General features: G+C 31.3%; 5 protein-coding genes and 1 long non-coding RNA gene across 6 annotated transcripts; 2 read left to right on the forward strand and 4 right to left on the reverse strand.

Moving 5' to 3' along the window:
• The first annotated feature begins 14,297 nt into the window (after positions 1-14,297).
• Positions 14,298-88,091, forward strand: LOC140054276 (1-aminocyclopropane-1-carboxylate synthase-like protein 1). The gene is made up of 12 exons (XM_072099209.1): positions 14,298-14,464; positions 18,324-18,383; positions 18,619-18,759; positions 19,291-19,357; positions 83,671-83,768; positions 83,880-83,957; positions 85,118-85,218; positions 85,753-85,894; positions 86,477-86,618; positions 87,007-87,149; positions 87,362-87,515; positions 87,999-88,091. The coding sequence occupies exons 1-12, from the start codon at positions 14,348-14,350 to the stop codon at positions 88,043-88,045; spliced, it is 1,290 nt and encodes a 429-aa protein (XP_071955310.1). The 5' UTR covers positions 14,298-14,347; the 3' UTR covers positions 88,046-88,091.
• LOC140054801 (uncharacterized) lies at positions 52,579-63,460 on the reverse strand. Its single transcript, XM_072099892.1, has 8 exons — positions 63,426-63,460; positions 60,424-60,495; positions 58,731-58,802; positions 57,569-57,640; positions 55,954-56,028; positions 55,409-55,480; positions 54,584-54,668; positions 52,579-53,679 (listed from the first exon to the last, which is right to left on the reverse strand). The coding sequence occupies exons 1-8, from the start codon at positions 63,458-63,460 to the stop codon at positions 53,521-53,523; spliced, it is 642 nt and encodes a 213-aa protein (XP_071955993.1). The 3' UTR covers positions 52,579-53,520.
• On the reverse strand, positions 64,305-65,925 carry LOC140054278 (uncharacterized). Its single transcript, XR_011846506.1, has 3 exons — positions 65,805-65,925; positions 65,225-65,351; positions 64,305-64,339 (listed from the first exon to the last, which is right to left on the reverse strand). It is a non-coding gene; the product is annotated as an uncharacterized lncRNA (long non-coding RNA).
• A 2,810-nt stretch (positions 88,092-90,901) lies between the features above and the next one.
• On the forward strand, positions 90,902-103,866 carry LOC140054571 (trophoblast glycoprotein-like). Its single transcript, XM_072099611.1, has 3 exons — positions 90,902-91,033; positions 92,655-93,842; positions 102,360-103,866. Exon 2 carries the CDS (start codon positions 92,684-92,686, stop codon positions 93,833-93,835), a length of 1,152 nt encoding a protein of 383 aa, XP_071955712.1. The 5' UTR covers positions 90,902-91,033; positions 92,655-92,683; the 3' UTR covers positions 93,836-93,842; positions 102,360-103,866.
• Positions 103,867-109,398: 5,532 nt separating this feature from the next.
• On the reverse strand, positions 109,399-135,313 carry LOC140054749 (uncharacterized). Its single transcript, XM_072099830.1, has 20 exons — positions 135,270-135,313; positions 125,837-125,890; positions 125,532-125,654; positions 125,074-125,172; positions 124,040-124,253; positions 122,809-122,911; positions 122,524-122,689; positions 121,861-121,963; positions 120,960-121,062; positions 119,754-119,895; positions 119,019-119,216; positions 118,667-118,837; positions 117,794-117,869; positions 117,327-117,425; positions 116,769-116,929; positions 115,847-115,924; positions 115,286-115,386; positions 112,920-113,064; positions 112,068-112,129; positions 109,399-111,685 (listed from the first exon to the last, which is right to left on the reverse strand). The coding sequence occupies exons 2-20, from the start codon at positions 125,888-125,890 to the stop codon at positions 111,526-111,528; spliced, it is 2,358 nt and encodes a 785-aa protein (XP_071955931.1). The 5' UTR covers positions 135,270-135,313; the 3' UTR covers positions 109,399-111,525.
• Positions 127,141-134,357, reverse strand: LOC140055387 (uncharacterized). The gene is made up of 8 exons (XM_072100724.1): positions 134,343-134,357; positions 133,830-134,147; positions 133,419-133,599; positions 133,234-133,322; positions 132,886-133,139; positions 132,356-132,782; positions 127,832-128,075; positions 127,141-127,519 (listed from the first exon to the last, which is right to left on the reverse strand). The coding sequence occupies exons 1-8, from the start codon at positions 134,355-134,357 to the stop codon at positions 127,305-127,307; spliced, it is 1,743 nt and encodes a 580-aa protein (XP_071956825.1). The 3' UTR covers positions 127,141-127,304.
• Positions 135,314-144,179: the final 8,866 nt, after the last annotated feature.

Raw genomic sequence — 144,179 nt, forward strand, 5'->3', positions numbered from 1 at the left:
TGTCACCAGTTGACATAACAGGAGGTGACGAAGGCGATGGTTGAACTGTTTCAATAGAGGAAACAATCTCTGTGACAAATTCAGTTTCAAATACTTCAGATGTCATTGGATTAATGTCACCAGTCGACATAACAGGATCAGATGAAGGTGATGGTTGAACTGTGTCAATAGAGGAAACGATCTCTGTGACAAATTCAGTTTCATATACTTCAGATGTCATTAGATTAATGTCACCAGTTAACATAACAGGAGCAGATGAAGGTGATGGTTGAACTGTTTCAATAGAGGTAACAATCTCTGTGACAAATTTAGTTTCAAATACTTCAGATGTCATTAGATTAATATCACCAGATGTTATAATGGGAGCAGATGAAGGTGATGGTTGAACTGTCTCAAACTCTATAGAGGAAACAATCTCTGTGACAAATTCAGTTTCAAATACTTCAGATGTCATTAGATTACTGTCACCAGTTGACATAACAGGAGGTGACGAAGGCGATGGTTGAACTGTTTCAATAGAGGAAACAATCTCTGTGACAAATTCAGTTTCAAATACTTCAGATGTCATTGAATTAATTTCACCAGTTAACATAACGGGAGCAGATGAAGGTGATGGTTGAACTGTCTCAAACGCAATAGAGGATACAATCTCTGTGACAAATTCAGTTTCAAATACTTCAGATGTCATTATATTAATGTCACCAGTTGAAATAACAGGAGCATATGAAGGTGATGGTTGAACTGTCTCAAACTCTATAGAGGAAACAAACTCTGTGACAAATTCAGTTTCAAATACTTCAGATGTCATTATATTAATGTCATCAGATGACATACTGGGAGCAGATGAAGGTGATGGTTGAACTGTCTCAAACTCTATAGAGGAAACAATCTCTGTGACAAATTCAGTTTCAAATACTTCAGATGTCATTATATTAATGTCACCAGTTGACATAACAGGATCAGATGAAGGTGATGGTTGAACTGTGTCAATAGAGGAAACGATCTCTGTGACAAATTCAGTTTCATATACTTCAGATGTCATTAGATTAATGTCACCAGTTAACATAACAGGAGCAGATGAAGGTGATGGTTGAACTGTTTCAATAGAGGTAACAATCTGTGTGACAAATGCAGTTTCAAATAATTCAGATGTCATTAGATTAATGTCACCAGTTGACATAACGGGAGCAGATGAAGGTGATGGTTGAACTGTCTCTATAGAAGAAACAATCTCTGTGACAAATTCAGTTTCATATACCTCAGATGTCATTAGACTTAAGTCACCAGTTGACATAACAGGAGCAGATGAAGGTGATGGTTGAACTGTTTCAATAGCGGAAACAATCTCTGTGACAAATTCAGTTTCAAATAATTCAGATGTCATTAGATTAATGTCACCAGTTGACATAACAGGAGCAGATGAAGGTGATTGTTGAACTGTGTCAATAGAGGAAACGATCTCTGTGACAAATTCAGTTTCAAATATTTCAGATGTCATTAGATTAATGTCACCAGTTGACATAACAGGAACAGATGAAGGTGATGGTTGAACTGTGTCAATAGAGGAAACGTTTTCTGTGACAAATTCAGTTTCAAATAATTCAGATGTCATTGGATTAATGTCACCAGTTGACATAACAGGAGCAGATGAAGGTGATGGTTGAACTGTCTCGATAGAGGAAACGATCTCTGTGACAAATTCAGTTTCAAATACTTCAGATGTCATTAGATTAATTTCACCAGTTGACAGAACAGGAGCAGATGAAGATGATGGTTGAACTGTTTCAAACTCAATAGAGAAAACAGTCTCTGTGATGAATTTAGTTTCAAATATTTCAGATGTCATTAAATTAGTTGACGTAACAAAAGGTGATTGTAAAAGCGTTTTTAATTTTGAAAGTGAAATTTCGTTGCTATTTGGTGTTGGTGCAGTATAAAACATAGTATCAAAAACTTCAGAAGTGATGTATTCAGTCTTTACAATAACTTCTTCCTTTTTTAAGTGTAACGGTGACATTTTTTCATCGTCAAGTGAGTGTGCGTGATTGAGGTTAGCATGACTAGCAATTGAAGAGTGAATGTTAAAAGCAATGTTACCATTTGTGACAGAAAGTGAGTGTGAAGCTGACAACACCTGTGAACATTAATGTGAATACATTTACTACACCACAACAAGCATTTCACAACACAGATGCACTGTAAATTGACAATACAAATACAGATCTCTCTAAAACAGTTATAGCTGGTTTATTAAATTTATGCTAATTTTCAGGTGTCAATATGAATTTCAAATGTACAAACACAGAGATCTATAAACGGATTGTGCAAACATATTAAATCTATATATAAAACAATTAGATACTAAAGAATTATTTGGTTGGTTATAACACAAATAGGTTTGTTATTAATAGCGGTAGGAATATTTTTTAATTTAAGCTTAAGTATATTAATATTATAATGGCTCAAATAATATTGAAATATGTTATATTAAACTGAACACACATTTTGACTAACAAACATTATTAAAATAATAGCATGTACATCAATACAATGTTAACAACAACCATGCATTAACACAACATATAAGTAATTGTAAAGTTACATAAAACATGCACATTTAACAAAGTTAAGGGTACAAAATGTTCTAAAAAACTGTCATGCATCAATAATACAGTAATATCTCCCTATTACAAATGCTAATTTACGTATGGCTATATTGTGGCTACAGTAGTTAAATTTGTATGGACAAGATAAAGATGTCCTTTTATGATATGTCACCATTATTCCTGATCTAACGCTTTTGAACTTTTTTCAATTAGAGAAGAAAAACACTATTCAGAAAGAGTGTGTAAAATACTGGTATGTAAATAGAAGATGCTACTGTATGCAAATTAAAATACAGTATTATGATACAGAACCAAATAGGTAAACAAAATGTACCTCAGCTGATAGGCTTGGGGTTGCTATGGTGGAAAGATAATGTTCTGTTGTTTCCATTGATGACAATACTTCTATCTCGGTGACATATACTGTTGACAACAATTCAGTAGTGTTCATGGATAGACTGTCACTTAATTGGGAACCTACAGAGAAAAATAAATGTTTACTCATGCCATTCTAAATAATTGTTTATCTATCATAACATACTGAAGTTCTCCTTGGCTATTGTTAGTCGCGTGGAAGCGACTCTATAGTTCACTATGTCGGTCGGTCGGTCTGTCTGTCTGTCTGTCTGTCGGTCTGTCTGTCGGTCTGTCTGTCGGTCTGTCTGTCTGTCTGTCTGTCGGTCCGGTATCACTATGCGTTTTATCGCTTTATGACCTTATCTTGATATCAGTTTAATCTAGCTAAGTCAATTTTTCACAGAATATTCCTTATGGCCAGGAATCGATGTGGTTATGTTTTCACGGTGCGCAATAAAAAATTACGCGGTCTACGCACGATTTAACGAAATCACGTTTGTAATCATATCTTAAAAACCATGAATCACAATTAAATAAAATTTGGTACTCATAAATTTCAGGGCATAAATCATCATATGGCAATACAATTACGTGCGTAGCGCATGTAACGCATGCGTACGCGCGCTTAAAATTTTCAAAATTTATTTTCGATGAAATAAGAGTACGTTTCAGGCAATTTTAAGCGTTTACAAAATTGCCATGAGTGCGCAGATTTTTGCGCGCGCACTGCGCGTTAAATGTTATTGCGCACTCTTTTTACCCGATTTCTGTTTTCTTGACTTACTTTTCAACTCGAAATTACGTTATACGAGCACGTCAAAAGTGACAGGCTACGCACGTGTAAATTAAAAAAATATATATGTTTTTAAACATTTCAACATTTTTAAACATGTTCAGTAATTTCGGTCAGTATAGTTCACTATGTCGGTCGGTCCGTCTGTCTGTCGGTCTGTCTGTCTGTCGGTCCGGTATCACTATGCATTGTAGCACGCGACTTAATGGCTGTTGGCCTTGTTGGTTTATCCAGGTAAGCCTGACAGAGACAACTTGGCACATGGACCAAGAGTGGCAGTGCTGTAGCCATGAAAAATAAAGTGGTACAGTGATCGCAAGGAAAGGGAACAATCTCTGTGCAGGCCACATGGTTATCAAACGACTCTGTGAAAAAGTCAGATGGTACCTTTACCAATCGTACTGTGATTGGCCCATTTAGGCTTAGTTTTTACCCGTTAAGTTGGTTCCTACCTACTAAGTTAGCAATAACTGTGTCTTATACAGCTTTACCTGGATAGGCCTAAACAAGTCAATCGCCTATTCTCCTCAAAGCGCAACTTAAAACTCAAAAAAAAAAACAAGAATAAAAAATTAAAACGCCTCAAATGGAGCACCCCACAGCCCACTTTTCAAGACATGGAAAAGTATATATGTCTGACGTACAACTCGCTCTTTGATGAGAACATGATATTGTAGGTAATCTGCACGAAAAAGACATTCACTACTGATGTCTACTGACGTCATAATTGGCTTATAAAAACAAATATTTATCATGCGTATTGTCAAGCTAGAAATATTCAATGTATTGATTTTTCACTCCTTCCGTTTAATTCAGCCACTTCAACAGTAATATCAATTACCGTCTTCATTAAGCAAAGCCGAGTTACGAATTAGCGAATCATAAAGCAATACCAATAGGAAGGTGTATTCAGGCTGTTAATTAACAGTATGACATGATGATTAAATCTTTCTGAAGAATCAATCAATTTTTCTTTAGATCTATTATATAAGATTGTATCATATCAAAATATCAGTAATATCAATATCAAATTTAATAGTATATTATGGTTTTGATTGAGATTAAAAAAAATGTTATTTGTATCTTTATTGAAATCCAGCCATTGTTGCAAAACGATGTGTTTAAAAGTCACTCTCGAAAATTATGGTATACAAATGCCAACGTTATGTCAATGGCTACCAAATGGCTCTCTAAAGACAGTTACTTGAACCAGTACCATTGATACCCACAGCACTGTCATTTTTTTTCCTGTAATTTTCTTTCAGATTCAATACAAAAAATTATCTTATAAGAAATTTATTATTGAACTTTTACATTGCCGACTTAAATTAATTTCTGTATGTGGATGCAGAAACAAATTTTTTTCGGAATTTCGGCACAAGCTGTGAACTTTCGTAATGCCAACAACCAGAGAATACAGGTAGAATTTTCTCTAAATGTATGTGATGCTTAGTTTTGCTTGTAATTGTCACACTGTTTTGGTGAATAGCTTTGTTTTCTATTTCAACAAGCAATAGCTCTCACAATAGCAAACATGATGTTATTATCACAACAGCTGCTGTAGTAAGCAATGTTGTGTCGAAAAAAAAATAAGGTGCAGGCTAAGTACACCGGGGTAACCCCTAGTTGTGCACACAAGCAATGTGTGTACACTAGACCTACGATTTATAGTTACAAGAAAAACAAAATTTAAAAAAAAAAATTTATCTGAGAAGAATTGTTCTACCACCATGAAACGAATGAGCCTTCAACCCTTGCTGATGTTGTAGCTGGATAACAGTTCCACTGTCTAAACCGCTCGGCCACTGACTCTAGTCATGAAACAGACACAGAAACTTCAATGCGCGTCATTCACGACATCAACAATAGGGTGCGCATTGGTACTACACACAATTTTGCAGGCCCAACCTATGCCCTTATCAATCAGAAACCGTGCGAGAAATATCACTTCATGTATAATAACTTCCCGCCGGGCAATACAAAATATGAATTGAATGCAAAGCCAAAATACTGTACATCCAAATATCAACAGAAATGTTCGGGTTTGCTGGATAAAGCCAATATTAATGAAATGGTACCCATCCCAATTGTCACTCATATTATTTCATGCTAAAAGAACAAATTAGACTAAATAACAGTGTACATTTTTAATTCATGACAAGTTAAATCTCGCTCATCTTGAGCTAACACCTGGTGTGTTCTATATGTCAACAATACACTATACACTTTACTGTACAGTAGTTGGATAGAATGCCAAAGACTTCTTAATATCTTTATGTGCTCTAAAATATTGATTACTATACAAACTATATATTATTATTTATGATGTATCAAGTTTGTTTGATGTCATAGTAACAAAATCACAATAATCCTCAAGGTTTAATTACTACACTTTTCAATTTATTAAATTCTATTTAAATATATGAAAAAAAATGTTACTATATTATTAGTATTTGATGATTAATTGACTGACACGTAGTACAGTAGTAGTAATGTAGTTATTCAGCATATTCTTAATTTTTCAATAATTGATATTCTGAAATATTTCTGCTGGTAATGGTATTGTGATTCTACTGTTTTGTATATCTATTCCTTTGTATTTGCCTTACGTAAATTGTCAACTATTATTTATAAATTAATATTTTTAAGTTTTAATTAATACAGACAAAAAAATCTGGAAAACGTGTATTTGTTTTGGTATGTACTATTTATATTTATATAACACCTATATAAATTCCTGTCATTTGATTGGACGAATGTGGGTCACATGGCGTGCAATAGTACGCACTATTCAACGATCGTTAAATAGTACTTTTTGAAACATTTTTGTGTACGAAAAAAAAACGTCTAGATGTTATATAAAACAAATAATGAATGTTTTGTATTCGTGTAATGGTACAAATAATGGCACTTGGTGAATGATGAAAGGTTATATCAACTCGGCTTTGCCTCGTTGATATAACCTTTCATCATTCACCTCGTGCCATTATTTGTACCATTGCACTCATAAACATTCATTATTTGTATAATATACTATATTACATTTTAATATATAACAGATTTTTTAATACTATCTGACTGTGGCCATCATTTTTTTCATAATTTATAGAACAAAATGAAACTTGTGTGTGTGATCACCTCTTGAAACACAAAGTAACTTTTAATATTTTCTTTGTTATAATAGATTCCTTTAAAGAAATTGTACTTGATACATTTTACTTATTAAAACTAATCACATGTGTGATGTTCATAGCCGTAGAAATGAAACATTGAATATACAGTACATAACATTTAATGTTGATAAAAACCTTTTAACACTACTTTATCTGCTATGTTCTATAGTCTAGTGGAAAAAATGTATTTGGTTTTTTTAATATACGGCTAAATTTTGAAAAAAACCAACTAATATCATTTTTTTTTAACTGAGTGAAGAAAAATATGTTCTATGATTCTGTTGTAAAATGCAATTCATTTTTTTAAATACTATACTTTAAAAAGACAGTATGTAATTCTAAAAATAACTTGTATCCTTAAAAAAAGGAACCACACTCTATGCAACATATTATTGAATAAAATTGGCAAATTTAATTTATGGTGTTAAAGATATATTGTCCGCCCAAAACATGAAAAATGAAGATTAATAAAATCTGACGTTGAATAGGTTATTTTATAGTTTTAACAAAGTTAAATGTTTTCACATGTAAAAAGACAAAATAAACAGTTAAATTCAACAACAAAAACCTATTGGCAGCCAATTTGACTATTTTTTTCCTTTTGATTATTGTTTTTTTTTCAGGTAAATTATGTGTTTTTAGAATAAATATTATGTGACATTAAAATGGCATATTCAACGAAAAAATGTTTAAAAATTATTTTTTGTGGGTAACAATACTTTAATTATTATAATTTACAGTAAATTCTGAAACATAAATTACACAAACCAACAGTGGTGTTGGTAGTCTATGAGTGCCGCTTACCTGGATAAACCAACATAAGCCTCTCTCTCCGACGAGAGGTAAACATTACGAAAAGAAGAACATTAATAACATTAATTTTTCCCCACCCCCGTCGGATAATGGATCAGTCCGCCACCAGTACGCCCTCAAGTGAGACACACCCACTTATCATCGTCATCATTTCTCAAGACCACCTGCCTGAGGGGACGGTAGGGAGGGCGTTTATCCAGGTAAGCGGCACTCATAGACTACCAACACCACTGTTGGTTTGTGTAGTCTATATCGTGCCTAGCTTACCTGGATAAACCAACATAAGCCAGTGTAGCACCGGACTAGAGTCTAGTCGGAGGCGGGAGGCAAGGTAAACATTGTCATACGTACCTAGTGCCTGGGCTTCAAGATTGAAGCTGCCACCGTAGACTGGTTTGCGGAGGTATCCGACAGGTAGTGGGATGTGAAGGTGGACTGTGATCGCCACCATGCCGCTTGCAAGATGTCTGGAAGGGGCACCCCAGCAAACAGCGCCCATGAAGCGGCTATGCCACGCACTTGGTGCATATGTGCCGGAGGAGGCGTATTTGTGGAGTCGTAACCAGCCCGGATGGCTGCCACGACCCAGTTTGCCAGCGTCGACCGAGCAGCCGGTCGGAAGGGTGCAACAGTCGATACGAACAGATGTGACGCTGAGACCCGAATGGACTCTGTGCGTTTGATGTAAAACTTTAGTGCCCGCACTGGGCACCAAAATCTGTCTTCCTCAACCCCTGAACATGCAGCAATGGTGGGAATGAACGCATTCGTTGGAACCACTTTGTGTAGAGAGTCTGATCTTGGGCGGTATGCTGCCAGAAGGTGCAGATGTAGAGGCCGCATCCTTAACCGGCAGAACGGAACGAGGGCGACGAAGCTGGCCAGTGACCCCAAGGTGCGTAGCCAGTCGTACGCCGTCGGAGCCTGAGCATTGATAAGATGTAGCACTGCAGTTCTTGCCTTGGCCACACGCTCGATGGATGGGCACGCACGGCCCGTAACCAAATTTATTTGGGCTCCGAGATACAGAGGGTTCTGAGAAGGGAGAAGAATAGAGCAAGAAAACGAAGCTAAGTGTAGTAGATCGTAATGTTTACCTCTCGTCGGAGAGAGAGGCTTATGTTGGTTTATCCAGGTAAGCTAGGCACGATATAGACTTTAGTATTGTGAAGGTATTTATGTGTGTGTAGTTCCATGCCAGTTCAGATATATCATTTTGTTATTGAACCTCCATGGTTGCTTAGTGAGTTGCTATGGAAATTAACAGTTGCTTGAACTTTGGTCAAAATCAATTACTCATGTGGGTATATTATACAACCAACAGTTATCTCAGTTACGTTGAGTGTATATTTAATAAACTCTACATGAATATCACACTTTGAATACAGTTAATTGTTTACAAAATACTATTATTCTATTTACAGTACTTTTGTTTTGGCAACAATCACTTAGTTTTTCTATGGGTTGAACCAAAAGATAGCTTAACGGCATTTAAATTTAAATCATTTGTTTTACTGAATATTTTATAGTTTTGCTGGTCTAAATGAATTCCTATCTTTCAGTGCTTTACATCCATTTATGTTTTCAAACCAAATTTGAACAAATGCCAAATATTCCAGTTCTGAATTTTTAATTTAAAATTAATATCACAATTATAATTTTGGACTTAAGACAACAAAATAGACAATTAATGATAATGAAATATTCACCATTCAGTATTCACCAAAAAGTACAAAACAAGTTAACTGGTTGAAGGTTGAAAATCTTCATTAAAAATATTCTGCCTAAAATCCTTTGCCATTTTACTTGATCTCTGTTCTACAGTAATTCTCATGAATTCTTCTACTCTCATTGATGTCATCCACCATCATCAAAGCTTTGCGTAGCCTGTACGCCTTGCGCAGCCTACGCCTTGCGTGTGAACTAGACAGTGGCGTTATTAACGCAACTCACTACGTCACGTCCTTGGCGTTATTAATGACAGCTATATACCCATCTTAACTAACGCCACGGACCTAACTCCAGTGATGCTTGAATAATTTTTACCTTAAGATAGTTACCTAAACTTGTTTGTGTTATATGTATTTTACTATATGTATTTTTAAACGATACTTGGACAGTTTCGTTTTTTAAAGCCATTTATTAATATACGAAAACACCGTACGTGTGAACAACTTGGCATTTTAATCCATGGCTTAGCATTGGCATAAGTCATGCCAGTCTTATTATGCCGTACATGTGAACGTACCCTTAATCTTTTTTTCTCTTGGAACCTTCCCTTCCATTCATCATTCCAATACTTTAAGTAAAACACACATGTCTCAGAATATATCTATGCCATTAGTTTCTTTTCTTGGTTACAATTAATGGCTTTTTTGTTCAATTGATGACGTTCAAAGAGCTCCACATTGGTCAACTTATCTGTTTATTTTAAGTTCTGTCTACACTTTCAAACTTGATGTGCTCATAATAATATGGAACTGATGTCATATCATTACCTAATTTGGGCATACATATTTTTTGTCAAATTTGATAGTGCAGATAGAGCTTTACAATAGACAGCGTTAGTTATACTGTTGCTACAATATACAGTACTACACTATAACTACTACAAATAAGTGTGATATTTATAATTATATTAGTTTAGTATTAAACAATTACCTGACAAACTGTAATCAAGTTAACAGAAACATTATTTTTTTAATTTACTGGTTAAATTTAACAGTTTTAAAATTTTCTTTTTTTTTTACAACACAATCCCCTTTTTCAGGAAAACTGAATAACTTTGATAATAAATCTACAAAATGACCTACAGTATTCAAAGTTTGATTTTATTATTAAAGCTCATGTACAAGCATGAATTTTAAATATAATATCTGGTTAATTGTATATAAATCAAATATTTGTAACTGAAATCAAGACGAAAAAACATGAATTTCTCTTAATTTGGTCAAATACAAAATTTGGCAAAATTCTGCCATAAAAACCAGGAAGACTTTTTTTCAGTAGTTAGGTAGTTTAACCTAATGTAATAACATGTCTGGTGACTCCCTAGAAGGTGAAAAAAGATGGTGGATATACGGTGGATAATTTTTGCTATAGCATGTAAATAAAAATCTGAATTTGAAAAAAAAGGCCGCACCTAGCCTTTAAATCTTTATTTTTCATGTTTTAGGGAACAAAAATAATCATTCTTTCTTATTAATAAGAACATAAATAAGAAAGAAATATAAGATTTATTACATTAACATAGAATTAATTACATTGCTTAACAAATCCTGTTACACTTTCAACAGATACTAAATTGATATTAATTATCCTATTAAAATAATGCAATATACATGTAACATAAGGACGCTATTGAAGTTGAAACAGACGATGATACGACCTAATGAAGCAGATGATTCCTAAAACACAAAAGGTGCTTTATAATGAAGAGAGTTGTGTAATGCAGTAAAATCAATACATATTGTACAGCATAACTAAGAAAATATTGAACTTCTCCATAGACAGAATTAAATGAGCAAATAGTTGTATTCTTAAATAATTACCTGCATGATTTACTACCTTAATGACAGCTTACTGTATGTAAGTCAATTTGGTATTTTAGGGAAAACATGAAATTATAGTAACTAAGGTTTCTATGTTGTCTATAGTATAGTATAGTATATATAGTACAGCCATCAAAAAATCTGTCGTATAGTATACGAGAGCTTTTTAGATGGCTGGTGCTAAATATAATTAAAATTAAAAATAACTTTCTAAGCATGGAGTAAGATATATTTTTAGATACAGAGTATATATATATATGATTAGTAAAACTAAATATTTAAGGAGAAAATGTTGTAATGTATATTACAGTAAAGATGTATTGTCCCCACAAAAACATGAAAAATGAAGTATTAATACCCATCAGATTTTTTAACAAAGAAAGAAAAAACAGTGTCTTCACTTATAAAATTCAACAGAAATTCATTCTATTTTTTTGCATTAAATTTCATTTCCTCAGGTAAATAATTTTTTTGTTATGTTGAATTTTTTTTATCAAAGTGAATAATTTAATATTATGGAACATCAAAATGGCCTATTAAAAATAAAATGTGAAAAACTTTTATATATGGAACCATGGTTTCTGCAGCCAAACAACAATAACTGTTGATTAAGTTTTTGATAAACTTACATTAGATGTATTGTCCCCTAAACAAATTCTTAACAAAATATTGTTGTTGAATATGCCATTTTAATTACATAAAATAATAGTTATCCACTTTGACCAAAAATTGGATCAAACAAAATGTATTTACCCAAAAAACTGCAATTTAAAGCAAAAAATAGTCAAATTGGCTGCCAGCCATGGGTTTTTGGTTGAATTTAACTGTTTATTTTGTCGTTTTATTTCCTTTTCATCATTCATAGAAACAAATTTAAAAACCTTCATATTATACAATTGTCTTAAATGAATGTTATCCCGACCCTGGACTGTACCATACAGTAATTGCATTCTACAATTTTGATGCGAAAAGTAAATGCTATAATAAATCCAAAATCAAAAGATTTATTTATAATATAAAAAGCAGCATACAATTTTTTAAATATCATCGATTTCTTTTCTATTTATAACAATTTTTTTTAAAAAAATGTTGAAAAATCAAATTGGTAAACTGAATTCGTTTTCAATCAATACTTATTCAGTTGCCATGTAAACCACAAATGTTCCCTGTGTAACATCTGTTGAGCACAGTATCTCATACAATATTGGATTTAGTTATTAGTTTTGTGTTCTCTCTCCTGTATGTGAATAGTGATATTTACAAAAGAGTCCAGCACAGCTTTTGCATAATCAAAAATCACTATCTGGCCTTTTATGTTATTTATTATACCCTAAAGCCATGTATTAATAGTCAAATGGCCTTCCTCTTTTTTCAATGCTTTGCAGTAACTATATTGCGTGCTGTACTATAACCATTGAACATTATGTATGATAAAGCAATTCCACATTGTATACAGTTGATTTCTGTACTATTAAATATTCCTAATATATTTTTTATATAGAATAACTTTAAAACAAATCAAGGCTATCTCCAAATACATACTGTATATATATAGAGATGTTATTTATCAATTCAATATATTATTTGAGTACACTAACAAGTTTATCCTATAAAATATTCAGATTTTAACAACTTACAATTTAATAACTTAATAATAATACTAATAATAAAATTACAAGACACGTCCCGACATGAAAGCAAAATTAAAAATAAGTACACTGTAATGTTTTTCTATTAACCATTTCATCTGTTATAACATGTATTGGCTAGAATGGCAATTTATAACCGACCATTGTTATGAAAAGTTGGGAAATATTTCTATATAGTTTTATCTCATATTCAAAAATGAAATGATTACAAAATCTCTAAAGAACCATATGAAAATTTAATCTACAGAATACAAATATGCATACATTTTTTAATATGTAAAAGGGATTCTTAAGCTCTGTCTTACACACTATCAAACATTACTGTATGTGACAAAAAATGTGATGTGCCCATATATGGACATGATGATGTCACCACTATCCTATTTAAGCATTTAATTTACTACTTGGGCACATCACATTGTTTTTGTCATATACACTTTGATAGTGTATAGACAGAGCTTTAATATACATATACATTTTCTTTGTAGTTTACACACACACAATGATAAAATAATATGAAACTAAAACAACAAGCTATTATAGAAAATAAACAGCAACTTACCACAACATGGTATCAACCTTCCAATTGTCACCAAGACGAAAAAATAGGAAAGGAGCGATTTGGATTGGGACATTGTTCGGTGAACAGTCATTATGAGTGATTCAATGAAGTTCCTTTTTCACTAATAAGAAAATATCTAGGCCCAGCATAGTACATAGTTTTTGACAAGCAGTGATAGGCTTGTGAATTCTAGGCCTAAGCTTGCTCGTGTTATGAAATTCCACATCTGTTTTCACCCAGTGTCAAGTGACAAAAGGACACAGGTAAGTCCCGTTCTTATCTGTTTTTCGGACTGTGCTTCCGCTCCGGCATCATCTTCTGTCAGGAATGACCAAAAACGTTTTATTACGTAACATTAAAACGGCCTTTCAACGTGACTTCTGAGAATAGTAACTTCATAAAATAAACAACCAAATGGTGATTTTATGTAACTTTATCTTTTAAAATATTTTTAAACGTTTCACCGCATCAGTCGTGTCTAAACTGTCAAAGCGTGACACCGTGTGAATTTTTACTCTCTGGTGGTGGTTGGTTGTTGCTTGTTGTTGCTACATAAAGAGGGCGGAATTTATAATACGCCGACAAAAATAAAATAATATCATTATTTGTTTATTTTAATGAACATAAATAGTTAGAGGTATATTTTTTTTCTTTTTCAAAGAACGGAATTTCTCTGAAAAAAAAAGTGAGAAGAGGGGACAAATTGTGTTTAGTAGAATGCAAACAGACTTAATCAATGAAGTAAATTCTATTTTACGCTAATGGCGTTCCATACCAACATACACGTGATGAAAATAAAGAAATAAGAACTTCTCCTGGAAAACCCCAAACAACATCATCATCATGTCTGTTTTATCAAAAAGTGGTTTGTACATTCAGGAAATAGCAGACAAGGATTTTTTGGTTAAGGGTTTTCAAGAAGTAGCGAAAAACCCCTACCATAAAGATAATAACCCAAAGGTAAATATTTTTAGTTAGGCCTAGGCTAGAGCCTACTGTCGACCCTCTGCTCTGTATGGCACCGACCGCGGCTCTCTATACTTCTGCCCGGTGACGTTTCAGTCCGGGACGTTTCGACCCATACAACTCAGTTGGTATTTTAGCGTCTATTAGGCCAAAACTAAAAAATATAAAATTTACATTTCTCAATAAAAAATGAGGTTCAAGTTTCTTCAAATAAATGTTTATTAATGATGAGAAAACAAATTGATGCAATGTGACAAACAAAATCCCTATTATTATAAAATAAAAAGGTTCCAGCAGGACGATTCGGCCCTAAAAATTAAGACGATTCAGCCCGGGACTATTCGGCCCACTTTGTGGCCCAAAACGTCTCACTTTAGACCAAATTCATATTCATTTTTTTTGGTATTTATCAAGTTTTTAAAGGTGTTTAACAATCCGTATTTTATTGATATTGACAATGTTGATATAATATATATAATAAATTACTAAAAAAACGTCATTTTATATTGAATTTATTACTTCAAAAACCTTGTTTATTTCGTGCATTCACCAAGCGGCCAACAGAGTGCCGGGCGTAACTTGTTTACATCGTTCGTGTGACTAAAAAATTATCATTTTCGACAATGTTTTCAAAATGTTTGCTTTATTGCATCTTTATCTCTAGTAGTACTGCCTCATAGTCTCTCTGAAAATAAAGTTTGTGGAAAAAAGCTTATTTTATGCTTATAAAATGCATATCAAAGCCGATAAATTTAAGTGTGCTGAATTATCTCAGGGCCAAATTGTCTCGGGGCCGAATCGTCCCGCTACCATTATAAAAGGGCAATTTACACAGACGAGCAGAAAAACATGAAGGTTGTCCCACACCACGTAGAAATGTCACTTTTCTCAGCGGAAACCGCCTCTCCATTTCAAACTTTGTGTAAAAGGGCATAAGGAATATAAACATAGATTCTATTTTTGTATGAGTGTTGGCAAGCGAGGCATGTGCGGCACGCCAAATATTTGTGCGAGGCATCATTTTATCATTTTCAAAAGTGCGAGGCATGCGAGGCATGCGGGACATATATTTAACAATTTCAAAAAGGTGCGAGGCATATCTTAACGTACTATTATGCTATATTATAGGCATAATAATCAATTATTTATATTTGTATAAAAATAATAGGCCTAGCGTATCTAAATAGATTCAATACACTCAACATGTTTATTTTTATGTAACTATTGTTTTTTTCATTCAAGTCATATCGTGTCAAATTTTACTTTTACAAAAGTGCCAAAACTGTTCAAAAGTTGTGCATCTGTAATTCGGTATGCATTGCACAGTCTTCAACTTTCGATAAACAATAATTGTTATAGCGACACTTATCATCAAGTGACTGCCATGTTTGTTGGCATTTCGAGCGTGTTCACTTAACAATTAATTTAACATGTCTCTCGAACATAGCAGAGAGAAAATAATATTTTGTCACACCCCCGTGCCTTGATCCGGTAGACCCGAGAGATGGAAAATCCCTCTTTACTATTTAGCAAGTAGCGGCGGAGTGATTCTGCCCTGAGAGGATTTGGCCTTGTGGCGATTCCCCTCCTATGTAGCACATGGTTTCAGCAGCAACGCACAGACTTCTCTCTGAGCGGCGTGCCAAAGACATTTTTGACATTCAATTCTCTAGGAAATCAACACGTGTACCTCTCTCGCAAATAAAATGAACAGCGATGGCCAGGACAAGTACAATAACTGGCGGTGAATAAAAGGTAACTGATATGCCGATCAAATAACATGCCGCAAAGAAAAAAAATTGTGAGAGAATTCTAGAGCGCGTGTGAGAAAGACTTACGTCCGACAATCGTAATGCTAGGCCTAAAATTAAACTTTAGCTAATAATATGCTTAGCCCTAACCTAGAGGCCTATGCAGAAAATAATTTAATCAATTTTTATATAATAATAATAATTGGTGTAATATTTTAATGATACACTATTCCTGTTTTAGTAGGCTAGGTATATTACGATTTTTATTTATTGTTGTCCATGTACGTACTAATAAACCTGGCGCTAGTTTCCTTCGCTTGTATTTTGTACTCCAAATTTGATAACTAGCTTTATCGTGTGAATACCACACCTTAGAAGTATACCTCATGAGTACTTTAATGAAAGAATCACATAAAAAGTAACAAATAAATCCTTAAATTAATGATTTTACCAGCGTGTTCCTCGCACACTGTTCGCGAATTTCACGTATGTTCAATATTTTTGTTTCTACGATAATAGAGGACTAAAACTCAGTGGAATCCGTCAATTTCTCATGCATTTATTGGTGAAAAACACGTTTTATTTCAATATATTTGTTAATCTGTCAATAAAAATACTGTAATAATTAATGTTACTGCTGATAGGCCTACTGTTCTGTTTTCAAAGAATAATAATCGATCCTAAATCAACATCACTACCTAGCCTAGACCTAGGACATCCTACTAAGGATATTATGATGAATTGTTCTATTTTATTCTTTAAAAGGTTAACGAAACCGTGTACAGTATCAACAGTAACATTTTTCCTTACTGACTGACAAAATCTTCACCAAATAATGCGTTAAATATATAGATTCCACAGAGTTTTTAGCCCTCTAATTAATTTTGCTCTTTTGACGTTCCATAGAAACCAAAATATTGAACATTGAGTGTGTGCAAAATTCGCGAACAGTATGCGAGAAAAACGTCTGTAAAATCACCAATTTAACGGATTTATTCTTCATTAAAGTAGGCTTACTAATTCTAAGGTGTGGTATTCACGATAAAGCATGGTTAACAAATTTCGAGTTGAAATACAAGGCAGGTGCAAAAGGGAACTAGCCTACTAGCGGGCCTAGGCTACTTCAATTTTGGTAATTTCATGCCTCGCAATTTGGAGAAATGATAAAATGATGCCTCACATTTTTTGATGATGGTAAAACGATGCCTCGCATAAATTTGTGACTTGCTGCACATACCTCGCTTCCTCGCACTTTGTTTCTACCCTTTTTTTATTTCTGTTTATTACTGCTTTTCTGTGTAAATTGGTCTTAACTTTAGTAACATCCTTTTGTAAACACCTTTCTTGATACAGTATCTATACTAGCAATTATAACCGCTCAATGGCGGGTTTAAATTTTAATATTAAACCTTCTCGATGCAATTCCGATTAATTTGATGTACTTCATAACCCCTGGACGTCAGTATCTCCCCATACTCACCAACCTCCACCCCACACTCGGACGATTTAAAAAAAATAAATTCTTTCCAGTACAAATTTCAATTCAACAACTACTTTTAGCTTCTTAATGAGAAGGTGTTACATAGCTATGATAGGCCTATGGTTTAAGTACTTTGCAAACTGTGTTAATGGATAGGTGTCATATTGGATGATTAAAATATCTAATTTTGATACTGCTGAATTACCTCTACTGTAGACTTCTTTCTCCTCTCCCCATCACAGCGGCCATTAACATACCTTATATCTCCTCCCCAGACAGACTTTCCTATTACAATTCTGGTCAATTTGATAGTCTACTACCCTTATCCCAAGCAAAAATCCTCACCATCCACTCAACCCAGCTCCCCTCCCAAACCCCCGGACTCAAGGAATTTTTAAAATGTAGTCTAAAACCTTTCCGTTACAATTGCGGTCATTTTGATAACCATTATGTATGGTTACGTGCAGAAACAGAAATTTGTATAACGAACAAACATCGAAAGTGGGGAAAAGTGGGGAATTTTGACCCCATTTTGGCCCCTAACATGGATCCAAAATGGTGGATGATGTTAAAATATAGTTGAACCTTCCCAGTACTATTGCGCTCTTTTGTTATTTTTTAGGGAATCATCAATCTTGGGACAGCGGAAAATAAACTTATGTATGATGTGTTATCGAAAAAGGTAGGGAACTTCAGTTTCATTTTTCATTTTTAAAATAGATCAGTGAGATTTCTGTCACAATACAATCTCTCGTGTGATGTATGAAAAATCCCACCTCTCCCTCATTTGGTCAGTAACCCCGTACCTGATATGTTCACGGATAATGGTATTTACATCTTCCCTGATTATACTACCTACTGTCATTATAACCTAGTATAGTAGTAATATTTAAAATTTTAACTGCTTTGTTTTTTAGTTGGCTGAACCAGATTTACATATATGGAGAAAAGACATGTTGATGTATTCTAATATAGCTGGTTATTATGAGTTTCGAGAAACTATTGCTGAATTTTTAACGAAAAGAACCAATGCAGTCACTCCCCTTGATCCTAATAAGGTTTGTGTTATTAACTACAGATATATTTAGGCGTTTTTTGCAACCAACACTAGTTCAGAAAAAAAATACATGGCACAAAATGTTTGAACCCACCACTCAACTCCAATCCAAATCATTATTTAGCTAACAGGTTTTAGCTCGCGCTACCGCAAATGAAAACAAACACTGTCGACTGTTTGAAGAACAAACAATCAACGGTTCCCACATAGAAAATGCGCATTGCAAAAAAAATGTTATGTCGCTGTGTATATCAGCAGAAAAAGTATGCTCCTTTTGCTGATTTCTGCACAATACATAGGAGTGTCATTCCCGGGCCACCTTAATATAGTGGGAGGTGCCACCTTAATATAGTGGGAGGTGCCATTTATCATGAATTTTATGTGCAAGAGTACCATTCTGACCATCTAAGGGGGCCTGTGTTTCAAATACTTAGTGTCTTGGCCCCCTATTTCAAAATCTTGGATCCGCCCCTGAAAACATGAATGTAATAATTAAAAGATGAATTCATTTTACAAAGTAATTTTATTTTAGATGGCTGTTATGAATGGATGTGGATCCGTCATCGAAACAATTGCATTTGCTGTTTCAGATGCTGGAGGTTAGTTTTATTATTAGCAATTTTTTTTTAGACATACCGTATATTTCGGTGTATAAGTCGCACCTGTGTATAAGACGCACCCCTAACTGAGAGTAAAATATCGGTATTTTTTATATCGTCGGTGTATAAGACGCGCCTTATATTTCATCAAAACAATGTTTTTTTAAATTGTAATCAATATTATTGTAATAATATATTTTGTTATATCTGCAACGGCGTCCTTTATTTAGGTTTTTTCTTACCTAGGCTCGGCCGCGCCAAGCCTCAACAGCCGCAACATCGAGTGCATGACCGTGAGTGTAACACGTACGACGTGTGGGCTAGCCTCGCTCGATCATTTCGAGAGGGCGCACGTTTTCACGGACAATCGTATTCGATTAGTATCTATGTATCCGAGAAGTGTGTACGCTAGGTCCATGCTATAATCACCTGGAGAATATACTAGTCGAATACCGTACACCATGTGGCCGCCAAGAAGGGCTTGCGCTGGGGGTACGGCGATCGTGCGTATAACTACTGTATAAATAAATACTATTCCAATCGTACGTAAACGTTTACAAATGAAATTTTATCGCCATAATGAACAAATCTTTTCATCATATTTAGTATAACATCATGCTAAAATGCCTTGAAAACTAGGCAGAAGCAGGTTGCCGTTACGTTAATTAGTTACTGTAGCTAGGCCTAGCCTGCTCAGGCCTAGCAAACGAGGTGACGATAGCCTAGGCCTAGGCCTATGTACAATCTGTGTGGTGAGGCATTTATGTTCGGTGTATAAGACGCACCCTTAATTTAGAGGTCAAATTTGCGTGTCAAAAGTGCGACTTATACACCGAAATATACGGTAGAGTAAGATGCTTACAGTAGCAAAGTTATTTTATTTTCTTCATTTATTAAAGATGTATTGTCCCCAAAAAACATGAAAAATGAAGAATAATTAAATCAGAATTTATTTTTTTTTGTAGTTTAAAAAAAACTTTTGTAGAAAAAAAAAATGGAAAAAAAATAATTTTTTCACTTATAAAATGACAAAATAAAGGGTTAAATTCAACCCGAAATCCATTGGCTGTCAGCCAATTTGACTATTTTGCTTTAAATTACAGTTTTTTTCAGGTAAATAATTTTACCAATTGCTGTCAAAGTGGATAATTATTATGTGACATTAAAATAGCATATTATTTTTTCAGGGGGACAATACATCTTTAATATAATAATAATATTTGTTCTTATATAGCACTTATTTCACAATGACCATTATTACCCCGGTCATTTTTTGGATCAAGCAATTATGGAAACATACCATAATGCAGCTATTAATCAGCACAAAGTTGTGTCTTGATCTACCCAGGTACCCATTTATACATCTGGGGTGGAGAGAGGCAAACGTACAGTAAGTAATTAAGTAATGCTGCGAGAGTCCAAATGTAGAGTTTGCGCAATGAATAATTAAATCACATTGTTTTAAATGGAATCTGTACAACTGCCGGTTGACGCATCTTGCACTTAAACATATAGACAATTGTGTAAGATAAGAATTGGCTGATGAGTTTATAGGGATGATGAATGTCCAAACATATATTTCATCAGGAATCGTCATCCAACCCATCGTAGAACTAATTGCCATTACTATTATCGAGCTCAGTGAAAACGATCAACCCTAGTTTTTTTGCCATTTTTAATTGTTCTATTCTTCTCTGTGTTCTGTTGACAGAACGGACAAGAAGATTACAAGGTACCTCACTGTAATTGCAATGAACCCAATGTCGTTAAGTACAATAAATATGGCGAATGCATACTCTCAGCCTTGCCAATGACTTTTGCCAGAGGTAGTGCAAGGTACACTCTCTTTGCCATAGTTATTATTCCTAAAATATGAAATATTGATAAAGTTTTAGTTCATTTGCTGCTAATGGTGGACAACTCAGCACAATCCATCATAGTAGCCATGCAAAGCCGATAATGATTCTACATTTTGCACAATTGAAGCGTTTGGTACTAAATGGATTAATAATGTTAATAGCTCGATCAACATTCAGAAAAAATGAACACTGAGCACTGTCCAGAGAGAGTAGAAATAGTCCCTGCAAAACTGCAAAGGAAACTGCTTTTCCAATCTCTTGCCATTTTTGCGTACTGTCCATGATAATGTATAACTGCATTCTGCAAGATTAGTAATGATTGTGGTTTGGACCTTATTGACATTGTTACCTTTTTAAACTTTTGTGATATGATGACAATCAAATTGCCAATGACATGCCAATGATCATCATTAATACACGGAGAACTTTGCTTTTTAGCAAGTCTTCACATGATGCAAAGGCATCAACGGGTTCGCAGTTCGCAATGACACCAACAACGCAACAGAGACAAGAGAAATCGGAGTACCTATGAGAGTAAAGTAAATGAATATGAATAGTTTTTTTTTTTTCGGAGGCCCAAATTGTTAACTATCGATCCCAAAAAGAATGAGTAAAAGTTTAGAATATTCAATGATTTTGAAGTACATTTATTTGATGCTTTCGCATAAATTATGAATACTAAACTACTATCTGTGTAGTATTGTAGCATAATTACACAGAGAGTATAAACATGCCATAGAATGTAACATAGCGGAATTATTATTATACTATTTATTTTAATATAACTATTTAAATTGAACATAATAAAAACATTTACCATATTCAAATTATGACATGTAATTTACTTAAGTAAAACTCCGACATGTGTGACATTCAATAAAATGGCTTACTGTACATACAGCAATAAGAATAAAACAGTAGCTGCATAATTTTGTATGAACATCTATCATACTTATATCATACTTACAATTCTTTTAAATGTGTCAGTTGTTCAAAAGTTTTATCTCTGTATTTCCATAAGTTGTTGTTCTCGTTTAACCATCTAAAGGATAACATATTAGAAGTACCTATTAAGCATAGGCTTATGACAATGACAATTGTTGAGTGCATTTTGAATTTTGCTGGTCCATTTTTAGAGATAAATACCCTGATCGTGTAATTTATTTAGCAACATAATTTTTGACAATTTGCTTTGTTTGCTACTTATGATGCGTACACAAAACTGTAACATTCTTTTATCAATTACAATTAATACTTCCTCTACCGACTTTACCATAAACCATGCAATTTGCAGTGGATTTATTAAGTTTGAGAATAAGCTTTAAAAATTTCCTGTAAAAGACCTCGATCTAAAGGAGTTCTTAAGTCAGATCTTGGTCTTTTTTTTTTGACAGGAGGTCCAACACCCCCTCCTCTCTCAAGGACTTGTGTCCCAGAGTGAGGGACTCAGATTTGTTGCCGAGGACATGCGACAGGTTGGATTACATGTCACCAGTGGCAGGGTAGATCTCTCCTGAGATCCTCGCCCTGACCTGATCCTCGACCAGACAGTAGTATGATTCTGAGTTTACCAATGACAAGTGACAGTTTGAATAATCAAACGGTCAATGTCTTGCGTTGTGCTTACATCTTTCTGATTGCGTCCTAGTGGGAACCACGCTTTAACGACTGGAGTGTTGAATCTAACCCAAGTAATAAACTGTACAGCATTTTTATCGCAAATAATAATACAATATCATCTTGATAACTTGAAAAGGTCATTATAGAGTACGCTTATATGAATGGCTGTCAAATTCTGTGGAAAAGGGCTTGGTTATTTTTTGTATAGTTTGTAGTAGTTTGTATAAACACAAGTGGATAAATGCAAGGTGATTTTCCTGTGTCTAGATTGAATCTGAAAGTATTGGAACAATAAACAAATAATAACAATTCCTATATGACAATTGTACTGAACGTTTTATCTATTTTTATAACTTATTTTATATTTATAATTTTAAAAAACCCGTTTTCTGAGTAAAATAGAGAAGTGATTAAGATTAAAAAATACAAAACTGGTTGATAGGATGAACCTCAAAACTTTAATAAAAAGTATTAAACAGAAGAAAGACGAATTCAATATAGTAATATAAAAGTTGATGCAGGATTAATAAATATACGTTTATTTCTAATACTGTAGTATTAGAAATAAATGTATTATCAATTATGCACATATCATAGTGGCTTTGAAGCAGCAATGGTCGTTGTACAGGAAGTTCAAAATACGCAAGTGGAACGACATTGCCAAGTCAGCCTATCAACAACTCACAACAGTTACCAAAGATTCAGCCAATCAAATCTAAGTCGAATCTTGTTAATTTTTTAAAGCATTCATTATCAAAGCCATTATGTTATATACATAATTGAAAGCAATACACTTTACATTATTATTTTCCTGTGTCACTTCAAACTTCAAATCGATATATTAAATTAAGGCTGTTCGTCTTTTAAAGGGTTTTTCACACCTGCAAATAAACCGGAGCCAGACCAAAGCAAGTGTGAAAGAGGCTTTAGATAATATGAGCTTTTTTAGGGAAATTTTGCAGATTTGTGTACTATTAAATTGTATTAAATATCTTTTCTATTATTTTCTTACTACAAGAACTTTCTTATATATTCCTCTTTAAGAGCAGGCTGGTTGCCTCCTGGACACTCCCTTTATACTTGATGATATTCCGATCCTTTTGGAAATAAGTCCTTACTGTACTTTGATAAGTTCAGTCAATGTCCCACTTTTATTTCATCATCTTTTAAAATATTGAAATACATTGCACATAATAAATAAAATAAATAAATATTAGCGTTCAGCTTGATATGATATAAGTGAGTATACAATCTTTGGTAATTGCAGGGAAGAGTGATATTTCCCTCTTCCCTGGTAATGGTTACAACAAGCTGTATGTTAAAGCAACCGATAGAAAACATCTTGATATACCGTATGGAACAATAGTGTGTGATCCTCTAAAAGCAGATGGTACCATTGACGAAACAGGAACAATCAAGCTCACGATAAAGCTTTATTTTAAAATTACTTTTTGTTTGACGAACTGTGTTGTGATGTTTTGTTTGAATTCTCAAATTATAACACACTGCCCTCTAATTTATTTTCTTAATGCTGCTTTTAATAGTAATAATAAATATTAATGACAATCAAATACGAATATAATATAATAATGGAACTTTGATTAAATACTCCTCAAGTTTTTTGCATTTAAGTTTGGTACTCCTTAAGTTGTTCAAATTCAAAACATCTTATGAAATGAGTACGTCATAACATTACCAAACAACATCAATCAATTCTTTCTTTAAATCTACGAAATCGTCAAATAAAATAATAATATTACTAAAATTGATGATTTTAATCTTCACATGAATCTATGTAAATTAACTTCTCAAGTCTTTACTCAATGTTGTAGACAATTAATACAACATACTTCAGTACCAATTTTTACCAAGTAACTAAATTCAGGTTTCTTTAGATTTGAGTTAAATAATTAGTTATTTGAAGTTAAAACAACTTCATCAAAAAATGTTACGTTTTTAGACACATTTAAAAAAACTAAAATATTCACAAATCTACTTATACTGTATATAATACAATTAAGGAATGAAATTCAAAACCTTGTAATCAGATATTAGTCATTATTAAGAATGTAACATGTTTTATTTTCTAACTTAAATTTCGGCGTTTTATGACATTTGACTTTCCATACCTCTAGCATACAATGTAATCATATCCATATCTGGTTAAACTTAAATGTTTCTAGTATACTAGGTAAAGTGGTAAATAAATGGATTGAGAAACAACCAAATAATATTAATTGATACTTCCATAATATTATTTGATACTTTTATGATATACGTATTTAAACGTTAGGCCTATAAATATCATTTGTACAGATGTCAAACAACTCGTGAGGTCGAGAAATTAAAAGACCTTGAATAATTTATAAAGCGTATTAATATAAACCAGTGAATGATAAAATCGTAAAATATAAACAATTAGTGTTTGCCAACTTTAAACGTGCAGTATAATATTTTAAAAGGATTACAATTAAAGATAATCCATTGTTATCAGATATCTATATAATATTTTTAAATGCTAAAGATTACATGAATACAATAGATGAAAATTTTGTAAGCGAAAACAAGACCAAATTGCGCAATAAATAATTAAATCACATTGTATTAAGTGGAATCTGTTCAACTGCCAGTTGACGCACTTTGCACTTAAACATATCGACAATTGTGTAAAGATAAGTATTGTCTGAGAGGTTCATAGAAATGATCGATGTCGCTGCCCAAACATATCATCAGGAATCCTCATCCAATCCATCTCAGAACCAATTACCATTACAATTATCCGGAACCAGCATCATCATCATCTTCATCATCCACCCTGGTTTTCTTTTTATATTTATTTGATCTTGTCGTTTCATATTCCGTTGAGAGTTGTCCATCATTTCTTATTGGACACGAATGCTTTGAGGTAACACACTGCAATTACAATAAACCCAATGCTGTTAAATACAATAGAAATTACAATAAAATCATCCTTTTCAGGGACTTCAGAGGCAGTGCAATCTTTATATTGCCTAGTCATAATAATTATCTCCAAAATATTATGTGTACAGATTCTCTTAATATTTTTTTTTTTAATTAATTAATTCATTTTTTTGAATATTGTGTTTACTTTTATGTACGGTATGTTTTGGACTTTTGAAAATATTAAATAGGTCAAGTGTTATAATGTTCTTAAAGCTATAGTTAATTATTTGCCGTAGATGCAAACAAATGTTTGTGGAACTAGGGTGGTAAATTAGGTCAATGGTCATCGATCCATACCAAAATATTGAGGAAAAACCTCCTACAAGCCACATTTTAAACCAAATCTCCACCATCAACTAGAGGTTTGGATTTCTGTATACATTTCATTTTAAGATAGTATTCATACATTTTAACGTTAAAATTGGACACCATATCGACTCAATTTATCAACTACTATGAGAAGTACAGTAGTTATTAAAGTAAGCTTCGGCTAATTTTAATCGTCATAACACAACTCCAAGTAACAAAACCCGTTAATTGTGTGTGTTAATAGGCATTTGTGTGTGTTATATAGGCCAAAATTTAAAAGTGGCATAAACATTTTGGTGGGGGGGGGGGGGATTTTTTTTCTAACATTGTATATGGTATACTCTATCAGAAAAACCAAAATAAAATTTTCCTATACTTTCTTTCCGCAAATGTGTATATTAACTGTTCTGAACCCAGGCTACTAGGTTAATTATGTCTTGCCCATTTTCACTCCACCATGGGTGAGCCACTTGATGGGGATTCTTTGCTTTTTACTAAAACCGTTGTGTGGATTTTGTTTTTCCTGGACAAAATAAATAAAATGAAAAGAATAAAAATCTATACTTCTCTTGTTTGTTCATCTTTACATGATGGTTGACAGTAATCAATAACGCCTACGAGGCAACACAGTCTTGAACAATCTGAAGACCTATGAGAGCAAAAGTAAAGACATAGCAAATGAATGTGAATGATTTTTAGTTTCATTTTAACAGTATAAAACTTGAAGAAAATTTACTATTGTTTGCATACTTGTCGATCATAAAGATGGTGTAGAATATTCAAAGATTTTGAAGGTACATTTAATTGATAACTATTCTGAATATCAAAATATTATGTGTAGTGTTATATATAATATAAATACACAAAGAATAAGAACATACTATCATGAACTATAACATTTAATCGGAATTACTTATTAATTTTAATATGTTTATTTTAAATTGAACATAATCTAACATTCAAATTATTAATGTAGATTATTTGACATGATTACTGATAACAGCATGCTAAAAATAAAAACTGACAAATTCAATGACAAAATTGAAACTGGTTAAACAACAGTGCCAACATTGTTTTAAAAAAGGTTTTTAAACCTATTAAAATAGCTGAAAGTTTTTAATGCAAGTTGCCACTGACGTTTTAGACATAAATTGACAAATTATTATATGATAGAACACCAATAAACATACATGAATTAATTTAATTAACGGACCAATCAAAAGTGTCATGAGGTGTACTACAGTTGAAAATTGACCTCCTGAATGCAGTTGTACGAATTAAATGAAATTCAAATTCTTTTAAGAATTTAAAAATATTGATTTTCCTTGAAATAATAGGAAGAGTAACATTGTGTATGCACACCTGTCATATACTTACAAATGTGTTAAGTTGGTTAATTGTTCAAAAGTTTTATCTTCGTAATAAAGTAAGCTGTTCCCATCTAAATCTCTAAATAATGACAATGATTAACTATAGTAAATTTTGAAACTATTAACATATCAAAATGAAGGGTTGTACAGGATGTTAATAACCAAGAGGCTTTTGTACTATAGGATATCATCCTTGTGAAATAATGGGTGAAGCCAGAAGGAAAATTGGAATGAATATAATCAATGACAAAAGTACATTGTTGAATGTGTTTTCATTTATAAACTATTTAAACGTACCATTCTAGCGTTGCAATAAATTAAGTTAAGAATCTTGATGAAAACCTAATACATGTTTACACTTGTTTCTCGTTCAATTCTAGTTGCATTTACATTTCAGAGTAAATAACTAGCTTTGTAATCCTAATGACAACCTGCAGTTTAAATTATTCCTTAAATAGCTACTTCATGGCATGAGTTATTTAAATTATAAATCATATATTAATATTATGAACTTACAAACGTGAAAGTGATGAAGCAAAAGAAGAAAATGCACCTGGTTCTATGGTAGTTATACCGTTTTCCTGTAAAAACCTGTTGGAAGATAAACGGTTTGTTTTTTAATCCTACAAAATTAATATATAATTATTATTCAATTGATTTTAAACAAATCTGTGAAAACAGAGATTTACTATTAGACTGGTTATAATACAACAAACAGTGACGTCATTGGACATGAATTAAACAGTACACATTGGATCATATAAGATAAAAAATAACTAAATTTGTAAAATCAATCAATAAGAATAATTATTATGTAAGCCAAATATTGAATGCTTTCACACCACAACTATTTTAACTGGAAATGTATACTTTTTAACTCACCATCAATTACACTATCTAATTTGTTTAATGTCATAATCAAAGTATTGAATTAAACCTTTGTATGATTCCACTGTAAAACTACGCCAATTAAAACATGGAGTTATTGATAGCGTTAATATTTTACAAAATTATTGGTGCTTGTTCAATATTTTATTAAGTTATTTTCTTTATATTATTTATAATCAATCAAACTATAATAATTTATATTAGATGACTACATTTATTTTTTAATTTAATTGTTATTTGTATATGTTGTAAATTCAATATGCTAACCTATTTGCAAGAAAGAAAGTTTAATGAGTAAAATGTAAACAACAATGTACAATAGAAAGTAGCTATTTGATAATATAATAATAATATGTCAAATTTAGTTTTTTTATAGCAAATTCTATTTATGTTTTGTTATATTATCATCATTATGTTTTTAATATTATTATTAAAGATATATTGTCCCTCTGAAAAATATTCAGAGGGACAATTCAGATATTAATAATAAATAATTGATTGATTTTACTACTGCAAAGTGGTTTTAAAATGTTTACTGTATATATTGATTACAATATGAAATGATAACATTTTAAAAACAAATTAAACAAGGAAATTAATATGATAAAGATACATACAGGGATATCAGTGCTGTCAAACTATCAAATACATTGGCTGGTCAGGGAACATTTTCGCCAGTGTAGCATAGCAAAAAGGTATACAAAACAACCTTATTGCTACACATTTTGAAAATTGTGTAGCAAAAAATACTATACAAAACTATGTTTTCCGACTTAAAAATCAGTTTGATTAGCAATATTGCTAAACAAAATTTTTAAATGAAAATTTTCCCTGCTGGTAATGTACTTATTTGGTTATAGCCCAAATGCCTTAAAAGTAAAAACAATGTACAGTAACAATTACATGCAAGCTGTATACAACTTTTATGTTTTACTTTCAGCCAATGAGACATTCTACATAGTAAATGCTGATGAGTATACTTTAATTAGTATAAATAAACTATGTTAAAATAAGTAAAGTATTATTCTCATTTAAACACAATTTGTATAACAAATTCTAAATATTTGTTATTTTAATATATCTCTTTAAATGAAGACCAATTTTCAATTATTTATATCTTAAAAAAGTGCATAATTTATTGATAATTGTTAAATATTTTACTAAAGGTTAGAGTCCAAATACCTTCAAAGTAAAAACAATATACCTTCAATTCAACAATGTACATTAAAAATTACAGTTTTCAAGCTGTTTAGAATCTCAACTTTTATTTTTCATACACATTTTGAATTATTTGTATAGTCTTTCAGTCAATGATAGGGACATTATCTACATAGTAAATGCTATTGAGTATACTTTAATTAAGGCTAAAATAAACTGTTAAAATAAGAAAGTGTTATTCTCATGAATGAACTCAATTTGTATGACAAATTATTTGTTATCTTAATGTATTTAATATAATAATTAAATCCCTTTAAATGAAGACCCAATATTATCAATAATATATTTGTATATTGTATGTATTGATCACATTATCTACATAGTAAATGCTATTGAGTATACTTTAATTAAGCAAAAATAAACTATGTTAAGATAATTAGAATGTGTTATTGAACATAATTTGTATAACAAATAATAATGATAATTAATGCATATAACCTAATCATAAACATTTATTTTTCATATACACTTTGATTTTTGTTATAGTCTTTCAGGGACACGATCTAAATAGTAAATGCTTATGAGCTTACATTAATTAGGCAAAAATAAACTGTTAAAATATGAAAAATGTTATTCTCATAAACACAATTTCTTAATGTATTTAATAATTTAATAGTTAAATCTTTTTAAATGAATGTTAAAATAATAAAGTGTTATTTTCATGAACACCATTTCTATAGCAAATTCTAAATATTTGTTTTCATTTAAACATATTTATTATTGATATTAATTAAATCTCTTTAATTAATGACCAATTAACGCTTATTACATTATAAAATTATAAAATGCATAATGTTTATTTTTATAAATGATATTTGTATTTATTTTGAAAAAAAAATTAAACATAGAAATAAATAATTGCAAAATACTTAGGCCTACAGCTTTGTCAGTGTTGTCAAACTATCAAATACATAAAATTAAAAAAATTAAAGAAATTGACATGTTCAAAATACTTACAGGTATTTCAGTGCTGTCAATCTATCAAATACATTGGCTGGCAATGTACTTATTTGGTTACCATCCAAACTCCTTAAAAGTAAAAACAATGTACAGTAACAATTACATGCAAGCTGTATATAACTTTTATGTTTTACTTTCAGCCAATGAGACATTATCTACATAGTAAATGCTGATGAGTATACTTTAATTAGTATAAATAAACTATGTTAAAATAAGTAAAGTATTATTCTCATTAACACAATTTGTATAACAAATTCTAAATATTTGTTATTTTAATATATCTCTTTAAATCTCTTTAAATCTCTTTGAAGACCAATTTTCAATTATTTATATCTTAAAAAATTGAATAATTTATTGATAATTGTTAAATATTTTACTAAAGGTTAGAGTCCAAATACCTTCAATTCAACAATGTTCATTAAAAATTACACCATTCAAGCTGTTCAGAATCTCAACTTTTATTTTTCATACACCTTTTGAATTATTTGTATAGTTAAAAGTGAATTTTCATTTTTATGGACAAATAAAATTTCTTGAATCTTATTGGTGCTGGTTCAATATTTTATTAATTTATTTTCTTTATATTATTTATAATTAATCAAACTATAATAATTTATATTAGATGACTACATTTATTTTTTAATTTAATTGTTATTTTTATATGTTGTAAATTCAACAATGCTAACCTATTTGCAAGAAAGAAAGTTTAATGAGTAAAATGTAAACAACAATGTACAATAGAAAGTAGCTATTTGATGTCAAATTTACTTTTTTATAGTAAATTCTATTTATTTGTTATATTATCATCATAATGTTTTTAATTATTATAATTATATAGGTATTATAACTCTGGACAATTCAGATATTAATAATGAATAATTTATTGATAATGTTAAACATTTTACTACTGCCAAGTGGTTTTAAAATGTATACTGTATATATTGATTACATTATGAAATGATAACATTTTAAAAACAAATTAAACAAGGAAATTAATATGAGAAAGATACTTACAGGGATATCAGTGCTGTCAAACTATCAAATACATAGTTTAGTTAAGAGATAGGGACATTATATAAATAGTAAATGCTGATGATACTTTAATTAGGCAAAAATAAACTAATTATTATAATTAAAGGTATTGTAACCCTGGACAATTCAGATATTAATAATGAATAATTTATTGATAATGTTAAACATTTTACTACTGCCAAGTGGTTTTAAAATGTATACTGTATATATTGATTACATTATGAAATGATAACATTTTAAAAACAAATTAAACAAGGAAATTAATATGAGAAAGATACTTACAGGGATATCAGTGCTGTCAAACTATCAAATACGTAGTTTAGTTAAGGGATAGGGACATTATATAAATATTAAATGCTGATGATACTTTAATTAGGCAAAAATAAACTGTTAAATTAAGAAAATGTTATTCTCATTAATACAATTGTTTTAGCAAATTCGAAAAATTTGTTATCTTCTTTATTAATAAAATAATAATTATATATCTTTAAATAATGACCAATTAACAATTAAAATCTTTAAAAAATGAATAATTAATATTGATGGTTAATATTTTATTAAACCTAAGTTTAAAACAAGTATATACTGTATGTATTGATCACATTATGAAATTATACAATTAGGCAGTAATATGAATTATTTTATTATGTATTTTTACAAAAAATTAAACAAAGAAATTGATATGAGCAAAATACTTACAGCCATGCCAGTGCTGTCAAACTATCAAATACATTGGCTGGTAATGTACTTATTTGGTTACCACCCAAACTCCTTAAAAGTAAAAACAATGTACAGTAACAATTACAATATGCAAGCTGTATATAACTTTTATGTTTTACTTTCAGCCAATGAGACATTATCTAAATAGTAAATGCTGATGAGTATACTTTAATTAGTATAAATAAACTATGTTAAAATTAGTAAAGTGTTATTCTCAATATCTTAAAAAATTGCATAATTTATTGATAATTGTTAAATATTTTACTAAAGGTCCAAATACCTTCAATTCAACAATGTACATAAAAAATTACAGTATTCAAGCTGTTCAGAATCTCAACTTTTATTTTTCATACACATTTTGAATTATTTGTATAGTCTTTCAGTCAATGATAGGGACATTATCTACATAGTAAATGCTATTGAGTATACTTTATTAAGGCTAAAATAAACTGTTAAATTAAGAAAATGTTATTCTCATGAATGAACACAATTTGTATGACAAATTATTTGTTATCTTAATGTATTAATATAATAATTAAATCCCTTTAAATGAAGACCCATTATCAATAATATCTTTGTATATTGTATATATTGATCACATTATCTACATAGTAAATGCTATTGAGTATACTTTAATTAAGCAAAAATAAACTATATTAAAATAATTAGAATGTGTTATTGAACATAATATGTATAAAAAATAATAATGACAATTAATGCATATAACCTAATCATAAACATTTATTTTTCATATACATTTTGATTTTTTTTATAGTCTTTCAGGGACACTATCTAAATAGTAAATGCTGATGAGCTTACATTAATTAGGCAAAAATAAACTGTTAAAATATGAAAAATGTTATTCTCATAAACACAATTTCTTAATGTATTTAATAATTTAATAGTTAAATCTTTTTAAATGAATGTTAAAATAATAAAGTGTTATTTTCATGAACACCATTTCTATAGCAAATTCTAAATATTTGTTTTCATTTAAATGTATTTATTATTGATATTAATTAAATCTCTTTAATTAATGACCAATTAACGCTTATTACATTATAAAATTATAAAATGCATAATGTTTATTTTTATAAATGATATTTGTATTTATTTTGAAAAAAAAATTAAACATAGAAATAAATAGTTGCAAAATACTTAGGCCTACAGCTTTGTCAGTGTTGTCAAACTATCAAATACGTAAAATTAAAAAAATTAAAGAAATTGACATGTTCAAAATACTTACAGGTATGTCAGTGCTGTCAATCTATCAAATACATTGGCTGGCAATGTACTTATTTGGTTACCACCCAAATCCCTTAAAAGTAAAAACAATGTACAGTAACAATTACAATATACAAGCTGTATACAACTTTGTTTTACTTTTAGCCAATGAGACATTATCTACATAGTAAATGCTGATGAGTATACTTTAATTAGTATAAATAAACTATGTTTAAGGGCCCATATATTTACCTACCGTATGTGTTAAACCAAGGGCTCATAAATTTACCTACAGTACTTGTGTTAAACCAAACTCTGGCAGACTGAGAGATTGGGATGTTTCATTCATCGCAAATCAATAGATTTGTATAATCGTATATTAAATCTATCAAAATAGTATTTTTTAAAGAAAATCGGCCTGTCTTCAACATTATGATGGTGTACTCTAGCTGTTCAACCGGTTTTCAGCTATTAAAAACAATTATCGTAGGAGGAGATAGGAAAATGCGAAGCCTCCTCGCATTTTTGTGGCGGGTATTTTTCAAGATGGACCATCCATTAGACAGTGTATACCAGGGTCGGAAAACACCCCTATTTGGGGCAAATCGTTGAACCTAAATTCGTTTTAATCGTCAATAACTAATTATCTAACTTAATTTAATTAGTAAATAGGGTTACATCAGGTGGTTAAAATCGGTACCGAAAGTACGAACCAACTTTATATACCATCGAGTAAAAATTATAGAAGTAAGGCGCGATTTACCGAATTTTGCCCTTACGTAAATTTATATATAGATAAACTATGTTAAAATAAGTAAAGTATTATTCTCATTAACACAATTTGTATAACAAATTCTAAATATTTGTTATTTTAATATATCTCTTTAAATCTCTTTGAAGACCAATTTTCAATTATTTATATCTTAAAAAATTGAATAATTTATTGATAATTGTTAAATATTTTACTAAAGGTTAGAGTCCAAATACCTTCAATTCAACAATGTACATTAAAAATTACACCATTCAAGCTGTTCAGAATCTCAACTTTTATTTTTCATACACCTTTTGAATTATTTGTATAGTTAAAAGTGAATTTTCATTTTTATGGACAAATAAAATTTCTTGAATCTTGAATCTTGAATCTTATTGGTGCTGGTTCAATTTTCTTTATATTATTTATAATTAATCAAACTATAATAATTTATATTAGATGACTACATTTTTTTAAAATTTAACTGTTATTTGTATATGTTGCAAGAAAGAAAGTTTAATGAGTAAAATGTAAACAACAATGTACAATAGAAAGTAGCTATTTGATGTCAAATTTACTTTTTTATAGCAAATTCTATTTATTTGTTATATTATCAGGCCTAAAAAAAAAAATTGTTTGTTTGCTGTTAAGTTTTTTTTTTTGGTAGGGGGGGCGGGTGGAAAAAAGTTTTTTTTTTTTTTTTTTTTTTTTTTTTTAATGTTAATTTCTCTGTTATTTGCTCGCGAATTTGAGAGTAACAAAACACACTGAATAAAACTACGAGCTCAAACATCTATTCATAATTTGTTTCACATTTTAATTCTGTTTTGGGCGCGTTAGGCCCCGTGTCTAAACTAGCCTAGGCTAGTCCTACTACTACACAGTAGGTCGTTGTTAGCAGGCCTCTAATTAAAAGAAGTTAGTTAGAAGTTAGTGTACCGTATATTTCGGTGTATAAGTCGCACCTGTGTATAATAAGACGCACCCGACCCCTAACTGAGAGTAAAATATCGGTATTTTGTATATCGTCGATGTATAAGACGGCCGCGCCCAGCCTCAACAAGAAGGGAAGTCCCCCATTCCGTCAGTTCTTTCTAACTTGTTATGAATGAGTTTCGCACCCGCAACATCGAGTGCATGACCGCACGTGTGTGTGGGCTAGCCTCGCTCGATCCTTTTATCGAGAGGCGCACGTTTTCACGGACAATCGTATTCGATTAGTATCTATGTATCCTAGAAGTGTACTGTGTACGCTAGGTCTATGCTATAATCAACTGGAGAATATACTAGTCGAATACTGTGTACACAATGTGGTTGCCAAGAAGGGCTCGCTCGCGCTGGGGGTACGACGGTCGTGCGTATAACTATAATACTATTCCAATATCGTAAACGTCGTTTTCAAATGAAATTTTATCGGAGCGCCTAAAACAGCTCCATAATGAACAAATCTTTTCATCATATTTAGTACAAAATCACGCTAAAATGCCTTGAAAACTAGCAGGTTGCTGTTACGCTAGTACACTGTAGCTAGGCTAGGCCTACTCTTTAGACTTTATTAATACTAATAGGCCTATCTAGGCCTTACCTTAAAAAGCCCAGGCCTAGCCAACGAGGTGGCGATATCTGTGTTGAGGCATTTATGTTCGGTGTATAAGACGCACCCTTAATTTAGAGGTTAAATTTGCGTGTCAAAAGTGCGATTATACACCGAAATATACGCTACGTTATTATTTTTATTGTTTCATCCTCGCACACTCGATTTTTACACCTTTTCGGCCCAAAAAAATCATTAAAAAAACTTTTTTTTTTAAAGCGCCCTCAACGTAAAAAAAAAACTTTTTCTTATTTCCGCCCCAAATTTTTGGCGAAATTAGGGGCGGCGGATGACAGCAAACAAACTATTTTTTTTTTTTGGCCTCATCATAATGTTTTTAATATTATATTATAATTAAAGGTATATTGTACCTCTGGATAATTCAGATATTAATAATGAATAATGTATTGATAATGTTAAACATTTTACTAATGCCAGGTGGTTTTAAAATGTATACTGTATATATTGATTACATTATGAAATGATGGTTACCCCACAAATACCTTTAAAATGAAAACAATGTACAGTAGCAATTACATGCAAGCTGTATATAACTTTTATGTTTTACTTTCACAGCCAATGAGACATTATCTACATAGTAAATGCTGATGAGTATACTTTAATTCGTATAAATAAACTATGTTAAAATAAGTAAAGTATAATTCTCATTAACACAATTTGTATAACAAATTCTAAATATTTGTTATTTTAATATATCTCTTTAAATCTCTTTAAATGAAGACCAATTTTCAATTATTTATATCTTAAAAAATTGAATAATTTATTGATAATTGTTAAATATTTTACTAAAGATTAGAATCCAAATACCTTCAAAATAAAAATGTACATTAAAAATTACACCATTCAAGCTGTTTAGAATCTCAACTTTTATTTTTCATACACATTTTGAATTATTTGTATAGTCTTTCAGTCAATGATAGGAACATTATCTACATAGTAAATGCTATTTAGTATACTTTATTAAGGCTAAAATAAACTGTTAAATTAAGAAAATGTTATTCTCATGAATGAACACAATTTGTATGACAAATTATTTGTTATCTTAATGTATTTGATATAATAATTAAATTCCTTTAAATGAAGACCCAATATTATCAATAATATATTTGTATATAGTATGTATTGATCACATTATCTACATAGTAAATGCTATTGAGTATACTTTAATTAAGGCAAAAATAAACTGTTAAAATAATTAGAATGTGTTATTGAACATAATTTGTATAACAAATAATAATAATGCATATAACCTAATCATAAACATTTATTTTTCATATACATTTTGATTTTTTTTATAGTCTTTCAGGGACACGATCTAAATAGTAAATGCTGATGAGCTTACATTAATTAGGCAAAAATAAACTGTTAAAATATGAAAAATGTTATTCTCATAAACACAATTTCTTAATGTATTTAATAATTTAATAGTTAAATCTTTTTAAATGAATGTTAAAATAATAAAGTGTTATTCTCATGAACACCATTTCTATAGCAAATTCTAAATATTTGTATTCATTTGAACGTATTTAATAATTATATTAATTAAATCTCTTTAATTAATGACCAATTAACACTTATTACATTATGAAATGATAAAATGCATAATGTTCAAAATTATATTTTTATTTATAAAAAAAAAAAAATTAAACATAGAAATAAATAATTGCAAAATACTTAGGCCTACAGCTTTGTCAGTGTTGAAAAACTATCAAATACCATGGGCTGGCAATGCACTTTTTTTATGTTCATACAGGAATAACAGTGATATAGTAGTTGGGGTTAAGGTATAGAAAGTGTTAAAATGAGAAAGGGTCATAAGCAAATTGTAAATATTTGTTACATATTAAGAGCCATTGTCTGTAAAAATCAAAGATTTGGTGGCAGATGTAAAAAAATGGATTTCTCTCAAATTTTTACCATGAATAGACATTTCAATAAAAAGCATATCTACAACATTCATTTTAATTTTTAGCCTCCGTTGCCATGACAACGGTCAATTATCCAAATTTTGATGTTTTTGCCATTTTTCACAGATTTTCTATAGTGAAAAAGTACAAACTTGTATACTTATTTTAACCAAAAATACTTACAGTATACAGTTTTTGTTTATAGCAGTGTAAACAACATGTATTGAGTTCCATTTAATGTAGAAAAAAAATAAATTACAAAATGGAGTTTGGTTGATACCATTATTTCAAAAAGGTGTGTTTTTGAAAAATATTTTTTTTATAAAAGTATACCTCATAAACGTACCTATAACTTCCAAAGTGGTGTTTTTAAATCAATGAGGTTTTTTAATTTGATAGTCAATAGGTTTGTCAACAATAATCACAAAAAAAATACTGGGGTAAATTTTGTACATAGGTTTTGTGTTGCCAGGAAAATACAAAAAATACAAAAAATATAACAAAATATCAACAAACAAAACACATGAAACACAATTTAAATATGGCTAATCCAATAATAAAATGTATATGTGGCTTGTCATAATGCAACTAGAGTCATACGAATAGTTTAGATAAAATAGGAGAATGTGTTGCCAGGTTTATTTCAATTAATTGCCAGAAAAACAGTATTTTGCATTGAAATATTTAGTTGATGGAAAACAATGTTAAACTTGGAAATAATTGCGTCAATGGTTTTTATAAATTTTTAAATCTATTTTGTGTAAAGAGATACAGAAAGACCTCCCAAAAATCTGACCTTGTAAATAGGTCATTTGAGGTCAAAAGGGGTCAGAATGCAAAACAGGACAGGTCCCCACTTTACTACAACTACAGTATTAATGTTTGATCAAAATTTACAAGATAGTTCATAACAATTTTCATAATTTACCTACAGTGTTACCTTAGCAACCATTTCTATGTGTAACTAAGGAAAGTAATTTTTTTTTAAACGTAAAAAATGGCGTTTTTATAAATACAAAGAATTGATTGCATTTGTAATTTTTCTCAATTTTACTTCTACTGCATTCCATTAATGACAAACTTGACCTTGTAAATTCATTCATTTTGAGGTCAACATTTTACCATAGTAACTGTTTCTATGCGAAAATTTCAAAAAAATAAGGCGTTTTTCATAAATACAAAACATTTTTTCTACATAGTTTTACGTTTCTACTTTTTGCCAAATTTACTTTAAATACTGAATCCTAATAATCTCAGAAAGAAAGTCTTGACGAATCTGAATAAAGGTTAAAAAAAATGACCTTTAGTGTTATCTTAAACCTGTTTATGTAACAAATGATATTAAAAAAAAAAAAATTAAATATGGAGTTTCATGAAAAAAAAAAAATTACATATTGAGGTCAAATGACATCAACATTTTACCTATAGTGTATTGTAGCAACTGTTTCTATACGTAACTAAGTACAATATTTTTAATATGGGGTTTCATGACTACAAACAATTGATTACATAGCTTTACTACCTTTTCCCAAATTTACTTATCTACTGTGAATCCCAGAAAATGTCTGACCTTGTGAAAGGGTCATTTGTTGGGTCAAGTTATGTCAAAATGTATTATTTATGTTATCTTAGAACCTGTTTCTATGCATAACTAAGGATAATTGTTTTTTTAAATACAATTGAACCTCCCGTAAGTGACCTGGAAAAGTGGCGGCTTACGGGCGGTGACCCCTTACGGGAGGTTCTGCCGGTAAAGGGCCAAAATCACTTATTATGGCTATATACGATATTCTTAACGAAACGAGCCTCTCAATTTTCCAGCTAATTGTAGGCCTATTATTATTTATAATCAGGTGGTTTAGTATTTTTTAGCATTTTCAGACAAATTAAAAAAAATGTTATCATATGAAAAATGGTCGGTCGAAATCTGTGTAGTTTTCTCATCTCTTCATAGTAATGTTTTTAAAACCTCTTCAAAATAAAGCTAATATATAAAGAAATACAATAAACATGCACCTCTAATTCATAAGTCCATGCAATAAGTATCACTTTTTCGATTGGCCGCTTACAAAAAATCTCATTTTTAGTATAAAAAGGTGCCCGCAGCTGCTTACGGTAAGCACCAAATGCACTAATTAGATAGGAAGAACAAACAGGCTTTTCAAAGTGCGTCCATTAAGGGAGGTGGCCGCTGTAAATAAAATATGGGGTTTTCATGAATAAAAATAATCACAGAAGAAAGTGCTTACGAATATGACCTTGTGAAACGGTAATTTGAAAATGCAAATAAGGCATGCCTGCTAATAATCTACAAATTTAAATTTGTATGAGATAAATATGCAAAATCTAAAGAATATCTCATTTTTAGTTACCATAGTAACTGTTGCTATGCATAACTAAGGGAAATTTAATAATTATCAGATAATTATTAATTAATAATTAATACTGAATCAAACCATCACAGTAAAAAAAATATAGAATTTAAAACCAATATTTAATAATAAAGTGTGATATTTTACATGCTGACCTTAAATGAAATGAAATTTCAAACCAGGGCTTCAATATTTGTTATGTAGCATTAACATACCTGAGTATATCATTGACTTTTGATTGGCTCTATTTTGGGGAGGGGAAAGTGGTGGATCCAGGACTTTTAAATAGTTAGGGGGTTGAAGGCGAGGGTCTAAAAACTTAACTTTATGTCCTATCTTTTGCATTGCAATTTTTAACTTGGGTTGGGTGGGGGCTTGGAGAAAGGGGAGGGGGTGGGATGGAGGTGTTTGAATCCGTTTATTCATTGGGGCGATAGTAGCGGCAGTGTGGGTGGTGCTTGAATGCATGCATTTGACACTCTATAGTGGATGATCGACCAAAGTGTTGCAGTTTATCTTTCTGTGGTTATAGTCGGGATGGGGGGGGGGAGGGAGGGGTGGTAGTTGAAAGTGGTGGTGGATGGGCATGTGGGATCTGCTTAGGTTAGCAAATAAAAGAAGTAAACAAATGAAAGAGGAGCTTCAAAATAAGAGAGGAGTAATCTGTTGCAAAGACTAAAATTCACAACGATCTGATAATTTATTCAAATTTCCAGAGGATATAACCTATAAAATGACATTAAAACTGGAAATTACAGAATCTATAATTAAAAATTAATTTTTTTTCTCACAACACAACTAGAACTATATAAAACATTAAGAATTTTTCTGACCAATGAGTTTCAAATCAAATAATCAAAGAAAATAAAATGTTTTTACTAATATACCATGTTTTTTTTAATAAAAATGCCTATGTTTCTCGCAACACTGCTTGTAGATTTTAAATTTACCCCAGTATTTTATTTTAGAAATCAATTATTAAACATTAGAACTACCTATTTGTAATAAATCAGCTAATAAAATACACCACTTTGGGCGTTATGGTGAAGTAAAGTTTAGTTGCATTGAACAATTAAAAAAAAGTGAAAAACACCCCTTTTTAAATAAATGGTATCTCCCAAAGTATGAAATAAAAAAAAATAAAAAAATTTGAAACAGGTACACAATGCATTGTTATTATGCATACACTAATTATTTTTTATAATTAAATGAACATCACAAAAATATCGTTCATCAAAGTAGTACCAATATCCATTTTTAAAAACCTTAAAAAAGGACAAAATTTGTCAAAAACACAAATTTTGCCGTTGCCATGGAAATATACGTGTGAAATAAAGAATACTTCATATTTGATTTCTCTCAACACATATATAGCCATGTGCAAAATTTGAAAGAAATCCATTTTTTGAGTCTGCCACTCTTTTTGATATTTCTTTGATTCTTACAGACAATGGCTCTTAAGTATTTAATAATAATAATTAAATTTCTTTAAATGAAGACCAATTTTCAATTATTTTTATCTTTCAAAATTGAATAATTTATTGATAATTGTTAAATATTTTACTAATGCTAAGTGATTTTTAAAATATATACTGTATACTGTATGTTGATTAGATTATGAAATGATACAATGCATAATATGCATTGTTATCAATTATTTTATTATCAATTTAAAAAAAAAAATTAAACAAAAAAATTGATGTGATCAAAATACTTACAGTGTTGTCAGTGCTGTCAAACTATCAAATACATTGGCTGGCAATGTACTTATTTGGTTATAGTGCAAACGCCTTAAAAGTGAAAACAATGTACAGTAAAAATTACAATATGCAAGCTTTATACAACTTTGTTTTACTTTTAGCCAATGAGACATTATCTACATAGTAAATGCTGATGAGTATACTTTAATTAGTATAAATAAACTATGTTAAAATAAGTAAAGTATTATTCTCATTAACACAATTTGTATAACAAATTCTAAATATTTGTTATTTTAATATATCTCTTTAAATCTCTTTAAATGAAGACCAATTTTCAATTATTTATATCTTAAAAAATTGCATAATTTATTGATAATTGTTAAATATTTTACTAAAGGTTAGAGTCCAAATACCTTCAATTCAACAATGTACATTAAAAATTACAGTATTCAAGCTGTTCAGAATCTCAACTTTTATTTTTCATACACATTTTGAATTATTTGTATAGTCTTTCAGTCAATGATAGGGACATTATCTACATAGTAAATGCTATTGAGTATACTTTAATTAAGCAAAAATAAACTATGTTAAAATAATTAGAATGTGTTATTGAACATAATTTGTATAACAAATAATAATGATAATGAATATAACCTAATCATAAACATTTATTTTTCATATACATTTTGATTTTTTTTATAGTCTTTCAGGGACATTATCTAAATAGTAAATGCTGATGAGCTTACATTAATTAGGCAAAAATAAACTGTTAAAATATGAAAAATGTTATTCTCATACACACAATTTCTTAATGTATTTAATAATTTAATAGTTAAATCTTTTTAAAGGAATGTTAAAATATTAATAAAGTGTTATTCTCATGAACACCATTACTATAGCAAATTGTAAATATTTGTTACATATTAAAAAAAAGTATTTAATAATAATAATTAAATTTCTTTAAATGAAGACCAATTTTCAATTATTTTTATCTTTCAAAATTGAATAATTTATTGATAATTGTTAAATATTTTACTAATGCTAAGTGATTTTTAAAATATATACTGTATACTGTATGTTGATTACATTATGAAATGATACAATGCATATATTCATTGTTATCAATTATGTTATTATCAATTAAAAAAAAAAAATTAAACAAAGAAATTGATATGATCAAAATACTTACAGGGATATCAGTGCTGTCAAACTATCAAATACATAGTTTAGTTACGAGATAGGGACATTATATAAATAGTAAATGCTGATGATACTTTAATTAGGCAAAAATAAACTGTTAAATTAAGAAAATGTTATTCTCATTAATACAATTGTTTTAGCAAATTCTAAAAATGTGTTATCTTCTTTAATATATTAATAAAATAATAATTATATATCTTTAAATAATGACCAATTAACAATTAAAATCTTTAAAAAATGAATAATTAATATTGATGGTTAATATTTTATTAAACCTAAGTTTTAAAAAAGTATATACTGTATGTATTGATCACATTATGAAATTATACAATTAGGAAGTAATATGAATTATTTTATTATGTATTTTTACAACAAATTAAACAAAGAAATTGATAAGAGCAAAATACTTACAGATGTGTCAGTGCTGTCAATCTATCAAATACATTGGCTGGCAATGTTCTTATTTGGTTATTGTACAAATACCTTAAAAGTGAAAACAATGTACAGTAAAAATTACAATATGCAAGCTGTATACAACTTTGTTTTACTTTTAGCCAATGAGACATTATCTACATAGTAAATGCTGATGAGTATACTTTAATTAGTATAAATAAACTATGTTAAAATAAGTAAAGTATTATTCTCATTAACACAATTTGTATAAAAAATTCTAAATATTTGTTATTTTAATATATCTCTTTAAATCTCTTTAAATGAAGACCAATTTTCAATTATTTATATCTTAAAAAATTGCATAATTTATTGGTAATTGTTAAATATTTTACTAAAGATTAGAATCCAAATACCTTCAAAGTAAAAACAATGTACATTAAAAATTACACCATTCAAGCTGTTTAGAATCTCAACTTTTATTTTCGATATAGATTTTTGAATTATTTGTATAGTCTTTGATAGGGACATTATCTACATAGTAAATGCTGATGAGCATACTTTAATTAAAGATATATTTTCCCTCTGAAAAATATTCAGAGGGACAATTCAGATATTAATAATGAATAATTTATTTATAATGTTAAACACTTTACCAATGCCAGGTGGTTTTAACATTTGTACTTTATATATTGATTAAATTATGAAATAACATTTTTAAAACAAATTAAACAAGGAAATTAATATGATAAAGATACATACAGGGATATCAGTGCTGTCGAACTATCAAATACATAGTTTAGTTAAGGGATAGGGACATTATATAAATAGTAAATGCTGATGATACTTTAATTAGGCAAAAATAAACTGTTAAATTAAGAAAATGTTATTCTCATTAATACAATTGTTTTAGCAAATTCTAAAAATGTGTTATCTTCTTTAATATATTAATAAAATAATAATTATATATCTTTAAATAATGACCAATTAACAATTAAAATCTTTAAAAAATGAATAATTAATATTGATGGTTTATATTTCATTAAACCTAAGTTTTTAAAAAGTATATACTGTATGTATTGATCACATTATGAAATTATACAATTAGGCAGTAATATGAATTATTTTATTATGTATTTTTACAAAAAATTAAACAAAGAAATTGATATGATCAAAATACTTACAGCTTTGTCAGTGCTGTCAAACTATCAAATACATTGGCTGGCAATGTACTTATTTGGTTACCACCCAAACTCCTTAAAAGTAAAAACAATGTACAGTAACAATTACATGCAAGCTGTATATAACTTTTATGTTTTACTTTTAGCCAATGAGACATTATCTACATAGTAAATGCTGATGAGTATACTTTAATTAGTATAAATAAACTATGTTAAAATAAGTAAAGTATTATTCTCATTAACACAATTTGTATAACAAATTCTAAATATTTGTTATTTTAATATATCTCTTTAAATCTCTTTAAATGAAGACCAATTTTCAATTATTTATATCTTAAAAAATTGCATAATTTATTGATAATTGTTAAATATTTTACTAAAGGTGTTAGAGTCCAAATACCTTCAATTCAACAATGTTCATCAAAAATTACAGTATTCAAGCTGTTCAGAATCTCAACTTTTATTTTTCATACACATTTTGAATTATTTGTATAGTCTTTCAGTCAATGATAGGGACATTATCTACATAGTAAATGCTATTGAGTATACTTTATTAAGGCTAAAATAAACTGTTAAATTAAGAAAATGTTATTCTCATGGATGAACACAATTTGTATGACAAATTATTTGTTATCTTAATGTATTAATATAATAATTAAATCCAAATGAAGACCCAATATTATCAATAATATATTTGTATATTGTATGTATTGGTCACATTATCTACATAGTAAATGCTATTGAGTATACTTTAATTAAGGCTAAAATAAACTATGTTAAAATAATTAGAATGTGTTATTGAACATAATTTGTATAACAAATAATAATGATAATGCATATAACCTAATCATAAACATTTATTTTTTATACACATTTTGATTTTTTTTATAGTCTTTCAGGGACACGATCTAACTAGTAAATGCTGATGAGCTTACATTAATTAGGCAAAAATAAACTGTTAAAATATGAAAAATGTTATTCTCATGAACACAATTTCTTACTGTATTTAATAATTTAATATTTAAATCTTTTCAAATGAATGTTAAAATAATAAAGTGTTATTCTCATGAACACCATTTCTATAGCAAATTCTAATATTTGTTTTCATATAATAATTATATTAATTAAATCTCTTTAATTAATGACCAATTAACACTTATTACATTATAAAATGATAAAATGCATAATGTTTATTTTTATAAAAATATATTGTTATTTATTTTGAAAAAAATAATTAAACATAGAAATAAATAATTGCAAAATACTTTAGGCCTACAGCTAATGTCAGTGTTGTCAAACTATCAAATACCATGGGCTGGCAATGCACTTATTTGTTGATGTTCATAAAGGAATAACAGTGATATAGTGGTTGGGGTTAAGGTATAAAAAGTGTTAAAATAAGAAAGGGTCATGAGAAAATTGTAAATATTTGTTACATATTAAGTATTGAATAATAATACTTAAATTTCTTGAAATGGAGACCAATTTTCAATTATTTTCATCTCTCAAAATTGAATAATTTATTGATAATTGTTAAATATTTTACTATATTATGCTAAAGTGATTTTTAAAATATAAACTGTATACTGTATGTTGATTACATTATGAAATGATACAATGATTAATATTCATTGTTTTAAATTATTTTATTTTCAACTTAAAACAAATTAAACAAAGAAATTATTATGAGCAAAATACAGTATTGTCAGTTTTGTCAATCTATCAAATACATTGGCTGGCAATGTTCTTATTTGGTTATTCCACAAAGACCTTAAAAGTAAAAACAATGTACAGTAACAATTACAATAATCAAGCTGTTTGATATGTCAACATTTATTTTTCATATACATTTTAATTTTTGTTATAGCCTTTCAATGACATTATCTACATAGTAAATGCTGATGAGCTTATAATATGAAAAATCTTGTACAATTTCTTTATAAAATCAAAATATTTGTTATCATCTTAATGTATTTAATAATGTAATATTTAAATCTCTTTAAATGAATGTTAAAATAATAAAGTGTTATTCTCATGAACACCATTTCTATAGCAAATTGTAAATATTTTAATAATTATATTAATTAAATCTCTTTAATTAATGACCAATTAACACTTATTACATTATGAAATGATAAAATGCATAATGTTTATTTTTATTTAATAAAAATATATATATAAATATAAATATATTTTATTCATTTTTTGTATAAAAATAATCAAAATATGCACATTTTCCATACAATTAGCTTCATAATTAAAAATGTTCAATACAAGTTGGGTAGCAATGGGTAGCATATTGTGTATGCTTTCATTTGATACCATACAGTTTGTCCATTGGCATTTTAAAGAATAATTTAACACAAAAATGTTTTTTTGGTTGTCATTTTTAGGTCAAAGGTCAGTAAAAGCATTTCCGGTCATTTTTTCGCTAAAAGTTGTGTTAGACGGAATATAAATATGTATATTCTGAACAATTTGACACAAAAAGAACACTTGAATTATTTAATATTATAAATAAACCAAAATAAATTTACACTATTTAAAATACTCATTTTAATAAAAATAATAAAATATGCACATTTTTAACAAAATTAATATAATATTTACAGATTTTTAATACAAGTTGGGTATCAATGGATAGAATATTTTATGGGCTTTCATTTGATACCAAATATTTTTTCCAAACACTTAAATTATTTAATATTATATAAATAAACATAACAATTACACTCCCAAATATTCATTTTTTGTATAAAAATAATCAAAATATGTACATTTTCCATACAATTAGCTTCATAATTAAAAATGTTCAATACAAGTTGGGTAGCAATAGGTAGCATATTGTGTATGCTTTCATTTGATACCATTCAGTTTGTCCATTGGCATTTTAAAGAATAATTTAACCTGAAAATGTGTTTTTTGGGTCAAAGGTCAGTAAAAGCATTTTCAGTCATTTTTTTTGTGTTAGACCGAATATAAATATGTATAAATCTGTACGACAAGTGGTTGTCGAGATATAAGAAGCACATATTTTTAACCTTTGACCCTGATTTTGGGCATGTTCGTCCCGGATAGCGAATTTGGCACACATTCCATGTTGTTCGTTGGGGTCAAATTATCCTATAACAGTTGAGATATTCTCTCCTAAATTAAATGCATACAAATCTGACCCAGGTCCTAGACTATGTGGAACACCTTTGAGGTTGCGGACTTTCGGGCAAAATAGCAAGCATTTGGATTTGGTTTCATTAAAAGTAATATCATGGTCACTAGCAAAACCTTCACAGAGTCCAATTGGGCTTTGTAAGCCAGTCACTGACGGAGCCAAAAGGACCAAGTCATCGGCAAAGCTTAGGCAATTCAGTTTAAGACTGTTAATTTCACAACCTTCTTTTGACTTAGTCAGTTCAACAGTTAACGGATCAGTGTACACATTGTAAAGTAGAGGGGACATAACGCCTCCCTGGCGAACCCCATTACGAACAGTGAAAGAATCGGAAACGGAACTTCCCCACCTGACAACAAATTCCTGATTCCTATACCATGACCTCAGTATCTTAACTACAGTTGAAGGGGTACCCCTGTCAATTAGGGTCTTGAAAAGTGTCCAGTGGTTCACTTTATCAAAGGCTTTGCTAGCGTCCAAGAAACAGCAATAAACTGGGCTACCATGATTGCTGTAATGCTCGATAATCTGTTTAAGAGCAAATATACACAATTCGGTTGAGTGACCAGATTTGAAGGCAAACTGGTTGTCATGGGAGTCCAGTGAATTACCACAATGTTGTATCATTACAGACTCTAGAAGTTTAGAAGCTACACATGCCAAAGCTATTGGCCGATAATTCCCTTTATCAGTGATATTCCCTGATTTAGATTTAATTACCGGCACAAGCGTGACTTTTGTGAGATTACTTGGAACAAACCTGTGAACAAACATAGCCTTAAAACATACACTTAAAATAATACTAAGTCGCTCAGAAGCGAATTTGAAATGCTCATTGCATAGACCATCATATCCCGCTGCTTTAGCATTGGGCAATTTATCAATTAATAGCTTAATATTATGGGGTGAAACATCAATTTCACCGTCTGTTCAGTTTTCAAGAGTTTCATTAACAACAGTCTTATGCTCAGATGAGTCAATACTATTAAATAAATCGGAGAAATGTTGACGCCATAGGTCACAAATGTCATTTTCCCCCTTAGCACTACCAATAATGTTAGACTGGGAATTGGCGTAGCTGGATTTCTTAACCTTACCCCAGAAACTATTATAGTCCTTATCATCAAAAGACTTGGCCATCGAGTCCGCCCTTAGCATTTCTTCGTTAGATTTATACTTTCTGAGGGCATTTTTTAAATTATATCTAGTGATTTTCATGTGTTCATAGATGTGGCCATATCTGGGTTTACCCAACCCACGCCACTTCAAGAATGCTTCCCGGGCATGTTTATGAAATCCAGCTACTCGGTTATTCCACCCAGGGACAACATTGACTTTTTGATTTTTAGTCGACTTAAAACACCACTCAGAACTGACTTTCAGACACTCAATAATATTGTCATATAAATCACTAATATCATTGCAATGGCATTCATCTTTACATGAGGAATCATTACAAAGTATACCATCGCAATTGAGAGTAAGGTTACTAAGTAAGGATTCAGTTATCTCATTAAAATTGTTTATATCCTCCCTCTTAACATTATTCCAGTTAACTTTGATAATTTTTTTAAAAAAATGTTATGTACCTTTTTTAAATGTTATTATATTATTTATTATTGTTTTATTTCAATGAAACTTCGCACCTTCCTTAATTAACTATTGTTCTATTATTATGCAAAATTTTCATTAAAATCAACCCAATGGAACACTTTCAATTTAAGCATAAAACATATGTTTTATGAAAATCATACATAATTTACGCCATCTTTTTAACCAATATACTACACAAAATGTTAAAATGTATCTATTTATTTGTCTCAAAATAGAAAAACACCAAGGTAATGTAAATAAATATTGTTTCAGCTATCATTTTCTGTAAAAATAAAAAAAATGTTATTTTTCAGCCTTTTAACACGTTCACTGCCACGGCGTATTTATACGTCAAAAATTGCGTGTCGCTACTTGCCAAGACGTAATACTACGTCAAAATCGTAGCACTTTTGTATTGTATGTAGAATCGCTGGCAGTGGTGATTGGAACAGGAATTATCGCATGGCAGTTTATGAATGATGTACGTAAACGATAATCTAAAAATAAATGTCATATGTTTGTTTGTGTTTATTCCCTCATGCATTGAATATGGTTGATACGATGGCGCCCTCACACTCAATATAATCATCTCAAACATGTCATAAATTGCACTAATAGTAAATAAAAATAATAAAGGATGAAATGATTCAGTGTGGTTTACTGTTTTTATCTCTCGATGATAGGTTTGACCGATTTTAGCGCGGAAAATCCCCGACGTATATTTACGTTCCTGGCAAAGTCAATAAAATTGTTGGACCATTGCCAGTGACGTATTTATACGTCTCAACGGTTTTTCCCGCCATCGTATTTTGAATGACATCATGATAGTCTGTGACCAGATGTTACACTTTCAAACTGTAATTTAATATGTAAACGGGACTTGGCACTGGGACAGAAATTACGGAAAATGCCTTGGCAGTCAATGTGTTAATGTTTTTTCTTGTTTCTACAAATCTACAAATGCGATCACTTATGTCAGATTTCGCTTGCATGTGCCACATATACCTTTTTTAAATGTTATATACCTTTTAAACTAATTCATTGCATATTACTGTGTTATAAGCTATAGTATGCTTGCATGAATTTATTTATTTATTTCATGCTTTTAATACTTTATTATTTATATCATGCTTATATTGAATAAAAACACTGTCAAACATTGAAAGTAAATAACTGTGTGAAGTATAGCTGATAATAAAGTTTGGTTCTAGCTAGGACGCAACGCAAGGCTGTAAGCCGAGATGAAAAGTTTGGTCTAGCTAGGACGCAACGCAAGGCTGTAAGCCGAGATGACCAATGACAAGCGACAGTTCTTGCGTTGTGCTTACGTCTTTACGATTGCGTCGTAGTGGGAACCATGCTTAAACAATGGTAGTGTTGAATCTAACCCAAGTAATGTACTGTACAGCATTAATACAACATCACAAATAACATTACAATCTATAACTAACTTGAAAATGTATGGTTTCTATGAATGACTGTAAAATTTTGTGGAAAAGGGCTTTGTTATTTTTTGTATTGTTTTATAATTATAAATAGAAGTGAGTATACAAACTTTGAATGCAAGGTGATTTTCCTGTGTCTAGATGGAATCTGAAAGTATTGGAACAATAAACAAATAATAACTAATAATTACTGTATGACTTTGTACTGAACTTTTTATTTATTTTGAACTTTTTTTATATTTATAATTACAAAAAAAAAACCCGTTTTCTTGGTAAAATAGAGAAGTGATTAAGAGTAAAAAATACAAAACTGATTGGCAGGATGAACCTCAAAACTATAATAAAAGTATTAACAGAAAAATGGCAAACAGGTTGAATTCAATGTAGTAATAAAGTTGATGCAGGATTAATAAATATACGTTTATTTCTAATATTGTAGTATTAGAAATAAATGTATTATCAATTATGTACATATCATAATGACTTTGAAGAAGCAATGGTCGTTGTACAGGAAGTTCAAAATATGCAAGTGGAACAGCATTGCCAAGTCAGCCAATCAACGACTCACAACAGTTACGAAGATTCAGCCAATCAAATCTAAGTCAAAGCTTGTTAATTTTTTACAGCATTCATCATCAAAGCCATTATGTTATATACATAATTGAAAGCAATACACTTTACATTATTATTTTCCTGTTTCACTTCAAACTTCAAATCGATATATTAAATTAAGGCTGTTCGTCTTTTACATGGTTAAAGGGTCTTTCACACCTGCAAATAAACCGGAGCCAGACCAAAGCAAGTGTGAAAGAGGCTTTAGATAATATGAGCTTTTTTAAGGAAATTTTGCAGATTTGTGTACTATTAGTTTAAATTGTAAATATCTTTTCTATTATTTTCTATTTTCGTACAATAACTTTCTTAAATATTCCTCTTTAAGAGCAGGCTGGTCGCCTCCTGGACACTCCCTTTATACTTGGTGATATTCCGATCCTTTTGGAAATAAGTCCTTACTGTACTTTGATAAGTTCGGTCAATGTCCCACTTTTATTTCATCATCTTTTAAAGTATTGAAATACATTGCACGTAATAAATAAAATCAATAAATAATAGCGTTCAGCTTGATATGATATGATAATTGAGTATACAATCTTGGGTAATGGCAGGGAAGAGTGATATTTCCCTCTTCCCTGGTAATGGTTACTACAAGCTGTATGTTAAAGCAACCGATAGAAAACATCTTGATATACCGTATGGAACAATAGTGTGTGATCCTCTAAAAGCAGATGGTACCATTGGCGAAACAGGAACAATCAAGCTCACGATAAAGCTTTATTTTAAAATTACTTTTTGTTTGACGAACTGTGTTGTGAATGTTTTGTTTGAATACTCAAATTATAACACACTGCCCTCTAATTTATTTTCTTAATGCTGCTTTTAATAGTAATAATAAATATTAATGACAATCAAATACGAATATAATATAATAATGGAACTTTGATTAAGTACTCCTCAAGTTTTTTGCATTTAGGTTTGGTACTCCTTAAGTTGTTAGAATTCAAAACATTTTACGAAAGTAGTACGTCATAACATTACCAAACAACATCAATCAATTCTTTCTTTAAATCTACGAAATCGTCAAATAATTAATAATATTACTAAAATTGATGATTTAAATCTTCACATATAATTTATGTTAATTAACTTTTCAAGTCTTTACTTAACGTTGTAGACAATTAGTACAACATACAGTACCGATTTTTACCAAGTAACTAAATTCAGGTTTCTTTAGAGTTGAGTTAAATAATTAGTTATTTGAAGTTAAAACAACTTCATCAAAAAATTGTACGTTTTTAGACACATTTAAAAAAACTAAAATATTCACAAATCTACTTATACTGTATATAATACAATTAAGGAATGAAATTCAAAACCTTGTAATCAGATATTAGTCATTATTAAGAATGTAACATGTTTTATTTTCTAATTTGCCGTTTTATAACATTCGACTTTCCATACCTCTAGCATACAATGTAATCATCACCATATCTGGTTAAACTTAAATGTTCTTAATATACTAGGTAAAGTTGTAAATAAATGGATTGAGAAACAACCAAATAATATTAATTGATACTTCCATAATATTATTTGATACTTTTATGATATACGTATTTAAACATTAGGCCTACTGTATAAATATTGTTTGTACAGATGTCAAACAACTCGAGAGGTCGAGAAATTAAAAGACCTTGAATAATTTATAAAGCGTATTAATATAAACCAGTGAATGATAAAATCGTAAAATATAAACAATTAGTGTTTGCCAACTTTAAACGTGCAGTATAATATTTTAAAAGGATTACAATTAAAGATAATCCATTGTTATCAGATATATATAATATTTTTAAATGTAAAGATTACATGAATACAATAGATGACAATTTTGTAAGCGAAAACAAGTTCAAATGTAGAGTTTTGCGCAATAAATAATTAAATCACATTGTATTAAGTGGAATCTGTTCAACTGCCAGTTGACGCACTTTGCACTTAAACATATCGGCAATTGTGTAAAGATAAGTATTGTCTGAGAGGTTTATAGAAATGATCGATGTCGCTGCCCAAACATATCATCAGGAATCCTCATCCAATCCATCTCAGAACCAATTACCATTACAATTATCCGGAACCAGCATCATCATCATCATCATCATCATCATCATCATCATCTTCATCATCCACCCTGGTTTGCTTTCCATATTTATTTGATCTTGTTTCATATTCCGTTGAGAGTTGTCCATCATTTCTTATTGGACACGAATGCTTTGAGGTAACACACTGCAATTAAAATAAACCCAATGCTGTTAAATGAATAGAAATTACAATAAAATCATCCTTTTCAGGGACTTCAGAGGCAGTGCAATCTTTATATTGCCTACTCATAATAATTTTCTCCAAAATATTATGTGTACAGATTCTCTTAATATTTTTTTTTAAAATTAATTAATTCATTTTTTTTAATATTGTCTTTACTTTTATGTATGGTTTGGACTTTCGAAAATATTAAATAGGTCAAGTTCTTAAAGCTATAGTTAATTATTTGCTGTAGAGGGTGTAGATGCAAACAAATGTTTGTGGAACTAGGGTGGTAAATTAGGTCAAGGGTCATCGATCCATACCAAAATATTGGGGAAAAAAATTTACCTCCTACAAGCCACATTTTAAAGCAAATCTCTACCATCAACTAGAGGTTTGGATTTGTGTATACATTTCATTTTAAATAGTATTCATACATTTTAACGTTAAAAGGAGATTGGACGCCATATTGGATTCTGGCATGATGATGTCATTGTTATCGACTCAATTTATCAACTACTATGAGAAGTAGTTATTAAAGTAAGCCTCGGCTAATTTTAATCATCATAACACAACTCCAAGTAACAAAACCCGTTAATTGGTTTCCCTATCCCCTATATATAGGTATTTGTGTGTGTTAATAGGCATTTGTGTGCGTTATATAGGCCAAAATTTAAAAGTGCCATACAAAATTTGGGGGATTTTTTTTCTGACATTGTATATGGTATACTCTATCAGAAAAACCCAAAAAGAATTTTCCTATACTTTTTTCCCGCACCATGGGTGAGCCACTTGATGGTGATTCTTTGCTTTTTACTAAAACCGTTGTGTCGATTTTGTTTTTCCTCGACAAAATAAATAAAATGAAAAGAATAAAAATCTATACTTCTCTTGTTTGTTCATCTTTACATGATGGTTGACAGTAATCAATAACGCCTACGAGGCAACACAGTCTTGAACAATCTGTGTCCCTATGAGAGCAAAAGTAAGCACACAGCAAATGAATGTCAATGATTTTTAGTTTCATTTTAACAGTGTTCAAACTTGAAGAAAATTTACTATTGTTTGTGTACTTGTTTCTCTTAGATCATAAAGATGGTTTAGAATATTCAAAGATTTTGAAGGTACATTTAATTGATAACTATTCTGAATATCAAAATATTATGTGTAGTGTTATATATAATATAAATACACAAAGAATAAGAACATACTATCATGAACTGTAACATTTAATCATAATAATTACTTATTAATTTTAATATGTTTATTTTAAATTGAACATAATCTAACATTCAAATTATTAATGTAGATTATTTGACATGATTACTGATAACAGCATGCTAAAAATAAAAACTGACAAATTCAATGACAAAATTGAAACTGGTTAAACAACAGTGCCAACATTGTTTTAAAAAAGGTTTTTAAACCTATTAAAATAGCTGAAAGTTTTTAATGCAAGTTGCCACTGACGTTTTAGACATAAATTGACAAATTATTATATGATAGAACGCCAATAAACAATACATGAATTGATTTAATTAACGGATCAATCAAAAGTGTCATGAGGTGTACTACAGTTGAAAATTGACCTCCTGAATGCAGTTGTACGAATTAAATGAAATTCAAATTCTTTTAAGAATTTAAAAATATTGATTTTCCTTGAAATAATAATAAGAGTAACATTGTGTATGCACACCTGTCATATACTTACAAACGTGTTAAGTTTGTTAATTGTTCAAAAGTTTTATCTTCGTAATAAAGCAAGCTGTTCCCATATAAAAATCTAAATAATGACAATGATTAGCCATAGTAAATTTTAATTTTAAAAATATTAACATTTCAAAATGAAGGGTACTATTACCATGAGTTTAGGTTGTACAGGATGTTAATAACCAAGAGGCTCTTGTACTATAGGATATCATCCTTGTGAAATAATGGGTGAAGCCAGAAGGAAAATTGGAATGAATATAATCAATGACAAAAGTACATTGTTGAATGTGTTTTCATTTATAAACTATTTAAACGTACCATTCTAGCGTTGCAATAAATTAAGTTAAGAATCTTGATGAAAACCTAATACATGTTTACACTTGTTTGCAAAGTTTCTCGTTCAATTCTAGTTGCATTTACATTTTAGAGTAAATAACTAGCTTTGTAATCCTAATGACAACCTGCAGTTTAAATTATTCCTTAAATAGCTACTTCATGGCATGAGTTATTTAAATTATAAATCATATATTAATATTATGAACTTACAAATATGAAAGAGATGAAGCAAAAGAAGAAAATGCACCTGGTTCTATGGTAGTTATAGCATTGTTATCTAAATGCCTGTTGGGAGATAACCGATATGTATATGGTTTGTTTGTTAATCCTACAAAATTACTATATTATTATTATTCAATTGATTTTAAACAAATCTGTGAAAACAGTGATTTACTAATAGACTGGTTATACTACAACAAACAGTGACGTCATTGGATATAAATTAAACAGTACACATTGGATCATATAAGATAAAAAATAACTAAATTTGTAAAATCAATCAATAAGAATAATTATTATTTAAGCCAAATATTGAATTCTTTCACACCACAACTATTTTAACCAGAAATGTATAATTTTTAACTTACCATCAATATTACTATCTAATTTGTTTAATGTCATAATCAAAGTATTGAATTAAACCTTTGTATGATTCCACTGTAAAACTACGCCAATTAAAACATGAAGTTATTGATGGCGTTATTGTTATAATCTTACAAAAATATTGGTGCTGGTTCAATATTTTATTAAGTTATTTTCTTTATATTTATTTATAATCAATCAATCTATAATAATTTATATTAGATGACTACCAAATTATTGGTGCTTGTTCGATATTGTATTAAGTTATTTTCTTTATATTATTTATAATCAATCAATCTATAATAATTTATATTAGATGACTACATTTATTTTTTAATTTAACTGTTATTTGTATATGTTGTAAATTCAACAATGCTTTCCTTCTTGCAATCAAGAAAGTTTAATGAGTAAAATGTATACAACAATGTACAATAGAAAGTAGCTATTTGATGTCAAATTTACTTTTTATAGCAAATTCTATTTATGTTTGTTATTATTATCATCATTATGTTTTTAATATTATTATTAAAGATATATTGTCCCTCTGAAAAATATTCAGAGGGACAATTCAGATATTAATAATAAATAATTGATTGATAATGTTAAACATTTTACTACTGCCAAGTGGTTTTAAAATGTATACTGTATATATTGATTACATTATGAAATGATAACATTTTAAAAACAAATTAAAGAAGGAAATTAATATGAGAAAGATACTTATTACAGGGATGTCAGTGCTGTCAAACTATCAAATACATTGGCTGGCAATGTACTTATTGGGTTTATTGCCCAAATGTCAAGCTGTTTGATAGGTCAACTTTTATTTTTCATTTTTTAATTAGTTTATAGTCTTTAGTAAAGGGATAGGGACATTATCTAAATAGTAAATGCTATTGAGTATACTTTAATTAGACAAAAATAAACTGTTAAAAAAAGAAAATGTTATTCTCATTAATACAATTTTTTTAGCAAATTCTAAATATTTGTTATCTTCTTTAATGTATTAATAAAATAATAATTATATATCTTTAAATAATGACCAATTAACAATTAAAATATTTAAAAAATGAATAATTAATATTGATGGTTAATATTTTATTAAACCTAAGTTTTAAAAAAGTATATACTGTATGTATTGATCACATTATGAAATTATACAATTAGGAAGTAATATGAATTATTTTATTATGTATTTTTACAACAAATTAAACAAAGAAATTGTTATGAGCAAAATACTTACAGCCATGTCAGTGCTGTCAATCTATCAAATACATTGGCTGGCAATGTACTTATTTTGTTACCACCCAAATTCCTTAAAAGTAAAAACAATGTACAGTAACAATTACATGCAAGCTGTATATAACTTTTATGTTTTACTTTCAGCCAATGAGACATTATCTACATAGTAAATGCTGATGAGTATACTTTAATTAGTATAAATTATGTTAAAATAAGTAAAGTATTATTCTCATTAACACAATTTGTATAACAAATTCTAAATATTTGTTATTTTAAAAAACTCTTTAAACCTCTTTAAATGAAGACAAATTTTCAATTATTTATATCTTAAAAAATTGAATAATTTATTGATAATTGTTAAATATTTTACTAAAGGTTAGAATCCAAATACCTTCAAAGTAAAAACAATGTACATTAAAAATTACAGTATTCAAGCTGTTTAGAATCTCAACTTTTATTTTTCATACACATTTTGAATTATTTGTATAGTCTTTCAGTCAATGATAGAGACATTATCTACATAGTAAATGCTGATGAGCATACTTTAATTAAAGATATATTGTCCCTCTGAAAAATATTCAGAGGAACAATTCAGATATTAATAATGAATAATTTATTTATAATGTTAAACATTTTACTAATGCCAGGTGGTTTTAACATTTGTACTTTATATATTGATTAAATTATGAAATGATAACATTTTAAAAACAAATTAAACAAGGAAATTGATATGATCAAAATACTTACAGCGATATCAGTGCTGTCAAACTATCAAATACATAGTTTAGTTAAGAGATAGGGACATTATATAAATAGTAAATGCTGATGATACTTTAATTAGGCAAAAATAAACTGTTAAATTAAGAAAATGTTATTCTCATTAATACAATTGTTTTAGCAAATTCAAAAAATTTGTTATCTTCTTTAATATATTAATAAAATTATATATCTTTAAATAATGACCAATTAACAATTAAAATCTTTAAAAAATGAATAATTTATATTGATGGTTAATATTTTATTAAACCTAAGTTTTAAAAAAGTATATACTGTATGTATTGATCACATTATGAAATTATACAATTAGGAAGTAATATGAATTATTTTATTATGTATTTTTACAAAAAATTAAACAAAGAAATTGATAAGAGCAAAATACTTACAGATGTGTCAGTGCTGTCAAACTATCAAATACATTGGCTGGTAATGTACTTATTTGGTTACCACCCAAACTCCTTAAAAGTAAAAACAATGTACAGTAACAATTACAATATGCAAGCTGTATATAACTTTTATGTTTTACTTTTAGCCAATGAGACATTATCTACATAGTAAATGCTGATGAGTATACTTTAATTAGTATAAATAAACTATGTTAAAATAAGTAAAGTATTATTCTCATTAACACAATTTGTTTAACAAATTCTAAATATTTGTTATTTTAATAAATCTCTTTAAATCTCTTTAAATGAAGACCAATTTTCAATTATTTATATCTTAAAAAATTGAATAATTTATTGATAATTGTTAAATATTTTACTAAAGGTTAGAGTCCAAATACCTTCAATTTAACAATGTACATCAAAAATTACAGTATTCAAGCTGTTCAGAATCTCAACTTTTATTTTTCATACACATTTTGAATTATTTGTATAGTCTTTCAGTCAATGATAGGGACATTATCTACATAGTAAATGCTATTGAGTATACTTTAATTAAGGCTAAAATAAACTGTTAAAATAAGAAAGTGTTATTCTCATGAATGAACTCAATTTGTATGACAAATTATTTGTTATCTTAATGTATTTAATATAATAATTAAATCCCTTTAAATGAAGACCCAATATTATCAATAATATATTTGTATATTGTATGTATTGATCACATTATCTACATAGTAAATGCTATTGAGTATACTTTAATTAAGGCTAAACTATGTTAAAATAATTAGAATGTGTTATTGAACATAATTTGTATAACAAATAATAATGACAATGCATATAACCTAATCATAAACATTTATTTTTCATATACATTTTGATTTTTTTTATAGTCTTTCAGGGACACTATCTAAATAGTAAATGCTGATGAGCTTACATTTGTTAGGCAAAAATAAACTGTTACAATTTGAAAAATGTTATTCTCATGAACACAATTTCTTAATGTATTTAATAATTTAATAGTTAAATCTTTTTAAATGAATATTAAAATAATAAAGTGTTATTCTCATGAACACCATTTCTATAGCAAATTCTAAATATTTGTTTTCATATAATAATTATATTAATTAAAACTCTTTAATTAATGACCAATTAACACTTATTACATTATGAAATGATAAAATGCATAATGTTCATTTTTATAAATTATAGTTTTATTTATTTTGAAAAAAAATTAAACATAGAAATAAATAATTGCAAAATACTTAGGCCTACAGCTTTGTCAGTGTTGAAAAACTATCAAATACCATGGGCTGGCAATGCACTTTTTTTTATGTTCATACAGGAATAACAGTGATATAGTGGTTGGGGTTAAGGTATAGAAATTGGTAAAAAAAGAAAGGGTCATAAGCAAATTGTAAATATTTGTTACATATTAAGTATTTAATAATAATTATTAAATTTCTTTAAATGAAGACCAATTTTCAATTATTTTTATCTTTCAAAATTGAATAATTTATTGATAATTGTTAAATATTTTACTAATGCTAAGTGATTTTTTAAATATATACTGTATACTGTATATTGATTACATTATGAAATGATACAATGCATAATATGCATTGTTATAAATTATTTTATTATCAATTTAAAAAAAAAAATTAAACAAAGAAATTGATATGATCAAAATACTTACAGTCTTGACAGTGCTGTCAAACTATCAAATACATTGGCTGGCAATGTACTTATTTGGTTATAGTTCAAATACCTTCAAAGTTAAAACAATGTACAGTAAAAATTACAATATGCAAGCTGTATACAACTTTGTTTTACTTTTAGCCAATGAGACATTATCTACATAGTAAATGCTGATGAGAATACTTTAATTAGTATAAACTAGATGGTACGCTCGCTTCGCTCGCGTACCATCTAGGTCGTGCCCACAGATGGTTCTCGAATACACAGTAATTTCAGAGTAACAAAACTGGCGATTTCAAATGTACGTACCGCAGGACTATATACATTGTCGTTTACAGAAACGAATAAATAGACACGATGATTTATGTAGTCAACTAAAATTAGCAACCTGGGAATTACTTCCGAAGGAGAAACTTATCACAAAATGAGTCCAAGTTTTTGATTTGGACTCATTTAAAGAAACCCAATTTGTGTTTTGTATGTAACATTAGGGTTGAGGGATAGGAAAGCGAGGTACAAAGAGGAACAATTTTTAAATATATTCTTTATCCACTCAGTAACGAAATATTTTTTTCATGTTTTATAGGCCTATAAATAATATACCTCTAAATACAGTAAAACATTTGCGATTTAATACTTTTTTTATTTTATTTATTTATTTATTTCTTTTAAATATTCATTGTACACTAATTTTCCCCGTGTATGGCAAGAGATTCCTAATTATATTAGAGAACATTCTTTATTTAGTTTAGTTAAAACTGTCACTGTCATAATCGATTGAAATATTAAAGTACCATGTCACGATACACCACTACGACGTTTATATTTGGTAATTATTAATTAATACAAACGTTGAGAAAGAACTGTCAGTATAAAGTTTATTTGTATATAATAATGTGTTTATATATCTAACAGTAGAGCCTATCCACAATATCGCAAGTTTATTCTGAAAGGGCCCATATATTTACCTACCGTATGTGTTAAACCAAGGGCTCATAAATTTACCTACAGTACTTGTGTTAAACCAAACTCTGGCAGACTGAGAGATTGGGATGTTTCATTCATCGCAAATCAATAGATTTGTATAATCGTATATTAAATCTATCAAAATAGTATTTTTTAAAGAAAATCGGCCTGTCTTCAACATTATGATGGTGTACTCTAGCTGTTCAACCGGTTTTCAGCTATTAAAAACAATTATCGTAGGAGGAGATAGGAAAATGCGAAGCCTCCTCGCATTTTTGTGGCGGGTATTTTTCAAGACGGACATCCATTATACAGTGTATACCACGGTCGGAAAACACCCCTATTTGGGGCAAATCTTGGAACCTAAATTCGTTTTAACCGTCAATAACTTATTATCTAACTTAATTTAATTAGTAAACAGGGTTACATCAGGTGGTTAAAATCAGTACCGAGAGTACGAACCAACTTTATATACCATCGAGTAAAAATTCTAGAAGTAAGGCGCGATTTACCGAATTTTGCCCTTACGTAAATTTATATATAGATTTGTTACATATTAAGTATTGAATAATAATAATTAAATTTCTTGAAATGGAGACGAATTTTCAATTATTTTCATCTCTCAAAATTGAATAATTTATTGATAATTGTTAAATATTTTACTAATGCTAAAGTGATTTTTAAAATATATACTGTATACTGTATGTTGATTACATTATGAAATGATACAATGATTAATGTTCATTTTGTTATAAATTATTTTATTATCAATTTAAAAAGAAACTAAACAAAGAAATTGATATGATCAAAATACTTACAGGGATATCAGTTTTGTCAAACTATCAAATACATTGGCTGGTAATGTACTTATTTGGTTATAGTGCAAACGCCTTAAAAGTGAAAACAATGTACAGTAAAAATTACAATATGCAAGCTGTATACAACTTTGTTTTACTTTCAGCCAATGAGACATTATCTACATAGTAAATGCTGATGAGTATACTTTAATTAGTATAAATAAACTATGTTAAAACAAGTAAAGTATTATTCTCATTAACACAATTTGTATAACAAATTCTAAATGTTTGTTATTTTAATATATCTCTTTAAATCTCTTTAAATGAAGACCAATTTTCAATTATTTATATCTTAAAAAATTGAATAATTTATTGATAATTGTTAAATATTTTACTAAAGGTTACAGTCTAAATACTTTCAAAGTAAAAACAATGTACATTAATCTAATCTGTACAATCTAAACTTTTATTTTTCATGAACATTTTGAATTATTTGTATAGTCTTTCAGTCAATGATAGGGACATTATCTACATAGTAAATGCTGATGAGCATACTTCAATTAAATAAACTGTTAAAATAAGAAAGTGTTATTCTCATGAATGAACACAATTTGTATGACAAATTATTTGTTATCTTAATGTATTTAATTATAATAATTAAATTCCTTTAAATGAAGACCCATTATCAATAATATATTTGTATATTGTATGTATTGATCACATTATCTACATAGTAAATGCTATTGAGTATACTTTAATTAAGCAAAAATAAACTATGTTAAAATAATTAGAATGTGTTATTGAACACAATTTGTGTAACAAATAATAATGATTACATTTTGATTTTTTTTATAGTCTTTCAGGGACACTATCTAAATAGTAAATGCTGATGAGCTTACATTAATTAGGCAAAACTAAACTGTTAAAATTTGAAAAATGTTATTCTCATGAACACAATTTCTTACTGTATTTAATAATTTAATAGTTAAATCTTTTTAAATGAATGTTAAAATAATAAAGTGTTATTCTCATGAACACCATTTCTATAGCAAATTCTAATATTTGTTTTCATATAATAATTATATTAATTAAAACTCTTTAATTAATGACCAGTTAACAGTTATTACATTATGAAATGATAAAATGCATAATGTTCATTTTTATAAATTATATTTTTATTTATTTTGAAAAAAAATTAAACATAGAAATAAATAATTGCAAAATAATTTAGGCCTACAGCTTTGTCAGTGTTGTCAAACTATCAAATACCATAAGCTGGCAATGCACTTATTTTTTTATGGTCATACAGGAATAACAGTGATATAGTGGTTGGGGTTAAGGTATAGAAAGTGTTAAAATAAGAAAGGGTCATAAGCAAATTGTAAATATTTGTTACATATTAAGTATTTAATAATAATAATAATTAAATTTCTTTAAATGAAGACCAATTTTCAATTATTTTTATCTTTCAAAATTGAATAATTTATTTATAATTGTTAAATATTTTACTAATGCTAAGTGATTTTTAAAATATATACTGTATACTGTATGTTGATTACATTATGAAATCATACAATGCATAATATTCATTGTTATAAATTATTTTATTATCAATTTTAAAAACAAATTAGACAAAGAAATTGATATAATCAAAATACTTACAGGTATGTCAGTGCTGTCAAACTATCAAATACATAGTTTAGTTAAGAGATAGGGACATTATATAAATAGTAAATGCTGATGATACTTTAATTAGGCAAAAATAAACTGTTAAATTAAGAAAATGTTATTCTCATTAATACAATTGTTTTAGCAAATTTAAAAAATTTGTTATCTTCTTTAATATATTAATAAAATTATATATCTTTAAATAATGACCAATTAACAATTAAAATCTTTAAAAAATGAATAATTAATATTGATTGGTTAATATTTTATTAAACCTAAGTTTTAAAAAAGTATATACTGTATGTATTGATCACATTATGAAATTATACAATTAGGCAGTAATATGAATTATTTTATTATGTATTTTTACAAAAAATTAAACAAAGAAATTGATATGACAAAGATACTTACAGTTCTTTCAGTGCTGTCAATCTATCAAATACATTGGCTGGTAATGTACTTATTTTGTTAGAGCCCAAATGCCTTAAAAGTAAAAACAATGTACAGTAACAATTACAATATTCAAGCTGTTTGATATGTCAACATTTATTTTTCATATACATTTTAATTTTTGTTATAGTCTTTCAAGGACATGATCTACATAGTAAATGCTGATGAGCTTAAAATATAAAAAATGTTATACAATTTCTTTATAAAATCTAAATATTTGTTATCATCTTAATGTATTTAATAATTTAATATTTAAATCTCTTTAAATGAATGTTAAAATAATAAAGTGTTATTCTCATGAACACCATATAGCAAATTCTAAATATTTGTTTTCATTTTAACATATTTAATAATTATATTAATTAAATCTCTTTAATTAATGACCAATTAACACTTATTACATTATGAAATGATAAAATGCATAATGTTCAGTGTTAAATCTCTTTAAATGAATGTTAAAATAATAAAGTGTTATTCTCATGAACACCATATAGCAAATTCTAAATATTTGTTTTCATTTTAACATATTTAATAATTATATTAATTAAATCTCTTTAATTAATGACCAATTAACACTTATTACATTATGAAATGATAAAATGCATATTGTTCAGTGTTGTCAAACTACCAAATACATGGGGTGACAATGCACTTATTTATTTATGTTCTAGTCATACAGGTATAGAGTGATATAGTGGTTGGGGTTAGGGTATAGAAAGTGACCCCACAAAATGAAATTATTTCTGATAACAATAAGTACTAAATTTCAATTGTGCATTATATTTTAATCAATGGGTGCCAATAATAATAATTATATGTATACTCATTATTACATATTTTTAAATATATATATTTTAAATTCCATGTTATAGTAGACATACAATGAAATAATTACACTGATAATAACCATATACTTACAATTGTGTTATTGGAACATGATCATTATACTCGTTGATAGTTGTGATGTTATTAATACTCCATGGAGGACGACATCCCACTTCGTGACGGTCAGCTAGCTGAGTACAAGTACAATAGGCTGGACATTCTGCTTGTTTAAAGAAAAAGACAACTCAGAGATACGTTTAGGAAAGGGAAAGGGGGGAAATGTATGTATTGTTACAAACGCAATCTTCCGTCAGTCAGACATGTCTAGCTGTGATAGGCAATTAAACATCAGCTAATAAATTAAATTCACAATCACAAAAACATACAAGTAAATACTGTATAGTACTGTAGAATTAAAATTAAATCAGATGTTAAAAGTGAACAAGAGATTTAATTGCCTTTGAATCTTAGTAACAGTAAAGTTTGTAGAGGGTCTACTGTTAAAAAAGTATAAAAACACAGTATCAAATACCAAACAGCCAATTAATGAAAATAACACACTCGTTGGTATAATCATTATACTGTATTATAGTTATCAATGCATAAAGAAAATTGTTAAAAAATGAAGTAATCATATCGGGAAGGGAATTAGAGCTGCTACTATAATACTCACTGACATTGCCACCATCACTATCACTAGAACAACGAGAACAAGGTAATACAGCCAATATAATAATACAATACAGTAGTATGATTCCTTTCAAGATGAACATCTTTTTAACTTAATTAACTCGTAATAAATTTAATAAACTTTACTTCTGCGAGTCCGCTCAGCATATGAACAATATACTTTGTATATTGCTTTTAGATATTAAACATTTAAATGAAGTACATCACCAGATGCAATAATACAATTAAAAATTAAATACTTCATACTATATTGATATTATATAATATTCGTATAAAGCACAAGATTTACAAAACACATGAACTAGTTAACTAGGATTGTTGAAATGGGATAATAAACTGAACTACTGACTATGACGTCATGATGTATACTGTACAACCAAATTCATCCATGATTTGTGTTTTTTAGTTTCATTAGATATAGGCAGAGTGAGGCTGGGTGTGTCTAGTTTCATTAAAAACTCAGATCTACTAAATGGATCATTTAATTATTATCCAGGGAAGGATTTTTTATATGTTATTTACCTTTTTAAACGTTATATACCTTTTTAAATGTTATATACCTTTTTAAACGTTACCGTATATACCTTTTTAAATTTTATATACCTTTTTAAATGTTATATACCTTTTTAAATGTTATACCGTAAAACCTCGAAAAGAAGCCCAGCTCGAAATGAAGCCCCCTGGGCTTCTTTTCAAGATAGTATGGGCTTCTTTTCAAGATAGACTACTATACTGTATTAAGAATGTAGGTTTATTAACTGAACGTCAAAGGAACAGAAATAAACAATACAAACACATGATTAAGAGGTACTGTAGTAGATAATTTAATGCCATATACTTCAGATGCAGACTGATGATAATAATTAATATGTATGATCGTGTTTATCATACATTTATTTTACAGTTTATTGTCGTCCAAATGGTGCTTTGAACGCATCTTGTATCTTTTTCTTGTCTACTTCGTTGGCAAATATGTAAAATCGGCAGGGAATTTCCACACCTCCACCAAGTACCCATTTTCCTTCTGGGGCCGTTTGTTCCATTCCAGTTATCTGGGCTTTAAGCTGCACTACTACCTATCTTTCATCAACGGAGGTATTTAAGAGCCATTGTCTGTAAGAATCAAAGAAATATCAAAAAAAGTGGCAGACTCAAAAAAATGGATTTCTTTCAAATTTTGCACATGGCTATATATGTGTTGAGAGAAATCAAATATGAAGTATTTTTTATTTCACACGTATATTTCCATGGCAACGGCCAAATTTGTGTTTTTGACAAATTTTGTCCTTTTTTAAGGTTTTTTAAAATGGATATTGGTACTACTTTGATGAACGATATTTTTGTGTTGTTCATTCAATTATAAAAAATAATTAGTGTATGCATAATAACAATGCATTGTGTACCTGTTTCAAATTTTTTTATTTTTTTTTATTTTATACTTTGGGAGATACCATTTATTTAAAAAGGGGTGTTTTTCACTTTTTTTAAATTGTTCAATGCAACTAAACTTTACTTCACCATAACGCCCAAAGTGGTGTATTTTTTTAGCTGATTTATTACAAATAGGTAGTTCTAATGTTTAATAATTGATTTCTAAAATAAAATACTGGGGTAAATTTAAAATCTACAAGCAGTGTTGCGAGAAACATAGGCATTTTTATAAAAAAAAAAACATGGTATATTAGTAAAAACATTTTATTTTCTTTGATTATTTGATTTGAAACTCATTGGTCAGAAAAATTCTTAATGTTTTATATAGTTCTAGTTGTGTTGTGAGAAAAAAAAATTAATTTTTAATTATAGATTCTGTAATTCCCAGTTTTCATGTCATTTTATAGGTTATATCCTCTGGAAATTTGAATAAATTATCAGATCGTTGTGAATTTTAATCTTTGCAACAGATTACTCCTCTCTTATTTTGAAGCTCCTCTTTCATTTGTTTACTTCTTTTATTTGCTAACCTAAGCAGATCCCACATGCCCATCCACCACCACTTTCGACTACCACCCCTCTCCCCCCCCCCCACCCCAACTATAACCACAAAAAGATAAACTGCAACACTTTGGTCGATCATCCACTATAGAGTGTCAAATGCATGCATTCAAGCACCACCCACACTGCCGCTACCATCGCCCCAATGAGTAGACGGATTCAAACTCCTCCATCCCACTCCATCCCACCCCTCCCCCTTTCTCCAAGCCCCCACCCACCCCAAGTTAAAAATTGCAATGCAAAAGATAGGACATAAAGTTAAGTTTTTAGACCCTCGCCTTCAACCACCTAACTATTTAAAAGTCCTTGATCCACCACTTTCCCCTCCCCAAAATAGAACCAATCAAAAGTCAATGATATACTCAGGTATGTTAATGCTACATAACAAATATTGAAGCCCTGATTTGAAATTTCATTTCATTTAAGGTCAGCATGTAAAATATCACACTTTATTATTAAATATTGGTTTTAAATTCTATATTTGTTTTACTGTGATGGTTGGATTCATTATTAATTATTAATTAATAATTATCTGATAATTATTTAATTTCCCTTAGTTATGCATAGCAACAGTTACTATGGTAACTAAAAATGAGATATTCTTTAGATTTTGCATATTTATCTCATACAAATTTAAATTTGTAGATTATTAGCAGGCATGCCTTATTTGCATTTTCAAATTACCGTTTCACAAGGTCATATTCGTAAGCACTTTCTTCTGTGATTATTTTTATTCATGAAAACCCCATATTTTATTTACAGCGGCCACCTCCCTTAACGGACGCACTTTGAAAAGCCTGTTTGTTCTTCCTATCTAATTAGTGCATTTGGTGCTTACCGTAAGCAGCTGCGGGCACCTTTTTATACTAAAAATGAGATTTTTTGTAAGCGGCCAATCGAAAAATGTGATACTTATTGCATGGACCTATGAATTAGAGGTGCATGTTTATTGTATTTCTTTATATATTAGCTTTATTTTGAAGAGGTTTTAAAAACATTACTGTGAAGAGATGAGAAAACTACACAGATTTTGACCGACCATTTTTCATATGATAAAAGTTTTTAAAATTTGTCTGAAAATGCTAAAAAATACTAAACCACCTGATTATAAATAATAATAGGCCTACAATTAGCTGGAAAATTGAGACGCTCGTTTCGTTAAGAATATCGTATATAGCCATAATAAGTGATTTTGGCCCTTTATCGGCAGAACCTCCCGTAAGGGGTCACCGCCCGTAAGCGGCCACTTTTCCAGGTCCCGAGGGTGGCCACTTACGGGAGGTTCAACTGTATTTAAAAAAACAATTATCCTTAGTTACGCATAGAAACAGGTTCTAAGATAACATAAATAATACATTTTGACATAACTTGACCCAACAAATGACCCTTTCACAAGGTCAGACATTTTCTGGGATTCAGTAGATAAGTAAATTTGGGAAGTTAGTAAAGCTATGTATTCAATTGTTTGTAGTCATGAAACCCCATATTAAAAATATTGTACTTAGTTACGTATAGAAACAGTTGCTACAATACACTATAGGTAAAACGTTGATGTCATTTTACCTCAATATGTAAATTTTTTTTTTTTTCAGGAAACTCCATATTTAAATATCATTTGTTACATAAACAGGTTTAAGATAACACTAAACGCTTTTTTACCTTCATTCAGATTCGTCAAGACTTTCTTTCTGAGATTATTAGGATTCAGTATTTAAAGTAAATTTGGCAAAAAGTAGAAATGTAAAACTATGTAGAAAAAATGTTTTGTATTTATGAAAAACCCCTTATTTTTTTTAAATGTTCGCATAGAAACAGTTACTATGGTAAAATGTTGACCTCAAAATGAATGAATTTACAAGGTCAAGTTTGTCATTAATGGAATGCAGTAGAAGTCAAATTGGGAAAAATTACAAATGCAATCAATTCTTTGTATTTATAAAAACGCAATTTTTTACGTTTTTTTTTAAATTACTTTCCTTAGTTACACATAGAAATGGTTGCTAAGGTAACACTATAGGTAAAATATAAAAATTGTTGAGAATTGTTATGAACTATCTTGTAAATTTTGATCAAACATTAATAGTTGTAGTAAAGTGGGGACCTGTCCTGTTTTGCATTCTGACCCCTTTTGACCTCAAATGACCTATTTACAAGGTCAGATTTTTTGGGAGGTCTTTGTATCTCTTTACACAAAATAGATTTAAAAATTTATAAAAACCATTGACTCAATTATTTCCAAGTTTAACATTATTTTCCATCAACTAAATATTTCAATGCAAAATACTGTTTTTCTGGCAATTAATTGAAATAAACCTGGCAACACATTCTCCTATTTTATCTAAACTATTCGTATGACTCTAGTAGCATTATGACAAGCCATATATACATTTTATTATTGAATTAGCCATATTTAAATTGTGTTTCATGTGTTTTGTTTGTTGATATTTTCCTGGCAACACAAAACCTATGTACGAAATTTACCCCAGTGTTTTTTTCGTGATTATTGTTGACAAACCTATTGACTATCAAATTAAAAAACCTCATTGATTTAAAAACACCACTTTGGAAGTTATAGGTACGTTTATGAGGTATACTTTTATAAAAAAAATATTTTTTAAAAACACCCCTTTTTAAAATAATGGTATCAACCAAACTCCATTTTGTAATTTATTTTTTTTCTACATTAAATGGAACTCAATACATGTTGTTTACACTGCTATAAACAAAAACTGTATACTGTAAGTATTTTTGGTTAAAATAGTATACAAGTTTGTACTTTTTCACTATAGAAAATCTGTGAAAAATGGCAAAAACATCAAAATTTGGATAATTGACCGTTGTCATGGCAACGGAGGCTAAAAATTAAAATGAATGTTGTAGATATGCTTTTTATTGAAATGTCTATTCATGGTAAAAATTTGAGAGAAATCCATTTTTTTACATCTGCCACCAAATCTTTGATTTTTACAGACAATGGCTCTTAATATCTGAGCCAAACATTCAGGAACATGTCCAACATCAGCACCATCCAATGAACATACCTTGATTGCATTTCTTGTTTTATTTGACGGTGAATCATAGGACTGTTTTTTTGCTTTTTATATTGTTTTTTAATTGAGTATATTAAACATAATTTCATGGTTGAAAAAATGTCTCAAAAGTCATATTATTGTAGTAGAAATTCACAAAATTTACAGCATTCATTTCGAAAAGAAGACCTCTCTACAGTTTGTTTGTTTGTTTTGTTTATTAATTCTTTTCCACACACATCAATATATATTTTACTTAAATATTCAGATTTAAAAAAAGTATGATGAGTGTGGAAGGTGACCAAATAAGTTGAAAACTTTAGGATATGGTCACCTTCGTTAATCAGTATTTAGTTTGGATACCCAGACAAGCACACGGGAGAAAAATTATCACTTAAACAATAATTACAGATAAATATACGAAAATGATAAAACAAATGAAGCGTTCAAGTTAGAAACCATTAATTGTAACAGGAGTCGATCAGATTACAGACCGACCGAGTTAAGTTGAACGCATCAAAAAATAATATTTAAAAACAAAATAAATAAATAAAATTAAGAAATATAGTAAAAAATTATAGAATATATTATGTAAATCCAAATATAAATAATTTACAATTCATTTTAAACTCTTTAAATCCAATACAAAAAATATAAAAAGAAGGAAAGAGGAGACTACTCACCATACACTGAGACCAAGAGGCTTTTATAATGATATTTAAATGATGAAAGAGAATGTTTATTTTTAGTCGCGTGGAAGCGACTCTATAGTTCACTATGTCGGTCGGTCGGTCTGTCGGTCTGTCGGTCCGGTATCACTATGCGTTTTATCGCTTTCTGACCTTATCTTGATATCAGTTTAATCTAGCTAGGTCAATTTTTCACAGTATATTCCCTATGGCCAGGAATCGATGTGGTTATGTTTTCACGGTGCGCAATAAAAAATTACGCGGTCTACTCACGATTTAACGAAATCACGTTTGTAATCATATCTTCACAACCATGAATCACAATTAAATAAAATTTGGTACTCGTAAATTTCAGGGCTTACATCATCATATGGCAATACAATTACGTGCGCATGCATGCGTACGCGCGCTTAACATTTTCAAAATTTATTTTCTATGAAATAAGACTACGTTTCAGGCAATTTTAAGCGTTTACAAAATTGCCATGAGTGCGCATATTTTTGCGCGCGCACTGTCAAACAAAGCCATAAAATGGCGGCGTGTGCATTTTTAACTCCCGAGTCGTAAACATAAATTTTCTAAAGTAAGGCCTAAGATTAGTTTGTAAAATAATTGTCTAATTAAAGGAATAATAGTCAATACAAATAAAGTTTCTAGTTGTGAACACAAGCTCAGCTTGCCTACTCGTTTTCTTTGAATGTATAGGCGACTCCTCCATTTCGCCATTTCCCCGCTACAAATCGAAGTTTAAAGGCCCATTTACACTAGGGCGATAACGATCGACGATAAAAAGATAAATATGCATTTTCCATACCTAAAACAAAAGATTTTAAAAAGTTTTCATCCTAGAACTATGGGATTATCATCTATGCTGTCTTTGATGAAAATAATATTTCCACACGTCCAATCAAATGACGTCATGATTAGTAAGAGCAATAATATCGTTACAATACAACGATTTTATTGTTTTATTGATCATGACGTCATTTGATTGGACGTGTGGAAATATTATTTTCATCAAAGGCAGCATAGATGATAATCCTATAGTTCTAAGATGAAAAGCTAGAAATGTTGGAATTAAAAGAGTTTAATGGGAGATCAGGGGGACGATAAATTACACTCAGTACTATATTTTGAGGTTTAGCATTTAATTCAACAAAAATAGATTCAGAGTTAGAGGAAATAATAGAACTGAGATCATTACGTAACGTGTGTTGAAACCTCTGGTCCAAGTATATGGTTACACCGCCCCCATGTCTTTTACTTCTTGAAGATTGCAGTAAACCTATATCTAGAAATATTATAAAAAGAAAAGTTGGTTTTGGTTTAGTTAAAAATAGTTTCTGTGAAACATAATGCTTTAAAAGTATGATTTATAGCACTTAAGAAATTATTAACGTCATTAAAATGTTTAACTAAACTACGTACATTCATATGAAATAAGCTAGTCATCTGACTAACTGTTTTTTAATTGGTATATTAAACATAATTTCATGGTTGAAAAAATGTCTCAAAAGTCATATTATTGTAGTAGAAATTCACAAAATTGACAGCATTCATTTCGAAAAGAAGCCCTCTCTACAGTTTGCAAAAGTACTCTCGAAAAGAAGCCCATCTCGAAAAGAAGCCCATCTCGAAAAGAAGCCCATCACGAAAACAAGCCCACCCAAGAGCACTAAAAAAAGAAGAAGCCCATGGGCTGCTTTTTGAGGTTTTACGGTATAGGCCTACATGTTGTAAAACCTTTTTAAATGTTATATACCTTTTTAAATGTTATATACCTTTTTAAATGTTATATACCTTTTTAAATGTTATATACCTTTTTAAATGTTATATACCTTTTTAAATGTTATATACCGTACCTTTTAAAACGTTATATACCTTTTCAAATATTATATACCTTTTTAAATGTTATATACCTTTTTAAATGTTATATACCTTTTTAAATGTTATATACCGTACCTTTTAAAACGTTATATACCTTTTTAAATGTTATATACCGTACCTTTTAAAACGTTATATACCTTTTTAAATGTTATATACCTTTTTAAATGTTATATACCTTTTTAAATGTTATATACCTTTTTAAACGTTATATACCTTTTAAAACGTTATATACCTTTTTAAATGTTATATACCTTTTTAAATGTTATATACCGTACCTTTTAAAACGTTATATACCTTTTCAAATATTATATACCTTTTAAACTAATTCATTGCATATTACTGTGTTATGCTCACTAGGGCTGGCATGAATTTATTTATTTATTTCTACTTTTAATACTTTTATTTATATCATCCTTATATTGAATAAAGACACTGTCAAACTGTATGAAGTATAACTGATAATAAAGTTTGGTTCTAGCTAGGACGCAACGCAAGGCTGTAAGCTGAGATGACCAATGACAAGCGACAGTTCTTGTGTTGTGCTTACGTCTTTACGATTGCGTCCTAGTGGGAACCATGCTTAAATGATGGTAGTGTTGAATCTAACCCAAGTAACGTACTGTACATCATTAATACAACATCACAAATAATTGTTACTAGTTTTAAACCATTTAATACCATCTTGATAACTAACTTGGAAAAAGTCATTATTTGATATTAAAAAATAGGGATGTGATTTCTATGAATGGCTGTCAAATTTTGTGGAAAAGGGCTTCATTAATTTTGTATAGATTGTATAAACAGAAGTGAGTATACAAACTTTGAATGCAAAATGATTTTCCTGTGTCTAGATTTAATCTGAAAGTATTGGAACAAAAAAAAATAATAACAATTACTGTATGACTTTGTACTGAACGTTTTATTTATTTTGAACTTATTTTATATTTATAATTTAAAAGAAACCCCATTTTCTGGGTTAAATAGAGAAGTGATTAAGACTAAAAAATACAAAACTGGTTGGTAGGATGAACCTCAAAACTTTAATAAAAAGTATTAACAGAAGAAAGACGAATTCAATATAATAATAAAGTTGGAGGATTAATAAATATATGTTTATTTCTAATATGTAGTATTAGAAATAAACGAATTATCAATTATGCACATATCATAATGGCTTTGAAGAAGCAATGGTTGTTGTACAGGAAGTTCAAAATACTCAAGTGGAACAGCATTGCCAGGTCAGCCAATAAACAACTCACAACAGTTACCGGAAAGATCAAATCAAAATTTAAGTCGAAGCTTGTTAATTTTTTATGGAAATATATGTCAACATCATTATCAAAGCCATTATGTTATATGCATAATTGATAACAATGCACTTTATTATTTTGTTGTCACAACTTCAAATCGATATATTGAATTCAGGCTGTTCGTCTTTTTCAGGGTCTTTCACACCTGAAAATAAATAAACCAGAGTAGGTGTGAAAGAGGCTTTAGATAATATGAGCTTTTTTAGGGAAATCTCCCAGATTTGTGTACTATTAGTTTAAATTGTAAATATCTTTTCAATTATTATTTTCTTAGTTTTTATGAACTTTCTTGTATATATTCCCACCCCTTTAACAGCAGGCTGATTGCTTCCTGGACCCTCCGATCCTTACGGTTGACGTTTATAAGAAAAATGATAACTGTTTACTTCTTTTTTTTTTTTCATTTCTGACTTGTTGCTTAATGTTGATTAGTTTTTTGATGTTTTTTATAATTGTTTGTACTCTACTCTTTTTTTTTTCCATTTTTCTCCTCAACGCCATTAACTTACAACATGGCAAAGCTAAGTTTGGGGGTTGTATTGCGTTAAGGATTATCTTAACTGTGATTGAATGAATATTGGTCCCCTTTATGAATCGTTTGACGGTGGATGATCTTAATTTTGGATGAATCTTTGGTCCTCTTTATGTTTTGTATGGTGTTGGGTCTTAACTTTGATTGGATGAATCTTTGATCACTTCCTTTCAATCTTTTATAGACTTATAGTGACGTTCAACCTGTGTACTTTCTCTGAACAATGATTTTTTTTTTCTGCTGTTAATATTTAACTATGCGATTTTGCTTAATACACACTTTTAAGTGTTACGCATTGTATAACATCATAATATAATACATAAAAATTGTATTTCTTCTGTTTTGTCTTACTATCGGATGTTCGTTTTATTTGGACCTCATTTTAAGCATTGCTTACAGTGCGGTGGGGTTTTCCCATTACGTAATCCTAATGTTTTATCAGCAACGTTATAGCACTAGGGTGTTCTTTTTTTTGTTTTTGGTAGAAATATGTTTTATGAATTTCTTACAAGATTAAACTAGCGTTGGTAAATGATGAACTGGATCTAGTTTAGGTGCGATAATGATGTCAGTTTAGGGTGACCCTTACCAAAGCTGAATGCCTTTGCTTACTAGCATTCGAATGCTACTCCTGGAATGCTATTATTGGCATTCGAAGGGCTATACTTAGCATTCGAATACTAGTGGTATATAAGTATTCAATGATTGAATTTAGCCTTCGAATGCTTCTTAGCATTCGCTAAGCCTTCGCTAAGCCTTCCAGGGAGCCGAATTATTTAAATGAGCTTAAGCATGCGAATGATAGCACTAGCATTCGAATGCTAGTGGGTGAATGCTACACTAGCATTCGAATGCTAGTGGGTGAATGCTACACTAGCATTCGAATGCTAGTGGGTGAATGCTACACTAGCATTCGAATACTAGTGGGTGAATGCTACACTAGCATTCGAATGCTAGTGGGTGAATGCTACACTAATACTATGCAAACTAGTGAGAAAATTAAATGTTAGCAGGGAAATGCTACATAGCATTACGCTACAGTATTGTAATAGGAATTCATGATTGCAACAAAACAAGTTAAAACTCTCATCAGACTACTGTACAGTATGTTATGATGTTAAACTAGGACCTAAAATAATAGGCAATTCAACACAATATTCGGGAAAAAAGTACAACCCCTTTTTACTTTAATTGTTTTGATATATTAATAAGATGCTTCATTTATCATCTAATGGGGTAAGGACGTTACCTCGCTGAGGTCTTATGTCCCACATACCCTACCGTGTTTAATTAATTGTTTAGTACATCTATTCAAACTTTTATTTATTTTTTATTTGTTGTTCAAGCAACTCGCTTCTACTTTGGCATTATTCTCCGAGAATCAGTCTGAAAGATAACAAAAATCAAGACAATTATTTGCAAAGGAGACTTGTTTCTTTATGTACAGTCAGTATATAGCAGATAAAACTGAATTATGCACTATTAGTCTAGTCTGTAGGAGGACTATTAATTTATTTAATATTTACCCTTTGAAATAAATACTTGTTGTGTTACTGTTTGTATTCATTTCAAATGTTGGAATTAGGAAATAATCTGCCATGGCATAAAAAATGCCTCCACCATCCCATGGTCTTACATGGGTCTTATAATAAAATAAATGATGCCAGAGTGAAAACTGCTTTTATTTAAAAGTGCTTTTATATAGTTTAGTTAGCCCTCCTCTTTGATCAGTGATACAATGTGGTAGCTAGATTATAATATAACTAGCCGATGTACGTATTAATGAGGAACAGTGATCGAGGGCTTAACACTAACAGTCACAAAACAACAATTATTTTTGTTTTACGTTTGAAAGTCTCCATCTTAAACCCATTTTATAAATCCCAAATTTATCCAAAGATTATTTTATTTTTGTTTAAATTTGTGTTTGTTTTATATAAGCTTAGATATTAAATTTTAAAATGTCTTAAATATAAATGTATAAGGATAGGCCTACTATTACCGATCGACTAACTAGAGTTCAAATAATGCATCGCTTGTGATTGGTCAAATACTTTATTTTTATTTATATTCTTTTACTTTACTTGGCTTTCTGTGAATATGTCATGTATATGGTTTTACTCTGCTCTTATGTTATTATTGCGATTAAATATTCTTCCCTATATTGAAATAAATGAAAAAACGCCTGTTCTATCAAAACCTCAACCAATGCTCATGGCTGTTAGTAGGACTCCAAACCTTCAGTATAACGTATTAACAGAAAACAAAACATGTTTAATTCAAAAGGATAATGATTAATAATGTAAGTTGTGATGCAGGAAGATAATATAACACGTGCATTTCTAATATTGTGTGATAAATCGGGAAGTTTTGCAAAATATCTTTTTACAAATACTATTGGTGGCGCACTGTCACATTGCATTGATACTGTTTGACTGGCAATCGTGTAAATTTGCATATAAGGTGAAGCATATAATGAATTGGTTTCGGCAGATGATTAGTTGTTGTCGTTTCTTTCTTTAAGATGTGATTTTTTGCCAATACTTTAATTAAGGTGATATATTGTATACGTTCTAATAATATGAAAGTTGTAACAATGTATTTATTACAACGAATGAAAGTTGTTATTGTTGTTGTTGTTTATTGTTCATTATTTTGTAACAGTACCGTTCGATCATGGAGGTATATCTCAATGTTTCGATAATTTCTCTTATTCTGCTTTATGACTACAAACGTAATAAGTTGTGATTATCAATGCATTTTTACTCTTTTTAATACAGCTTTGCCCTATTGTCCTTGTTGAAGGTAATACATGAATTTGGTGTTATGGATCCAGGTATTAAAGTCCCATTCCCTACGTTTTTTTATCTAATCTAACTACATTTAATGTAAAAATAAATACTATATGGTCATATTGAGATAACAATTTTTGTCTTTAAACGGTTAAAAATGTGAAAAATAACTCAATTCTAATAATTTAAATCCCAACATGCATTGCTCAGGATTGATATTTTCTTCTTTTTTTCTGTATCTCACCCACTTTTCGATCGATTGTTAAGCCAAAACAAATGGAAAACTCCTAACCTTTCAGCGAAAATATCGGGTTTTCCCCAATTTGTATCAACAGGTTGTGGCAAAAACAGAAAGACAAAAATTCAGCAACTATATACAACATCAGGCTAGGACTATAGCTAGCGTACGATGTTCGTACGTTACCGATGTTTACCAGCTAGGCCTACAAAACTAAGCCTAGCTAGACTAGGCCTAAAGACCATCCACGAGAGGACATTCACCGTGAACTAGGTAGCGCATTATTGTATCTCTCTTTTATCATAACCAAATTGTAGAGAATGGGTTTTTATGTTTGAACTTAGTTATAATGTTATTCTTTATATCACTATAGTATAATCAATAGTTACTGACCATGTTATAGTAAACAGGGGCGGTCGCAGGACTATTTTAAGGGGGTTGCCCAAGAGTCCTCAGAGGGCCGTAGATACTGACGGTATTTGCAGCAGGGAATTTTTGTTAAATGACACACCTAGATGGCCAGAAATGGTAGTCTCGCACGTAAAATTCACAATAAATAGAAACGACACTCTATATCGGGCTACAGTAGCAAACAGGTCGTATCAGGCCTGTTTTTGCCGCTGGTAAAACACATGCGATAAATAATAGGAAAACATTTTTTTGCATTCAATGCGAAGGTCAGAGGAGGTCTCCGACGAAGGTTCTTCCGGTAATGTAATAAATTCTATGAATTAAAATCAATTAATACAAATTAATTATTATTAATTAATAACTAAAACAATTTAGAAAAGAATGTGAAGCTGCTGCTATATTGAGCAAAACGTTGAAATTGTATTATTTTGAAATAAATGTTTACTAAGTCATTACAATTTCCAAAATTAATTTTCATTTATCCACTATAAACTGTACAACCACACTCGAGAAAAGAAAATATGATCGAAATTTGCAGAAAGAAGCAATTAAACACTGTTTTTTCAAAGTTCGAACGTCCATAATTATTACGTAGGGAAATGAAGATAAATAATTATGGTACTATGGAAATACTGATGGGGAATGGGGGAAAATACCATGATTATGGAGAAATCAACTACCCATATGACGGAATTTACCTCGAACACAGTGTATAGTGGCCTTTCGTACCTTCTCATGGACACAAGCAATCCAAGCAGTCAACAAACAACAAAAACGCTGACCGCCGCACAGTGGGCCAGAATTGGTTCAAAGTGTGCCAAAAGTCTATACGCATGAATAAATACTGATTACGTTAATTTTTAAAGGATCTAAGGGGTTTTCAGACCCGTAGAATTTAATGGAAGTATTTTTAAATAGGTATGACGTAATACAAATGGTGTTTTCTGATTGGTTGAGACGAATGTCCTTGTAATTCTTAAGTCGATCAATATTACATTCACTATTGGAAGTGTAAGGGTTTCTATTACCCAGAGAATCGTGGAATAAACATTTCCCTCTTCCTTGCTACACCCAATAAATCCAACTGGAACATTTTCTTAATATATTAGACGTCATAAAATACTAACTTTGATACGATGGCTTTAATTCTCATTGCAATATCATGTGTGATTAATTTGCATCCATGATTGAAACGTACTTAAATTATTTAAGATCCACTTAAAGTTCAATGAAACCATCTTTTTAATGTACAGTATTATGTCATTACAAATACTGTTTTCTGATTGTGTGAATAATATTTTAATATTGAAAATATGTTTTTATTGCATGTTACAAGTTAGGGTTTAAATGACTGAAATACATTACTTATGTTGTCCTGAACCCTATTTAGGTTCATTTACTTTCAGTCATATTTCTTCTTTAAATCGATCGTGTTTTTTTTTCTTCATATCGGCAACGATAGCTTTTTCACTATCAGACAAAATACACAACTTTTTTATTCTGTACCCAATATGAATTAGCATTTCGAAGCACCTACTCCATTTGTGTAGTGGAGAGAGTCCTATAGCTGTAGGCTTCTTCACTTAACTTAACTTAACTTAACATACATCGCAGGCTAGTTCAATGTAGGTAATTAAACCAGCCGAATAAACAGCTTCAAAAGTTGTATTTTGATATGGAGTCCATGTTACGTGTACCTACACTTATGAATACTTATTCTCACACTGGTAATATTCCCTTTTCCAATACAGACGCGCCATGGAAAGGTTTTCTCTTCGTCAAGTTCGTGCGATTGCGGTACATTAATGTGTCAATGAATGCATTTATTTTAAAACGGCACGTATACGGACATTTAAATCGCTTCCTATATGCAATGTCGCAAATTGTCGCAGCCAAATTTGGTATTAACGTAAAGCTCAAGCTTTGCTCGAAATATTAATGTCAAAATTAGCGCGCGAATCGACGCGAATCCAAACTATTTTAGTAGTTTTACTTAAAATATACGATTTTTTGGTATTTTTTTGCTATATTTGGTGCCTTTTAACCCCAAAATAAAGCAATAATGGAAATTTTAATTTTACTGCCTAATATGATTAATAACAGACAACAATTCTATGCAGTATCAAATCCATTGCTTTTTTCTAGAAAAAATAACAGCGAATTTATCAAAACTGTTGTTTTTGCTCATTTTAAGTGAAATGTCATGGTTTATTCAAGTTTCCATGGTTACAAGACACTATTAAAAATTACAAAATATAAAATGATTAGTGGATTTGTATAATTTAAGATGTCTTCTCCTAATTCAATATTAAAAAGTTTGGATTGTCACATTTACCATTTTGGACTTTTGGCACACTTTGAATTGATTCTGGCCCGCTGTGCGCCGGTAAATTATGCACGGTATTGTTGACTGCTGGTTAATTTTGCGCTGCAGTCTGTCAATTTACATATGCCTATAGTTTTTTCCAATCTTGGACTTCTATAACGTTAATAGTTAATATATAATATGATGAAATGGGATCTAAATTTTAATTAGTGGCAGAAAAAAACATTTAGTATGAAATTTAGGGTGTTGCCCGGGCAACTGGGGCAACACCCCTGCGTCTGCCCCTGGTATATGATATCTTGTGATTGTTTGGATCAATGACATTATCAGAATATTGTAACACTGTGATAAATATTAATAATACAGGGGCGGACGCAGGGGGGTTGGCCCAGTTGCCCGGGCAACACCCTTAATTTCATGCTAGTCCAGTTTTGGAAGAGCCTATGTAAATTGACAGACTGCAGCGTAAAATTGACCAGCATTACAATACCGCGCACAATTTATCGCCGGCTGTATTTTGTTGTTGATATATTTCTGAATATGCTCAGAATGAATTTCTGACTGTTTGGATTGCTTGTGTGCATCATGAGAAGGTACGAAAGGCCACTACACACTGTGTTCGTGGAAAACCCTGTCATATGGGTCGTTGATTTGTCCATAATTATTGCATTTTGCCGGGGATTCCCCATCATTTAAGCATTTCCGTAGTACCCTATTTATCTTCTGGGCCAAATTTCCATATAATAGTAATTACAGACGCTCCAAACTTTGAAATAACAGTGTTTAACTGCTTCTTTTTGCAAATTTCAATCATATTTTTATTTCTGAAGCAACACTGTTGTACAGTTTATAGTGGATAAATGAAAATGAATTTTGGGTATTGTGGTTTTACTGACTTATTGATCAAAATAATACAATTGAACGTTTTGCTCAATATATTTATAGCAGTAGCTTCATATTTTTTGTCTAATTTTTTAAAATTATTAATTGATAATAATAATTAATTTGTATTTATTTTTTATAATTGCCAGAATTTATTAGCTTACCGGAAGTACCTTCGTCGGAGACTTCCTGTGACGTTAAAAATGTCACGTGTGTTTTACCGGCAGAAAAAATAGGCTGATACGATGGTGGTATTGTTGTTTGGTAGCCCGATATACAGTGTAATTTCCGGCTAATTATAGGTGCCATTTATTGTGAATTTTACGTGCGAGATTACCATTTCCGGCCATCTAGGGGTGTCTTTTAACAAAATTCGCTTCTCAAAAACTTGTTGTTTACGGTCCTGGACTTGTGAGCAACCCCCTTAAAATAGTTCTGCGATCGCCCCTGTAATATACCATGTTGTACTCTAGGGTTTTTATTTCTGCTGTGTGGGGAAAGAAATCAAATTCCAGTGAGCAAACACAACCTCGCCTTGTATATCATCTTGTTCTGTTGCATGGGATATCTGGTCTCACACACCAAACCTTAAATGGTCCAATCTGATCAAATCAATGTTGAAGGATTCCTGAACCACAATTTAAAAATATATACTGTATGTATTGATCACATAATTAAATGATACAATGCATCATATTCATTGTTATAAATTATTTTATTATTTATTTTTAAATAATTAACAATTAAACACTTACAGCCATATCAGTTCTATCAAACTATCAATTACATTGGCTGGCAATACTTATTTTGTTCCAGCCCAATATACCCTAAAAAGAAAATGAAGCTAATGGTAGCTTGACAGTCAAGATGTGTGTACGTTTAACTTTTACTTATGTCTGAAGTTGTTTATATAAATAAATGTGTATATAATTAGATTAAGTAAATTATATAATTCTCTTTTACTTAAAGAACTGCCTTGATATTTTTTCATATTCATTGAATCAGTTTAAGAAGTTTTAAGTTTATCATAATGTTCAAATGCTAGGTGTACCTTATTATTTAGGCATTTGTTCTTGTATTTGTATCCGTTTTGTTTTGTATGTTAACCCTCCTGTTATTGGCAAATTTTTTGTTGCTGTTGGTTGGGTTTTGAAATAAAGTAAATAAATAAATATAATAAATAATATAAAATATATAAAAACCAAATATGTGAATTAGATAATTAGATATTCAAGAAACTAAAGTGATAATAATATTTATTAATCCCTACCACAAATAATTGCTGATACATAATAAAATAAATATTAATGCTTATACATCAATTCATTTCCTGTTACAATTGGTCAAAATATATATTCCGAGTTTAATTTTCAGACCAATATCTTTGTTGACAGACCAAAGGGTTACAGAGATACTGTAGGGCAATTTGGGTGCCATTTTTAAATGTGGCTGTGAAAATGTGTTACATTTTTGTTATTTGTGTAAAATCAAGTTAAGTTTCACTTTGGGCAAGAGTTTTGCCTAAGGATACAAGTAATTCGGCGAGAGTTGGATTCAAACTCACAATCTCACATCCTGACATTAATGGATCAGACATGTCTAAAATACAAGAAATATTAATATTTTCTAGACCTGGAAAGTTTAATTTCTGAAATAGAAAAGTGGACAAAAACTAGATTTTTGTGTACATTCCTAAGTTTTGATTTGATTTTGTTTTTTTTGCTCTTGATTTTAGTTCTTTTATTTATTTTTATCTTGAAGATGTGTGGTTGACACCAGCTCCATACTATGGGGGCCTACTTACAGACTCTTGTCTCAGAGCCAAAGTTGACATCTTCCCTGTTCATCTGTATTCAAAAGTGAGTTAAAATTGATAGTGGGGATCAAGATTTATTGTATTCTCTTTCATTCAGATTAAATCATGTTTTCGAAATACTGAATAAATTTAAATGATATCACCTTTATTACAGATAGAAGAAAATGAAACTCAACAGTATGAACTAACACCTGAAAAACTTGAGAAATGTTTAAAAGATGCCAGGTCAAAGGTCAGTTGGTTTACATTATATCCACCAATAGAAAGTAGTCATCCAATCAGTAAATCAATCAGTGCCTACATTTCGGCTCCCTTGACCCTGACCACTCTCTTGGCTCCGGCCGCTCTCTTGACCCAGGCCACTATCTTGGCTTTGCCCACTAGCTCTCTTACGCCCGTATTCTTAAACCGGACTTTAGTTGTAGTTCGAAGTTCGACTTGAAAAACTCATAGTTCGAGCTATTACTGTACTTCAAATTCGATTAAAAAACGAAGTAGTCGAAGTTTGCAGTTCGACTTAATGAAGTCGAGCTTTTAGTCGAGTTGCACACGTCTGGGTAACAAAGGCTATACATTGGCCAATGACAAGAGAGTATTTGAGGAGCAGACGATATTTTGCGCACTGATATCACTTTCCATTTTCTTACAACACTTTTTACGCATCAGGACTATATACATGAAAAATAATTTTAATCGTTAATTATTAGAACAAGATCAGTATTAATTTAACAGTGAAGTACTTTTGATTAACAACAAACAAAATCTTCGAAATATTATATTTAGGAACCATGGCGGTACGGTAACTTTCATATTTTTTAGGCCTCCAACAAAGTATGATTGCGACGAACCACGACTTGCGCTAAGAAAATAATGTAATTTGTATACAGCGGTTGTAAATAAAGATGATTTTCATTATTATAACATATACCAATGTATATTTAATTAAGCTAATATAAAAATAGATATTTCATTCTTCAACTCAACAACTCAATGACTGTTACGTTTTTCATAAACATCGTTTAAAAACCATTTAGTCAACCATTTAGCCTGCCCCCTCCAGGACTAAAAAAATCGATCAAAATCCGTTTTGATTTAGTCGAGGTTGGCCTGAATTAGTCGGCGATTTAGTTGAAGTTCGGTTTATGAATTAAAATGACGTCATTTTTAAAGTTTTAGCTCGAACTACGACTAAAGTCCGGTTTAAGAATACGGGCGTTAGCCCCGGCCACTCTCTTTACCAGGGCCAGGCCACTTTTTGGACCCGGGCCAATCTTTATTCTGGCCCCTCTCTTGGCTTTGGTCACTGTATTATAGATATAAGATTTTATTTTAACTTTTTTTCTGTAAATACTCTCTAATATTGCCTAAAACCATCCTCACTTCTCTTTTCAGGATTTGAATGTACGTGGTCTTTTCCTCATGAATCCTCAAAATCCTCTTGGTATCATTTATTCAAAAGAAGTTATCAGTGCTTGTCTTAAGTTCTGTAATAAGTATGTTATACTAATAATGAAACTTTTTGGGTGTGAGTTTAGTATAAAATAGCTAATGTGTCTCTTGTGACCGTAGCCCAGAATGGTCCTTATTTGACCAATACCAATTTTGCTTCAAACACTTTCACAGATGTTGCACTTACTAAATCATGTAGCAATGTATTCTAATGATTGATTATTCTCAAACTACAAAAAAAAAATGTTTTCTCAGTTCCAATCCCTTCTTCACTGCAGGCTTATATATTTTCAAAGTATGTCTATGGGTAATTATATAGGGTACAAAATATTGAAGATCTTGTATCCACATACACTTTTTAAACAATAATATTAATAATAATGTATTCATTTATAATAAACATTTTTATTGGTCATTAGAGTTTTGCTAGGTGATGTGAAAGGGATATGTTAATTAATATTAATATTCTGGATCTATGTAGCACCTTTTGTGAGACCTCTAAGCACTGTGCATAAAAATTGAGAATTGATATGTTGATAAAGGTGCATCCAAATTATAGTCTTCTTACTTTTTGACAGGCATTCACTTCATATTATATTTGATGAGATTTACCTGACTGGTGGTTTTGTTGAAGATGTCCAAACCACCAGCATCCTTCAGTTCAAACCAGAAGATATACCAGACCCTGAAAGAACACATTTTATCTGGGGCTTTAGTAAGGTAAAGTAAAGTACTAAGTGCTATTTAGGTGTACAAGAAAGTAAAAAATTATCAGATAATTTGAGAATTCAACCACGTTTTTAACCACATACAAAATTCCATCCCTTGTAATATACTTTTTGTATCTAAGCGATGCAAGAAACATGAATTATTTGTTAGTTATATTTCGCAAACTTATTGAGTTTGCATTAGGTGTGATATAAGAATTTACCTGACTACATTTCACTAATACAAACAAGCCTTTTGTGTAGCCAAATGGTTTTGCATGTCGATCCATGGGGTTCGAATCCCATGAGCAACTTCTTTCATACTTTATAGTGAGACAGATTATTTAGAGGGTTAGGTTAAATTATATTTAAGGAGTCGGCTATCTTGTAATTCTTTCACATAAAAAATAATGAATAATTGATGATTTCTGCATCGCTTACCTACGAGAAAAAAATTTGCATCCCTGGAAAGAAAAGTTTAAATGACATAAAATCTTAATCCTTTTATTTAATTTCGATTATATGAGATCCCGCCCACACATGCACATCTATACGCTCATTATTTTCAATTATATCCATCTTAATTGTTACATAGGATTTTGCGATGTCAGGGATGCGTGTTGGTTTGTACTATGGTTTTTCAGATGTTGTCCGCAAGCAGATTTTAAGTCAATGTCGTTTTACCCAGATACCTGGATTTATCCAAATTATGCTGTCCAAGATGTTAAAAGATGAAGGTAAACCTCACTCGCTCTGGTGGTAGGATAAGGATTATTAACCGTACTGTAGGTCTGTGTACACATCTGGCTCATGTGCACTTTAAAGAACCTAGTACATCTTTCGGGGGTTACCCCGGTCACACACAGACAGTTATCATAACTCATCATGAGGGCCCCTTGATTGTGAGCATACGCTGTTCAGAGTCACCCTCTATAAATAAGGTTGAATAAAAAAAATTAACAAAATGATCTATAAAAATAATGGCATTGTTTTTTATCACATCACTACATCACATTCAGATTCTGTTTGTCATGCTACAACTTCAGGCCATTTTGTTTAATTTTGATGAATTATTGAAAGAATAGTTTTAAAATTATCACTGTTTTTGGTAAAATTATTTTTCAGATTGGGTAGACAATGTGTACTATCCAACCAATCAGAAGAGGTTGAAAGAAGGTTATGAAATTGTGACCCGGGAACTTAAATCTATAGGTGTCCCGTATTTAGAGGCGTGCAGTGGTCTTTATGTCTATTGTGATTTTAGGAAGGTACATACACTTTGATATTTTACAATTTTTGTACTCAATTTATACATGCATTTTCTCTTTCCCTGTTACCTTCACTCGCTCCATGGTTCTGGTGGTGAAACAAGTGTTTCGGATAAAGAATATAAACTGTAGGTCCCGTGCACACATCTAACCAGTATAAATAAATAATAACAAACACGCTCATTATGATTAAAATTCTTTGTCTTTACTAGTTCCTTAAGGAAAACACCATAGAAATGGAAGAGGATCTGTGGATGAAATTCATTGCAGCTGGTGTTTACATCTGCCCAAGTCAAGCTTTTTTTAGTGACGAATTTGGCTGGTTCCGTGTTATTTTTGCAGATGAAAAAGTTAAGCTTGAATTAAGTAAGTAAGCTTGACTCCTATTAGATTTAAAAAATAGGAGTTTGGACTGCTGACGTTAGAGTAATCTTGGTCTGGCTGAATTTCATTCTTTTGTGTTTTGTTAATTAAAATATCTCATGCCAAGTTGAGTGCACAACATGACATTATTTTCTCCCACAAACTTTAAGGGCATTAAGTAATGTCTTCCTTCTTTTAAACCCATACCACCTTCTGTCTACACTATCAAACTAGTTTGACAAAAAAAGTGTGATGTGCCCAAATATGGTAATGAAATTACATCATCATGTGCATATATGGGCACATCACATTATTTGTCACATAAAGTTTGACAGAGCTTTCTTACAAACTTTTAAACAAACACAATAAAGTTAAATTGAAACACTTTCCCAAGAACACTCTGAATAACAGATTATTGCATATTAATTTACATTATTTAAAATGATTATTATTAGTATTATGATTATTCATATGATTTATTTTCAGGTATGGAGCGTATAAAGAAAGTTTGTTCTGAACTTCAACGAGGCTAAACCTACACATCACATGATTATAAAACAACTCAAGAATCAAAATGTTTTAAGTGTAAAAAGTACTATCGATTGTATGATAATTTTAATATGGTCTTTTAAAATAGTTTTGCGTCAGAGAGTTAATTCGTCATTTGCTTGAGATATTTGCCATACTCTGTGGTAGTACTGAACCTATTGGGGAATACTTTAAAAAAGTAATTTTCAGCATGTGATGATTTCTAGAGTTAGAATATAGGCCAAGCAGGCAGAATGTACTGCTCCAACAGATATGATAATTTTATAGCTTCGGTACTGGCATGAATTTTAAATATAATATTTGGTTAATTGTACATAAATCAAATATGTGTAACATGAAAAAACATGAATTTCCCTTAAAATGGTTAAATATAAAATTTGGAAAAATTCTGCTATAAAAACCAGAGTTTTTTTAGTAGTTAGGTAGTTTCAGATAATGTAATAACATGCCTGGTGACTCCCTAGAAAGTGAAAAAAGATGGTGGGTATACGGTGGATATTTTTGTCTATAGCACAAATTACAAATCTGAAGTTGAATAAAAACACCAAAAACGTTAAAAAAAAGTAATATAGTTAGTAGTAAGTTAGTATTAGTAGTATATATAATATATTATATTATATTACCTATATTTAGTCATCTGATATAATTTTTCTCACACCGTTTATTTTTCATAGTATTTAAAAATGCCTCTCTATTAACAACATTTGTGCACAAAAGAATAGAGATTTTACTGTGTAATTTGAACTATCCCCCGACTGATAAGAAAGTGCTTATTTTCAACAAGATCGTGTAACAAAATAAAATCCCCAAAACTAGGAAACATGGGGAAACTATAGATCGATAATTATTGGAATATATGATCAATAGAAACTTTTTGTCCGCACCTAGTCTTTAAATCAATCAGTTTCTGTTTATAATTATAATATACATCTATATTAAAGAAATATTGTGCTAAACTTAAAAACTGCACAAAAAAACTTACAGCATTATAAATGAAAATTGGGTCAATATTTTAAGCTGAAATTCAACTCAGGAATTAAAGAATTAAAAAATCAACTCAGGAATTAAAGAATAAAATCAACTCAGGAATTGAAGGTGTAGAATACTACATGATTGTATATAATTATAATTAGTTACACAGAGGTAATTATTTACATTCCTGGCACCTTAGTGAGCCTCATCACACTCTTTCTTTACTCATTCATACGCCACTGGTTTTTAATCATTGGTCAGGAAAAGTTTGACACGGCGTAGGTAGGTTTCTCACATTTTGTACTACAGTAATTTAAACCCATTTTCATAAAAATTGGTAGCTTGGTAATTTATCAAAATAATTTATATTAACATTAAAGATGTATTGTTCCCCTGAAAAAATAATTCTTTTAAAAAAAATTGTTCTGAGTATGCCATTTTAATGTCACATTAAATAGTTATCCACTTTGACCAAAACATGAAAAAACTGTAATTTAAAGCAAAAAAATAGTATAATAAATATAAATAATTGGTTTTTGGTTGGCTTTGTTTACAATTTTTTTGGTCATTTTACAGAAGTGATTAACTTTATTAAAACTACAAAATAACCTAGTCAAACTCTGATTTAATTTATTCTTCATTTTTCATGTTTTTCGGGGACAATACATCTTTAATAATTTTGTACACTAAAATATACACTTTTTTTCAGATTCGCTATATTTTAATTTGCGATAATATAAACGTGTGACTATTGATAATCAAATAAACGTATTCTGTCAAATAAGTGCTGCCTCAATCTTGATTTATTTCACTAAGCACTTTATTTGAATAAGGTATCACAGTAGAATAAGTCAGCTGTATCAATCTTGTTTGGCTTACTTCACTCTGCATCAGTCGAATAAGTATCCTGTTGAATTGAGTGCTGCCTTAATCTTGATTTATTTCACTAAGCATTTTAGTTTAATAAGTATTCAGTTTAATAAGTATCACAGTCGAATAAGTGCTTCTTCAATCTTGCTTTATTTCCCTAAGTACTTCGGTTTAATAAGTATTGTAGTTGATTAAGTGCTGCCTTGATCTTGCACTTCAGTCAATAAGTAGGCCTGTAATTGTACTGTTAGTCGAATAAATGCTTCACCGATCTTGACTTACTTCACTATATGAATCACTCAAATAATTTTCTAATATATCGCAAAAGAAATGCTTCCTCAATCTTGACTTTATTTCACTAATATTGGTTGTAATTATACCATAGGATTGAATGTTATATTTATCTTGACTTATTGCGCCTCAATAGAACTACTACTACTACTACTTTAATCTTAATACTTTTAAGCACTTTATTATACTAGCATCTTTGTACTTAAAAAACAAAATAAAGAAATAAAATGTATAGAATTGAATTGTTTAATCTGCTAATTTCGAAGTAGGTCTAAGCATAGAGATATTATAATATCTCTATGGTCTAAGCATCGCTATAAAATAATATGCGCGCAATTCGTATAGATTGGAATTTAATTATTAAAATACCAAAGTAAAAACCTATTTATTGAAATACTGAATTCATACTTTAGTAACCCAACAAATTATCGAGCGCCAAAATTTATTGAAATGTGTATGAATAGAAAGCACGAAAACGTTTTATTTTAAATTGTTTGTTTCTTAATATTGCACGCAAAGATAGACTATTTAAAATATGTTTTACATCAATAAAAACTTAGAGGAAATATTTAAGATAATGGTGCCTATGAAGACAACTATGAAAACCATACGACAGAAAAAAAGTTAACCTGGGCCAAAATGTGTATACTGCCCTCATTCGACCAATGAATAAGTATACAAACTTATGTAGCTGCGGCTGTCAAAAGGATATTGTCAGTAAGTCTCTAGATAAAGCAGCTAAAACAGAGGAAAGAAGAGAAGCTATTGTAGATTTGCCATGCTTTGATGTTTATATTAGTAAAACAGAAGTAAATCGAGACTGCTATTGTTATAGTACTGTAAGTATAATGCGTTATATAACAGTATCATATGTTTAGTTTTAACTTTAAGCCTCACCATGTTGTATGTTGTAAAACTATCGCCTTGCGAAGTTGTTGTGGTCCTCTCATTGTTCGTGTGCATGCGTAGGTGTTGTGGTCGAACCGTGCTTAGCCTCTAGGCTAAAACTTTAGCAATAGAATTGAATCATTTTTCTTATTTATTTGTAAAGTTTCATTAAATACACACGGATATAATACTAAAATAGTTTTTCCACCAAAAAGCCCCACAGATTTCAGGCTACTAAAGTTATGAACAATTTTTATTTTATGATATTATAATAAATGGCATTAATTTTATTCAATAAGGTACAGTCAGTCATAGTATCTATTTAATATTCACCATTAAAAACAAATACAAAATTATCTAAAACTTTCATTTATTACTTTAAATAGATTGTGCCTAAATACACAATGTTCATTGATTTTGTTATTCAAAATAAACACAACATATGGAAAATAAAAAACAAAATCTGTACAAAAGTAGTTTCAATTGGAGAAGTTACATTAAAAATTAAGAAAATAAAATTGTTAATGATACCACTTTGTACGCTTCCATTCAAAGTTACAGTTCTTTCCTATCGATTTAACTAAAGCAAGAAACACAAACAAACACATAATTGTGCATACATCTGTAAACGCCCAAACAATAAGCATTATACTGTACAAGCTTTTAGAAATTATAGTCATTGCCCTGAAACTGATCATTAGATATAGCTGATCTTGTCACTTATATGGTTTGTGACAAGAGATAGGATGTTATTTTATTAGGGTACTTAATGTACATCCATGACCTTTCACCTGGATGTTAACATTTTATTGATAGTGTGCTGTATGGAATTAAAGAACAACGAAATTTAAAAAGGTGTTTTCACACCTTCTTTGTTTATAACTTCTTGTGGTTATTCTATATTAACATTTCAAAGACATGACTTATAACACAGTCAATACATTAAAGTATGGCTGGTATTTTAATTACTTTCTGCAGAATTCTTGAAATGGAGACCAAGTGGAAATTATGCTTAAAATTGCAAATGAAATTATTTAAATTATTATTCTGCTGCAGTAACTACATTTACTACAGTAACTACATTTACTGCAGTAACTTATGATTTTAGTTTGTTTCAATAAAGATGTATTTTGTCCCCCAGAAACATGAAAAATGAAGATTAATGATCCACTAATTTTATTAAAAAAATAAAATCAACTAGAAATACATTAAATACAGTTCAGTATTGAATAACCCAAGGCAATCTAACAGTATGCTTAGCTACAGAGATCAAAGGGTTTATCTGTGGCTGCGACACGATAAGTTCCAAGTCCCTTAAACAGACACTGCGCACTGCAAGAATACAGTATTGTTGGTATTTGTCGCAGCCAGACATAAGATCAAAGGACAGTTATGAGTTCCTATCTTGGCAAGGCGAGCTCAGTGTCCTTTTGCCTTGCTAATACCATGGAGGAATTTAAATCATTCCTCCATGCCAATTATTACATTGTTAGAGTTCTTTCTGTTTTTGATTGTACTGTATAAGAAATTCTGTGGTGAAAACTTAAATAAATGATTCTTTGTTATTTTCAGTAATATTTGAAGTGTTGAGAGGCCTGACAATGTTACTTCTACTCCTATTCGCAATCCCTGTTGTTTCTGGTCTGAACTGCACAACACTTGCAAGTTTGTGTGATTGTACTGATCTGCAAAATAATTTGTTGAAACTTGTATGTAATGGTAAAGGAATACCAGATAAGGAATCCCTACCAGACAACACAGCCGAGCTGCATATAAGTGGTAATACCATCGAAAACCTTACAGCACATTTTTTAAACAAAGAAATGTTGCAACTAACGGTTTTAAACCTGACCAATAATGAGATAAAAGACGTGAATGAAAGTGCCTTCATACATGCAGATTTTAAAGCTCTAGAGGTTCTTATACTGGACAACAATAAATTGGTTTTAAATGGAAATAGACTTATTAAAGGATTAAACAAATTAAAAACATTGAGTATGAGAAATGCATTTTATAACGGTACATTTGCAAGTCTTGTTGGTACGGCACTCCGAAAATCACATACAGCATCATTGGAAAATATAATACTTGATAATAACGATTTCAGTGGTGGACTTCTACCGACAACGTTTAACTTTAGCTTGACCGGTAAAGGAAGTAAACCGAACATTAAAAGTATATCTTTGCGTAATACATCCCTGGAGATACTGTTCCCAGGGACCTTCAACAAGACACATTTGCCAGGTCTGATAAATCTGAGTCTGAGCGACAACAACCTTCAAAATGTCGAAAAAGATGTTGTCAACGATTTTAAACAATTCCCAAACACCACGATCGATTTCTTAGGAAACCCTTTCACCTGTAATTGTCGTTTATACAACTTTACTACGTGGATAAACGAAAGTTCTTTTGTCAGTAATCGGGAAAATTACACGTGTAGTGACGAATCACCCAAAAGGAACTCTGGTCGAAAACTGTTAGAATTAGATCCTATTAACGACCTCAGAGATTTATGCTATGATATAGAGCCGGAAAATCCAAACGAAACGCTTTACGCATCGTACATTGCCCTCAGTGTTGTGTTTGGTATTGTAGCTATACTTGCAATGGTTATTCTATTTCTACGGCGAGGTGAGATCAAAGGATATTTCATGAGAATGTTCAACGTAGCTCACGAAACGCTTAGTGACAAAGGAGGTTACACAGACATGGATAACCCATACATACCAGAGACGCCTGCTGTTGATGTTTAGTTATTAGGTAAGTTACAGTACAATGGTACAGATTCCATAAAAAAACAGACTGAACCAGTGGAGTAACGCAGATGTGTGAGGCCCTGGTTTATGGACTCTTAACTATTAAATTGGCTTTCAAATGATGGAGACCTCTGGCGTTTAACCTTTTTCGACATATTTAATGCTTTTTTTTTCTCTCCGGGCCATACTCAAGGGCCCCTACTGTATAAGCTCCTGGACCCCTGATATTAGGGTCATTCCATCTCAGTTCACCCAAAAAAAATGGAATTTTAAACCCTACCTCTTCCAATTTTGATGAAATTTGGTATATGGGTGATTCATAGCAATTAAAGCCAAAATTTCAAATTTTAACTTTATCGGACCAACGGTTTTCGAGATATCGCAATTTCAATTTTCGGTTTTTACGCAAAAAAGCGCGCGGCCGCCACGTTTCAAAGAGCTGTATCTCGGGAACTATAGGTTCGATTTTAAAAACAAAGGTATTTTTGTAAAGGGGAGACCATAAGGAACCTAAATATACTAATTGTGTGTGTTTTATGTTAATTTTAAGTTGAATAAAACTTTGACATATATTTTGACCTTGAAATTGACCCCGTGGAACACGCCCGATTTGTTGGTGACTATCACGAAAAATGTAGCCCTACGTGACAACTACAACATATAAAAAAATTGGAGGGGTTTTTTTCTTTGTTTCCATGAAATTACAATTTGAAGTTGACATACCTCTTCCTTTTAGTGTATTTTTGGTGTTGTTATACTTATACACAGTGTGAACACTAACTGTTAAGGTGTCTTATTGTTACGCTTTCTCATCAGGCCCACTTAAACAGTAGATGTATTTTGATATGAGAAATACTGGGTAACTCACATACTTTTCAAATCAATTTTGACACATAGTTTAGTGTCCTTACTATGTTATTATGCACATTAACATATGCATAATAAGTGATTGCAGAGAACATACAACAGTTACTGTATATGCCTTTTTAAAGGTTGTCATCCCCTATATAAAAACAAAACTACCAACCATGAAAAAAGTTCATTATTTCACAGATGGATGTGGCGGCCAATACAAAAACAAATATAACTTTATTAACCTTTGCCACTACCAGGAAGATTTTGGTTTAGACGCAGAGTGGAATTTTTTTGCTACATCACATGGCAAGAGTGCGTGTGATGGCATAGGTGGAACAGTTAATAGGCTTGTCACTAAGAGAAGCTTACAGCGTTTGACTGAATGTCATATTATCACATCTCTCAGTATGTTCGACTACTGTGTAATTTTTTATTTCTATTTTATGTCTTTAGGCAATGTGGCCAAGGATTATCAATAGTGAATTAGTCACTGTCCTATCAGATAGGTGGTAATCCCCCTGATACAGGGGCTATTGTGTGAACCAGTTCACCGGGGTAACCCCCTACTCTTTTTCGAATAATGAACTGGGTCCTTTAAAGTACACACATGTTATAACTGTGTACACTGGACTATGGTTTATAGTCCTTATCCGAGAAGACTTGAAGAGAGGAGCGAGTCGGCCTCGAACCCTTGCCGATGTTGTTTTCTTTTAGGTACGGTAAACGGCGCCCCTGCCTTAACCGCTCGGCCATATGACTCGCTCATATGGACATTCCAGGCATCAACTTTTTTCATGTGGGAATAGATGAGGTATCTACTGTAGAAAAAGAAATAAAGCCGAGATTCAACCTCGCCCAGACCATCAAGGGTACATTACAATATCATCGCTTTGTTCCCGTTTCTCTGGCACAGATGCAGGTCTACAAACTTAGTACCCAGATAAACCCTCCGGATGTGGTAGTGATTCAAGAATCTTTCAGTGATGAAAATGAAATTGTTGCTGATACACAACCCACCATTATTAGACTTAAGAATTTTGTGTGCTGTAGTTATGATGGTGTCCCATGGATTGGTTTGGTGGTGGATGTCTCACTCTCAGAAGAGTTTGGGGATTTTCAAATTAAATTTATGCATCCTCATGGGTCAGCGAAAACCTTTTATTGGCCGTCCAAAGAAGACTGTTGCTGGATTCCTGAATCAAATGTACATTGTATTATAGCCTCTCCGTTTATAAATCCTCTCCGTTTATAAAATCCTCTTCGACTAGGAATTACAGTATTTCCCAAAATGATCGCCACAACATTTCTAAATACTGTTTGAATTGTCCAGATGACAAGGAGTAAAGGCCAGACATAGACAATTGTAACATTATAATAATATATTTAGTTTGTAAATAAAATTAATTTTGGAATACATCAAATTGACATTGAAGTAATGCATGGACAGACACCAAAAATACACTAAAAGGAAGAGGTATGTCAACTTCAAATTGTAATTTCATGGAAACAAAGAAAAAAACCCCTCCAATTTTTTTATATGTTGTAGTTGACACGTAGGGCTACATTTTTCATGATAGTCACCAACAAAACGGGCATGTTCCACGGGTCAATTTCAAGGTCAAAATATATGTCAAAGTTTTATTCAACTTAAAATTAACATAAAACACACACAATTAGTATATTTAGATTCCTTATGGTCTCCCCTTTACAAAAATACCTTTGCTTTTAAAATCGAACCTATAGTTCCCGAGATACAGCTCTTTGAAACGTGGCGGACGCGCCCTTTTTTGCGTAAAAACCGAAAATTGAAATTGCGATATCTTGAAAACCGTTGGTCCGATAAAGTTAAAATTTGAAATTTTGGCTTTAATTGCTATGAATCACCCATATACCAAATTTCATCAAAATTGGAAGAGGTAGGGTTTAACTCATTGGGTGATCTGAGATGGAATGACCCATTAACCACCCGCATAGCCATTACAAATTCTCCCTCCCCACGCTGATGTACAGTAAACTACTGTAACTATACTCAAAATACAATACAGTACCAGCGAGAATTACTGCCCAATTCGGACGCGGCAGACGCGGCATGAATACGTCCATGACGCGTCCACTTCGCGTCCATTATATCGACGCGTCTGACGTGATTTGACCTTAGACCAACGTCCTTTGTGTTTGAGCTAACCGGGAGCTAACCACGCCGGTGTTGACGTAAACAAAAGCTCCGCATTGTTACTGTACTACAGTTATATTCTGTACGATGTTTTCTCAACCCGTGAAAACCTGTATTAAACGAAATGTATTTTATACTACAGTAGTTAATAACATGCACAAAAAAACCTCTAAAAAACGAATTAATGAATAAGTGCGTATAGATACCAGTTCATTAGTACTACAGCTTACTATATGGGCAAGAAAGACTGATTTTTTGTGAGTAAAATTATTATCGGATGTCAAAAAACTTCTTTGGCACGCCGCCTAAAAAGAAACCGCTGAACGAGACTTGCGGGAAATGCAGTGCTGAAACCACGTGTGCCTGCCATGCAGTAAAACCACGTGATAGCATATTTACCAAACTCGAACAATCGGCGACCCGAGTGTGTGAAAATATGTTGCTTTCGCTGTCCGAGCGAAGCAATGAATTGTGAGTATCGAATGTCAAAAAACTTCTTTGGCACGCCGCCTAAAAAGAAACCGCCGAACGGGACTTGCGGGAAATGTAGTGCTGAAACCACGTGTGCCTGCCATGCATGCAGTAAAACCACGTGATAGCATATTTACCTAACTCGACCGTTCGGCGACCCGAGTGTGTGAAAAATAGTTTGCTTTCGCTGTCCGAGCGAAGCAATGAATTTTATATACTAATTAAAAAATCGACACATTGTAATGGACAAAAATGGTGCAGTACATGTAGTTTTGTAACACTATAAATATCCTCAACCTATTTTTATTCATTATATTAAATTCTAGCACCCGCCCTTGGCTTTTTTGTTTTAAATCGCTTTTGTACCAAGCCTTAATGCCTTTGTGTTGTTCCGTGTCCTATTGTCTTTTTCTATTCAGTGTATCAAATTCTAACACCCGCCCTTGTTTTTTTGTACCAATTTTGGGGTCTAAGCATAGAGATATTATAGTGACAATTTTGGGGTCTAAGCATAGAGATATTATAGTGAACTTCACTATAATATCTCTATGCTTAGACCCCAAAATTGGTACAAAATAACATTAACTAAAAAAATATTATTACAGTCATTATTACAACATGGAGGTATACCTCCATGATTACAATTATACAAACACTGTAATCTTAACATGATCAGAGAGGAACATCATTATAGCGTAAAAAAAATATTTCTTAATATTTATAAGCAAAGCGTACACAGAATGCCTAGTGTTGTACTGTACGTCATCAACAGGGTCATCAACCCGCTTTTCAGCAGCGGTAGTAGAACATGGTTGCAATATTGCTGGGATCCAATGGAGTAGAAAAATATCACGTGCTCTTTGTTGCGCGCTACTGTATATGACGACCATGGAGATATAAATTGACAGTGTACAGTACATACTGTAGGCTACATGATTTTGTTGAGCCTTCTTCCACAGTTTTAACTCATCATATGACATTTAAATATAACTTATTTCTCTATGATCATATCAATAATTCAACATGAAATAGAGGCCTCGTTATTAAAAAAATATTCTTCCATAAAATGATTCATATGAACAAAATATACTGTATCATGACGATGATTATTGATCGAGCACGCTAGGCCGATCTCAGGCGGTGGTGTACGTGCTAGACAGTGAACCGGCCGGCTAGATCCCACGGCGGGCTAGCGATGGATATAAACACAGTTTCGCACGAAACTGGCTTTTTGGACGAATTATTCGGCAGATAAAAATAAACACAACACACACAAGTCGTAGGCTAACTTTATTTATTTTTTAATCATATTGTTTGTGAATGTGAAAGTATTTTATAAACAAACACCAATACAGCCAACCCTGCTCAACATTCAGGCTTAGTTTTCCGATGTCATTTGAATATGAATACGGTCGCGAACAATAACAAAAACAGACTCAGGTAGCGAGGTCACGGCCCGCCCGACAAAAGTGCGTCCAAATCATTGGTTTAGTTTATGAATGGACGCGTCGTGGACGCAAATTGGACGGACACTCGACGCGTCCGTCGCGTCCAAAAAGGGGCAGTAATTCTCGCTGGTACTGTATACATTAGGTCAATGAAAAAGATTATATCGAGTAAAACAATTAACACACCATTCTCCCTTCAATTCTCCTTTATTCGTACAGTAGTTCCCAAGGTAAGGATGTACAGTAAGTGAGTTACTGTAAATGTAACCAGTCAGTGGACAGTTTGGATGAAGTCGTGTTATTGGTCAAATTCGGCTATGTTTCAACGTAAATTTGTTGTAAAAAATTCATGTGTTTTGACAAATGCCATGTTCAGTTTTATTCAATACATCAAAATCGGGTCGCAGGGATGTCATCATGAATTAACTTAGATCTGTAACCGTATTTGACGGGTAAACTGCTACTAATCTACAGTAATTTTCAAATTTTAAGTGCCGTAAGTAAATCAAATATATTTACTGTAACTGGATACTGGATAATGATTATTAATATTAAACATTCCTTTTATAAATAAAAACATGATTATATAATTATCAACAGAGAGTCACCTAGTTATATAGTAAAGTAATACTGTAGTAGTGACATGGACCTATAAATTGTCCATGATACTGTAGTAGACGCAGTGTTCTATCAATATTAATTTTCTATAATAGAAACACAACTGGTATGGTATAAAGGCCTCACAGCATGTTAAATGCCATAGAGGAAATAGGCTTTGCTTTACTGATACTGATGTCATTTTCACTAATTCAATAAGACTGAATTATTTGTTAATTTTACATACAGTACACTACTTAGTATATTCATGGATCTATAAATTAGATCTAGATCTAATTAATAGGTCCTAACGCCCGTATTCTTAAACCGGACTACCGGTCGTAGTTCGAGCTAAAACTTTAAAAATTATGTCATTTTAATTCATAAACCGAACTTCAACTAAATCGCCGACTAATTCAGGCCAACCTCGACTAAATCGAGACGGATTTTGATCGATTTTTTTAGTCCTGGAGTTGGCAGGCTAAATGGTTGACTAAATGGTTTTTAAACGTTGTTTATGTAAAAACGTAACAGTCATTGAGTTGTTATATTGGCCAGATATTGAAGAATGAAATATCTATTTTTATATTAGCTTAATTAAATATATACATTGGTATAAGTTATAATAATGAAAATCATCTTTATTTACAACCGTATACAAATTACATTATTTTCTTCGCGCAAGTCCGACTTGAACTACGTCACGTCATAGCGACAATGGCAGATGCACGCGATGGAATGTTAAGGGGGCCTAGCGCTTTCTTGTCACGCTATGAAGTGTGTGGTTTGTCGCGATCATACTTAGTTGGGGGCCTAGAAAATATAAAAGTTACTGTACCGCCATGGTTCCTAAATATATTTTGAAGATTTTGTTTGTTGTTAATCAAAAGTACTTCACTGTTAAATTAATACTGATCTTGTTCTAATAATTAACGATTACAATTATTTTTCATGTACAGTATATAGTCCTGATGCGTAAAAAGTGGAAAGTGATATCAATGCGCAAAATTTCGTCTTTTTTGGAGCAAAAAATTATGTTTTACTCCAAAAATGAGTAGCTAACAGTAGAAATTTAATTTTTTTTTTTACATGGATATACCCAGTGGATTGTACACTACATGATTCAATCACTTTTATGTTGGTTCGGTGGGGTTTGCTATGTTTTTTTTTTAGGTTTGCGGGGGTTTGCGGGGTTTGCGGTGTTTAGCAATACCCATTCAATCACTTTTATGTTGGTTCAGTGGAGTTTGCTATGTTTTTTTGGAGGTTTGCGGGGATTTAGCAATACCCATTTTCTAACTCCAAATTCAGATTAATCATAAGTTAAGGAGAATACAATTTTTTATTGATAATGTTCCCTGCTACTGTACTGTACCACCATTAAAATGTACTGTAGCTGACATACTCTACTGTACATTACCACAGAATCTAAAGAGAAATGAACGAATAATTAAATTATATTATCAATAAATTTAACTATCATTTTGATTTAGATTTCTAGATAGACTTTGTTTCAAGTACTGGTCTTGTATTAAAGAAATATTTATTTCATTTTTTTTATATGCCATTTTATGTCATGTATTTTATATATTCACATTCATATTTGACCCAAAAAATGGGTCAGAAAACTATTTACCTGAAAAACTGTAATTTAAAGAAAAAATAGTCACATTGACTGCCAGCCAATAAGTTTTTGGTTGAGTTTAACCATATATTTCATCTTTTTTACTGTATATGTGAAAACATTTTTTTTTCTATGGACGTGAATACATCGTTAAACATTCAATAAATCAGGAATCGACCACCGTAAATACTGTATCCTTTAATATTCATAAGCTTTAACATACTCTAGATACAACATGAAAAACAAGTCAAGCTTTATTGATCAAGCATATCCTAGACACTAAAGAAAACATTGCAAAAAAAACATTGCATGAAATAGATAACATGATGTAGTTGTAAAAAAACATTAATGTTTAAATGACATACTGTCCCCGTGTTACAAATCTATTAGAAAAATTAGAACAATCAATAAATTTAAACCCTGTGGAGATTGTTTTTCATGTATCGTTTGAAAATTTAATGCGTGACGCATGCAAATCGCGGTAGTTGTTTCCTGTCGCTACGGGATTAACTCTTCAAATTCTCATCTTCATATCTCTTGTGTCCGTGCCACAAAGTGTGCGTTATTGATTTTTTACAAGTGCCATACTTCGGCGATTCAAGATAAATAGTGGAAATAGATCTACTGCAGTAAAAAGATGTAAACAGCAGTTTATAATTGAGTTAAATGTGAAGTGTTTGATTTTGTTATTTGTTCTGCCACAAGTGGTTGAATAATGGCAATATATAATATTACAAGTTATGGATTTTGTTTAAAAATTAACTCTACTTCAAAGCAAGCCTATGTATGTTGTTATCAGTGATGACAATTTTATGAGAATTATGAATTGCGACTGAAACACAATATTAAATATTAACTATTTCCCCCCAAATTGACTATGTCAGTGACTGTATCCACGAGAAATAAAAATGGTGAGGTGGTCGCAAGAAAAGAGAACAATCTCTTTGCGGGCCATAGGGTTGTCAAAGGCCCCTAAAAGTAGTCAGGTTGAAACCGTACAAACCATACTGGTGGCTATGGTCTTGTTGACGACTGATGACCATAAAATCAACCAACCCCAAATTTTGGAGCAGCATGACAAATTGTTTTATTACTGTAGAGTATTCAATGAAAAAAGGGGGAAAATTGTTCAGTTTTTCATCAATGATTCTGTTAAAATATCATTCTTATGTTTAATACTCACTAAAATCTAATTTAGCAATAGAAAAATGTGTGTGTATTTATTTATTGCTTTGACTAAATTTGCTTTCTTTCAAAATATCTTCAATCTATTAGACAATAATTATCATGTGAACATGAACAAATTACTTTCTTTAATAATGCAATTAACTATTGTGCTTTGTTTTTCTTTAGATTAATCAAGGAAAATATAGTTCAGAATGAAGTTGAGGAATTGCAGAACTTGAGTACTGAAGAAGAAAACTGAATAACGTACTGTTAAACCATGGACCTGGTTAACAACTGTCTCACTATCAAACTAGTTTGACAAAAAACAAATTTGTGCCCAAATATGGTAGTGATATACCGTATATACTGTATACCTAAATATGGTAGTGATATGATGTCATCATGTCCATATGTGCACATCACATTTTGTTTTCACATAAAGTTTGATAGTGTAGACTACAAAATTAATTACATTTTCCAAGTATTAAGATTACAGAAATCAGGTCTTTTCGAACGATTGTCATTTTGTAATGTTATTTAAACCGAACATTATCAACATTTAAATAGATGATCTATTAAATCTTTGTACTGTAACACATTTTACAATTCACCTTGTGAGAACTATTTCTATGAAACCTTGTAATATTAGTAGTGTATTTAATATTTATTATTATGATATACAGTATGTATATATGCTTTTACAGTATAAGCCCTATAATAGGAGACACCATTGTGACCCTTAAAATCATCCCCTTACTTGGGGTATCCCCTGAATGGCCATAGTGGTAAAACATATTCTTCTTGTTTGTTTCATTGGAAATTGTCTCCTTAAACTCAACTCGGACAGCTTCATATGACGAGGCCCGACAAGACAATTAAACATGCATGTACAGTATATAGTTCTCCCAATAACCTAAAAAACTATCCCTATACGCTATCCCAAGATGACTTGTCTCGTCGGAATTCAACTCGGAAAACACCAACGAGTTATGCCGTTTCGTCGGGCCTTGTCGTACGATGATGTCCGAGTTGGTTGGCCTTAATATCTACATTCTACTGTCATGGTTTCTATTTTTATGTAAAAAGGAAAAAAAATACTATACTTAGAAGAAAGGAAAATAGTTTAGAGATCTTGTAGTTATACTGTATTCTCTGAAATAATTGTCTCTAACTGTACAGTAACTTGTAAGTATAGTAAAGTATACAGTGTACTGTATAAAAGTGTATTCACCCTTTCCCAGTTGAATACTACTCTTTTGAATATTTCTAAAATTGATCCATACTGTATAACACATTACTTAATCTGGCTCTCAGAAGTTGTATATATCAAATTTCTAATGTAAATTCATTGCATGTTGAGTATTTTAATTAGCTTAATTTTTGTTGACAGTTCCCTTGCCTCGTGAACAGATGTAATTGTGATGTAGCTAGTAACACATGCATGTATTATATCATTGAGTACACATGTTTTTAAGAGACTGAGAACTAGTAATTGAATACCTTAATTTGAGATTTTAAACTTGATGTTGTACAGTACAAGTATAGTATATGACTTTATCTTGCCAAATTTGTATTAGTTTAGATTAGTACCCTTTGCAAAAAGTGTATCAATAAATTTTGAAGAACATTTTGTAATTAGTTGTCATAATTTGGAATATTGTTTGTAATTTCATTCATTTTATCCCAGAAACAATTTCAGTAAAGCTTGGTTCCCACTAGAACGTAACGCAAGGACATAAACGCAACGCAAACGTTTTAACCAATGACAAGCAAAGTTATAGACAGTTAGCAATCACAAGCGAATAAGCCATCGCTTGTGATTGGTCGATTCACTTGCGCTGCGTTGTTACGTCCTCCTTGTGGTGCATCGCTAGTGGGAGCCACGCTTTAATAAGATTCTGTTTTTACACACATAGATCCGGCTTCTTTTCAAGATAGTATGGGCTTCTTTTCGAAATAGACTGTATTTGAATGTCTGATCGTGAAAATGTATGCAACTGTAACAAAATATTAATGACCTTACAACCCTTAATTATCTTAATGATCAAGCCTCATAATATTATGTTTAGTTTTCAAATGGTGTTTTGATTGCATCTTGTATCTTCTTGTCTGCTTCCTTGGCAAATATGTAAAATTTGGCAGGGAATGTCTTAAAATCATATTACCGTATTGTAGCAATTTACAGCATTCAATTTGAAAAGAAGCGCCCCTTCTTCAGTTTGCAAACGTAATCTTGAAAAGAAGCCCACTATAGAGTCCTAAAAGAAGAAGCCCACTATAGAGTCCTAAAAGAAGAAGCCCACTATAGAGTCCTAAAAGAAGAAGCCCATTATAGAGTCCTAAAAGAAGAAGCCACCTATGGGATTCTTTTTGAGGTTTTACTGTAATTGTGCTTCAGGTATGATCACCCACCCCAAGTTTTCCACCCAATTTCAATATGCACCACTCAAAAAACAAAAGCCACCCACGCATAATATTTGACACCCATCTGTATACAATACTTATCTAGCTATATAACCCTATAACCATGGCGGGCCTAAAATATGCTATAACAGTATAATCACTGACAAATGCATGGGTTCTAGACGTGTAATGACAGCCAAATGTTTGCTATTAAAAGCATACAAGACATTAAAAAGTCGCATATACTCTTGGGTAAAAATGTAACTCGGAGAAAAAAAAGTGAATTAAGGACATGAACTTGGCATGGAAAGCATTTCAACGATTAATTTGAAAGTTGGCAGTTAAATATTACTGGGACTTTGTTGTCACAGGAGAATTTGATGAAATGTATGAACTGGCAGTTGGCATACAATCAAACTATAACACAGAATTTCACAAGGTAAACACAACAAGATACCATAGGATCTTACCATAAGATACTTCCCCAAATTAGAAAAAGAAGTCATTTAGAATAAGTGGGCAGCAACATGCTACTCAAAAGTTTTCAAAGTTTAAACTTTTGTCGTATGAAACCAGATTAAACTTTAAATTTACCTACTCTCAAATATCGTAGACAGAGGCCGGATATTCAAACACTCAGGATTATTAAAAGTATTGATAATGTCTTTTTACTTTAATGTTTGCAGAAATACCAGAGGAAAGTCATTTAAGTTAAAACATCTATCTCGAACTAACTTGAGGCAGGGATCCTTCTCTAGGAACTGTTTGTCCAATGACGTCGTAAATTTGACATCGTTTAAAAAAGCTGGTCTGACCACCCGCACAAATATACACCATACGTTTAAAACAATAACTTTTTTTTTCACAAGGGGCCAAAAAGCATTAATGCTTGGCCTCTATACCCAGAATACCTGAATTCAGATGCTTTCTTGGGATACGGAAAGTTAAGTAATTAGACAGTCACTAAAACTGAAGTAAACAGAGCTGACATTGCTATTACAATTATTAAACAACAAAATAATATCAACAAAATGTAACAACAAAATAAAGTTGTACATTCCAGTAAAGAAAGCATTTATTGTTAGAAATTAACTACAGTACAGTACTACTAAAGTAGAACAATATTTAACTTTATGCGTTGTATGTGTATTTTTATACAGTACCGTTCTTATTTTGTTTTAAATATTATTATTATTATTTTAGGGATCATTGTGAGACAAGTTTTACTTCTAATTTTGATCCCTAAGATGGTCTTATATTAATTATTGATTATTGTTTATTGTTAAAATATTGTTTGTTATATATTGTTTGTAATGACCATCTTAAATAAATGTTTATTGAATCTATAAACCTTTCGGACTTAACAAATTGTCCCCTTAAAAGGGGTACTTGAGTAGGGGTTCTACTGTGTTCCCATTTCAGGTAGAACTACATATATAAAGGATTTGCTATTATTCATAATTACTGAATAAATTAAAAACAAAAATGAAGCCCAAAACCGAAAAAAAAAAATTCATCATCATGCCTGTAAAAATTTGAATTTCTCAAAATATTTAGTACTATTTGACAAACTACAAACATATACTAAGTTATTAATACGATGATATTGTCATTAAATGCAACTACTGTTATTGATTTGTAGAAAATTAATCATTACTTGACTTTTACAAGATACTTATTCATGTTATTAATTAACTATGATCAATATTATATGAACTAAATTTAAAAAAAAACTTATTACTATGAATTTGAGAAACATTATTGCTTCCATCATATTTACATACTTGTACCTCAAGATTAATGCTATCATCACAAAGTAACTAACTGTATATTTATTGATTTTAAATCAATAATTAATTACGCATCATGGGCAGATATACAAGGCAGGTTATCGTCTTATTAACTTTGAAAAGATCAATATTCATGATAATAAAGCTATATTAAAATCTACATTCCAATACACAGTAGTAGTAGTAGTAGTAGCAGTAGTAGTACAGTAAACACTCCTTTTTAACTCTTTCACAATCTCACCTCTTTTTCAAACCTACGCTACTCTTTCACAATCTACCTCTTTCTCAAACCTACTCTACTCTTTCACAATCTCACCTCTTTTTCAAACCTACTCTACTCTTTCACAATCTACCTCTTTCTCAAACCTACTCTACTCCTTCACAATCTCACCTCTTTCTCAAACCTACTCTACTCTTTCACAATCTACCTCTTTCTCAAACCTACTCTACTCCTTCACAATCTCACCTCTTTCTCAAACCTACTCTACTCTTTCACAATCTCACCTCTTTTTCAAACCTACTCTACTCTTTCACAATCTACCTCTTTCTCAAACCTACTCTACTCATTCACAATCTACCTCTTTTTCAAACCTACTCTACTCTTTCACAATCTACATCTTTTTCAAACCTCTTCTACCTCTTTTTCAAATTGATCCTGCTATATTAAATGCAACTTAAACTTAATTGCATACCCGATATTGTAATACAGTAACAGTTTTTTTAAACAATAGTTGGCATCTTAGAGTAGAACAACGAGACAATGAAAATAGACTGTATTATAATATAAAAGATTTGCCTTGCTACTAAAGTTGATTTTAACCATTTCAAGAGTTATACAATTTAATTGTGCATGCTGTCAGTCAGCATTTACCCACTTGAAAATATTCTGAAAATATAACTTAATATCAGCAAAAAATAACTTGGTGTTTATTTACTCTGGCGTGAGTTTCTGTAAATTCATAATAATAAACTTAGTCGAACAAAATAATACTGCTTCCTTTAATATATATAATGTGTTTTTATATAATGATATTTTAAAAGATTACTTAGTAAAATGTATATTGCTAGAGCATACATACAGATTTGAATTTAACATGCAAACGATGCGTCTATCCTTATAAAAGCACTTATTAATAAGTCACAAAAATACTTGTTTAATATTAACCTATCACTCACATGTAGTCTCACGGTACAAGTATATCAAATCAATAATGCAGTAAAACAAATTACATCCAGCACCACTGATTGAGGCACAACAATTAAAATTCACCATATATGGTAAAAAACAAAAGGTCTTGATACTAATTTTCTGAATGTAAAAGCATAATTGCAGTAAAAACTGACTGGGAGAGTTTTGTTTTTAAATAGGACTATTAAACTGAAGAAACTCCCAATATTGGCTGGATTTTTAATGCTTCTTAAACATATACAGTGGGCTATGTGTATGAGATTTTTGACAATAACAATCAATCATCCGTGCCTAAACAATAACAAATAGGTTACTGTATGTAAGGGGCTGTAAGTCTAAAAGGCAAATGGTTTTATTATCAGACGAAACACTCCAGAAGAAACCTTATATACCCTTAGATACAGTATTTTGTCATAAAATACAAAAAAACAAGGAGAGAGGGCTCCATCATTGACAATTGTGATGTATGTGATGGGAGGGAACCAATGGATATTAATAGTAGACCTATGATGTGAAACAATTGATAAAAATACATGAAAGTAATAGGCCTACTGTATCTATATGAGTGAGTCATATGGCCGAGCGGTTAAGGCAGGGGCACCGTTTACCGTACCTAAAGAGCCAACAACATCGGCAAGGGTTCGAGGCCGACTCGCTCCTAGTTCTGGTGGTGGAACAAGTCTTCTCGTATAAACCGTAGGTCCAGTGTACACAGTTATAACCTGTGTGTACTTTAAAGAAACCCAGTTCATTATTCGAAAAATAGTAGGGGGTTACCCCGGTGAACTGGTTCACACAATAGCCCCTGTAACAGGGGGATTACCACCTATCTGATAGGACAGTGATTAAATTCACTATTGGTAATCCTTGGCCAGATTGCCTAAAGACATAAAATAAATAAATAAATAAATAAATAAAGTATGTTGTCAAACAAATTATAGGTCTAAGGAGACCAGTAAACAATAGAAATACCTGATGATAAGGCCAATTAAAAGAATTGTTAGTTTCATTTCTCCTCTTTAAATACTCCTTGAACCCAGGTGACCACTAAGTAAACAATTTATTTGTTATACATCAATTGCACATTTGTATTATGCTTATGTATTGATTATTATTGCAAACCTTTTATCAAATGAAAAAAATATACTTTTTCCTAACATTGTCATATTCAGTTAAGAATTAAATTTTCCATCCAAAATTTGATTAGAGTGATCTTTTAATAGTAAACCTGTTCTGTGAAAATCAGCCCACTTCAATCTGGTAATATTATAAAAGCTGTGAAAATCAGCCCACTTCAATCTGGTAATATTATAAAAGCTGGTAAAGTTGGTGATCTTCTAGTGTCAACTACTTGACCTGTTTTTGTAGTTTAATTACAGGATATATAAATACAACTTCTACATTATCGAGGAATTAACAACAAACTTGATTTTTATTAGTTCACTGGTTTAATATGTTTAGGGAGTAATCACGACCATGTGATAACATGCCCCAGGGTGCTGCAATTGGTTACAGTCCTATATTGTATGCTTTCAACATGCAGTATCTCCAATACTGCAATATTTGCCAAGTATCATATGAATATTTGGTAATACAGCATCTTATTTTTATCACATGTGGTACCAGTATCAAAAGAATTAAATTAAGGGTTAGGTTATTTTATTTCATTTATTTATTCGACCAATAAACAGATACAGAACAGAAACAAAGCACAAGGGTCAGGGGCAACTAAAGTAAAACAATTACTATAAGTCAGTAAATGCCCCTTAAAAAACATCGAAATACAAAATATATTGCACCAAGTAGGCCTAAAACATTTGTACAAGTTTATTAAAAAGTCTCTTAATATTCAAAATTAGTATAAGGGATCGGTACATATACCGTATATACAAAATTAAAAGATTAAAAAATTTATAATAATATATATATTATTAATAATGGTATTAGGTGAAACACATGTGATGCTGTATAACCAACAAATATTCCTATGATAGTGGAAATATATACATACTCCTTTGATAGACCTCTATTTAGGAGACCACACTATTATAGGGGAAAGACATGGGTAAATAATAACACAACAGCCCACCTTTATTTAAGAGACACCCTTATTAAATACTTGGACCTAGAAGGTGTCCCCTTAATAGAGGTTCTACTGACATACACTCATTTTACTCAAAATTATCTTTCAAATAATGGTTTAAATTTTTAATTGTTAAAAAGAAATTAAAGACTACAATTTATGTATATATATCTAGATATATTAACTCACTTAAAATGTCATTTATTGGCATAACATCGTTTGTCACTCATCAGTACATGTAAACAGTGTATATGAGTCAGGAACAAAGTACAAAGAACCTTGCTGTATCCTATTAATGAATATTCATCATCACACAAACTAATGTGATTAAAGAGGAGTTATTGTATAGTAGTAGCCCAAAGCTCTGTCTACACTATCAAACTTTATGAGACAAAAAAATGTGATGTGCCCATTTGGATACGATGATGTCATATCACTACCATATTTAAGCATATCACCATTTGGTTACATCATATTTTTTTGTCACATAATGTTTGATAGTGTAGACAGAGCTTTATGAAGGTTGTTATTAGTCATTCCAATTAAAGGAATTTTCCAATTAGAGACCACATTTCTTTTTTTAGGATACATGAAAACAATGTACCTGTGCCATGCACAATTAGGCTACCGGGAAACACTTCTCCTTGCGAAGGGAAACACTCATATCTAAGTGAATAAAAACAGAAAAATCCTTAAAATTTACTGAGGATGATTGTTGAATATGCCATGAATAGCTATACTGGTCCATAAGGTACTATTAAACACAACTGTTTATCTATGTATCTATTATTGCTGCATATATCTTAAATATTAATTTTATTATCAATTGAAATATTAAAGTAGGACAGGCATTTACTGTATCAATGAAATTCCAAGCATGGACCGAGGCCTATTTATTTAAACGCACCAAACTCTAATTGTACGAGATAAGCCCTAGTGCCTGATAGTCATGCTCGTAAAGCAACCGGTTGTCATAACAACATGCAATTTGCGGCCATTTACAATATGATTTACTTCTACCACATGACACATAATGATACTAGAACTAGATGCCAACATGCCAGTTAAAACGTCGATTACCAACTGAAAGCTATTTCTATCGGAAAGCAAAAGTAATTGTTTCGTTATAAATATTGTGTGTTTGATTTAATGTGATTAGTGTACCATGATTAGTTTAATGTTGTAGATAATCAAATATAAACATACTGAGGTAGATACTGTTGTGATTGGTCACATCAAATGATTCCACAACTCTCATATTAACATTAATTACATGAACTATTTGGCAACTGTTCAATTTCTTTACAATCACTCCTATGACGTATAACTTGAAAAGGGGTTGATATTCATACACACTGTGATTGATCATTTATAAGATGATTACATTGATACTTGATTACGCATATACAATCGTATTAATATTACTATCGCAAGCTGTTTACAAACTTCTAAACAATCCCTTTACAATCTCTTTTATGTCACTGGAGATGAGAAGATTTGAGACGATTGTAAACAAAAAAATTCATAAGATGATTCTAACGAATGGTGTGACTAAGTTAGACCACATTACGTGACATTAATAGTTAACAAAAATGTTGTTGAATCGCAGACAACGATGTAATGACGTTAACAAAAAGACTTGCAGATAAATTTTTTTTGTTCTCTATATTTTATAATTTGCACATTGCCGCATTTCATATTGCATTGTTAATAAAAATGTCAGTAAAATCTACGAAATTATACATTTAAATTAATTATACTTTAATATATTATACATTGTTACAATTTTATAATAATGGAATTCGGAGACACAAATATATTATAATATAAAGATTATTATATTATCATAAGGATGCCTCTCAAAACTGCAAATACAGCACTAAATCTTTAGTCAGATATAGATTCATTAAGAAACATCTTCAGTACTTGACCTTTGACACAAGACACAGGGAGGTCATCGGGTGCGTCAATGAAGACCTCCTCTGTGTTGTTTGCATGGTGAAACTGTTTTGCATGGAGATGAAAAATCCTCAACACATCTGTAAGCCTATTATACAAATGTAAAGAATATAAAAACAATTTAACTTTTATTATCAATATATTTTTATATTATACTGTATTTATTCGAATAAACGCCCCATTTTGAATAAAAGCCTCCCTCAAATGAATGTCCCATAGAACATCATTTTGAATAAATAAATTCATTGAATGACATTATCTACAATTTAGACTTTTGATACAAAATTACAGTTAAATATTTTATCACTTGTAGATATTAATTGTGTTGTATTTCCATATCTAGGGGGTATTTATTTTATTACACATACATATAAAAAAATGCCTCTTCCGAATAAATACCTCCCGATTAAAACCCTAAAAACCTCCCTGGGGCATTTATTTGAATAAATACTGTATGTTTTGACACCTACCTGAAACTGTCTGGAATGCAGTCCCACAGGCTAGTGCAATATTCCTTAAATGCAGCCTTGTCCTGCAAATAACAAATTAAAAAACATTGTGATTAATTGGTATACAATTTTATAAATTGGGCTATAAATTTAAAGATGTATTGTTCCCAAAAACATTAAAAAAATTAGACTACATTAAATCAGACTTTTGGAGTTTTAATAAACTAGAAAGTTTTCACTTATAAAAAGAAAAAATAAACGACTAAATTCAACCAAAACCCCATTGACTTCCAGTCTATTTGACTATTTTTTTGCTTTAAATTAGTTTTTTTCAGGTAAATACAAATTTTTTTCGATCCAATTTTTGGTCAAAGTGAATAATAACTATTGTGACATTAAAATGGCATATTCAACCCAAAGGGTGTTACAAATTATTTTTTTTGGGAGACAATACATCTTTAAGTATTTCTAGCCCAATTTGAACTGCAGGAGGGGTTGGAGGGGTTGGAGATCTAGCTTGCACATTAACTTGTTTAAAAACCTTTTGAATGCAACTCCCTCATACATCCCGCTTGGTTGAGAATCTTTAATACAGTATGATATTCAAATGTTTTTAAATGCTGGTAATTCCACTGTTGAGGTCAAGAACAATTTAACATCAGCCTATTACCTTCACTAGAATGGTGAGAGGTTATGTGGTCGATTATGTGGCAGGATTACTCAAAAAGTTATTTCCAGATTTTCATAAGATTTAAAAGTATGGTTTCATAGCTGTATGGGAACACGTCATTAAATGTTCATATGCCTTAGCAGAGGTTTGCGCTCTCCGAGTGCCTTCCTAGTTTTATTCAATCAGCTATAAATTTGCTATACCTTTGTGATACTGTTGACAAGAATAACAAAGAGTTCTTTGTGATGTTCTGTTCCAGTGTAGTTATGCAGTAAATGTAGTGCATCCGCCCAAAGCTTTTGATGTATTAAAACTTTAAGGGCTTCCACTTCACAATTAGTATCTTCACTGAAAGAAAAGAATAGAAAGTGAAATGGATATTCTAACCAGTCCCCACCGCCACCTCAACATGGGGGAGGACTTGGTCACAGAACTCAGTGTTTAAAATAACCTGTAATCAACAATCTTTATTTTCATTCTCACATCACTTAATAATAACAATTAAAAAATATATATAAAGTCAACATTAAAGATGTATTGTCCCCCTGAAAAAATAATTTTGACAAAATTTTTTGTTGAATATGCCATATTAATGTCACATAATAGTTCTCCAAAAAATTGGATCAAAAAAATGTATTTGCCTGAAAAAAATGTAATTCAAAGCACATAGTCAAATTGGCTGCTAGCCAATGAATTTTTTTGTTGAATTTAACCATTTTTTTGTGTCATTTTATAATTTTTATATAAAATATTTGTTTTTGTTTTCTTTCTACAGAAGTGATTACCTTTATTAAAACTACAAAATAAACTATTAAAAGTCTGATTTAATTAATCATTATGTTTTTGGGGACAATACATCTTCAATATTATCAAACAACACATAAATTTGACAAATAGTGCATGCAAATGTATTGAAATAGTAATATAAAATGGAAAAGCTCTGGTTGAAAATTATTAGGTTATATGCATTATCATGCATATAACCTCTTGATTCTGTCAAAATCTTTATTTATTTATTTATTTATTCTTTCCTTAGCACTATTTTGTCCGTGAATTATCTTGGCATCAGTTTCATCTAGCTAGGTCAAGTTTTCAGAGTATATTCCTTATGGCCAGGAATCGATGTGGTTATATTTTCACGATGCGCAATCAAAAATTACGCGGTCTACGCGCGATTTTACGAAATCACGTTTGTAATCATATCTTCACAAGCATGAATCACAATTAAACAAAATTTGGTACTCATAAATTTCAGGTCATATTTCATCATATGGCAATACAATTACGTGCGTAGCGCATATAACGCTTGCGTACGCGCGCTTAAAATGTTCAAAATTGTCAAAATTAATTTTCGATGAAATTAGAGTACGTTTCAGGCAATTTTAAGCGTTTAAAAAATTGCCATGAGTGCGCAGATTTTTGCACGCGCACTGCGCGTTAAACGTTAATGCGCACTCTTTTTGTCCGATTTCTGTTTTACAATCTTTCTTTAATAATATCATCATATTTGATTCACGTTTCAACTCGAAATTGTGTTATACGAGCACGTCAAAAGTGACTGGCTACGCACGTATAAGTTAACAAAATGGTGAAAATATGCTAAATTTTTAAATTAATATATATCGTTGGAATGCTCGGGAACAGCTATTTTTTATTTCATTTTCTTGAAGTGTATGTATCATATGTATGATTTATTATGAAATAAAGAGAACAAAAGTTGATTAAGTCATCATTAATGGCATATTAAATTTACAAAAATTAATTTCGACAATCAAACAAATTATGACATTTTCTTAGGCCGAAATAACAAACTTAACATTAACTTTCTTTCTTAAGAAGTTCATATATTAAAGTTAAAAGTATATAGTTTGACAGTGCATCATTTTTTTACATTTTTAAAGATGTCATCATAGTAAAAAATTATAATTCATTGCGGTATGTAATAATCTATTTGCACCAAAGTGGTTACTGCATAGTAAATACACGGAGGAATTTTTCTACAACTTTTAGTCAGTTGTGTATGGCTCGATGGTCTGTGCTCGTGTCTATGGCATTCAAGGTACCGCGATCGAGTCTCACCTTGGGAAACGAAATAAGATTTTTTTTTATTATCCGTATTGTTTGTTCAAATTTATTTCTTAGTGTATAGATTATACACATGATTTATAATGAAATATAGATAAAAAGTAACTTATGTCTTTATTATTATGTAACAAAAAATGTGGTTTATGACATTATACGCATATGGATCTTTGATCGGATTGTGATACCGGCTAAGGTGTTCGCGTTAGCAAGGTCCTCTCATATATTATAAATAATTAAAGATTCTGAGAAAATCAATCAATCAATATATCTTTTAAAAATCAATTATCTTTATTTAAATCAATGCATATAACCTATAATTCGTCATAGTGACGAATTAAATCTAGTTATTATTATTATTGTAATTATTATTATTGTTTTTTTATATTATTCCACAAGATTGTACTCACTGTGTTCAGATACATACCTTTTAAATTGTACATGTTTAGGCTATATTATCATAACAATATCATTTATTTCTGCTTACCTTAAAATGATAAGATCTGCTTTAGCTCTGGCAGCATCTGAGATTCTACGTGATCTGTGAAGATGTGGTAGTCCTGACCTTATTTGGTGCCACAATTGAAGCTGAAATCATATATATTCATGTTATATTTTTAATATTGTGTATGTGAATCAAATGTATTGCATAGCACTGTGTAAATTATAAATTAACAATACTGTTAAATTCTTGAAACAGTGCTCATACTAGGAACATGATCTCATAATCGCGTCGAGCATAGCTTATCGGGGAAAGTTCTGTATTACCGATCTCATTATCGCATCGAGCATAGCTCATCGGCGAAAGTTCTGTATTACGGAAAATAATACGGAACTACCGCCGATAAGCTATGTTCGCTGCGATTATGAGATATTTTTCGAATAATGAGCACTCTTTCTATAATTTGACAGTATGATATTTTTAATGTTATTTAAAATATTGAAATGACCGGATTACTCCTACTCTTTACAATTTGAATCATTTTTCAAATAGAACAAAAATGTAAGAAAACAAAATATATATATATAAATATAATAAATAACTCACAGAATTACTTCTTCTGAAAAAAGCCGAAGAAGCAGTATCAGAATTCTTTAACTTTTGCACAAGATGAATGAAATTTATCTGCAAGTGAAATAATAGAACACAAAAGATGAATACAACACTAGAATATAATAGATGCTATTAAAAAATTTCCAATTCAATAGCCTACATTGTCATATTAAAATTAATCGCTATTTGACCTAGATAGAAATAACCACAACGGTCATTAAGTAATCTAAGAGCATTTTCTAATCTAAAATATCAGTTTTAATAAACACTTTAGACGTATTTATCATCTCGATATAATACTCTTAGTGATATATTTATATATGAAAACATATTATAAGCAATGTTCATGTAGAAAAACAAAAATATTAACAACGAGGCAAGACAGCTTCTAAAATAACGCATTTATATACGATTGCTAGTAATTTAATATGTGCTATTATTACACCCGAGTGTATCCCTGCCATTTGATTGGTTCATTTTGTATCATGTGCCATTTAGTTCTAATAAACAGTAAAAGTGATATTGAATTGTACTATTTTTTTCAGTTAAACAAAAATGTATGTGAAAAAAAAATATAATGTGCCCATGGAACAATACATTTATAGGTCCATGGTCATATTACTACCATATTTGGGCACATCACACTTTTTCAGAATTAAATAATCATTCTGCACATGCTCATGTTTCATGACTTTTTGTCTTGACAGCTGCATATGGCATGTTATGAAAACAAAAGTTGATATATCTACAATATGTTTAAACATTCAAGGCCTGTAAATCATTAATATAACAGTTACAATCTAAAATAATTAACGATAATGTACTGTAGATTTTTATAGCGCCATATCTGAAAAAAGCGCTCATGGCGCTCTAGCAAGTCAAATAAAAGTGGAGAAAGAGAATTAAAAGGAGGTACCAGAATATGAGGGCATTCAATGAAGATTAGTTTGCAGATGAAAGAGAACAAGGGGAATGATGTTGATGACATTGTTACTGTTGTACTTCCAAAGACATCATTTAGGTACTGAATAGCCTTCTCTTGCTCAACCTCATCTGCCGTCTGCAGGAACCATTGACCTATTTTGGAACAAAAAATGTATTACTTTAAGAATTACTTTTTAATGAATATTTTCTTTATAACAGCAATTATTTCAATTATACTATAGACAGAAGGGTTAAAGGCCACGTACACGGACGAGTGGTAATAGTAGTTGGAAAACCCTGTGGGTTTTTTTTCACATAGATTTTTATCTATTCCGCTCATCTGCCCGTCCGCTTCGTGTTGTGTGTAAATGGTCATAAAAAATATCATAGATTCTATATTTTTGTTTACCATTTACCACTTATCGCTCGTCTGTGCTAATTGGCCTTAAGAAAGCAATCACAAAAAAGTCTCTCTTGACAGAATGTCCAGTTCAACTGTTTGTAGCATTTAATATTTTAAAGTTAAAGGTAAAAAAATAAATCACCTTACCATTTGCAAATCTTCCTAACTGAAGATACCGTAGTAAAATATCAAGTACCTTACAAGGGTAATTCTGGGCAAGCACTTCCATTTGATGGTATTTGTAGTCTAAAGTATTTAGAAAAATTCAACATTTATAATTAAATAATAATAATATTTTCATGCACATCCAACAATAAACTCGCAAATTACATGATGATATAAGGATAATTTATCATGTTAATAAATTAGGTCTCATTTGAGGCTTAGAGAGAGAGAGAGGCATAGAAAGTGTCGAGGGGTATAACCCTGGTACTCGGTCAGGATTGAACTCTGGTACTAGGTGAAGATTGAACTCATGGTACTAGGTCAGGATTGAACCCTGGCACTAGGTCAGGGTTGAACCCTGGTACTAGGTCAGGATTGAATCCTAGACCTTGGAATTGGAAGGCAAGCACAGTAACCGTCAAACCACAGTTCCTCTACTAATTTCTTACCAATTGATAGTATTGAAGAATCCTGAAGTAGAAATAAAACTTCATCATAGAGAAAAGATGGTGATGATTTTCCTTCCTGCAATAAAGACAAATCATTTATTTAAATATCTTTGAATATTATATAGGGGAAGATCCAGGAGGCAGGGAGCGCTAGAGGCTTTGATATCTATTATTACCAGACAATTAATACATGTTAGATATGATACTGTATAATGCAAAAAATTAGAGATCTGTTGGGGTGGCAATGCTACTGAACTCAAATGGTCTAGAGCAGGATTGTAAGAAGAGCAAGGTTGATCGTCTTGTAGGAAGAGCGGTGGTGGTAAATGGTGAGGATCATCAGTCGGTTGAGTCTTTCTACTTTAATTTAAATACGAATTAACTTGGTAAGATGTTTGGTGGTGTTTCAAAAGATGCGAGTCATCCGCTCCACTGATATATCACCTTTCAGAAAAGTGGCAGATCTTGACACCAGTCGTTAATCATGCTCATTTGTGCTATCAAGCACAAAAATATTTAATTCTAATTTTAAAAATGTTTATATTTTGTATTTTTTATATTAATTTGTATTTTTAATATACGTATATTGAAAATTACAAGCACCTAGTTTCCCACAGTGAGGAATGAATAAAGTTTTACTTTAACTTTGAGATTGGAATTGACTGTGGTTTCCTCTTTGAAATTGCACATTCGTTTGCTTATTATACAAATAAGTACGACTCGGCACTTTTTCATTTCTGAAATTTAACTTTTTGATCGATCTTTACCAGACAAAATCTCTTTGAATTTTTGTCTAATTTGCAAATAATATCTAAAAGTTTTGTAATTTTTTCATCAATATTTTTAGGGTTATGTTGATACTAATATACTGACCTCTTGTTTAAATGACATAAGCTGAGAGTACTGTGTATTGAGGTCTTTAAACTGACTGAGTAATGAGTCCATACTCTCACTCAAGTCACTCTCAAGTTTGTTATCAGAGAACAGTGAGCACAGCCTCTCCTGCTCATTTACTACAGCATCTGGTTTACTGCCCTCTTTATTCTAAAATAAAAGTACAGTAGTGTGGTATAAACAAGGGAATTAAATATCTGTATATAATTCTTTACATTAAACCATGAAAACATACAACAAATCTTCATCTGGATATTAGTGGTTGCTAGGAGTATTGTAGCTTTGCTAGTTGTAGAACAGCCCCCCTTATTCGTATAGAAGTCTATATTACCTGTTGCAAGAGTGCAAGCAAGATTGCAGGGTTCTGAAACATTTCTGGTTTCAACAGTTCTGTAGTTGTAGACATTGTATTCATGTCACCTGATTTATCAACGACTAACATCTGTTTGAGGGCGACATTACTAGCAAGTCTGTCTTGGCCAAACTCTTCTAGTTGGCAGCTGTCTTGTAGCTTGTCCACATCTGTCATCTGTAAGTAAATGAATGTAAATATTATTGATGTAGTTTCTCAGTAGCACTTTTTAAAATGATTTTAAAAAGAGTGTGTGTCATCTAATGCATGTTATCTAATATTAGGAATACAGGTCAGGATTGCGAAGAGTTAAAAATAATTGTTCTCCAGAGAGGTGGCATCCTATTTGACAGGACACTAAAACGGTTAAAACACATGATGTTCTACACAAACCAAGTCTTAAAACAAGTCTTCAGAAGTGGAGACATCCAACAGGATGCAGAAAAAAACCCAGAAAAATTGTTTTTAAAATGACAAAATAAACAGTACATTCAACCAAAAACCCATTGGCTGGCAGCCAATTTGACTATTTTTAAAATTTGTTTTATTTCATACATATTCAACAGCTATTACGGATAAACTATTTAATAACTTTAAATTAAAGTTTTTTTCAGGTAACTTTTTGTTTTAATCAAATTTTTGGTCAAAATGAATAACTATTATGTGACATTAAAATTGCATATTCAACAAAAAAATACTTTATATTAATTTTACCTGCAATTCCCACATTCCTTTGCAACTCCATACTCCAATGCTGGGCACTGGACCAAACCCTCTCCACATGTGGATATCACTATCACCAAGACTGTGCATGTCAATCTCCTGTGTGACGTTTCCAGACTTCAAACAATACATCCTTTTGATTATATATATATAAACAAATTAGTACAAAATGTGACAGTACTGCCTATGTATTTTAGTTTTATATTTCCAAACCAAAAAAAAGCAAACACATAACTTGAAGGGATACAGGATTGAAACCCATGCAGTCCAAACTAAGTATTATAGGCTTACAGTGCTGTACTGGCCACCAGATAAATGTCGGAACCATGACAGGATTTGAACAAAGGAATCTGGGGTTGCCAATCAAGCATGTCAACAGTGCCACTAACTATAAATATGTTGTTAAAAGGCCAATTTACACAGACAAGCGATAAGGGTAAGTGGTATAAACAGAAAACATGTTATTTGTATGTTATTTTCACAAAACGCAGAGCGTACAGGCATCGATCGGAAACCTTCGCAGGATATACAGCTTTACTACGTTGAAACACCGGTTCTTGTCAGATCACCAAAGTTAAGCAATGTTGGGCCTGGTGATAGTTTGGATGGGAGACCATCTGGGAATATCGGGTGCTGTATATGAAGCTGAGGTCCCGTTAGGCATTTGAAATTAGCATTGCTGTCTCTGCATCTACTATCCGCCTCAGACATCTGGTCAACGTGGGCACTGGCTGAGAGAAGCCCTTGATCAATGTTAGGACCAATCAAGATGCTTTAAACAGTCCTGGCTTTGTTTGTATCAAACCTGTTAGTGGCGGTAATTATAGCTGTTGGTTTCGATTGAATGCAATAAAAATAAAATAAATAAAATAAAAATATACAGATTCTACATGGGACAAGCATGCGATTTCAGCTAAGCGTTACCACTTGTATGTGTAAATTGGTCTTAATGCAATTTCAAGTATTTCCTTTAATTAAGATGAATGAAGTACAGTTGGGTCTAAGGGCTCGTTCAGAAGTAGGTATTAACCTGGGCAAGTTGGTTTCTTAGGCCAATCGCTGACTTTAGTGGGTAGGTCACCAACTTACCTGGGTAAATATATAAGCCTGAATAGCCCATAAGAAACATCAGTATTGGCTTAATCTGTGCAGCAGCAGTGGCCTGATTTTAAACAAACATATAAATTACACATTCACCTTATTCTTGACTGATCTACAGCAACAAGTCTGTTTCTGAAGACTACGAATAATTCTTGTTTAAAGTACTGGTAATTTTTTAGCCATATGGTTCTTGTAATCTCTAAATAAGAAAATAACATTATCAATTTTTATAGCATAAATGAACGAAACATCCGCATAATAGTGTGACCCCTGAAAAGGGATTTCCCAAAGGAGGGGTTCTATCGTAGAACAACCCATTTTTTGGACACCTGTTTTAAGCTCTGTCTACACTTTCAAATGTAGTTTGATAAAAAAAAATTGTGGTGTGCCCAAATATGGCAGTTATATGCTGAAATATGGTAGTGATATGACGTCATCGTGTCCATATGTGGGCACATCACATTTTTTTTGTCAAGTTTGAGAGTGTAAACAGGGCTTTTGGGTGAACTTCTTTCTGGTGCCAAAAACAAGAACAAATATATCTGAAATATATAGCTATCTATTCTCCTACAGACAACATTGAGACGAGTGGCCAAGCGGTTAAGACAGAGGGCACCACGATCCATAGCTATACAATTGGCACAGGTTCAATTCAGTCCTCGACCATTGTTCGAGTGGTAGAACAAGTCTTTTTGGATAAGGACTAAAAACTGTAGGTCCAGTGTACACATTTTGCTTGTTTGCACTATAAAGAACCCAGTTCATCTTTCAGAAGAGTAGGGTATTACCCTGGTGTACTGGTCCATTCAGCCTCTGTCATTGTAAACAGACGAATAGGTGCCGTTTTGTGGCAGCACTCGACACGAATGGTCCCTTAGGGGAGAATAAAGTTATTGCATGTGCCGTCCACACCTGTGTGCAATTCAGACCAGTTAGGCTGCAAGTCACATATATATATATTTTTTGGGCCACAATAATTCATTCCATTGATACTTACTACTTTCTTTACCCAGAATATCCACCTTTCCATCACTGTGTACAATCAGTAGCTCTTTATCGATTTCATTTATAAGCTTTGAAATTACTCTACAGCTGTTGACCTAGAATTTAAAACTTTAATATTTAAGTTTAATATAATAATATGCCAAGCAATGTTCTCAAATCTCAAACATAAATTCCAGCTTAAGGGTGGTATATTGAATTTTGATTTACTGTTGATGTTACGCTATAATATTAATTTATTTAATGATTCAACACTTTTTTACGAGGGTGGTAATTAGGGACCCTCACAACAATTTGACAATAACTAAAAATCAAATTTAAATAAATAGCATTTCTAAAAATTAACAAAATAAAATAAAGAAAAACAAATTAGAAACAAAAAGGAAAATCAATTAAAACAATAAATTAAATTGGCCATCTCAGAGAGAAAAGACAGGAGATAGGAAGCAATATATTTTGATAGCAGGATAGAATTTGGTTAAGGGTGAAAACATGGATGTGAAGGTCCTTAAATTTAAGTAAATATCTGTAGTAATAAAACTAGGGAAATAAAAAAAAAAGCTGTAAAGGCTATACATATTAAACTTCTATAATTTAAAATGGTGTTACAATATATACCATTAATACACATGCTAGCCTTGAATGAGGATGTACTCACTTGGGACCAGATATGAATAAGATTTCTTGCGACTACTTTAAAATCTATGCTTTGTTCTTGTCTGTTGTCACTAACTTTCTTGGCTAGTATGTAAGTCCTTATGGAAAACTTGCCTCCAATACCATTGAGATACAGAACCAAAAATAGACCAGGAGGACCAGAGTTGCTGGAAAAACAAGCAAAAAAATATTAGAAGGACCTGGAAAAAGCATAAAACATAATAGGTTTTATTAAAATCATACATAATTTACACCATTTTTTAACCAATAGACAAATATCTATTACCTTGGCCAAATGTATATCCTATCGTTAATTTCATAAAAGTCTACTTCTGGGCAATTTGAAAGAAGTGTCTGCACAGGCCCAATATTTGTTATATCTTTTCCACCTAAACAAGAAAAATTAACAATACTATTATTGATTCTTAGTAAAGTTTTATGTATCTTTAAGACTACCCTATTCAGGACACCCCTATTTAGGAGGACACCCCTATTTAGGAGGACACCCCTATTCAGGAGGACACACCTATTCAGGAGGACACCCCTATTCAGGGGACACCCCTATTCAGGAGGACACCTCTATTTAGGATGACACCCCTATTCAGGAGGACACCCCTATTCAGGAGGACACCCCTATTTAGGAGGACACCTCTATTCAGGAGGACACCCCTATTAAGGAGGACACTCTTATTCAGGAGGATACCCTTATTCAGGAGGACACCCCTATTAAGGAGGATACTCTTATTCAGGAGGATACCCTTATTCAGGAGGACACCCCTATTTAGGGGACACCCCTATTCAGGAGGACACCCCTATTTAGGAGGACACCCTTATTCAGGAGGACACCCCTATTTAGGAGGACACCCTTATTCAGGACACACCTATTCAGGGGACACTCCTATTCAGGAGGACACCCCTATTTAGGAGGACACCCCTATTTAGGGGACACCTCTATTTAGGAGGAAGCCCCTATTTAGGAGGAAACCCCTATTTAGGAGGACACCCCTATTTAGGAGGACACCCCTATTCAAGAGGACACCCCTATTTAGGATGCCCCAATTAAGGGGATGCCCCTATTAAGGGGACACCCCTATTCAGGAGTACACCCCTATTTAGGAGGACAACCCTATTTATAATGACAACCCTATTTAGGAGTACATCCCTATTCAGGAGGACACACCTATTGAGGATGCCTCTATTAAGGGGACACCCCTATTCAGGAGGACACCCCTATTCAGGAGGTCACCCCCATAAAGGGAACACCCACATTCAGGAGGTCACCCCCATTAAGGGGACACCCCTATTCAGGAGGTCACCCCCAGTAAGGGGACACCCCTATAAAGCAGGTCACTCCTATTAAGGGTGACCTATTCTGGCGATACAATTTATAATAATAAAAATAATAAAATATAATATTTTACGATTAAGGCTAGCCCCTATTCAGTGTGTTCCTGATAGTGTTCCCACTGCGAGATACTCTATTTTTGTAGCTAAAATAATTGAGTAGGCCGAGTAACCTTTTTCCAGTGATCTAATATTCACTGAATTACTGCAGTCATCCTCTGGATCTGGGTTCTTCTCCAACCAAACCACTTGGTTACGCTCTTCTAGTATAACCACTCTAGAAATGGTGGCGCCCTTCGTTTTGCAGATTGAGAATTGGTGAACTTTGCTCCACGAGTGACTACCGGTAATGTGTTTCCAGATTTCCACATCACCATCTTCATGAAACTGAACACAAAAAAGAGGAGAGACTTAGCAAGAGAATGACTCAAAATATTGGGAAATTTCCACAATTAAATTTGGGAGTAGAGTTGTGGCTTGGTGGTTATGATGCTTTGCTACCAATCCTCGGTCCTGGGTTCGAGTCCTGTCATATGTCAGGATTTTTTCTAATGACAAATTACAACTCCACTCCCAAAGACTTTGTTTATGTAGAGCATCTTGCATATATATTTGTCTTGTGAATGAGAATGACAAATTACAACTCCACTCCAAAAGACAATGAATGAATTTGCTTATCATTATCCTTGGCAATTTGCCTAAATATACAAACAAAACAAAGGTTTGCCATTAACATACAGAAAGACTCTCTGTGCATGTTATGTAGATAGGACCTTAATATCCCATACGAAAGATGAGGAAACAAGTGTGAAGCAAAATGACTATGGAAGCAAACAAGATACATAATAATATACGTGTTCTTGTAAAGCGCCGAATTCCAACGATTGGATCATTGCTCATGGCACTGTGGACTAAGATGTTACACTTTTCAACTACATGCTTCTCTCCTAAAGGTCACGTCATGTCAGTGCAGCAACTTTAACGCTTGGTTCCCACTAGGACGTAACGCAACGACGTAAGCAATCAAACCAATTACAAGTGATTGTGATTGGTCAACTCACTTGCGTTGCACTTACGTTGCGTCCTAGTGTGAACCAAGCTTAAGGTTCTCTCTCTCATCTGTCCAGTCAAATTCCCTACTACTGTACCACATCACTACACACTTAAATTAGATTTATTTTTGTAAAGTATAATTGTAAATTCTTACTATAAAAGCAACATTCCAATTTGCTCGTAGAACATGGACATGAATTATCGGTGAAACACCCGACAGAAAGAAGGTAAATGGCTTACACACTGTAGAAGTCTGAGGAGAAATAAAATTAGTGGCGTAATGCAGTGGCCTGGAGGTCTTGGACGTTCTCAGCCCTTTTCGACATATTCTAATGCCTGTTATTTCCTCATGGGCCCTGCTCAGAGACCCCGTAAGCTCCAGGGCCTCTGGGTTTAGCCAGTGAGCGCTCATAGCTGTTACATCACTGGAAACAAGATGTATTGCCATACGCATATGAAATGTGTGGCCTACATCATTGTATGATTAAATAAATTAGAAAAATGTCGCCTAAAATCATTTGAACAAAAGTTGTCACAGCCGGTACAACTAGCCTATTCGCATAAATGCGAAGTTGGCAGTCAATGGGTTAAAGGATTAAATACATACAGTACCTTAGCGTCTACTGGGAAAGCATCAAACACCTGTAGTGTTTGAATATCCTTCTGCATAAATAGGTGTCCAGGTGTGCAGAATAATTTGAATATGTCATTACTTTGAAAGGCTGTTTCAAGCACCTGAAGAACAAAACAGAATATTCTATATTATGAAAATTATTTGACTAATGAATAGAATAAATAAAAATGATAAATGAGGAAAGTTTAGTGTACACAAGGTAAACACACAAAACAGATTGCCAGAATTAAAAACACATACTGTAGGCCTAGATATAAATAATAAGACAACAAATAGCGCATACTGTTACAGGCTGGTAGTGGATATGACTTGAAACTTTTCGGAACTTAAACATCATCTGAAAAAAAGATATATATATATAATTTAGGCATAGGCACTTTGACTTCACTGTTTTCAAGGACAGTGTAGATAGCACTCGGACAACAAACATAGTTCATTAGTAATACTAGGCTTCATAATATAGTAGTACTACTTAGGACTGGAATGTAAATAGTTTTTTATTCATTACATATGTTACACATTCATGAGTTGGGTACTACAGTACTATACTAAGCTAAATTATATACTGTACTTCTACTGGTGGGGTTCACACTAATTATTAATCTACGCTTAGAAGTGATGGTAGGGTTCTGGGATATAAAATCTTATCAAAACAAATTATACACAATACATGTCTACGCCTAGTCGTGGATGGAATTCCTTTCTCGGGCCTCAGGCCCTTGTATGTAACCTAAAAGAATACATCCGTCTAGGGAAATGGCGAGAAAGACGATGTTCAACAAAGAAGATGGTGAGTAAAAAAAATAACAACAAAAAAACCAAGGTACTACCAATTCAGCCATCCGACAGGCTTACGATGCACCGATATTATAAGACATTACCCTAGTCTTTTATCAAAAACCATAGGGGGTGTTATATAGGCGTAGTAGTAGATATTGCCTGGAGATTGTATCTATGACTAGGCTAGGCCTAGGCCTAGTTAGGGCCTTAGTTTAGGCGTATGTTATTAAAATGCATTCCATTGTAAAAAATAAAAAATGTTATGGTTGTACACGACGATAGACGATAACCTCGTGATCATCCTAACTTAACACTAACAGAGTAGGCCTAGCCTAGATAGTAACTACTACACCCTGCAGATAGGCCTACCAGCTAGGCCCTCCTACCTAGTTAGGGGCAGGGTCAGCCAGGCCTAGGCCCGGGTTAGATCCATCTCGGCCGCCGACAATCTCGGCCGCCGGATTAAAAACCCGAATTGTATGGCGCGCCACCGATGCTTGTATTGTGAGTAATACTGTAGGCCTAGTGTGTTTGCGGAAATGTAATGCATACGCACGTATTCTACACTAATTAATACATTCATTAATTCATTAATTAACTTTTAATTAATGTTTTAATAAATGCTTTTTTTTTAAATTTTCAGATTAATAGATTAGTAGTAGTGATATCAATTCATAGCCTAATGGACGACGAATAAGAATACTTACAATATAAACAACTTTAAGTAAATATTTCATTTTATTGAACAGTAACAATTATTATATAAAAAGTCATAATCAAAAAAATCAAGTTTACAGAAATGTCAACATTATATTATTTTAAACTATTATTCCGTTTACAATTTTAATTTCAAGTTACAAATTAACTGATATAATAAATAAATGAATATTCATGCATACAGTAACAGAATTGAGATAATGTGTGCGTTATTAAGCTTAGTTGCGTCTGACGTCAAGAGTTAAGTTGTTCGGTTAAAGTAGTCTGCTGGCAGTTGTGAGAAGCGAGTGTACTGATCGTTGACCATCGCTGTATTCTTGCCACATTCTGCTCAATCTTGCATTGGTTGCTGCTGCATGTGTAGTCTGTACTCGCAGGTTGTCCTCCCTGAATACTAGTTCAGCATTAATACCAACCGCCACCGCCTCTTCGTACAACAATTCGCATAATAGGTAGAATGGTATGTTCGCTAGAAAAGGAAAAAAAAAAGAGATTAAGACATTTAAATACAAAGTACATCATATCGCACGTAATGGACAGGTACAATGGGATTTGTGCGGTTTTTTTATTCTGTAAGAAAAGAGAAATAACGTATTTTTGTTTGACGTCTACGAACAGAATTTTTTCCTGTAGGAAAAGAAAAAAAATATTAAGACATTCAATGGAGAAACTTGAGGTAGACATCGGCGTACGTCAGGTAAGGTATGATGCAGAACGGAATTTTGTTACTGTTGGAAAAGGAAAAAAATATTAAGACATTCAATAGCAGACAAAAACGTACCTCGTTTGGCTCTGTTGTTAAGACGGCGGTGCCAACCTTCCAAATCATTGTTTGTGCGGATGTTTTGGCGGTATACGACCCAATCTTCAGGAGAAAACACATTACCCTGGATCAATGTGGTCCGCATGTACATCATTAAGTCAGCCAGTGCCAGCACACCACCATCCAGTTGTTCAAGTTCACGAAATACGGCGTCGATGTGTTCCAACGGCAGAACGGGGAGGGCCATGAGCTGTCGGATTGTCTGCAAGAAATGTTGGTATTAATTATGTTACGATTCCCGATTGATAACTGCAATAAACAAATAGTCCAGTCCCTAAGGGGAGAAAAAGGGGTGGGATGTTACCAGACTGGATACAAATTTTTCAATATAGCAGTTTGGTAGAGTATAGTGTGGAGATGCCAAAACAAAGTTACTGGAAATCTGATTTGACCTCTGTGACCTCTGACCTCAATTTTTATATTTTTCTATTATATAACTAAAAATCGCCATATCTTGACAACGCAGGGACATTTTGTTTTATTATTTTTTTTTCAAAATGCTTGGAAGATATATATTTATATTCGCTATAATGAAAAAAATTGTACAAAAATGGCCGCAAAGGCTTTATTTTTCAGTTTGACCTTTGACCTTGATTGCCTAATATCTCAATAACACGCAATCTCAGAGATTTGAGAATGGGCTCAAAATGTTAAGAAAATAAATCTAATATTTAGTCTAATAGAAACTTTTTTCAAAAAATTACCATAAATTAAGCTTTTTTGACCCTTGACCTCTAATGTTTGAATATGTCAATATCTCGGTAACTATTTGTCCTAAAAAGTTCAGTTTGGTGTCAAATTGTTTAGAATATACACATTTATATTTGCTCTAACAAAATATTTTGTCAGAATTCAATTGGAAATGTCATTTTGAGCTATGACCCATCGTTTTGCATATATTTTGCAATTTATAATCTATAAAAAGAGATCGAGAGAGGGGAGGGGGTTGGGGTGGATGGAGAGACACATATTTTTGTTACATGTTACACAAATGTTAAACTTTGTCTACACTATAACATTTTTATGTGACAAAAAAATGTGATGTGCCCATATATGGACACGATGAATGACATATCACTACCATATTTGGGCACATCACACCTTTTTTGTTAAACTAGTTTATAGTGTAGACAAACATGTAAAAAATATGTGTCTCTCCATCAACCCAACCACCTCCCCCTCTCTTGCTTTTCCAATGCTACTGCATGCATCTATACACATCAAAATGGCCCGAATTGTACTGGAAAGTTTTTAGCTGCATTTGAAAATAAGTCCCAGAGGATGGGTGTATTGTAATGTTATCAGAATTATGGCAATTGTTTGTAATGGGAATCCGAAAGTTTTAAAACTACATTTGAAATATTTGCTAATAATATCACATGCTATTAAAGATATACTTATTTTCCCCCTGACAAAAGTAATTTTGACAAATATTTTTGTTGAATATGCAATTTTAATGTCACACATAATAGTTTCACCAAAATTGGATTGAAAAAAAAATGATATAGTGCATACCCAAAAAAACTGTAATTCAAAGCAAAAAATAGGCTGGAAGTCAATGTGATTTTGGATAAATTAACTGTTTATTTTGTCTTTAAAGTGATATTTACTCTATTTTTTAGGTTAGCTCTTTGATTAAACACCTCTTCCAGTGCAGTGAAGATCTTAAGTGTCGCATTGTCTTACTAATCTTCCTTAACTTCTCTTTGAACGATCGTAATCAATATTTGTTGAGGTATAATATTTCCCTCTAATATGGTAATGCCTGTTTTATTGAGTCAAATGCTTTCTGATAATCTCTAAATCAAAGATTTGGTGATATTCATTTCCTTTTTATTTTAGTTGATTGACAAACTGTATAAGATGGTCCTACTGTATAAAGCCTTATATATTGGTTTATTTACTTCTAGTCGGTTTCTGATTTTGTTTTTTGATTACTTTTGTAAATTATTTGTGTACATGTGATAATGTTCGTTTGGTCGGTAATGGTTGATGTCAGTTTTGTCATGTTTTTGTGGATTAAAGTATAATTATCATTGCTTCTCTTAATTTCTTCTGGTTTCAAAGATTTTGTTGTATAGTGTTATGAGCTGGATGTGTTATTTGCCTCATCAAGCCAAGATGGTAATTTTGACTGCTCACTGGTTTGTTTTCCTTTTATATTCCACTACAGTATGTTCTTGAAAAGAAATCAGCTTTGTAATTAATTTGTCTTTGATCCTTTTCAGATTTCTAATATTTTAAACATATGTTTTTCTTTTCTTCGCTTTTTCCTCACTGTTTCAAACATTTTATTTTTTCAGCATACTTCAAGCAATTAATTGATAATTAGGTCATAATATGTTTTATGAGTATCAAATCGCATTGGTTAATTCTTCTTTTCTTTCTTTAAGATCCTGATTTTCTTTGTTTTTTTTTAAATGTTATTTAACTTTAAGTTTATCTAATTTTTTGTTGATATTAAGTGTTGCTCTTACGGTGTAGGCCTACCATGCGATGGAATTATATATTGAAATTAAATTAAACATTAAGTTTTAAGAAAATTGTAAAAGGCTAAATAGGATATTGAATGTAGTTCTGGTCCACTAAATCTATATTTTAGGTATATTATTATAAGTATGACACACGCACGCTTAACAGTATATCCTGGTCATACCTCAAACTGGCATTTCCAGTAAAAATATGATAACATCTTCTATTAGAGCTAATATAAATGTTTACATTTTGAACATTTTGACACCAAGTTGAACTTTTTATGACATTTGGTTACAGAGATACAGACATATTTAAACATTAAAGGTCAAAGGTCAGTAAATGACATTTCCTGTGGATTTGGAAGAACATGTTTAATTAGAGTATATATAAATATGTATGCTCTTAACAATTTGAAACAAATCTTCCTTAACTTCTCTTTGAACGATCGTAATCAATATTTGTTGAGGTATAATATTTCCCTCTAATATGGTAATGCCTGTTTTATTGAGTCAAATGCTTTCTGATAATCTCTAAATCAAAGATTTGGTGATATTCATTTCATTTTTATTTTAGTTGATTGACAAACTGTATAAGAAGGTCCTACTGTATAAAGCCTTATATATTGGTTTATTTACTTCTAGTCGGTCTCTGATTTTGTTTTTTGATTACTTTTGTAAATTATTTGTGTACATGTGATAATGTTCGTTTGGTCGGTAATGGTTGATGTCAGTTTTGTCATGTTTTTGTGGATTAAAGTATAATTATCATTGCTTCTCTTAATTTCTTCTGGTTTCAAAGATTTTGTTGTATAGTGTTATGAGCTGGATGTGTTATTGCCTCATCAAGCCAAGATGGTAATTTTGACTGCTCACTGGTTTGTTTTCCTTTTATATTCCACTACAGTATGTTCTTGAAAAGAAATCAGCTTTGTAATTAATTTGTCTTTGATCCTTTTCAGATTTCTAATATTTTAAACATATGTTTTTTTTTTCTTCGCTTTTTCCTCACTGTTTCAAACATTTTATTTTTTCAGCATACTTCAAGCAATTAATTGATAATTAGGTCATATGTTTTATGAGTATCAAATCGCATTGGTTAATTCTTCTTTTCTTTCTTTAAGATCCTGATTTTCTTTGTTTTTTTTTAAATGTTATTTAACTTTAAGTTTATCTAATTTTTTGTTGATATTAAGTGTTGCTCTTACGGTGTAGGCCTACCATGCGATGGAATTATATATTGAAATTAAATTAAACATTAAGTTTTAAGAAAATTTTAAAAGGCTAAATAGGATATTGAATGTAGTTCTGGTCCACTAAATCTATATTTTAGGTATATTATTATAAGTATGACACACGCACGCTTAACAGTATATCCTGGTCATACCTCAAACTGGCATTTCCAGTAAAAATATGATAACATCTTCTATTAGAGCTAATATAAATGTTTACATTTTGAACATTTTGACACCAAGTTGAACTTTTTATGACATTTGGTTACAGAGATACAGACATATTTAAACATTAAAGGTCAAAGGTCAGTAAATGACATTTCCTGTGGATTTGGAAGAACATGTCTAATTAGAGTATATATAAATATGTATGCTCTTAACAATTTGAAACAAATTTCAAGAAATTTTGACCAGTAGTTATTGAGATATAGTAAGCCGATGTCAAAGGTCAAAACATTGAGAAATTACATTTCCGGTCGTTTTTTTTTTAAAAGTTCTATTAGAGCGAATATAAATATGTACCCTCTGATCTATTTGACACCAATATCATTTCAATTGTCAAACCCGTTGCGAAGATATGGCTGTTTAAGATAGAAATATAAAAATTGAGGTCAGAGGTCACAGAGGTCAAATCAGATTTCCAGTAACTTTGTTTTGGTATCTCCATATCATGTTCTATCAATATGCCAAAGGGCACACTTGTATCCACTATGGTAACATCATTTCCCCTTAGGGACTGGACTAAAAGAACAAAGGTTAAATAAGTAAAAAAATCTCACCATATTCGTCGCAGGATCAGCTCTGTATGCTCGTGTGAGTCCAAGTTCTTGTACCTTGCGATAAACTGCCTGAAAAATGTAAAAAAGCATGTAATAAACAAATGTTTTAAAAAGACACCAGTTAGTTCGGTAGCATACCTGTGAGTAATGAAAGAGACAGCCGGATACACGAACAAGTGGCATGACTTCTCGGATTGCTTGCCAGATAGAGGCCTCGAAGTCGGTGACAATTTTCTCAACGTTTGTAGCTGGAAGTAAGTCGATGACTGCTCGTAGGACGGCTGTATAGTCCACCATTCGCTTTCCCGACATTACTGCAAACAACAGCGGCACCTGCTTCATTGATGTACCATGGGTGATGAAGCTGTGAATCGAGAAGAGTTGATAGAACGGGTCTCTAATTAATTTAAACGTCCCATCAACATACCTGGAAATAAAAAGTGTTATACTGCTAAAAATCGGAAAATAAATGATAATATGCATAGTTAAAAAACACAAAACATGCACAAAAGGGTTACAAAAGTACTTACCATGTCCGTGCGTTTCGTAGCATATCCATCATATTTGGTGTTGAAAAAATAATATGCCAACCTCCATCGACGAGCACGTCACCTTGTAAGAAGCCGGGTGCGATATGATTCTCATCCAGGTCGAAGTACAGATCATTTGGTTGGTTTGGTCTGGTCAGTTTTCTTTTTAAGTTTGCTTGGCGTGCAAGGTTTCTTGGAGTCGGCAAAGTCGGGTGTAAGACAACATTCCCTTCCCCGATCTCATCTCGTAGGATCTAAAATGAAATAAATTAATGCATAGAAAATGACAACCTGTAACTCAATAAATGATCAGACACGGAAACATTATGAAAACGTTATGGAACTTACCTTCTCCACCATTTCAGAAGTGGATTCAAAAGGCCTGTTTACTGCCTGCTCTTTTACGTTTCTACGGATGATGGATACTTTTTCAAGCCCTAAATGAAAAAAAAAAAGGTTAGATAACGAAACAATCTTCAAATTTTCACACACAAACATTGTACACATTTTAAATGTTTGTTGATTAGACATACCTGGCATAGCTCCGCATATGTGGTTTTGTAAACCTCTAATGTAGACACCATCTCTTTCGATCACGGTTGCCCTACACGTCAAGTTTCTGTTCCGAACGCAGCACCTCCATGTTACATTGTTAGGTCGGCGTCTATCCACTTTCTTGGTGTATTGATAGCCATCGCTGCTTGTCAATGTGTCCTGAAGAAGAAGAATAAAATTTAAAGACATAGGTTTAAATCACTGGGACTAGAAAGTATGTAGCGACTGAAACAATGGTATTGAAAACAATCTGTTTTAGTGTAGTTGTTGATTTATTTTGTGACATATTTGAATTGATTGAATTTTAAATTATCACGTACATTGGACATGCATATGCCGTGATACATCACATAATTATTAAAAAATAGAACAAAATAATGTAACATTACCTTTCCACGGATTGATGTGGCTTCGAAAATCTTAAAAGTAACCTCATCCTCTACACCAACTGGAATGTCTGGATTTGGTACTCGATATGGGTTTGGTAAGTTTTGTTCCTCAACAACTGCAGGCTCTTCAAATGCTCCAAGGTCTCCAGCAAAGACATCTAGTTGGGCTGCAGGTTCTTCCGGAACAGGTCGCACACATTCATTACACGTCCAATCAATGTAGCCGTCGCGGATACCAGCAAGATAGGCAGCACGTGTTATACCAGTACCGCAAGTTCGATGTTGCCACCGTTGGCACTCCTCGCAAAAAACAGCCTCCTGGCGATGATTACGGTAACAGGTTCTCTACACTGGATACAGTCGTTCATTATTGTTGCAGTCGAAGATAAATCAGTTTGAAAGTGAACATGTACGTACTAGCACCCCCCATTTTATACACAGAGTAGACAATTATTTGCGCAACTATTGTGTGCCTTTCGCAAAGGACACTTTTTACTATTGACACAAAATTACCTTTGATTTACGCATCTTCCGACTTTTTGGTTTACGAAAAGCAACCGAACATTATGTTTTGTCTTATGTGTTTTATTGTTTTATTATATTATGCATTAAATCAAAGCCTCAAATCCTATATGATGTATTGTTTCTATAATGAATGAAATCAAAGCGTCATCACAAAGACATACTTTCTTTTTATTCAATATTGTTGCTTTGATTTGTTTGTGATTAGCACAATATAGGGGATTAGTATTATTTGTTTTGTAGAAAGTATGCACGCATTTTGATGATGCCGTTGTGTTGACTGCATTTTTTAAGTAGATTGAATCAACGCAAAGATACTCATATCATTTTAAATCATTTATTTCGTTTTTTATTAAACTAATTATATAATATAGCAGTATATACCTTGTACTGTAATAAATGTAACTCATTCAGTATTAATTCACATTTAAACATAAAACGAAATATATTGTACTATTCGATTTATTTTATATATAAAGCTGGCTAACTGTTTAAAAATATTATTTGTGACACTCTTAAATACAGTATTTTATTTTCAAATCAAAATAAATACATCATAAAAACATCGTTAACTTTAAAGCCTGTGTTGTAGACGTCGTCACTATTACACTATCATAACGGGCACTTTTGGCGCTCCATACAATATCGCGTTCTGTAACCGGCGGCCGAGGTTGTCAGCGGCCGAGATGGACCTAAGCCCTAGGCCCTACCTATTGTTGGCCTAGGCTAGACTAGCTAGGCTAGGCCTAGGCCTAGGCCTACTAGCTAGGCTAGTAGTATTAAATTAGTAATACTTAGTAGGCCTGGATAGGCCTAGCCTGGTAGTAGGCCTATCCTGTGGAGCCTAGCTTCTCTATACAAGCAAGGGTTTATTTGGTGGTTAATAGATCTGAATTATAATAATATAAACCAAATTACAGAATGTTACGCTTTCCTCCTCCTCCTCTCTTTATGTTTTGCCTGTTGTTTTTGTCACATGTGGTTTGTTTGTTTGACACGCACGCCCTCTTTGGTCATAACAAAATTAATATTTTGACATTTTTAATACAAAACAAATTAATAAATAGGATGTCTACAGTAACTATAATATCTAATAGGCGCCTTCAACTTTCACGATTCCTTTCACTAAATCATTATTCTATGTATACAATAAAATAGGTAAAAAAACTGTGTAAACTCCATATGTCACCGAAATTTGATATTAATTTTGTTACCAATCCCTGTGTTTATTGTTTTTGAGGTATCATCAATATGCACCGGTAAAACAATTACTTTGTCGAAAACTGTTCACGAAAGAGACGATGTACCATTTTTTTGGAAATTATGTAACTAAAAGTGCGTAGACCTATTGAGTAAAATGAATGAGGATAAGTTGCCTATTATACTTACCGGTGTTTATTTTATAAATATTGTGATACCGTGGCAGCAAAATGACACTAATGATACAGATAATTTGTTTGTTTTTAGTTCACGTAGGCCTAAAGTTTGTATCGTTACATGAAACCAAAGGCCTAGTACATCGAGAGCTTAACTGTGAAGAAGAATCGGACTGCAAAACCTGTATCACGGATTTGTTTAAGGCAACCTTAAACAAGTGGAAAGGTTCTGGTGATCTGCAAGAAAAAACAGGTTATAGGCATGCTTTAGTTGAGTTGCTTTTTGTCTTTGATTCCACCTTTCAAAAACAATTTGAGAACAACTCCAGACGTTTAGAACATATTGTTCGTTGGCTAGTAAACAATGTAAGTAACTTACAAAGTTGCAGACATCCATAGTCTGGCTTTCAACATTTTCTGAAAGAAAATTGTTAGTTACACAATTCTTCAGACATCATGGGCATCATCAATACATTAGAGAAATTGTAAGAGTGCGCCATACAAAGATCACAATATACAATATGTATTTCGACCTAATTATTATTAGTAAAGATTAATATTTTGGAAAACATTCATGTGTACTACTTGAGTTCAAAATACAGTTTCCTGATAAAAAAAAAACTCGACTGGTGGACTGACATAAGAAGGATAGAGTACTGACAGACGCACCGCCCACCGTATATCCAATTTTTTTTTTGCATTTTTAGCAGAACGGTTTTTTGATACATTTTTTTACCAGAAGGTTGACCAAAATACTGAAAAAGTCTGCATTTGACAGGCATGTTAAATGTGATCTCTGTTACATTTAAATGTATGTACATTTAAGTCGAATAAGAGGCATTTGTACTGGTGTCTAAAGTGTTTTTTTTTCTCTTTTTTTCATTTAAAGATGAAGACGATCTTCGAAAACTCTACCCTCGCCAATCCAAATTTAAGTGTTAGACTTGTAGATGTGATTCTAGCGACAGATTTGATAGCTAACAAGACAGATGAATTGGTTTGTATAGGCCTAATCATTGTATTAAAATAAATGTACCCCGATGAAATCCATAGACTTCTAAATAAAGATCACTAACTGCCTTTAAGGTGACCAACATTGAATTTATTGGTCTTCAATAAGACAAATTCTTTCAAGACACTTTACTAAAGTTAATTTGACAAAAACAGTGTGATGTGCCAAAATATGGTAGTAATATTACGTCATCGTGTCCATATGGGCACATCACATTTTTGTCACATAAAGTTTGATAGTGTAGACAGAGCTATACGTTTGCCTCTCTTTACCAGGAGTACCTGGTAGGATCAATCACTGCAACATTATGGGAGTAGTGTTCCATAGGTATTGGACCCAATGATTGAGAACGTAGTTTCCCCCATTACAAGGAGTGTGCAGTGGTTAGATTTAAGCTTGGTTTCCATGACGCAACGCAAGGTGCACATCAAGTTGACAAAAATTACTTGGGCTAAATAATATTAAGTAATAATAATAAGTGTTTACTTTAATTACAGAAATTAACTACAAAGTCAAGGAGATTGCATATTTCTAAAAGAAAATATGTAGATGGACACGCCGTATTAAAACGTTACATATCTACTTTTAACAGACTGGCCATCAAATTCGACCATTGTATTATTTTGACCAGGTAAATGCCTCTAGTGTGAGTAAAGTGAAAGCGGATAGGTTGGTTATTAACCCACAATCATAATTGATAATTGATTGCGCGTATGCGACCAACTTAACCGAATAAATAACTAAATCTGAACGGGCCCTAATCGTTTGGAGATAGACTTAAAAAACGTTAAATGATTTGACTGCACAAGACAAACTGTGTTATTATTTCCCAACAGCTAAGCTCATGTTTTCAGAAACCGAGTCTTCTAACGACGATAATCCATATAGTGTGATAGTGATTTGAACCATCATCGATAACATCATAAGATTAATTTTTTATTTCATGCCTCTAACATAGTCTTGATCTTTGGAAGATGGAAAGTCGTAGAAGTAGGCCTATACAAAGCGATATTGATGGTAGGTATAGTTTAACATGAATTTAGGTTTTCCTTTATTCCGAATATGATAATAACTGTCTGTCGATTTGGGATCTCACTGAAAAAAATACAGGCGATTGATTTGATCTATATACTTTAACTCCATTTCAATCGTCCAATTTTTTGTCTTGTAGGTTGTAGCTACCAATCATCAACTTGTATGTATGAACGATTTTCATTGGTCGAATATTCTGAAGATCTGTACATGCTTTTGCGCACATGTTTGCATGAATTAGCGCACGGGTAAGTTAAGTTGAATGAAGTAAACTTTGACCTAGGCGTTATTCTGGTCTTCGTATTTGTACCTAATCGAGACCTGAGATTGTTGTTCTCAGTCAAAACCATTAGGCCCGTTATTCCTGGACTATCTCTGGATTTAGTCGGTAAAACGGTATTCATGAAAGGAGGCCTAGACTCAACCTGGACTAAACCTGTACTAAAATCTGCAAAATGTTGTCCACCCCAAAGTTAGGCCTGGACTAAAGATAGTCCCCTTTGAATACGGGCCATAAATTCTAACTTTTAAAGTTTTAGGTTTATAAGCTCTTTGCTTGTCTGCCACCAGTGGTTGTTGTTCTTTCTTACAGACTTGGCGGATATCATGACGGAGAGTCAGACGTGCCATTCAGACGATCTCTGGCCAATCATTGCCATCCACGTGATGGATTCATTATGGGCATGCCTATTGCAAATGGGTTTGCGTCAAACTTCCTTAAATTTTCAAATTGTACTTTAGAAGATTTTTCTTTGTTTTTAAGGTTAGTCATAGTATTTCATAGTATATTTCATATTGTGATAAAAGCATGATTAATGCTTATAATAATAGATTTTAAATCATAGCTGAGATGTTACATCAGATCATATATAGTAAATTTGTATATTAAATAAGCATGCTTGGTTCACATGACGTGACGCAAGGGTGTACGTGCAAGTGAGTTGACCAATCACAAGCGACAGTTCGGATGACCCATCGCGTTGTGATTGGTCTAATTACGTCCTTGCGTCCTGGTAACCAGGTTTAGTACTTAAAAATCATTTTCAAATTTATTTAAAACCGGTACAGTACTTTGTTCACAGATCAAGAAGAGCATCTTGTTTGTATACTAATTGAAGTGAAGAATATACTGGCAAATAAAGCTAATGCTATTAAGGTAATTTGTAATTACAAACATCAATTTAGAATTCACACCGGGCTAATGGCAAATCAAATTACTCAGATGCCAAGTTGGAGCAGTGGGCTGCTTAAGTTGAACTTTATAATTTCACAAACAAATTAATTATTAAAATCGACAGAAATGTTGTAAATTCTATCGTAATGGTGAAATATATATAGATTTATAATACGTTCCGTATTTATTTGAATAAACTCCCCCACAAATAAACGCACACAAAAGAACATCGTTTGAAATAAATTCCCCCTAAAATAAACCCTGAAATAAATGCCCCGCCCCTGCCTACACAAACAATCTTGTATTATAACACATTTCTATTTGTAGTAGAATTCTTTGACTTCCATGATTTACAATTGACCAAACATTTTGATACGGTGCGTTTATTCGAATAAATACGGTACGTTTCTAAGCGCTTGCAGCGGCGTCGGCGCTTCATACAGTAGTATCAAAGAGCACTAGACTAGATCTCTGGGAAATAACTACAAGTTCTTAAATTTAAAAAAAAAAGCAACAATGTAAATTAAAACAAAGACAAGAAAATCTGCTTAGTAATACGGTACATATAAGCAGAAGTCTATATTTTCTATATTTTTTTTTTGTAGTTTAGACCTATATTTCCCATATATGTTATACAGGTTACATGGCATTTAGTTAATAATATGAACTAGAAGATATATGTTATAAAGCCGCTTATTTCTACATTTTTCCAATTAAATAAGTCTTATTGTGATTGGATCGTCGGCTACCATGTGACGTATTTGTATGTTAGTAAGACGCAGGTCATTATGGTAATTTAGTCATAACAACAACAACAGTGTTGTCTCTTGAAGAAAAAGACAATACTTACAGTAATATTACAAGGTAGTCTGTCATGTTAGAGCTTTGTTGCATAAAGGCCACACGTGTTTGTTCCTGTCTGCTCCTTCTGAACAGTTTAGCCTGGCTGATAGATGAGAGAGTAATTCATGCATACATTTTGGCCCGTAAGTATAGTTTGTATCTGTGCTTACATCTCTGTTTCATGGTAGCCTATAAAGTACATTATATACCGTGTGTAGTAGGCATATAATAAATATAAACGTATGTGTTTAAATGCAATGTAAATCGAATCAGTCTTATCGATTCTCCTCATTGATATGGTAAACCTTAATACTTATAGTATTGAGTATAAATTATGTGCATTTGTAAATAAAAACCAACGTTGCGTTAATTAAAATAGAAACCTTGTACAGAAAGGAAACCTTCTTGTATACGTTCTCTCAGTTTAAAAAAAAAACCAGCGAATTTCAGTAACCTAAGCGTACGCGAGTGTATCCTTTGTGTAACATGAAGGTAATAGTGTTCACTACGAGCTTACGCACAATGGTACCGTAGGCCTACATTTCTTATACGATGAAATTTGTGAGAGCAGTTAAGCACGAATAGTATGCCACTGTATGCGGAATATATTATACTCTTATATATATGTATACAAAATGGAGAAAAGCACTCGATGAATATTTGATTGAAAGCCGCCGGTTACAATTCATATATTTATCACACATACGAAATAGTTACCTACCATGTTATGTGTCGTATTATTAGACAAGCTTAGGCCTATAGATTTATGTATACAAAGGTAGAGTGTAGACAGCTTGGATTCGTACCCTATTCTGATACTCTACTTTGAGAGTAAAAAGGATGAGGGAGGCTGAAACGACTGCTATATCCAATTGACGTAAAACATGGAAAATAAAATGGTCTGCTAGTAAATTACTAATTAAACAGAAGATTCCTAGTTCGACTCTCGATTGGGGGACTTTTGAAACTGTTTCATTTTAACGTTTAATATTGATTTACTTCAGTATACTAGGCCTGTGTTTCTCTATTTCCGTTATACTATATTTCTGTCATTTGAATATGAATATTTCTAAAGCACGAGATGCTTAGCTTTGTGACAATTTAAATGTCGAGCCGTTTCTGTAATCAAAAATATTGATTTTTTATGTTGTTCTAATTTTCTTTGTCGCTTTTTCAATACATCATTACAAAACACACATTATATCCACAGCTCCTATATCAAAATAGTGAATAGTCCACGATTAATGCAATTATGATAGCTTAACTCTGCCTGGTCCTTAGACCTCTATACTATATTGTGGGAAGATGAAATTAATATCACAAGCCTACCACAATGGTCTAAAGATGACTAAATTAATTCTCTATCTATCTGTTCAATACAATTGTGAAATGAAGGTTTCTATTTTGGCGTTTCATAATTCGAAAAAAAACCTCAAGGTTATGTAATCTAGATGTGTTGTCCTTGCGTTTAAAAAGATTGTTTTCGGCATTGTAGAAAAAATAAAGAATTCGATGTTGTAAACACTTCTTCATAGTTAGGACCATAACGATCAAAGATAAATATATAAACATACATTTTTCTTACATAAAATGAAAAAAAAAAACTATATGATAAATGATGTCTGATAAAAATATTATTTTTTAAAATTTCAATCAATCATGGCGTCATTTGATTGGGCGTGCAAAGATATGCATATGGTTATCCTACAGATCTTGAATGACAATTTGCTAATCCTTTGTTTTATGTAAGAAAATTGTCTATCTAGTTATATAATAGTCGTATCGTCCTATAAATGGGCCTATACTACTGTGTTATCGTATTCTGCTGAAAAACGTTACACAACAACCCGGCTGTTATAACAGTCACAGACGATAATGACAATTATAGGCCTACTGATCATGTTTTTAAACAAATAAAGGCATAGGTCTACAATAGTCCGTTTAAAGTAGTATAGGATATAGGTTCCATTTCTTATAAAACGGCAAAGCCTGTCCGGACGTAACGATTTACACGTGTAATGGTCGCGTGTGGTGTGAATTTTGAAATAAACTAGCTGTATCAAAAACCCACCTATAGAAAACGAGTCATGGGGTATTTTGGGTAGAAACTGGGATCCACTGGATTTAAGATATCTGATCAAGAATGTGGAGAATCGCAAGCGAAATTCTGCCATCTAAACCCTTAATCAAAATGGCCGCCATCGAAAAGGATAAACACACACAATAATTCAAGTCAAAGTTTTTAATTGATCTGTGTTTTCTCCCCTTATTTATCGAGTCCATGTGGATTCTTAGCATATTGGCTAACGAGGTTTCTAATTTACATATATTCATATTTCGGCGGTAATGTTTAAATCGAATACAGAATCTTTTAAAAAAAATGTACGAACATGTAATTCGTTAAACATTAGACGTATACTGTAGGCCTAGAAGAAACTATTCTATAATGGACTTTCATATAGAAGATAGGCCTACTTAAAAGTTGTAAAAGGTTCTACAATTTAAATGAATCAGTTACCATGAACCTGCCTGGATGTTAAGTGCTATAACTAATCACTCATTTAGTCATTTAATATATATATATATATATAGAAACTTGTATTCTCATTTTGATATTAAAAAAAAAACGGGGTAACCAATGGTAATCCACGACTTGCACTACTGATGTGGCAGCGAATATGCATTTAATCAACCACTGACAAACCCATCTGCATAGGCCTAGTAAATGATAATGACTGTAAACTGTGATGAAATAGCCATATAAATAATAGTTTAATGTTTGTTGTAACGTTATTTACCCTGAATGATTGCTTCTGCACCCTGTGGTAAAGTTCGTATTTACCCTGAATGATTGCTTCTGCACCCTGTGGTAAAGTTCGTATTTACCCTGAATGATTGCTTCTGCACCCTGTGGTAAAGTTCGTATTTACCCTGAATGATTGCTTCTGCACCCTGTGGTAAAGTTCGTCAGCGAGGTGTATTATGAATTTCATTATTTCAAAGGCTTAGCCTATATTTGAATAGTCCCATTTATCATTGATGCCTAATGATTATGTTGCTCTTCGTATTTCGCTTGAATTGATGGGTTGAGTTTAAAAGCAAATTTAAAAAAGAAATTCCAGCTGTCGATAGTATGGTATAAAATCTGAAGTTGCCAATAAAACCATTGACAAAATGATTCTAAGTGCCGTATCTCATAATATTTGTTCTGTATCATATCAAATTCCGTAATACGCCTGTATCACAGATTCTACCTATAGTTCTTAACTTAACCTTCCACGATAGAGGCATGACATGTGATACTGTATTACAGAATTGCCCATGACACTAGAAAAATATTTTGTGGAGATAAAGCACTGAGAATCATGTTGGTAATGCTTTTATTGACAACCCCCGATTTATATTATATTGATTGGAATGTTTTATAATAGTATACCTGTAAATGAACAAATTATAAATTCTCAAATATGAGCTTCATTACCCGATCAAAATATCTCACCCAATTTTTATTTTTTTAATAAATTTTTTTTACGATACGCAGAAATACAATACGTTTCAATTATACGACCCTGAAAATGAATATTAATCTACAGTTAATATTAATATATTTAAATTGTGTATGCCTATAGTTTATAATCCAAATTATGTATGCCTATAGTTTATAATCCAAATTAGGTAGACCTTAATATCCAAATTATGTAGGCCTTAATAATCCAAATTATGTAGGCCTTAATAATCCAAATTATGTAGGCCTTAATATCCAAATTATGTAGGCCTTAATCATCCAAATTGTGTAGGCCTTAATATCCAAATTGTGTAGGCCTTAATAATCCAAATTGTGTAGGCCTTAATCTCCAAATTATGTAGGCCTTAATAATCCAAATTATCTAGGCCTTAATATTCCAAATTGTGTAGGCCTTAATAATCCAAATTATGTAGGCCCTAATAATCAAAATTATAGGCCTTAATAATCCAAATTATGTAGGCCTTAATAATCCAAATTGTGTACTACTGCAAATAATGCATATTCGCCAAGTGATGGTGAAGTGATTATCACGATGCATTTTGGCTTCATGCGTCGAATGCTCTAGCTGATCAGGTACGGTACGTACACCAACAACATTGTTTCACTTAGTAAGTGCAATAAATAATTACGCAATTACTCCTTGCAATGTTTTATATTATGTCATACTCATCATTCTCATATGCTACAATGACCCTAATTGAGTTTAATAGTGTTATGACATATTCTACAAGTCAATCACGTGTCGTTTGGTTGCTTGTGAATTTATTACTCAAGCATTATTATAAAAGGTTCAGTACAAGTTTAGCGGCTTAATAATTCATTTTTCCGACGTTAAGCTTTAGTTTGTTTCCATTTTTGTCTAGAG

The sequence above is a fragment of the Antedon mediterranea genome, chromosome 7 (genome assembly GCF_964355755.1).
Source record: "Antedon mediterranea chromosome 7, ecAntMedi1.1, whole genome shotgun sequence".
Taxonomy (NCBI): domain Eukaryota; kingdom Metazoa; phylum Echinodermata; class Crinoidea; order Comatulida; family Antedonidae; genus Antedon; species Antedon mediterranea.

Excerpts from the sequence above, each read along its gene's own strand:
- LOC140054276 (XM_072099209.1), top strand. The coding sequence starts at position 14,348 with ATGTCTGTTTTATCAAAAAGTGGTTTGTACATTCAGGAAATAGCAGAC. Across the intron at positions 86,619-87,006 it reads CAAGATGTTAAAAGATGAAG|ATTGGGTAGACAATGTGTAC; the intron begins GTAAACCTCACT and ends ATTATTTTTCAG. Across the intron at positions 87,150-87,361 it reads TCTATTGTGATTTTAGGAAG|TTCCTTAAGGAAAACACCAT; the intron begins GTACATACACTT and ends TGTCTTTACTAG.
- LOC140054801 (XM_072099892.1), bottom strand. The coding sequence starts at position 63,460 with ATGGTATTTGATAGTTTGACAACACTGACAAAGCT. Across the intron at positions 55,481-55,953 it reads GCTTCATCTCTTTCATATTT|ATTTTTATATGGGAACAGCT; the intron begins GTAAGTTCATAA and ends GTCATTATTTAG. Across the intron at positions 53,680-54,583 it reads AAGATGAACAAACAAGAGAA|TGTGTTACCTCAAAGCATTC; the intron begins GTATAGATTTTT and ends TTTTAATTGCAG.
- LOC140054571 (XM_072099611.1), top strand. The coding sequence starts at position 92,684 with ATGTTACTTCTACTCCTATTCGCAATCCCTGTTGTTTCTGGTCTGAAC.
- LOC140054749 (XM_072099830.1), bottom strand. The coding sequence starts at position 125,890 with ATGATGTTTAAGTTCCGAAAAGTTTCAAGTCATATCCACTACCAGCCT. Across the intron at positions 122,912-124,039 it reads TATTAGATCACTGGAAAAAG|GTGGAAAAGATATAACAAAT; the intron begins GTTACTCGGCCT and ends TTTCTTGTTTAG. Across the intron at positions 117,870-118,666 it reads TTATGTCATTTAAACAAGAG|GAAGGAAAATCATCACCATC; the intron begins GTCAGTATATTA and ends TCTTTATTGCAG.
- LOC140055387 (XM_072100724.1), bottom strand. Across the intron at positions 133,323-133,418 it reads CATATGCGGAGCTATGCCAG|GGCTTGAAAAAGTATCCATC; the intron begins GTATGTCTAATC and ends TTTTTCATTTAG. Across the intron at positions 132,783-132,885 it reads CTACGAAACGCACGGACATG|GTATGTTGATGGGACGTTTA; the intron begins GTAAGTACTTTT and ends TTTTATTTCCAG.